Here is a 144,179-nt window from a genome sequence, read left to right as displayed (position 1 = left end):
TGCTGATCTATTAAAAGACTCAATATTGCCTATCCCTAAGACATCACCCTTCTTTACAGATCAACCTTGTACCGAGCGATCGACTCAAAGACCTTCCGAGCGGTCCGAGGATCTCTCCCAAGATCTCCGGAAGATAAGATCAAACCCTGAGGATCTTGGAAGCCCGTAACCATAATATCGGATCTCGAAGATCTCGACATCCCATAATCTCGAAGAGGATCTTTATGGAAAGATCTTCAACGTATTTGGCCTCCTAAAACGGAGGACTCTATCTATGATGTGATATTCTCGCTTGTATAAATTAGAGAGTCCCTACCCATTGTAAGGTACACATACTTTATCTAAAACATGACTGATGACTCTTTTCCAAAGAGATCATCTCCTTTAAAGACCCAAGGTCCTAACTTAGGCATCGGAGGGTCCCCTGTACTAGCCAGGGTCTTCTTTATCTCTCCTGTGTGTCGGTTCTTAAGAGTCGAGCAAGGAGGGTCTACTGGAAAACTACATAAACAGTTTAGCGCTGTCTGTGAGAAGCGAAATCAAAGCCGTTCCCTGCTTTACCAGGGAAATTACAATGGCTAGAGGGAAGAAGAAGACCCAGATCTTCCTAGCAACACTTGACCTAGCACCCCCTAGGACCAGTCTGATAGTCATCGGAGTTCCTCTTCCCAACATCAGGGTGATTCTAGCCGAGGGAGGCAAGGTCAACGGTCTCGCGCCAGAGGAGGTCGACTGAACTCCCTCAAACAACATGTTGAAATGTTGAACAACAACATGAAATCCATGAGGCAATTGTTGGAACAACTACAGCCTCAGCACATACAGAAGATCAATAGGGACGATGAACAAGTAGGCCACAATCCTCCCCAGCCTTCCAGCACACATGACGCCTCTCAGAGGAGCCGACAACAAGGCTCGACCAAACTAGCTCCATCTCATGTTTCTGAGATTGTAGTTTTGCCCGCTTCTAACTTACGCCACGAGCTAGACCGAAAGAAACGTGGCAAAGCCCCGATCAAAGTTGCTACCAAAAGTGGCGAGCCTTGGGGAGGCCGAGCTTAAGGATTTATGTGGTCATATCGGGGACATGCGAGAAGCCTACCGCACAAATGCACCAACCTCGATGGAAGCAATAATGGAGGAATTCGAACCTCCATTTACCGTTAACATCATACAGGCACGACTGCCGGACAGGTTCCGTTTACCTCAGATCACTCCGTTCTCAGGAAATACTGACCCGTCGGAGTATATAAAGTCCTTCAAGGTCTATATGGAACTCCACAACGCATTTGAAGCAGTAATGTGCCGAGCTTTCTCCCTAACCCTAATTGGAGTTGCCCGGTTGTGGTTCAAGTAGTTGAAGCCGAACTCCATTAGTTCAACTCAGCTAAGTCTTTGTCACAAACTTTATCAGGGAAAAGAAGAGACTCAAATCGGCCTCTCACCTCCTTCATGTTATTCAAAAGGACGGCGAACTGCTGAAAGATTACATCAAATGCTTTAACCTGGAAGCATTGCAAGTCCAAAAGCATATTGAATAGCTTGTCCTAACCGCTTTCATGGGAGGACTGAGAGATTGTCAATTCCTCTTCTCATTGGATAAAAAACCTCCAACGACAATGGTCGAGCTACTGAATAGGTCACAAAAATATGCTAATGCCGAAGAAGCCCGTGTCCTGCGAGAGGCCGTCCAGAACAAAGCTCCTCCAACCAAAGAATAGTAGACGAGGGCGGAACCAAGTTCAGCTGCTATGAACAAGAAGAGGAAGAACGACCATCAACTGAATAAACAACTCAACAACAAGTTTAAGATGTATAATCCTCTCAACAAAATGCCTAAGCCAGTCTTGATGGAGATTCAGGATAGACGCATCCTTACTTAGCCAAACAAGTTGAAACCTGATCCTAATAAAAGGAGCAAAAGTAAATATTGCTTCTTCCATCAGGATCAAAGTCATTTGACGTGTGACTGCTTCGACCTCAAGTAGGAGATCGAGGCACTTATTTGTAGCGGTCACCTTAGAGAATACATCAGCCATCGAGAAGAACTGGCCGTGACAAAAGATGCGCCCCCTGTCAACAACGAACCAGCAGGAGAAATCTGCACTATCTTCGGGGGACCTGGGGGTGGAGGAGATTCGAATCAGCTTAGAAGGCCCACACATGTAGCATTATTTGTTTCGACCCAGAACAAGAAATCCTCACACCTAGTTGACCTTCGAAGGAATAAAAGGTGGAAAAGGGGCCACCAGAAGTGCTCCGTTGGATAGGAACAGTCCGTATTTGGATATAACCTAAGTATACCTTGGCCCTTGGGCCATTCTCATCAAACCTGGGCCTATATAAGGATCTTAAACCCTCTCCCTCTCACCCCATACGAATTTGATAAAACCCTAGGAGAGAGAGAAGAGAAAAGAGAAGGGAAAAGAGAGAAAGTGAGAGTGAGAGTTGGAGATTCTTCCTGGGATTCGATCCTGCTACTCCACACACTCAACCGCCACTCCTGTATCACTATACAGGTGATTCCGATTCTGTTCTTAGGTAAGTAAACCTAATCCTATTCTGTTTTAGGGTTTCAGATAGTGTAAGTTATGAAATAGCTAACCTAATTTATGTTATAGGTTGTCAATCTGTCGTAGATAAAGACTTAGCTTTAAAACTGAGTTCGTTACAAGTCTACCAGTGAAAGGTGTGGATTATAAACATATAGGTTATGGTTTTCAAGGCTTTCAATGTCAGTTAATGGTTTATTATTGATGTGGGTGCAATTTCACATGCCAAATGCGATGTTTGTATCGTGTTTCTGATATATATGAACTATATTGAGTTTAGTGTATTCCATGTATATGTAGAAAGTATCGTATATGTATGAAATTTGAACATGTGTTTACCATGATTAATTGTCGTATGTTTATGCTAGTTGTATGTGTAACAACTCCTTGGCGAAAGGATTTTCCCTAATGCGTGCTATCACCAACATACGTCATGTATATTGGAATGTGCAGTCTAAGTGTTTGTAGAAATGTCTGAATGAACAAGTGTGTAATAAATTGTACTTTATATGGGTGTTGAGAAGAAATTTTTAACTATCTTAACGATGTGTATGATTTCCTCCATGTAACTTACATTCTTTATCTGTTTTACTTAGGGACTGCATATGTGTGAATTCATGTTTAAGTTGAAATCCATCAAATACTCACATGCTTGTAAGTTTGAAATTGTTGATCCATTACTGTTTTGATAAGCTTGTATGATTATCTGTTATAATTGAATGTGTTTGGGACTACGAAATAGTCCAGGCAATCGGTAACAGACCTTGAATAGGTGGCTGAGGTTGTTTCGCCACATAGGACGTGATCGATGAATCTGAGCCGTACTTGGGATGTCGGCAGTGATTAGGCTACATGGAGTGCTTATGCACTTCATGTCGATCAACTCAACGTGCACTCGTACTAATCGAGCTCGTCAAGTAACCCGATTAACCCGATGTATGTTCACCATGTATGGACGCTACTGCTTAAATCTAAGGTACCAAACTCACCAGTGAAAATCCTTTTAAACCTTGGTCCCTCGATCCACTAATACTCATGAGTCGGGCATGGTGGTATGAGACACCATGGTCGAGTTGTCAGCCTACGCTGGGGTGATGAGCCTTCCCGTAGTGACCAGTGAGCAACCCAGACTCGTGAACCAAATACGGTGGTATGGGACACTGTATTCAAGCTGTCGGCCTACACTGATAAGGTGACGAGCCCTTTGTAGTGACCTCGAGTGTACGCTAAGACTGCGTAGAGGCGACGAGCCCTTACGTAGCAACAGGAGTACACTAGGCCTGCACTGATAAGGTGACAAGCCTTTTACCACAACCTAGAACCATAACATCATATGAGATTTACTAAGATTGACGACCCTAGATTGGATCATTGTTTGGGAATTGATATAAGGGAGGTACCTTAACTTCCCAATCCTACTGTATGAAAAGGACTAATAATAACTTGGTAATCACACTCATTTCATCGCACTGCATGTGCCCCGGGTTGAAGAGCACAGAGGGAAGAAAGCATGCCACAACAGTAAGATGTTGTCGCACGAGGGAGTGTAGGCAAGGGCATGCATCATGCTTACATTTCATCCTTGCATTAATAAGAGTATCTAGGGATGTTTGATATGTCTGCTTTATCATTACTGCTTGCCTGAATTGAGAACATGTTAACCTTTGCTTTATTGTTCTACTGAGTTGATCAGTCACTTCCACATTCTAGGACGGTGTTCTGAACACCCACCAAACTCTGTCTTAGTTACAGATGACGATGCGACTCAGGAGGCGGAGCCCGATTACTATGATGATCAGGATGAGTTCTCATATATGCAATTCTCAAGTGGTTTCACTTAGGCCACCTGGATCGACAGGGCTATAGGGTTTATTTTTATAGTTGAACTATTTTAAACTATTGCATGTATATGATGACTCAGTGATGTATTCATACTCTGGAGAGCGATCGTGATCTTTTTGGTTCATATACGTCTATATACATTTTTCAGTCTTTCACTTGCATTATATGAATTGATCTGGAGTATGAATTACTGTTTTGGTATAATCCCACTCATGATTAATATACTAACATAGACAACATTTAATTATCATCAAATATGTTGCATAAGTAATGCGTTGGAACTCAGGAGTTGGAGTTTTACTCGACACCCGATTTTCAGGGTGTTATAAGTTGGTATCAAAGCATGATTTGGATTAAACCGGACCTGGGTTAGGGTCACACGATGTACGCTGACATTTTTCAACATAGTTGGGTGCGAGAGAAATCTAGAAACAAGCTTAGGATTCCTCAATTTCGCCAATTGGCAAAGTTTACCGAAATCGATAATTTTGCTTAGGTCCGTACCCATCCGTGATCGCATGAGTCAATCCCGAATCACCCCTAAACCATCAATTAATGGGTTTTGATCATGTTTTAATTTGTCCCATCTGTTTAAAATTGGTAAACGTGAATATACGTTAGAATTTATTCAAAATGACCCGAAACGAGTCAAAATGGAGTGGGGGGCCAAACGAGACACTTCCAGGGGGACCCAGGGTGGGACACACACCTTTTTGGGACCCAGGGGGTAGGAGGACCTCACTTAAAGGGTGACCCCTCACCGAAAAGTCCAGTGACCGATGAGGACCTCACCGGTTTGGCGAGGCCTCGCCACCAAACGGGCCTGGCCGGGCGGGCCAATCGGTCCTAGGTGTTGTGGGGCCCACGCACGCATGTGGGGTCAGTTAAAACTCCTCCTACGCCACCTCTGCTTCACAAACCACTACCCCAAGCTTTTCTTTTCTCTAAAAATTTCAGATTTTTCACTCAAACCCCTCCTTCAAGCACTCCTTTTCTCATTTTCGTGCAACCCTTGCACTACCCCCTCAAAAACTTCTACCACAGCTGCCAACCCTTTTTACACTCTCTCATTTGAGCTCTTAAACCCTCCATTTGAGTCTCAAATTCGTGTAAGCTCACTAACCTACTTGATTACATCATTTTCCCTCTTTATTTCCCTTTCATTTGAGCGTACACATCCCCTTTTTGTAGCTCAAGATTTCAAAAACCAACAATCCCTCTTCTAATCTTCCATATTCCTTCAACTTTCTTCATTCCTTCTCTTTTTGGAACACACAAATACCATTGTGTGCTTCAACAATCTTGTGATCTCGTAACCCATCCTATTCCCACTTTTTCTTCCATTTCAATGGCTCTTTTTGAGCTTGTGGCAAATATTTTCTCTCTTTCCTCCCTTCTTTCCCTCATGGGAAAGAAAAGAGCTCCTGTGGAAGAAGTTGGGCTTAGTCGCCCTACTCGTTCGAGGAGATCGAGAGGTGCCGCCGCAAGATCGAGCGTCAATCGGGAGTTTCAGACTAAACGGGATCTTGATCCTTAGGCTCCCGTTGGAAGGACACTGTTGGTGGAGCTGTCGCATAGAGTTTATGAGGGCCATAAAGTCCTTTTTGAAGCTCATGTGGATGCAAGGCTATTTGGGGAATACCTCTTGCTCGAGCGCCTGAAAGAGGCCGGGTGGGGTCCGCTATTTGAGGGTGAGTACCGCGCAAATGTGGGCACTGTCCGAGCTTTCTATGCCCACATTCGAGAGCCTACGCTGGAGCCCTTGCAGTTCAAGATCCCTTGTGGAAGAGATCGGGAAGCCACCATCAACGTTGGTTTAGTATCTCGGCTTATGAATGTGCCTCTTGGCGAGGCACATGCAACTGAGAAGAATTTGAGGAGTGTACGTGAAAGAGATCACCACACACGGGCCCTTTATGGCCAACTGGTTCAGTGGCAATCTAACAATAGCCTTCCGGCGACCCATATGTCTGGTGAATTCTGTCTGCTTCACCACATCTTCACATTCAACGTTTACCCCAGGTGGAGCAACCGCAGCGAGTGCACGCGCCTGATGGTAGATTTCCTATATCAAGTGGGGTAGGGAGAGAAGCTGTGTGTGCTTACGTATGTTCTGCAACAGATAGTTCTCACCACACACTCTAACAGAAGGTCGGATTCACTCCCATTCGGCCGACTCATTTGCAAGATTGCACATGAGTTTGGCTACAGGCTTGGGGCAGAAAAGCTGGTGCCGATCCATTACATCAATGAAGCGACTCTCAATCAGATGGGTATCAGGTCGCGACAATGACAAGCCCGACTTGAAGAGAGTGAGGATGAGACAAAGTGAAGAGGAAGAGAGTGAGAAAGAAGAGGGAGCTGAAATAGAGGAAGAACAGAGCGAGGAAGAAGAGGAGGCCCAGGATACGGATGAGAGCTCCCCTCCAGCGGTACCGAAGCATGGTACTGTTCAAGCTCGCTTAGCTCAACTTGAGGAAGGTCAGGCTGTCCTACGACAAGATATAATGGATCTTCGGGGCCTCGTGAAACACAAGTTTAAGAAGGTGACTCGCACTTTGAAGTCCATCCCGTGCTGCCTACAGGATAAGGGTGCCCCTCCGTCGCCAAACTCGGATGCTTAGTCATCCAAGTCGCCGCCCCATAGCTTCTTTTGTCGCTGTGTTAGGATGTTTGCGTTTGTATGCATTTTCTGTCATGATTCATATAACACTGTATTCCATGTGCTGTGACAAATTTTGGTAAATGAAATGCATGCGGTCTCTTTTGCTATGAAGTTGTGTGAAATGCTTAAAGGATTGTGTATTGCTATGCTACATCATACCTAAGTTGCACCCTATTTCATATAGGGAATGCTACCTAAGGTCACGCGGAGCATGGCATGCCTCACATTTATTGATTTGATGGACCAATCACCTCTCCACGGTGAAGGTCGTACGGACCCTGGTTTGGGCCCGGTTCGTGAGACTATACTTGAGCCTCAGCCTTCTACTGGTTCAACAGTTAGGCCGCCACCTTACACACCACCGATTCGTGAGCAAAACTGTGCGTCTTCTTTGACGCAGCATGAGCCTCAGTCGGCCCCACCTACTGATAGGTTGAAGCAGTTGATGACGATGATGCACCAGCAACACCAGCAGCTCTTGACCACTATTGAAGGGGCCCTAGCTCAGGGTGGAAGTGTGACTCCACCTTCACCATCTGTATGCCCTGCTGGGACTGTGGGGCCTTCCGCTCAGGATGAGGGTGTGCCTTCACTTGCACCTGCTATATACCATATGGGGAACTTGGGTATGAGTGGCCTCCTCGAGCGATTCCAGCGCTTGTGGCCTCCTACCTTTGCGGGTTCTCACAGACCCGAGGAGGCCGAATATTGGCTAGACCACATCTCTAAGATGCTGAGGATGCTACACTGTACAGAGCTGGAGCAGGTTGAGTTGGCCACCTTTATGTTTGAAAAGGAGGCCAGCTTGTGGTGGGATAGTGTCCTGCGGACTGTTGCAGTTGACTATGTATGGACGTGGACAACTTTCGAGTTCTGCTTTCATGAGAAGTACTATCCCCAGACGTACTGGCACGAGAAGGAGAATGAGTTCTTGCACCTCAAACAGGGAGGCATGTCAGTGATAGAGTACGAGCACCGGTTTACAGAGTTGGGCAGGTACGTCCCTACAGTACTTGCTGACACGCAGATGCGGATGCGGCATTTTTCAGAGGGCCTGTGACCTAATATTCGCTCGAAGATGTGCTGTGCTAACATACCCTCCTATGCTGAGTTAGTACACATGTCTATGCGGGCGGAGCAGGATGGGGATCGATTGTCATGTTCTCGTGGACCTATGATCCCTAAGCCACGACCAGATATGTTGAGCAGGCCATTCCTCGGCAAGAGATCTCGTACCGACTCTCCTTCCAAGATCGCGGCGCCACCAGTTTCGATGAGGCGACCTGGTGTGACATGTACATACTATGGGAAACTAGGTCATGCGGTGGAGAGCTATTTTGCACACATGAGAGATAGTGGGTTTTCACTGCCATAGAGAATCGACTGCCCTCGCCCTTAGGCTCTATCAGCTCCACCCTTACGGACAGCACCTGCACATCCTTCTTTCAGGCCCCCTGCACCTCGATTTAGGCCACCTTAGCGACCTATGGTGCCTCAGCCCAACCGAACTCACCAAGCACGCGTTCATGCACTTACAGCGGAAGCGCCTGACTTTACAGTTACCGTACCTTTGGCCTTCGAGCTCACTACCCATATTGAAGGTACCCCTATATTTCTGTTGGTGGATACGGAATCCACTATATCTGTGATATCATGTTCTACAGTCCAGCACTTAGGGCTGAAGATGACTCCGATGGTTGGGGTGCGAGTTATCGCAGCACCAGGGACCTTTACAGATGCCACCAAATTATGTGCGGGTTGTTTGATAGATCTAGGGAGCAGGACAATATACATTGACTTAATTGTCACCACACTATACCATTTCGATGTCATCCTCGGTATAGATTGGTTGACTGAAGTGAGGACCGAGATTGACTGCGAGACCCGTCTAGTGACAGCGTATGAACTTGAGGGCATGCCCTTTACGTTTTCCGTGCAGGTCAGTTGCCCTTTTCGAGTTCTTTGTTATGCTTCCTTACTGAAGAATGTTGACAGCCCGATACTTGAAGACACACTAGTGGTTCAGGAGTTTGAGGACGTGTTCAGTAAGATACCTGGACTACCTCCTCGGCGCGAGATCAACTTCACTATCGACCTTGTGCCCAATGCGACACCAATATCTCTTCCGACTTATCGCATGGCTCCATGTGAGATGGAGGAACTGAGGAAACAGATCGATGATTTGTTAGATGCTGGCTTTATACGACCCAGCGTGTCTCCATGGGGAGGGCCCATATTGTTTGTAAAGAAGAAGGATGGTTCACTGCGATTGTGTATTGATTATCACAGGTTGAACCAAGTGACGGTGAAGAACAAGTATCCTTTGCCCTGGATAGATGATCTGTTAGATCAGTTGAAGGGTGCAAGGTATTTCTCGAAGATTGACTTGCAGTCAGGGTATCACCAGTTGCGCGTCAGGGATGAAGACGTGAAGAAGACGGCTTTCAGGACCAATTTTGGATACTATGAGTTTCTCATAATGTCGTTCGGCCTTACGAACGTATTAGCCGTGTTCATGGACTTGATGAACAGGGTATTTCGGCCATTCCTTTTTCGATTCGTCATCGTGTTTATTAATGACATCCTTATATACTCCAAGAGTTGAGAAGAGCACGAGGAACACCTACTAGCAGTCTTGGATACTTTGAGGAAGAAACAGTTGTTTGCACAGTACAAGAAGTGTGACTTTTAGAAAGAAGAAGTCAAGTTCCTGGGACATGTGGTGTCTAAAGAAGGGTTAGCTATGACCTTGCTAAGGTAGCCGCAGTTTAGGACTGGAAGCAGCCCGGTTCGGTTACCGAGGTGAGGAGTTTTCTTGGTCTGGCAGGATACTATCGACGGTTCATTTAGAATTTTTCAAAGATAGCTAGACCTTTGTCTCAGTTGACACGGAAGGATTTGAAGTTCGCCTGAAATGAAAAGGCAAAAGCAGCTTTTCAGGAGCTGAAGGACAAGTTGATGTCTGCCCTTGTGCTAGTATTGCCAGAATAAGGAGTCAAGTATACGATATACACGGATGCGTCTCATGTTAGTTTGGGCGGTGTTTTGATGCAGGAGGATAGGGTTATTGCTTATCTGTCGCGACAGTTGAGGAAACACGAGGAAAACTACCCTATGCAGGACCTGGAGTTAGTTGCCGTCATCTTTGCCTTGAAGATCTGGAGGCATTACCTCTACGGAGAGGAGTTCGCTTTTACGACCACAAGAGCCTCAGATACATATTCACTCAGCGGGACCTGAATATGAGGCAGTGATGATGGATGGAGACCTTGAAGGACTTCAAGTTCAAGGTTTCTTACCATCCCGGTAAGGCCAACCTTGTGGTAGATGCACTGAGCCGCAAGAAGGCATTGGCATTTGCGGCTTCGTTGATGATAGCAGAGTGGGACATGGTAGAGTTTGTGCGAGACTTTGAGCAGAAACTCAAGGTGGAGGAGCCGTATGAGGGCATCGCACATATTTGACTACAGCCCCTCATTGATGACAGGATTATTGCAGCTCAGGCAGATGATGAGCTGTTGGCAAAGATGAGAGAGTAGGCTAGCAGCGATGAGGACTCAGAATGGAGCATTGGTACGGATGGGGGCTTACGTTACCGTGGCTGCCTATACGTCTCGAACCTCCCTGACTTGAGGAAAGAAGTTCTTGAAGCCGCTCACGATTCTCGGATGGCTATGCATCTAGGTAGTATGAAGATGTATCATGACATGAAGAGGTTGTACTGGTGGGACAATATGAAGGCTCACATAGAAGATTACGTATCCCGTTGTCTCACGTGCCAGCAGGTCAAGGCAGAGCATCACCGACCTCCTGGTTTGCTTCAGCCCATGCTCATAGCTGAATGGAAGTGGGATTTCATCTCTATGAACTTTATCTCTGGGCTACCGAAGACGAGGAAGGGTTATGATTCTATTTGGGTGATCGTGGACCGGTTGACAAAATCAGCTCATTTCTTCCCTATCAGAGTTTCGAACTCTGCAGACGAGTTTGCTAGGTTGTACATCAAAGAGATTGTACGTCTGCACGGAGTTCCCTTGGAGATAGTGTCGGACCGAGACACGCGATTCACATCTATCTTCTGGACTCGTATCCAGGAAGCGATGGGTGTGAAGTTGAAGTTCAGTACCGCGTTCCACCTATAGACTGACGGGCAGATGGAACGGGTGAATTGGATTCTGGAAGATATGTTGTGGGCCTGTGTGCTGGATTTTAAGGACGGTTGGTATGACTGTCTTCCTTATGCAGAGTTCGCCTATAACAACAGCTTCCAGGCAAGTATTGGCATGGCTCCTTACGAAGCACTGTATGGGCGCCCGTGCAGAGCGCCGCATTACTGGGCAGAGGTTGGCGAGAAAAGTTTGATTGGCCTGGAGTTAGTTCAGGCAACCTCAGAGAAGATTGACATTATCAGGTGCCGACTGCTGACAGCGCAGAGCAGACAGAAGAGCTACGCCAATATGAGGCGGTGACCACTAAAGTTAGAGGTCGGAGACCATGTGTTCCTCAGAGTTTTCCCTATGAAGGGAGTTCTTCGGTTTGGCAAGAAGGGGAAACTTACTCCTCGATTCATTGGCCCATTCCAGATACTGGATCGAGTGGGAGCGGTAGCGTATCACCTTACTTTGTCCACACCACTTGCAGGCGTGCATAACGTATTTCATATATCTATGCTGAAGAAATACGTTCCCGATCCTTCCCACATTATCAGATGGGAGCAGGTACAGTTAAGCGAGGATGCTAGATATGTACTGCGACCGACGGGTATCCTAGACAGGAAGGAGTAACTATTGCGTAACAAGGTTATTCCACTTGTGAAGGTGCTGTAGACGCATCACACGGAAGAAGAGGCTACTTGGGAGACAGAAGCCGAGGTTCGAAAGAACTACCCTCAGATTCTTGAGGAGTACGAAAAGGTACTAATTTCGAGGATAAAATTTTTCTTTAAGGGGGGTAGATTGTAACATCTAGAAAAAATCCGTACAAGGACCCGAGTACCACCTCAGGCAGAAATTACTCAGGACCAAATCCTTTAGAAATTAGGTTAATATTAGTAAGTACTAAACTAGAGTACTTATAAAATTAGCACTAATCACTTTAAATATGATCTGCAAGACCCAAAACATGCAGAATCATTGATGCTACATTACCCTGAAATCTAGAATCCATCCCTAAACCTGGTTGCTTACGGGAGCACACCGAAACTCCGTATCGGACCTGGACCGCACGTCGAAAGTCCGATTATCCCAAAACTATACAGTTATGACCGTATTACTGGACTTAACAACCCCCTCGAAAATCAAGTCTTGATTGTGTCTCAAAGTGCACAACTTGAGCCTGGAGCAAAGTGTGTGAGAAACGTGAAAATATTTAGAAATAAAATCAGCATTTAAGTAATCTGAGTCGTGTCACTTGCGGGCCAAATATAAGGATTCAGACCATCAGAATCTGACCCAAATACACCCTCGGATCAGGAGAAATGTCCCACATATGTCGGTGTACTTGTGACCCTGATCGAGTGATCGTGACCGTTGAACTGAAACTGGTCCGCCACGGCTGATCTGTAAATCCGATCGGAACGAAAACTCAGCCTGACCTAGATCCATTGTCAGGGAGCTTAAGTTCGACTGCACGTGGAAAAGGGGCCACCAGAAGTGCTCCGTTGGACCGAAACAGTTCGTATTTGGATATAACCTAAGTATACCTTGGCCCTCGGGCCATTCCCATCAAACTTGGGCCTATATAAGGACCTTAAACCCTCTCCCTCTCACCCCATACGAATTTGATAAAACCCTAGGAGAGAGAGAAGAGAAAAGAGAAGGAAAAAGAGAGAAAGTGAGAGTGAGAGTTAGAGATTCTTCCTGGAATTCGATCCCGCTACTCCAGGCACTCAACCGCCACTCCTGTATCGCTATACAGGCGATTCCAATTCCGTTCTTAGGTAAGAAAAACTAACTCTAATCTATTTTAGGGTTTCAGATAGTGTAAGTTATGAAATAGCTAACCTAATTTATGTTATAGGTTGTCAATCTGCCATAGACAAAGACTTAGCTTTAAAACTGAGTTCGTTACAAGTCTACCGGCGAAAGGTGCGGACTATAAACATATAGGTTATGATTTTTAAGGCTTTCAATGTTGGTTAATGGTTTATTATTGATGTGGATGCAATTTCACATGCCAAATGCGATGTTTGTATCACGTTTCTGATATATATGAACTATATTGAGTTTAGTGTAGTCCATGTATATGTAGAATATATCGTATACATATGAAATTTGAACATGTGTTTGCCATGATTAATTGTCGTATGTTTATGCTAGTTGTATGTGTAACAACTCCTTGGCGAAAGGATTTGCCCTAATGCGTGCTATCACCAACATACGTCATGTATGTTGGAATGTGTAGTCTAAGTGTTTGTAGAAATGTCTGAATGAACAAGTGTGTAATAAATTATACTTTATATGGGTGTTGAGAAGAAATTTTCAACTATCTTAATGATGTGTATGATTTCCTCCATGTAACTTACATTCTTTGTCTGTTTTACTTAGGGACTGCATATGTGTGAATTCATGTTTAAGTTGAAATCCATCAAATGCTCACATGCTTATAAGTTTGGAATAGTTGATCCATTACTGTTCTGATAAGCTTGTATGATTATTTGTTATAATTGAATGTTTTTGGGACTACAGAATAGTACAGGCAATCGGTAACAGGCTTTGAATAGGTGGCTGAGGTTGTTTCACCACATAGGACGTGATCGATAAATTTGAGCCGTACTTGGGATATCGGCAGTGGTTAGGCTACACGGAGTGCTTACGCACTTCATGTCGATCAACTCAATGTGCGCTCATACTAATCGAGCTCGTCAAGTAACCCGATTGACCCGATGTATGTTCACCATGTATGGACACTACTGCTTAAATCTAAGGTACCAAACTCACCAGTGAAAACCCTTTTAAACCTTAGTCCCTCGATCCGCTAAGACTCATGAGCTAGGCTGGTGGTATGGGACACCGTGGTTGAGCTGTCGGCCTACGCTGGGATGACGAGCCTCCCCGTAGTGACCAATGAGCAACCCAGACTCGTGAGCTGAATACGGTGGTATGAGACACTGCATTCAAGCTGTCGGCCTACACTAATAAGGTGATGAGCCCTTTGTAGTGACCTCGAGTGTACGCTAAGACTGCGTAGAGGCAACGAGCCCTTACGTAGCAACAGGAGTACACTAGGCCTTCACTGATAGGGTGACGAGCCATTTGCATTGACCTAGAATCATAACATCGTATGAGATTTACTAGGATTGATGACCCTAGATTGGATCATTATTTGGGAATTAATATAAGGCAGGTACCTTAGCTTCCCAATCCCGCTGTATGAAAAGGACTACTAATAACTCGGTAATCACGCTCATTTCATCGCACTGCATGTGCCCCGGGTTGAAAAGCACAGAGGGAAGAAAGCATACCACGACCGTAAGATGGTGTCACACGAGGGAGTGTAGATGAGGGCATGCATCATGCGTACATTTCATCCTTGCATTAATAAGAGTATCTAGGAATGTCTGATATGTCTGTTTTATCATTACTACTTGACTGAATTAAGAACATGTTAACCTTTACTTTATTGTTCCACTGATTTGATCAGTCACTCCCACGTTCTGAGACGGTGTTCTGAACACCCACCGGACTGTCTTAGTTGCAGATGACGATGCGACTCAGGAGGCGGAGCCCGATTACTATGATGATCAGGATGAGTTCTCATATATGCAATTCTCCGGTGGTTTTGCTTAGGCCAATCAGATCGACGGGGCTACAAGGTTTATTTTTGTAGTTGAACTATTTTGAACTATTACATGTACATGATGACTCAGTGATGTATTCATACTCTGGAGACCGATCGTGATCTTTTTGGTTCATACACGTCTATATACATTTTTCAGTCTTCCACTTGTGTTATATGAATTGATCTGGAGTATGAATTACTGTTTTGGTATAATCCCACTCATGATTAATGCACTAACACAGATAACATTTAATCATCATCAAATATGTTGCATAAGTGATGCATTGGAACTCGGGAGTTGGAGTTTTACTCGACACCCGATTTTCAGGGCGTTACAGCGTACCAAGCCAGGAAGGAGCGTATGAAAACTTATTTACGAAAAGACAAAAAAATTGATCAGAGGATTTCAAAAATGCAACGTAGCCTTGATTCATCGAGCAAAAAATTTCAAAGCTGACATGCTAACGTAGCTAGTCACTACGAATGAAGATGATATTCCCAGATCCATTCCAATCGAATTCTTTATCAAACCGAGCATTGACGAGGACGACCTCGCCTTGGCTCTTCTAGTAAGCTTGGAACCCACTTGGATGGATCCAATTGTCGAGTATCTCAGGGAAGACAAGCTACGCGAAGATCGAATGGAAGCACACAGACTACGGATTAAAGTAGCTCGCTACACCATGGTCAATGACATCCTCTACAAGAAATAGTTTTATCTCCCTTATCTCAGATGTCTCCGACCAGATGAAGCAAAGTACATCCTAAGGAAAATCCATGAAGGCATATGTGGAAACCACTCAGGAGGATGAGCCTTAGCCTATAAGATCATTCGACAAGGATACTTCTGGCTGACCATCCAGGCCGATGCTTAGCAGTTTGCTCAAAAATGTGACAAATGCCAGCATTTTGTGAATTGTTGAGTGTCAAATATTGCATATTTTCTCCCATTTATATCTTAATTTTATGAACATGATCATGCTTAATGGTATATTTTATATATGTTTGTGTTGCAAGGTGAGTTTGAGAGCATGGATTGAAAAGAATGTTAAAACCATGGATTTGATGCTCAAGAATCACCAAGGCAAGGAATGGATATTTGGAAATCAAGATTAAAGATTTCAAAACCCCAAGATTCAAGAAAACCAAGTGGAGAAGGAAGGAAGTGTAGAAATTTGTGCTGAAATTCACAGAATCTGAGTTTCTATGTCATCGAAGGCTGTTCGATGACATCGAAGCCAGTCTTCGATAACATCGAAGAATTATGAAAAATCAAGTTTAGTTGCTGGACAAATTCGATGTAGTTCTCGATGACATCGAAAGCAGCTCGATGACATTGAACTTTTGCAGATTTTTGGAGCAACTCGCTAGAACACTCTGGACACATTCTTGATTCATCAAAGGTAGTTCGATGACAACGAAGGAAGTTCGATGACATCGAAGGTAGGTTCGATGACATGAAAAGTTACGCAGTGCGAAAGGCGTTATGCAGTGTGAAAAGGCACGACTTTCGGATTTAAGTTAACTTTGATGACATCGATGGCGTTACACAGAGTACGCGGACTGCGTAAATTTGAGGTAGTTTTGCAAATCTATGCGGACAAGGCTATAAATATGAGTTTCCTAAAGGCTTCTAAGGATATCTAAGGTTTGGAGAAGTAGAGCAAAAGGGTGGAGCCATCTCCCAAGAGTTCTTCTTCCTTTCTTTCCTAGTTTTTAATGCTTTCTTTGAGGATTTTTGATCTAATCATGTCTATGGTTGGCTAGACCTCTTAGCTAGGGCTAAGAAGTGAAGCTTATAGCATTTTTGGGATGTTTTTCTTATTTTGATTATTGTTCTTGTTGAACCTCTTTGATTTCTAGTTGATTTTAAGGAATACTTTCAGTTTTTAATGGTTTATTGTGACTCAAATTACTGTAGATCTGCAATAGCTTTGAGTATCTTTTTTTCTTATTTGAGATTGTAGGATTGGTAAGTCCTGTTGTTTGCCATTGTCTCCTAGGCGTGGTTGGGTGATGGAATCCCTTCCAAATCTTCACAATTTTCCTCCTTTGAGGCTAGATCAATGAGGAGTTCAGAGATTTGACTATCTCTTTCTCCAACTGGATAGGATAGGACTCTAATTCCAGTTGGGATTCCTAAATCAAGCAAGGTAGCATCTCAATTGCTACAAGCGGATCCTTGGCACCCTAGTTCCTACTTTTAATTTATAGTTTAAACAATATTCACAATTACTCCTTTTATTCCAGATTTCTAATTAGATCTTCTTTTGGTTTTAGTTCTAGTTCTAGTTCTAGTTACTTTCAGAAACGTACGAGTTTAGTCCATGTGGATTCTAGCTCGGTCTTACCGAGATTATTACATTGTAACCCTACACTTGGGGTTGTGAACTAGTTTTTGGCGCCGTTGCCGAGGACTACGACTGTGTTTTTTTGAATTTAATTAGTATTAGAATTAGGTTAATATTAGGATTAACTTTCTATTTTGTTTCTAGGTTAGGATTTTTCTGAACTTATTTTTAGAATCTAACTTGGTTTTTTTTTTTTAAGGATTCTAACATAGAAATCTCCAATCCGTTAACCTCTTTCTAATTCGATCTCTTATTTGTTTTAGTTTCTCTAGTTTTCTTTCTTAGGTTTAGGTTTAGTTACTTAAAGGCTTCGAGTGTTTCATGCTCAAGTGGGTTCGTGACAACACTCGACGTCTCTTAAGTAAAGGAGGATTGGTCAAAGGGTTGCCTATCCATCATAAGATTAGACACCACCAGAGATCCTCAGAGTTGATAAAAGTGATGGCTACAAATCAACCTCAACCTCTGGTTGAGGAAATCCAGGATGAAAATGTATAGTTTGCACCCCCACCTCGTACTCTACTAGATTTCTTACAACCAGTGGGGGTGAGCACACCTTCATGTATGATTTTTCCAAAAACTATGGGGAATGTGGATATCAAGTCAGTGGTGATCCAACTTTTTCCAAAGTCCCATAGACTTAAATATGAATGTCCATATCTACACATGAAAGATTTTGATGAAATCATAGCCACTTTGCACTTTCCTAATGTGTCTGAGGACATGGTTAGGCTGAAACTTTTTCCCTTCCCTTAAAAGAAAAAGCTAAGACGTGGTTGCACTCACTACGTCCATGATCTATTGGCAGACGGAACGACATGATAAGGGACTTCATAAAGAAATTCTTCCCATATCATAAGACGAACACCCTTAGGAAGTCGATCATGAACTTCGCCCAAAAGGAAGATGAGACATTCTTCTAATGTTAGGAGTGGTTCAAGGATCTTAATAGTTCATGCCCACAACATGGTTTTGAAATGTGGTGCATAACAAGTTTCTTCTATGATAGATTGACATCTTCCATGCACCAATTCGTTAAGACAATGTGCAATGGGGAGTTCATGAATAAAGATGTCGATGATGTGTGGGGCTACTTTGACAAACTTTCTGAAAACGCACAATCATACGACATCTCCCCAAAACCTAGTACCACTTCTAAGCCTATTCAATTAAAGGAGAAGGGAGATATATACATTTTGAAAGAGGAGGACAATACTAAAGTGGCTAACCTCACAAGGAAAATAGAGGCCATGGAACTTAAGAAGGATAAGACTAAGTAAACTGTTTTCGGTATTTGTGCTTGCAATGTACATACAATTGAAAATTGCCCAACCATACATGCCTTTCAAGAGGTACTGAATAAGTAATCGAATGCCATGAACAATTACCAAAGACCCTTCAGTGGACCCACCTCGAATACATACAATCCTAGCTGGAGGAACCATCCCAATTTCAGTTGGAGGAATGGGCAAACAACTAACTCTCAAGAAGCTCTATCTCAACTTTTAAATCAAAAGAAACCTTAGGAGGATCCGGTTTTAAAACACATTCAAAATTAGGAGCTTTTCAATCAAAACACATTACAGGCTTTCCAAGAGCTTAACAAATCCATTCAAAGGATTGAGGCACACTTAGTGAATGGGGAGAAAGGGATGCTTCCAGCCCAACCTCTCCCTGATCCAAAGCCACAATGTGAAATTAGTGATCCAAGCTCTTTAAATCCAATGGAGTAAGCCAAGTCTATCACCACTCTTAGGAGTGGAAGAACAATTGACAAATCTATTTCGGTAAGGGCTGAAAAGTCTAAGGACCTGGAAGAAGACACAAATGATAGACCTAGCACTTCTCCACATGGATTAGAACCAAACCGCTAAGCAAGCCGATTCCTCCATTCCCCTAGCAGTTGATTGCACCAAAACCTCTAACCAATTCACAAGATATTCTAGAAGTGTTGAAACAAGTGAAGGTCAACATCCCTCTTCTGGATGCTGTGGAACAAATTCCTTCATATGCTAAATTTCTGAAAGACCTATACACAACCAAGTGGCAACAAAGTATAAAAAAGAAAATTTTCCTAACAGAAAAAGTGAGTAACATCCTCAAGCAAGATGTGCCACAAAAATATAAAGATCCCGGTAGCCCAACTATCACTTGTATAATTGGGAATCACTAAATTGAGAACGCACATTTTCACTTGGGAGCGAGCGTAAATCTAATCCCTTGGTCTATGAATAATTGGGTCTAGCTGAATTAAAGCTCACCCAGACCACATTACAACTTGCTAATCGCTCCGTTAGTGTACTGAGAGGGATGATTGAGGATGTGTTGGTATAAGTTGATAAATTCTATTATCCAGTAGATTTTGTCATCCAGATACTCAACCCATCGCAGACATGGGCACTTAAATCCCTGTCATACTTGGCCACCCGTTCCTTGTTACATCTAATGTTATCATCAATTGTCGGAATGGGGTCATGAATCTGTCTTTTGGAAATATGACATTAGAGCTCAATATCTTTTTCAACATGAGCAGACAGGCAGAGGATGATGACGAGACCCACGACATTAATGCGATAGACTCTTTCGTGGAAGATAGAATTTTGATAACCTTATCCTCTAACCCTCTAGAGACGTGCTTGGCCCACTCCCCTAATTTGGATGATGACACGATTAGGGAGATGGATGTCATGCTTGATGCTACGCCGGTACTTGAAGTTAACTGATGGAGGCCACAATTTGAAAAATTATCCCAAACTGATGTTGTGCCTCTACCGTCTTGCCTCAAGGCACTAAAGCTTAACATAAAACCTTTACCCTTTAATCTTAAACATGTATATTTAAGTCAAGATGAGACATACCCGATAGTGATTTCTTCCCACCTTTAGCAAGAATAAGAGAGTATGCTTATCTGTACTCTCATTGAGCACAAAGGAGCCTTGGATGGTCGATTGTGGACCTCAAGGGAATTGACCCTTTGATTTGTACTCATAGCATTCATCTTGAGGATAATGCAAAGACCTCCCGGCAACCACAATATAGATTAAGTCCAAACATGAAGGAAGTGGTTAAGACTGAGGTACTTAAGTTGTTGGATGTGGGTATTATATACCCCATATCCGACAGCCAATGGGTGAGTCCAACTCAGGTGGTTCTTAAGAAGTCCGGAATCACCATCGTAGCTAATGCCAATAACGAACTCGTGCTAACTAGAGTTACTACTGGTTGGAGAATGTGCATTGACTATAGGAAGGTGAATACCGTCACGAGAAAGAACTACTTTCTTTTACCCTTCATTGATTAAATTTTGGAAAGGCTACCTAGTTATTCTTACTACTGTTTCCTTGATGGGTCTTCAGGCTATAATCAGATAGAGTAGCCCTTGAAGATCAGGAAAAGACAACGTTCACATGTCCCTATGGCACCTTTGCTTACCAAAGGATGTCATTCAAACTGTGTAATACCCTAGCTACTTTTCAGCAATGCATGTTGAGTATTTTCTCTGACATGGTGGGGCAATATTTAGAGGTCTTCATGGATGACTTCTCTATCTTTGGCCCATCCCTCAGCGAATGTTTAAAAAATCTAAAAAATGTGCTGAAGTGATGTGAGGAGAAGAATTTGGTACTAAATTGGGAGAAGTGTCATTTCATGGTTCGTAAGGAAATTGTTCTTGGACATATTATCTCGTCTAAGAGAATTGAGGTAGATAAGGCTAAAAGTGTCATCTCCTTCTGTCACTCTCAGGCCTATGGTGGTCACTTTTCTGCTAAAAAGACCATGACCAAAATTCTGTAGTGCAGCTTTTACTGGCCCACTAGGTTTAAGGACACTCATGAGTTTTGCAAAGCTTGTGAGATTTATCAGAAATTGGAAGCATTGTCTCGTAGAAATATGATGCCTTTGAATCCCATTCTGATCATTGAAGCATTTGATTGATGGGGCATCGATTTCATGGGGCCATTCCCCCAATCCCTTTGGGAACTTATATATTTTACTAGCAGTAGATTATGTCATTAAATGGGTTGAAGCGATCCTGTGCCGAAACAATGACCATCGAACGGTCATTCAATTCTTAAAAGAAAACATCCCTTCCTAGTTCGAAATGCCTCGTGCCATCATCAGTGATGGAGGTTCACATTTCTGTAATAAGTTATTTGAGAACTTAATGAAATAATACCGCATCTCTCATAAGGTGAGCACTTCATACCACCCGCTGACAAGCGAGCAAGCTGAAATTTTCAATAGGGATATTAAACATATTTTGGAGAAAATGGTTAAACCTGATCATAAGGATTGGTTAATCCATTTGACTGATGCTTTATGGGCATACCGTACAGCTTTTAAGACCCCTATTGGAATGTCTCCTTTTAAACTCATCTATGGGAAGGCTTACAACTTGCTTGTAGAGTTGGAACATAGAGCCTACTGGGCTACCAAAAATCTAAACTTTAACTTAGACGACGCTGGCTTGCTGCGTAAACTTCAGTTGAATGAACTGAGGAAATCCGGAATAACGCATATGAAAACTTGATAATTTACAAGGACAGGATGAAGGTGTTCCATGACAGAAACATCCTTCGAAAATCATTCCTGACTGGTCAAAAATTCCTTTTGTATAATTCTCAGTTAAATCTATTTTCGGGTAAACTTCGATCTCGTTGGACCGGCCATTTCATTGTTACTAATGTCTATCCTCATGGGGCCGTCGAGATTCAAAATTCAATGAATGACAATGTTTTCAAAGTGAACAGACAACATCATTTAAATCCATTTGTTGAGAAATTTGATGCAGAGGACATGTCCATACCTCTAATTGATCCCGTTTACCAGGATTGACTTCCTAGTCTGATGGAAGTGTAGTTAGATTTATTGCTTCCATAAAATTTAGGACTAGGATAGTTTACTTTCAGTATGTTTAGTCTATGTGCTAACCCATATTCACGTTGAGACCCTTGGCAAAGCTATAAAATTCCTTCTTCAGGAACTACCTTTCCATTACTTTTCCTTTCTTTTCGTTGCCTCTTTTGCATTACATGCTTATTTCCTTTACATTGAGGACAATGTAGATTTTAGGTTAAAGGTGTGGATTAGGTAAACTAATCAGTATTTTCTTAGTTTTGAGCAAATTTTTTTTAAATTTTCAATGTTTCGAGTTGAAATCTGTTTGGAAAACAATAATTTATGCACTTAAGAATGTTTTGAGTATGATAAGATAGAGATTCAATTTTGAATTGTTGGAGTTTGATCAACTAAGTAATCTATCACCTATAGTTCTTGCACTCAATTGATTAAGAAGAAGTTTGAATACCATGTTAATCTAAGTCACATGACACTTCAAATTGTTTTCCATGAGTTGTGCTAAAATTTCTGATTGTTAGCATGAGAATTATTAATGGATGTTGAGAATTGAGTCTTGAGAATTTTATCCACCTTAAAAAGATGAAAAGAACCATTTAAAAAACAGAAGATCGACAAAAGGTGATGAATGGTGAAAAGACTAGACTGAAAAAGAATGTATAGTCTAAAAAAAAGAATGAATGAATAAAATAAAGACTGTCGATGTAAAATCAAAAACTAGAAAAAGAAGAAAAAAGGGGATAAGTTCGGAATCAGTACTTAAGTTTTCAACTAATATTGATATGGCGAGGATGGCTAACATTATGAAATGATGGTATTCTTATGAGAAGTTAATTTTCACTGAGCGCATTGAAAAACTTGATATATGAACTTATGCTCTGATTTAATCGATAAAGAACCTATTTGATTGATTGCTTATATGATTTGGCTCTAGGTTTTCAAAATCCCACTTTCTCACCTTAATTCTACTCATTCATACTTGATTGCACAAAGGATTGATTTCTGAAAAAGGATTTGAACATTGACAAGTGAGAAGTATTTCACGTATATTTTGCTTGGGACTAGTAAAATGCTGGTTGGGGTGTGTGTTGAGTGTCAAATATTACATATTTTCCCTCATTTATAACTTGGTTTTATGAAGATGATAATGTTTAATGGTATATTTTATATATATTTATGTTGTAAGGTGAGTTTGAGAGCTTTGATTGAAAAGAATGTTAAAAGCATAGATTTGATGCTTAAGAATCACTAAGGCAAAGAATGTATCTTTGAGATCAAGATTGAAGATTTCAAGATCCCAAGATTCGAAAAAACCAAGTGGAGAAGGAAGAAAGTGCAGAAATTAGTGTGAAAATTCACAGAATCTAAGCTTCTATGTCATCGAAGGCTGTTCAATGACATCGAAGCCAGTCTTCGATGACATCGAAGAATTACGAAAAATCAAGTTTAGTTGTTGGACAAATTGGATGCAGTTCTCGATGACATCGAACTTTTGCAGATTTTTTGAGCAACTCGCTGGAACACTCTGAACACATTCTCGATTCATCGAAGGCAGTTCGATGACATCGAAGGCAGGTTTGATGATATGAAAAGTTACGCAGTGTGAAAGGCGTTAAGCAGTGCGAAAAGGCGTGACTTTCGGATTCAAGTTACCTTCGATGACATCTAAGGTGTTACGCAGAGTTATGTGGATCGAAGGCAAGTTTGATGACATGAAAACTTACGCAGTATGAAAGGCGTTACGCAGTGCGAAAAGGCACGACTTTCGGATTCAAGTTACCTTCGATGACATCGAAGGCGTTACGCAGAGTTATGTGAACTACGTGAATTTGAGGCGGTTATGCGAATCTATGCAGACAAGGCTATAAATATGAGTTTCCTAAAGACTTTTAGGGACATTTAGGTGTAAGACCCGTGTCCTAACCTGTACTGTTCCGTAGGCTTTCGCGGCCCTTCCGGTCGAATTCCGGCAACCCTCGACTTGTATCCGACGTTTGCACGCGATCATAAACCGAGTCCCGCATATTAGAGTTGACTCGACTCGAAACTTGTACCCTTGCGGCCGCACTGTCATCGCGGTTCCTATGCCGGTCTCATGCGCCGAGGCGATACCCGGGCTAGGAGATGTGGGCTCGTGTTCAGTCCGAGGAAAAATATCGTGCATTGCAATCCCTAGAGAATCTATCACATCAATCACTTGTCAAAATACACCCATTACTTTACCCCATCCCCAAGTACAAAAGCAACCCTTAAAAGTCAACTCTTTCCCTTACACAAGTACACCCATCCATCCCTCTCTCCCATCACTCCTCTCCCATCACCCCTCTCTCTCACATTCTCTCTCCATTTTCAAACAACACCCATGAGAGTCCAGCAGCCATGGCTTCCATGGGGGAGAAGCTAGTATGGCCCACTTCTTATCTCCCATCCCTACCATTCAAAGTCCATCTCAACCGTTAAAATCCACCCCTTAGAGTTCTAGATCGTGTTGGCGGAAGAACGAAGAGGAGATCAAAGGTGGGTGTACATCATCTTATTTTTTTTTTGGATTTAGGGCCCACTTGTAGTGGGACCCATCTTGATGTATGCGTTGTATAAGGAGGGCCCATAGTGGCGGGGTCCCTCCCCTTCTCTCTCTCTCTCTCTCTCTCTCTCTCTCTCTCTCTCTCCCCCTTTGATGTCGTGTGGCCCACCTGATGCGTGTGATATATCCACGCCATCCATCACAGTAGAGCCCACTTTGATGTATGTGGTGTATCCACACCGTCCAGCCACTTGGACGGTGAGATCCACCGTGACGTATGTGCATCATCCACACTGTCCATTCACGGTGGAGCCCACTGACGTATGTATTGTATCCATGGCTGCCCAGCCCGTGGGGCCCATGTGACATGTATTTTACCCTGGCCGTCCACCAAGTGGGCCAGATTTCTGACCATCCAAACATGGGATGTCCAGCAGCAGACGCTGCTGGACAGTGTGAAGGGAATAAATAAATATCAGTTTGATCCCCAATCGGGTGGGCCACACTGTCGTGGCAGCACCTCTGATGTATGTGTTTTATCCACCGTCCATCAGGGACAGTGGGACTCCACCTATCAACCGTGCATCCAGCCGTTCGTCCATTGCTGGACGCTGGACGCTGGATGCTAGATGTTGAATGATAATAATTATTATTGTTAACATGGGACCCACCTCTGTAAAGTGGTCTGGCTGGTGCTGCTGTATTGCAGCCAGCGAGTGGACCCCCCACCATGATGCCTGTGATTTATCCACACCGTCCAGCCTCTTGGACGGTGTGATGATGTGTGACCCACCAGGTATACATCCAGGTCGTCCGTCCAGTGCACCTGGACGCTGGATACATATGATATTTTGTTTTTAATATTTTATTTTAATATAATATTGCAATGGGCCCTGATGTACGTGGACCCACCTTGGGTAGCGGATTGGCTGGTTTAACTCACACCAGCTATATATGGCTAATGCAATTACGTCAGCAGGTTATGTGGGACCCACCTTGATGATGTGTAAACCCACTCCGTCCGTCTGTTTTGCCAGCATGGTCCCACGCAGCAAAAATGCTGCTGGATTGATGCTGCAGGATCTGTAGGTCCACCATGAGGTGTGTGTTATCCACACCGTCCAACCATTTCGGAGATCGTTTCACGGCATTAGAATGAGATAGATCTAAATCTCAGGTGCCACGTGGGACCCACTTTAAAGATGGGCTGTCCCCTGCACGTGCAGCTATACAGCTGTTGTATTGGCTGGTGTACCGTGCAGCTATATAGCTGTTGTATTCAGCAAGTTTTAGGACCGCCGTGCTGTATTGGTTTCATCCACGCCGTCCAGATGATATGGACGGTGCTAGACAGTTTGGACGATGCAGAGCTGCCCCACCTCTGACGTATGTGTTCAATCGCAACCGTCCAGTCAGCAGCATAGCTGCTATATCATGTCAGCAACTCTGTCGGTCCCACCAGCTGCATATATACTGGATTGACGTCAGCAAGGTAGGTGGATCCGATGATGAAGTATGCGTTATATTCTTGACCGTCCATCTGTGCGGGTCCCACCGTTGATGTATTTATTCTATATCCACGCTGTCTATCAGGCGGACACCTGCAGAAGTAGTGGAGGTCTGAACGTCCCCCATTGAAACCTTTGTTAGGTCACGGAAGTCTTAGATCTATATGATATTTGTTTGCCCTCTTAATCATTCTCACCATATGGTGGGTCCTGTGATTTGTTTGAACATGAAAATCATTCTCACCACTGCTATTTGTGGTCTGGTCGAGATGATCGCCCGGTGTGATGTAAAAGAGGCCTTACCTTGAGGTATTTATGGCCCATCCATGGGGCGCAATCTAATGTATTTGTGGCTCATCTTGCAAGGCCCACCTGTTGTGTATATGAGGCCTATTGGTGCGGCCCATTGATGCGGCCCACTTGATGTATATGAGACCCATTGGTGCAGCCCATGTGATGTGGCTCACTTGATGTAAATGAGGCCCGTTATGGTATGTTTGAGGCCCATGGGTTGTGGCCCATTGCGATGTATTCGTGACCTATGGGCAAGGCCCATTGTGATTTATTTGAGACCCATGGATTGAGGCCCAATGCGATGTATGTATAGCTCGTTACGTTGTGTATGAATCCCTTGTATGGGCCACTCATTGGGGGCAATGTTGGTTAAATGCCCACATTGATGGGCAATGATGGTTGAAAGTCTTCATTGTGACCTTCTCTTAGTCCTAGTCAGGCCCATTCTTATCATTCTCTAATGGGTTACCCCAAATGACTGGGCCCCATTGATATTACTTGGTCCATTATCGGCCGTCCATTTATGGACCCCGCCTTGCGTCGAGATCAATTACCAATTCCGATGGTCGAGGCCGATTTCGATTGTCGAGGCGATTGTTAAGGCCGAGTCAGATTATCGAGGCCGATTCCGATTCCATTTGTTGAGGTCGATTCTAATTATCGGGGCTGATTGCTGAGGCCGATTCTGATTGTTAATTCCAATTATCGAGGCTGATTCCATTTGTCGAGACCGACTCTGATTGCTAAGGCCGATTCCGATCATCGAGGTCGATTCCGTTTGTTAAGGCCGATTTCGATTGTCGAGGCCGATTCCGATCATCGAGGTTGATTCATTTTGTCGAGGCTGATTCTGATTGTCGAGGCCGATTCCGATCATCGAGGTCGAATCCAATTATCGATCGATTCCGATTGACGTAGCTGATTTGCTGATTCCGATCGGTGAGGCCGATTGTTGAAGCCGATTCCGACTCCAATTGTCGAGGCCGATTGTTGAGGCCGATTCTGATTCCGATTGTCGAGGCCGATTATCGAAGCCGATTCCAATTGTCGATTCTGACTCCGATTGTCGAGGTTGATTCCGATTCCGATTGTTGATTCCGACTCCGATTATCGAAGCCGATTGTTGAGGCCGATTCCGATTCTGATTCCGATTGTTGAGGACGATTATCAAGGCCGGTTCCGATTGTCGATACCGATTCCAATTATTGAGGCCGATTTTGATTGTCGAGGTCGATTCTTTTTGTTGAGGCCGATTTGATTATCGAGGGCGATTCCGATGATTTTAATAATCGAGGCCGATTCTGATTGTCGAGACTGATTTCGATTGTCGATACAGATTCCGATTGTCGAGGCTAATTCCGATTGTCGAGGCCGGATATCGAGGCCGATTGACGAGGCCCAATGTGATGTATATGCGGCCTGTATTTGAGGCTCATTGTGATGTATATGAGGCCTATGTGATGAGGCTCATTGTGATGTATGTTAGGCCCATGAGAAAGGCCCATCGTAATGTGTTAAGCTCTTGAGTGAGGTCCATGGTGTTGCATATTAGGTCCTTGTGTGAGGCCATGGGTCCACTATATGTTAGGCCCTATGTGGGCCATCCCTTAGGGGGAATGTTGGTTAAATGTCTACATTGTCGAAGCCGATTGTTGATGCCAGTTATTGATACCGATTATGAGTATGTGACAACATAGCATCATAATACATGCCCATACGCATCATCTACATGTTTTGAGATGTGATTGACCATTACATATGTCATTGGGTAGGTTGCTATGACTCCCTGATAGGCAAAAATTGTCTCACATGAGCACACGATATGCATAGGATTGATACATGACTGAATTGTATGACTCATGCATCTTGCATTGTATGTTATGAGTACTGTACGCGTTAGCAACATTAGGGTCGTAGCCTCCACAGGCATATCGTGGATAGTCAAATGGACACCGAAAATGTTTGGTTTTATCATACAAGCGCCATAAATGTCCTTGGGTGAAAATTTCTAAACCTCCGTGGCCAGGAGACGCTCCAATGTCAAGACCGAGTAGATATATATGAGCGCATGAGGGTCGTATACCAGTAGGCCGCGTCTTCCACTGTGTCGTGGTCGGTTAGGAAGGGGTGTGACCTTACCCGCCTGAGTGACGGAGCAATGTCTAGGTTAAGTTTGACCAGTTTGAGGAATGGGTCCGCTATCGACCAGCCGGGCCCGATAATGGCAGGCGAATAGTGAGGTCTCTTTCACTTACCCAGTTGTGCCCCGGATAGGGGCAGCAAGCTGGCGTAGAATGTAATAGACCCCGGTAATGATCCCAGTGAGGAACTGTACTGATATATGTACTTATTGAGCAGGAGCTGCATACTCATTTATTCATTCATTCACTATCCACTCGGGCTGGTGGTGCACAACTATTTGTTACGTGTACCTTCGCAGTGGCCAGGATTTCTGTTGGGGCGCGCGACTAACCTGGGATCAGGAGTTTACCACATTGAGTCTGACTATCCAAATTTAGGTATGTGACTGGTTTGGAGAGAAGTCACTTGTGATGGACCCCATAGCCTGCGATACTACGTACTATCATCTCGACTTCACTCCAGCTTGGTCATTTCATTCGCACCGCATATTGCATTGCATCATCAACATCTGATATTTGGCTTATTGTTCCCTCATTGCATAGCTAATCTACATTGCCTCATTAGTATATGATATGCTTTTATTATATTTCTGTATCGCATAGCCTAGATAAGGCTGATAATATTTATGGGCCTATTAGCATGTTTTCGCATTGTTTTGATATTGTGTGATTTATGGGCTTATCAGTATTTCCACTTACTTTGATTACTCTGATATTGCTTACTTGACACTTACCTTGTGTACACACTTTCACCACCCACTAAGCTTTCTATAAGCTTATGCACGATAGATGCGTGCAGGTGACATTAGGTTGTGGCAGCATTGGGCTTGGAGCATGCGGTGGACCTCTGGAGTTTTGATTTTGTCATATGTATTTTCCTTTCAGTACTGTATTCAAATGTTTATATTAGTGGATATGTGATGATGATGTTGCGTTTGTGATTTGGGTAAACTTGTTGTTATGCTTATTACGAGTTAAATGTACGTTGGAAAATCCTCCTTGTTGGATCCCATGATCGAAATTTGGCATATGGACGCTGGCAACTGAGAATGGGGTACTGCGGAGGCTGTCGGCACCGGATTTGGCGATCGAAAATTTTGTGAGCCCGGTTTCTGAATTTGGGGTGTGACATAGGATTTGTAAAAGCAGAGCAAAAGGGTACAACCATCTCCCAAGAGTTCTTCTTCTTTTCTTTCTTTGTTTTTAATGCTTTCTTTGAGAATTCTTGATCTAATCATGTCTATGGTTGGCTAGACCACTTAGCTAGGGCTAAGAGATGAGGCTTATAGCGTTTTTGGGATGTTTTTCTTATTTTGATTATTGTTCTTGTTGAACCTTTTTTTATTTCTAATTGATTTTTAGGAATATTTTCAGTTTTTGATGGTTTATTGTGACTCAGATTACAGTAGATCTGCGATAGCTTTGAGTGTTTTCTTTTCTTATTTGAGATTACGGGATTAGTAAATCCTGTTGTTTGCCATTGTCTCCTGGGCATGGTTGGGTGATGGAATCCCTTCCAAATCTTCACAATTCTCCCCCTTTGAGGCTAGATCAATGAGAAGTTCAAAGATTTGACTATCTTTTTCTCCAATTGGATAGGATAGGACTCTAATTCTAGTTGGGATTCCTAAATCAAGCAAAGTAACATCTCAATTACCACAAGCGGATCCTTGGCACCCTAGTTCCTACTTTTAATTTATAGTTTAAACAATATTCACCATTTCTAATTTGATCTTCTTCTAGTTCTAGTTCTAGCTCTAGTTCTACTTCTACTTCTAGTTCTAGTTACCTTTAGAAATGTACAAGTTTAGTCCCTATGGATTCATGCTCGGTCTTACCAAGATTATTACTACATCGTAACCCTACACTTGGGGTTGTGAACACGAATGTCCTCAGCAACCTCCTGAAGAACTCACTCTAATGACTGAGCCATGGCCATTTGCCTAGTGGGGAATCGACATCATCAGTCCTCTCCCAACTGGCAAAGGTCAGACCAAGTTTGTCGTGGTCGCGGTTGACTATTTTACAAAATGGGCTGAAGCTGAACCTCCGGCGAAGATAACCAATCAAAAGATTACAAACTTAGTTTGCAAGAACATATGCAGGTTTGGGATTCCTCGCACGATCGTCTCTGATAACGGAAAACAGTTTGATAATAAGCAGTTCCAAGGAATGTGAGAAAACATCGGAATCCGCAATATTTACTCCTCGCTGTGACACCCGCAGGCCAATGGACAAGTTGAAGCGGTCAATAAAATCATCAAGCATCACCTCCGAACCAAGCTCGAAAAAGTCAAGGGAGCACGGGCTGAGGAACTCCCTAATGTCCTTTGGAAATACCGAACTACAGCTCGGACCGCCACTGGGGAAACACCTTTCTCTTTAGCTTACAAAGTAGAGGTGATTACTCTAGTAGAAATTGTGTTAACAACAGCTCAGATAGAAGCATTTGATGAACAAATGAACTTCGAGCTAATGGCGCTAAGTCTCGACCTTCTCAAAGAAAGGAGAGAACTAGCTCAGATTTGAACCGTTGTTCGTCAACAGCAAGTGGCGTGTTCCTACAATACTAGGGTGAATGTTAGGAGGTTCCAAGCTGGTGACTTAGTCCTTCGACCAGGATCAGGAACTTTGGGCCCAAATTGGGAAGGTCCCTACGTGGTAACCAGCACAAACCAACCTGGATCGTACTGCCTAAAAGATCTGGAAGATCAGCTCCTGCCTCATCCCTAGAACGCCAAACATCTCAAGATCTATCGTCCTTAGCAAACTGATTCGAAGTTTACTGTACACTGATCATATTCAAGATTGTACAAATAAAACTTTCGCAATACGATTTCTGTTGTGGTTGACCCACCTACAGGGTCATATCTTATGGACGATCTATCTTCAAGATCTGACCTACGGCTGATCTATCTACTAGATTTGACTTACCTATCGGATTCGACTCAGGCCCGATCCACCTAACTTTAAAAAATCTGTGAATGAACACATCATTTCAAAAAATTGAATTCTATTGATAAAGCTCTTAAGAGCGAGAATACATCGGGTTACAAAAAAGAAAAAGAAAAAAAGAAGAGGGTTATAAAAAGGGAGCCGAACATCAGGCCTTAAGGGGCTGGTCGGGAGGCGCATCATCACCAGGTGCATCGGCGCTCGAGTCATCATCCTTGAAACTAGAGAGGTCTATCTCTGTAAAGGCCTCCATGATCTCCTCGACGCACTTCGCGAAGCCCAGCTGATACAAAGAATTCTGTCTTCTACGTATGCCCGAGAAGACTTATATTCCTTGACGACATCCTCCCAAGCTAAGGCAATAGCTGCTCGGGTCTCTGTCTTAATCTTCTGGAGCTTTGCCCCAATGTCCTCAAGCTTCGCCTTTAACTCAGCCTCCTGCCAAGCTGACTTGTCAGAAGCCTCCACAAGAAGTTTCTTTGTAGTGTACAGCTCGACCTCTAAAGAAGAAGCACGAGCCTCCACAGCAACAACCGTAGCTTGTGACTATTCGGCTTCAGATTCCTTCTGCGCGAGCATCTGATCGGTCTCACACATTTGCCTTTGCAGCTGAGTGATGTCACAGTGCACCTTCAGCATACAGGGGGCAAGCTGCCGAGGAAAAGAAAGAAAGAATAAGCAAAGTCAAATAAATAAAGAAAAAAATGAACTACTTATGGAAATGCACTTACCTCAAGAAGGCTCTTTGTCATAGTTGCGAGGATCGCACTTGTAGGAGAGCCCAACGTGTTGAGGAATTCCTTCTTGGGCACGTTCCGATCAACCCAAGGGAGGAGCTCCTCTATGGCTCCATGAACGCTTCGACGCTCCTCCTCCTCCTCCCAAACCCTTGAAGGACCAGCCGAAGGTCGGCCAGTCTCTTCAGTATCTACAAGCTGAGCCTCCACAGAAGGTTAGGCAGCCCCTTAGACCTCCACAAGAGGGGCCTCTTCATGAACGATCTTCTCGACAGTCGCCTCTGGCAGCAGCAGGGACAGGCTCCGCTACTGCTCCCTCATCTCCAGCATCTACAATAATAGTAGGAGATGAAGGGCCGACCTTCCCCTAACTCTTGGAGGTCGTCTTTTTCTTCTTCTTTGGCACTGCAACTTCATTAAGGGGCGGCGCCTCACGCTTGTAAATGGGCCTCAGCTGGGGGCGAGCTTCAGGCATTTCTACATCACAACAGGAGAACTCAATTATGAAATTCTATGAAGTTTTTCCAAGTCATAAAGGTCGGCTAAAGTTCTTACTAGTGAGAGTGGAGTCTAAACCCGCCTTAAGATGAAGCTCAGGCTGAAGGAGCGCTCTCCAAGACCTCTCCTCCTTCCCTAGTGATCTTGCTGCCTTAATCCGGGCACGAGACCTAGCTTTCAGCAAGGTCGGATACTTAGGAATAGCTGCAAAAAGAGAGAAGACATGCACGAACAAGTTAAGAACATTCAAAAACCGACCAACTAAGGAAAAACTATGGAAGAGTTAAGTTCAAGGAATGTTGACCTGGTTCAGTAAACGCCGAATGGACTAAATGTCGATGGAAGGTCAGGTCTACCACTTATCATTCTTATTGGACGATGGCGGGTCAGTGATAAGGCTTCCTCCAGTCCCCCGCTAGGCAGAGAGATAATACCAGCTTAGGTGAGATTTGTTCGGCTTTAACTGGTATAAGTGGAGGAACTCCTCAACAGTAAGTTCGGGCTGCTCTAGCTCGGACCATAGGACGACACAGCCGATCAATGCCCTCCATCTATTAGGGATCATCTGTCCTGGGGCCAAGTTTAGACGAGCAAGCACCCGCCGAACTATAACTTGTAGAGGGAGCCTGAGGCCACATTGAAGGGCGACCTGAAAGATGGCTATATCTCCCTTCGGAGAGACAATCAGGAAGTTCGTCCGGCAGAGTAACCTAGAGCTTCACTGACTCGGGAATATGGTATCCTAACCTAATCCGAGCCAGATCAACCTCAGTAAGGGTTGAGGCTACGGGACCCTTTATCTCCTCCTCGCAAGAGAACCCCTTTACATCCTCTTCATCGAAGAGGTTATGCTCCAACGATCTCTCTGTTGGGAACCTCTCTGCTGCCCGCGATGACTACGACACCCAGAAACCAGCGTCACCCATCATCATCAACGACGACGGTGGGGTTCAAAATTGTGTGAAGGCTACTCCCCCAACTGTCGCCTCCGGAGACCCCCTCCCATGAACTTAAAGAGTTAAACATGGTGTCTGTCTTTATAGATGTTGAGAGTCACTACAAAAGGAAAAAGAAAGGGATGGGGCAAGTGAGGAAATGGTGCTCACCAGGGAGAAGATGTCGCCCGGCCGCCGGTGAGTACAGTCGCCGAAAATCGCTGCTGGTAAGTTAAGGAAGACGACTGGAAGGGAAAAAATGCAAATGGACCCTTTGAAAACACATTAGGGCTTTCCTTAAATAGGAAAACCACGTGGCAACACTTGAGGGCGCCCATCAATGTAAGATCTGTACGATGTCCCCTCAACTACCTCGTTTCGACACGTGGCGCAACCCTACGCGTCAGTCGGCCCTAATATCAAGAATTGGCCATGCATCAATCTCTAATTGGTCTAACGACGAAACGATGGCTTGACAAACCACGTACCCTCGAGTAACGCCACATCGACTACTCCGTACATGATTGTTGGCACGCCTCGACTTCCATGCTGGCCGCTATACCCAACATTTATGACAGCGTAACCCGACCTAAGCCGCATTTAACTTACTTCTCGAGCCGATAAGGTCGACTCGAAAGTAATGGGGGCTTACTATTGGGGAAAAAATCGGACGACCTATAGAATGAGCAGACTCTACAACCAGCATGGACCCAATGAGCCAAACTGGGTAACCCACTGGCAATGAAATGCCAACCACCAAGTGGGTTGGTATAGCCATAGCTCCACACAACCACTGGCTGACCTATTTAATAGGTCGGTGCGACCATAGGTTGGCTATAGGTCAGTTCAGCCTCCAATGAAGACGATAGCCCTTGAGGTCTGACTCAGGTGAGTGTTGATCTTTCGAGACCTTAGGTGAATGCTGATCTGTCGAGACCGTAGGTGAATACTGATCTATCAAACGACTCAGTATTTCCTATCCCTAAGATATCACCCGTCTTTACCGACTGGCCTTGTACCGAGCGATCGACTCAAAGACCTTCCGAGCAGTCCGAGGATCTCTACCAAGATCTCTGGAAGATAAGATCAAACCTCGAGGATCTTCGACGCCCGTAACTATAATATCGGATCCTGAAGATCCCGAGATCCCATAATCTCAAAGAAGATCTTTATGGAAAGTTCTCCGACGTATCTGGCCTCCTAAAACGAAGGACTCTATCTATGATGTGATCTTCTCACTTGTATAAATTGGAGAGTCTCCACCCATTGTAAGGTATGCATACTCTATCTAAAACATGACTGGTGACTCTTTTCCAAAGAAATCTTCTCCTTCAAAGACTCAAGGTCCTGACTTAGACATCGGAGGGTCCCTTGTACTAGCCAGGGTCTCCTTTGTCTCTCCTATGTGCAGGTTCTCGAGAGTCTAGCAAGGAAAGTTTACTGAAAACTACATCAACGGTGGCCTACTTGAATCGTGATGGATGAGCCTGATTTTTGGGGACAGGCACATCACCTGGAAAATGTTCTCACAGAATCTATTTGCCCACCGTTCCAATTCTCAATTGTGGAGAAATATTCAACTTCGAACACTGTAAATAGTTGATAGCTCTAGTGAGAACTTTTTCCATTTGATGTGTGTGAGCCATCCAACCTGTCCATCAGTTGCGTCATCCAACTCGTCCATCAGATGCATCACCTCATGAAACCCCTGGGCCAAGAAATCAGTCCGATTCGGTAGGCCATGGCAAAAGGAACAAAGTAAGAGGAGACGCCCACTCCTGATTTTAACTGGAGCCGATTGGAGTTGTAAATCAGCCTGATTTTTTGCATGACCCTTGGTCAAAGCCGAATGAAGGGTCTGAATGGTTCTGATACATGCAACACGGTGAGTCCCCACCTAAAATAAAGGGTGGACGTTCCCTCTCAATTGTTTCCTTTTGGTGTGGCCCACCTGAATCACAGATGGGATTGTTCTTTGGGCCCTAGGTCATGAAGTGATGCATCTGATGGATGGGTCATGCAAAAAGTTCTCACGAAACTATTTGTGAATCTCTCTCTCATTTATATGAGAAGGTCTTGAGTCCGACGGGTTGGGACTTCAATATCCAACCTATCATCTCCAGGGCGACATCCAACCTTTTTAAAATGTTTGTCACGCCCTAAGAATCACATTTGCAAAACTCAGCCCCATCTAGTCATGATTTGAACCAAAACAATATCTAACCATTGACAAATAACAAATACAAGTTCAGTCCACTCAATGAGCAAATGTAGATTATTTGTTTCACATGATGATCCTCATGATATAGAAAACCCATTGGATGGGCTAGATGTCACACACATTAATCTGTTGGGTGCACAGTAACTTATGGTCCAACCGGTTGCACTTAAGACTTTTTATGTACATTTATAATCCCATCCTCATGGATGTTAGCAATGTCCCCAAAGTTTTTAAGTGGCAAGTGGGATGTCCAAGCATCAATGTGGACAGTCCATTCATACAACTATAGACAAGCCATGGTATAATAATCATGTCAATTGGATGAACCCAGTGTTCGAATTATCTCTAATATTATCTTTATCTCCAGCTCAACGATATCGATAACACCGGTAGCAATACCGATAACACTGGTAGTATAAAAAATTTCAGTTATTAGCAATATATCACTAAGTATGATAACGTATCAATATCGCTAATATAATCGCTAATATTTTCAACTATATAAATTATAAGTGTCGTTTGTATTACCAATGCATCAATATTGCCAATGTATTGCTAATATTTTCGACTATGTAAATTCTAGGTAATGCTTGTATCATAAGTGTATCGACGATATTTCAATAATATCGCTAAAGTATTGATATCATCAAAATTTTGTTTATTAGAAAAAACAATTATTTCAATTTTTTTTCATAAGCACATGATTGTATGTAGTGTTCAATTTGTCATTGATAATATTAATAATATCTTGATGTTATCGATATCACAATATGCATGATATTTTAATCGCCATCTTTTGTTTCATTTCCAATTGTTGATGATTTCTTGGTGAAATATCATGTATTATTGATATTTTACAATATCGATGGATGTTTGAATAGAAGGTTGGATGGCTAAATAGGCCACATGGAATGGTTGGACTAATTTCTTATAACAACAAATGCTTTTAAGGCCCTGCTTGCAATTTTTTAATTTTTAAATATACAAATATGTACATTTTAACATCTCATGAAGTTTCGCTAAAAATTCCATTGTTTTTCCCATGTTTCCCTGCATTTCTTATTATCAGTGATATCGATATTATTTCCATATCCCTAGCCAGTGAAACTTGTAGCGATACCGATATTTTGAACACTGGATGAACCGAAGCATCAGATTAATAGCATGAAAAATGGACAGTTAAGATTGAGCGGAAATACAAAATAGTTGAACCATCTATTCATTAGATCACACTTTGTATTGTTTAAGAGTATTTTGCACCAAATAAGGCTTTATTAATAGTGAAATATCACAAAATTTCGTAATATATGGTGCAACCAAACGCAGCCTACATTTTCTAATATTTAGTGCATTGAGGAAAGCACACCAACGTGGGTTACCAACGTTGACACTGCAGCTGATAATGGTATGGAAACACAGAGAACCACGATTGTAGACCTTAAGGTGGATGAGCCATGTAATAAAGATTGATCGGACACTTTGAACAACTGCCAATGAATTTCTACACGACAAACATTAAACGTTGCTAATTTGTCTTTTTAATATTCCATTTGAATGATCTAAATCATCAGGTGGTTGGGGCCCACGTCAACATAGATGGCCATAAATCTCTGACAGGACTAATCCTGACCTTTTAATTTGTCTCTGAATAGATAATCAAGAAATGTAAATAATGATACGGACACAAGTGCATTCAAGGTGTACCAACGAAGAAAGCGCCAACTACAAGTGCTGTCCTTGTGGATAGGCGACTATTGAGGAGCTGAAGACCTTTCACATGTGATTGGACATAAAGAAGACCCCACTTAGGGAAGACACATGTGAAGGAAGATTGGAGAAAGAAGACCGAGCGCCCAAACTTTCCCATACTTATGTTATTTGCGCGTTTTTGACTGAGTTAGGGGTCTTTTAGTAATTTTATATCTTTATTTACTTATCCTAGGGGTATTTTAGTAATTTTATGTCTTTATTTGCTTATTTAAGTAGGGTAAAGCCCTAAACTCGAACTTCAACTATTGATTAATAAAAAGCAAACCCTTTGGTTGCCTCCTTCCTCTCTTCTCTCTAATGGTGCTTCTTCTCTCCCCTTGATCTTCTTCTTCTAATTTCTTCTTGTGCCCCTCCAACTTCCTCAAGGTAATAACTTTTTCTTTCTATTTTTCACTTTTGGCTAATTCTTCTTCGATCAAAATCTTGAGAATCGATATAAACCCTAAATCCCCAAATTCTCAAATCCCTAATCCGAGAAACTTCTTGGTTCTTCGGACTAGTGACCTTCATTGATCGATTGGGTGTGACCATGCAAGATCGGGAGGTCTCATCCCTCGCCAGATCCAACCTAAGTAGTAATTGAATTCCATACTCCATGGTTGTAGTGATGGCCTGCTCCATTGCATGTTTCCTTTATGATTTTCTTAGTTATGATGATTACTGTTAGAATTTTATATCATTTATTCCTTTTATTTCCACTGTTTAATTATCTCCATGAGCATGCATCATAATTAGGGCTGTTCTGCGTCAAATTTGGTATCAAAGCCTAGGCTTGCATGGTTTTTGTCTAGATCGAGTTATCAAATTAGGGTTTTGATTTTTAGGTTTAACTTAGGAAAGTTCCAGGTTTAGAAAGTTTTCAATTTTAGAAACTTTCCAATTTTAGAAAGTTCCTAATCTGGAAAATTTTCAGATTTGAGTTGTTTCCTGTTTCAACTTAATTGTGTCTGTTCATAGTAGTTTTGCATTCATCGCATTCATCTTGAAAGTCATAACACCTAGTAGTCTAGTTAGGTAAAGTTTGGTTCAAGTCTTCATTGTATGCTCACGAGAAGAGGTAGAGGTTTCGGACTTCAACCTACCATGAATAACGAGCAGTTATCTAAGCAACTTGCTCAATTGATATAAAAGATAACCGCCCTAGAAGCGGGTCAAAGGCGTGAGTTTGCCCGCCTTGAGAACCAAATTACCACTACCATGACTAAGGTGGAGCAACTAGAGGCGTCCCAAAAGGAAAACCCCGTTGTAGGGGAAGATGCGCACTCCCAAGTGGAAGGAATCATTGAAGAACGTGCTGCCACACGTGATGGTAGTGAGGATAGAGATCGTGGTAACGGTCGTGGTGTGGTGCGAGAGGCACGAGCCACATGTGGTCATCAAGACCGTTATGATCCAGATGAGCGTGCGATGAAGAGTGTGAGAATTGAGGCCCCGAGTTTTGATAGACGCTTGGATCCCAAGGCATTCCTTGACTGGGTTGCTGACATGGACCACTACTTTGAGTGGTATGGCATGTTAGAAAACTGTCAAATGCGGTTTGCTAAGATGAAGTTTGTGGGTCAAGCCAAGCTCTTCTGGACCAACACCGAGCATAGGGTAGAGAGAGTTGGTAGAGCCCCTATCACACATTGGTATGAGATGAAAGAGAAGTTGAAGGAGAAGTACCTTCCTCTCTCATACCGTCAGAAGTTCCTTGACTAATGGCAATCCTTACGCCAAGGGTCAATACCTGCCACTGAATACATCGCTAAATTTGAAGAGTATGTGATGCGATGTGATATCGGAGAAGACCCTCTAGTAACGCTCTCGCGTTTTAAGACAGGCCTTTGTGCGGATCTTCAGCGCGAGCTTATTACTCAGCCCTTAACGGACTTAGATGAAGCATATCAAGTCGTGCAGGAGTTAGAGCAGTATCTGAAGGCTCCTGTCGTTCGTCGTTTTGAGTCCCGAGACTCCAATGTTAGATCTAGTTCCCAAAGAACTAGACCTAATATTGGTAATCAACCTAGGGTACAGGCGACCATTCCGCCTAGGCCTAGGGAGGACAAGGGCAAAGGGCTTCTTGGTGCCGGTCCTATTAACATGAGCCAAGTGAGGTGCTATGAGTGTGGCAACCTTGGCCACATGTCTAATCAGTATCCTACGAAGAGCCGTGGGAGAGCCTTAGTTATAGGCGAGTCCCACGAGGGTGGAGATGACCAGGGTGATTATGAAGTTGAAGAGTATCACCCTGAAGGAGGACTTACTGATGAAGAAGTGGATGGAGAAGCAACGCTTGCAGTAGTCAGGTGTGTGTTAGCTCAGTCTAGAAGTAGTGTCGACTGGCGTCGAAGCACTATTTTCTACACTATTGCCAAGTGTGGTGAAAAGAATTGTAAGGTGATAGTGGACAGTGGAAGTTGTCAGAATGTGATTTCCACTAGCATCTTAGATCACTTAAAACTGAAATCCACACCTCATCCAGACCCGTATAAAGTTTCTTGGGTTGACAAGACATCCCTACCTGTCACCCAGCAATGTCTAGTCCCCATCGAGTTTGGGTCATACAAAGAGTCCCTGTGGTGTGATGTTTTACCTATGGATGTGGGACATGTTATCCTAGGTAGACCGTGGCTATTCGATAATGATGTCACGATCTTTGGCCGTTCGAATGCATGTACTTTTATGTATAATGGTAAAAAGATCAAACTTAATCCCATGCCACCTGAGAATATACTAGGGAAGAAGAAGGATGAGAAGGCAAGTGAGCCTAGAGAAATGAAAAAATCTAAACCTAAGTCTTTACATATAATCAACGCAAGAGAGTTTGAAAAAGAGGCTAAGGAGGATTCTATGGTGTATGCCCTTGTGGCTAGAGAAATTACACCTGAGGTTCCATCAGAGTTGCCCTGTGAGGTGACCTCGGTCTTGAAGGAATACAGTGATGTATTTCCTGAAGACTTACCGAATGAGTTGCCACCTATGAGGGACATACAGCATGCCATTGATCTTGTCCCAGGGTCTACTTTACCGAACCTTCCTCACTATAGGATGAACCCTACAGCACATGCAAAGTTGAAGAAGCAAATTGATGAGCTTCTGTAAAAGGGTTTCATCCAAGAGAGTATGAGCCCGTGTGCCGTGCCTGCATTGTTGACGCCAAAGAAAGAGGGCACGTGGCGCATGTGTGTGGACAGCCGTGCCATAAACAAAATTACTGTCAAGTATAGGTTCCCTATACCTAGACTTGATGATATGCTTGACATGATGGCTAGGTCCACTATATTCTCTAAGATAGACCTCAAGAGTGGATATCACCAAATTCGTATACGCCCAGGAGATGAGTGGAAGACGGCGTTTAAGACGAAAGATGGGCTGTATGAGTGGTTGGTCATGCCCTTCAGCTTGACTAACGCACCCAGTACTTTCATGCGGGTGATGACACAAACTTTGAGGCCGTTCATGGAAAAATTCCTAGTGGTGTATTTGACGAAATTCTTATTTATAGTACCACTAAGGAATCACACCTTGAACATTTAAAGAAGGTCTGTAGTGTCCTTAGGAAGGAAAAGTTGTACGCTAATCTTAAGAAATGTGCATTCATATCTAACCAAGTTATGTTCTTAGGATTTATAGTGTCATCTGAAGGGATGCGGGCAGACCCTGAAAAAGTCAGGGCCATAGTTGAGTGGCCAGAACCAAGGAACATTCATGAGGTGCGAAGTTTTCACGGCCTAGCAACTTTTTATCGTCGGTTCATTAGGGGTTTTAGCACGATCATGGCTCCCATTACCGAGTGCATGAAAAAGGGAGAGTTCGTGTGGTCTAAAGCCGCCGTCAAGGCTTTTAAAGAAATTAAGGGCAAGATGATGGAAGCTCATGTCATGCGTTTACCTGACTTTTCTACAGTCTTTGTAGTAGCGTGCGATGCGTCTGGTGTCGGTATAGGTGGAATGTTGAGTCAAGAAGGACACCCAGTGGCCTATTTTAGTGAGAAACTGAATGAGGCAAAACAAAAATACTCCACTTACGACAAAGAATTTTATGCGGTAGTGCAATCCCTGAGACATTGGCGACACTACCTCCTACCGCAAGAATTCGTTTTGTTTTCTGACCATGAGGCTTTGAGATATTTGCATTCTCAGAAGAAACTCAAACCAAGGCATACCAAGTGGGTAGTGTTTCTTCAGGAATATTCGTTTGTTTTGAAACACAAGGCTGGGGTTGAAAACAAACCAGCGGATGCCCTTAGTAAGAGAGTAGCGTTGCTCAACTCCTTAAGTGTAGAGGTAGTCGGATTTGAGCAACTGAAAGATGAATACCCCATATGTCCTGATTTTGGGGGTACTTACACGTCGCTCTCTAGTGACCAGCATATTATGGGTGGATATGTTCTTAAAGATGACTTTCTTTTCAAGGGAGACAGACTTTGTATTCCCCGTATGTCCCTTCGTGAATTCCTCATCTGGGAGCTTCATTCAGGAGGGATAGCTGGCCATTTTGGTCGTGATAAGACCATTGCTCTTGTGGAAGATCGTTTCTATTGGCCAAGCCTCAAGCGAGACGTAGCCAAAGTTTTAGGGCAGTGTCGAACATGTCAGCTGGCAAAGTAAAGAGAGCAAAATACTGGGTTGTACACAGCATTGCCAGTGTCACATGCTCCGTGGCAGGACATTAGTATGGACTTCGTGCTCGGGCTTCCCAAGACTATAAAAAAGCACGATTCCGTTTTTGTCGTTGTGGACCATTTTTCTAAAATGGCGCATTTCCTCCCATGTTTGAAGACGTCAGAAGCGTCTCATGTTGCTCGTCTCTTTTTTTATGGTGTGGTGCGTCTCCATGGTGTACCTAAAACCATAGTGTCTGATCGTGATGTTCGATTTACTAGCTATTTTTGGAAGACACTGTGGCACATTATGGGAACTCATTTACAATTTTCTACTGCTTACCACCCACAAACAGATGGTCAAACTAAAGTGGTAAACCGTAGCCTTGGAAATCTTCTACGTTGTCTAGTGGGTGAACATGTTAAGACTTGGAACCTAATTTTACCAACTGCTGAACTTGCTTATAATGGGTCAGTTAATAGATCTACAGGGTTGAGTCCTTTTGAAATTGTAAGTGGTTATAAACCTAGAATGCCCATAGATCTCTTACCTATGTCTGTTACCCAAAGGTCTTCTAAGTCAGCCGATGCATTCGCATGCCATATTCATGATTTGCATACACATATTAGACAGCGGTTAAATAAGAGCAATGATGATTATAAAGTTTCAGCTGATTCTCATCGTAGAGTGCAAGAATTTCAAGAAGGAGACTATGTAATGGTGCGAATAAGGCCAGAGCGATTCTCTCAAGGATCTGCAAAGAAATTACAAGCGCGTAGTGCTGGACCATTCAAGATATTAAAAAAGGTTGGGTCCAACGCATATCGGGTTGACCTTCCATCTGAAATGAGCATTAATCCAACTTTTAATGTGGAAGATCTAGTCCGTGCCCATACTCCCATTGTTGATACATCGTCCCTTTCATGGCCTTTTTCTGAGTTTGCTACCCAACCCCTTCCACCCCCTCCTCCACCCATTACCCATAAAGAAGCAATTGAGGAAATCTTGTATGACGAGATAGTATCCACGAGAGATGGGGGTTTCCAAAGGTATATTGTCAAGTGGAAGAACAAACCGTCGTTTGAATCTACGTGGCTGTCGGGCGACGCATTGCAGGGTATTGATCCAGATCTACTCGAGCGCTACAAAAGTTTCAACTCGTCGGAGTCGAGTTTTTCTCACCCGAGGAGAATTGATGCGGACACAAGTGCATTCAAAGTGTACCAACGAAGAATGCGCCAACCACAAGTGCCGTCCTTGTGGATAGGCGACTATTGAGGAGCTGAAGACCTTTCACATGTGATTGGACATAAAGAAGACCCCACTTAGGGAAGACACATGTGAAGGAAGATTGGAGAAAAAAGAAAGAGCGCCCAAACTTTTCCATACTTATGTTATTTGCGCGTTTTTGACTGAGTTAGGGGTCTTTTAGTAATTTTATATCTTTATTTGCTTATCCTAGGGGTATTTTAGTAATTTTATGTCTTTATTTGCTTATTTAAGTAGGGTAAAGCCCTAAACTCGAATTTTAACTAATGATTAATGAAAAGCAAACCTTTTGGTTATCTCCTTCCTCTCTTCTCTCTAATGATGCTTCTTCTCTCCCCTTGATCTTCTTCTTCTAATTTCTTCTTGTGCCCCTCCAACTTCTTCAAAGTAATAACTTTTTTCCTTCTATTTTTCACTTTTGGCTAATTCTTCTTTGATCAAAATCTTGAGAATCGATCTAAACCCTAAATCCCCAAATTCTCAAATCCCTAATTCGAGAAACTTCTTGGTTCTTCGGACTAGTGACCTTCATTGATCGATTGGGTGTGACCATGCAAGATCGGGAGGTCTCATCCCTCGCCGGATCCAACCTAAGTAGTAATTGAATTCCATACTCCATGGTTGTAGTGATGGCCCGCTCCATTGCATGTTTCCTTTATGATTTTCTTAGTTAGGATGATTACTGTTAGAATTTTATATCATTTATTCCTTTTATTTCCGCTGTTTAATTATCTCCATGAGCATGCATCATAATTAGGGCTGTCTTGCGTCAAATAATAGTTGGGATTCAACTGACAATAGGCCTAAAATTGGTGGCTGAGGTCCATCCATCAAGGTAGACCCCAACAGAATGGTTCGATCTCCACAATCCTACACTAGCAGGGACGCGGGCTTTGGCAAGAAGTTCCTGTGCAAGGAGTCAGCGTAGGGCACCGCGATGTTTGTGAGAAAGACAGTACGTTTGGTTTTCGAGCTCATTTTGGGACATGCGACAAAAAATGATGAGGTTCCAAAACTCAAGTGGGCCACACAAGATAAAACAGTGGGGAAAGGAATGCCGACCGTTGAAACCATGCTATGCTCCACTTTAATGTTTGTATTCCATCCAAACCGTTTATAAGGTCATTTTCACTGAGATGAAGTGAAAACACCTTGAACTTTTATAAATATTTTATATTTCAACGGTGGTCACTAAATCTCCACTGTTTCCTCTCATGTGGCCCACTTGAGTTTTGGATCCTCCTCATTTTTGGTCGCGTGTCCTAAAATGAGCTCGTGGCTTTCACACAAACATCGAAGTGGGCCCCACACTGAATCCTTGCACAAGAACTCCCTGCGAAAGGCTTTTGCAGAAAATCGGCGTCCCACTAGCAACTCATGTACAACACTACACAAGCCAAGTGTCTCTTTATAACAGAGCTTTTATTTATTTATTTTTAATTTTTAATTTTACTTTAATGACATGCATACAAGTGCACCTACCGTTTAACACAAGTTTAATATGAAGGAATTACGTGTGGCCAAAGAATGGGTGGGTCTCCCTTAGCTTCAAGCCCATACAAATGAAGAACACTGCTTGGCGATCCAGACCGTTGATATAGGTCTACCATGGAGGGACCCTGCCCCAAAAGGTTTCAATGGAATACTCAAAACCTCCAATCACCTTCAGCGTGGCTTGCAAATAGAGGCCCCAAGAATTCGTGCCTATGATTTTTCCACTCAGGTTAACTTTTTGGTGCAATCTATCCATAAATAGCAAATGCTAACAATGGACCCCACGTTTAGGAACTCGTAGAGACTGGGGATGTCTACACAGGACTCGGATTGTGTACTATGTGCTGCTGTAAAAGTTGTGGCCCCCACCCTGATATATGTGTTTTTATCCATGCTGCACATCCATTTTGCCAGTTCATTTTATGGAATGAGTCCAAAAAGATCCAAATCTCTAGTGGACCACAGCATAGGAAACACTGGTTATTGAACACCCACCATTAAAAACTTATTGGGGGCTACAATGTTTTGAATAAAGCTGATATATGTGTTTTCCCTTCATCCAAGTCATCACCATTTCCAGTACTGTGGTCCACCTGAGATTTAGATCTGCCTTATTTTTGGGCTGAAGCCCTAAAATGAGCTGGCAAAATGGATGGATGGTGTGGATAAAGCAAATACATCATGGTGGGGCTCACTGAGCTTTTTCAGCAGCACAGTGTGCCATCCATGCTCCTGCAATGAGAAACAGTCCCATGTCACACTACATCCATGCTCCCGCAATGAGAAACAGTCCATGTCACACTACATCTATGCTCCTGCAATGAGAAACAGTCCATGTCACACTACATCCATGCTCCTGCAATTGCAATGAGAAACAGTCCATGTCATGCAGGAAGTCATGGAGAGTTGAGCCATCTTTAAACACACTAGCCCTCTTGCGGTCTACAGGTTTCACTCTTAAAAGCACTGTTAGAATAATCATTCAAGGACAAGCAGTTTCTCAAAACTGCTTTCAGTTATACAATATACTCTTTCAATCTATGTATGATTTTGGCCCCACAGATAAAATTAACAACAGCCATGTGACAACCTTCCACTTGCAGTGCAAGATACAAAAGAAAAGAGTGAGTGATAGACTGAAACTGCCAAAATGGTGTGCCCCACTGGCAGGCCCAGCCCTCAAACGTCAGTCAAAAGATACCATGTGCCACAGCAAGACCGGATGCTAATTGCAAAATCTTCCAGTGCCCTTGTCCTCGTAACTGCAAAATTCAGTAACCTTCACCTAAGCTCACCCAGCAAAAAGGGAACAAAAAATGGAATCGCGCAAGTAGGTAAATGTAACTTACAAGCACTGGGCAAATGCAAAAAAGTATATGTAGCTGCTGCTGAAAGTGTAACTAGCCCCTGTTGTCGCAGTCCTCGGAAACCTCACCAGCTGCAGCAAAAGAGATCTCATCAAAATTGCATTAAAACTGAAAGTTGAAAAGGGTTTACAGAGATTTATGGTTCTCACTCCCAAGATGAACAGCCAGGTTTGCTTGAGCATCTGCTTCAGAATTGAACTCCTTCAAGAGGATCCAATATAAATAGAAAGCGTCAGTGCCAAGAATCAATGCAGCAAGAAAACAAAGCCGATTGGTATGAAAAGTTGATCAAAATGAAAAAGATGATATCATTATATGATAACACCAATAAAACTACCTACAAACACAAACGGTACGCTATGTGATTAAAACATTGGATGAAATTTTACGGTCGTGGTACACTACGACATGTATGGTATGTAGATGTGCCAAGTCCATACAAGTGGGGCCCAGTGTTTGGTGACCCAGATAATTTATTTGATGGGCCCAGTTGTTATAGAAAAGGAGAAACCAAGTGCCACACAATCTTTGGCCATTTTCTTCTTAACCAAATGGTTAGGACCTCTGAATCTGGGAGAATTTTGGACCAAACTCCATCCCGGGTGGGGCTTATCAGATCAACAGTTTGGATCACCAAAGCATGGGCCCCACTTGCATAGACTTGCCGCATCAGGGCCCTACAATTCCTCTAAAAAATAGTCTGCTGTCAATGATTAAGTCTCATAGAACCTTTAGTACCATGATGAAGCAAAGCTAACATAAAATAGCTTCCTTATTTCATTCCAACCAAAAGAAATGGGAAAGGGATAAGGTTAATAAGGTCTTAATGCAATGCTAGCTTGATATCCTAGGATTTTAGAAATTAAGAGTTATTCATGCAAGAAAAAAAAAAAAAAAAGACCGAATAAAGTCATAATGAGGCATAGATTATTTTTATTTTTATATATTTTTTTTCACAATGACAAATTTTATTAAGCGAACAACAAAAGATTACAAGTATGGCCCACAAGATACTGACCCTCTCGACACGAATTCATATCCAATGCTAGAACAAACCATTCATAGGCCACATACAGAAAAAAGACAAAATGAGTAAAAGCCAAACTGAAGGAAAAGAAAGCGAGCTGAGATTATCCACTGTCAACTTGAATAACTGCTTTCCAGTTCCTCGTAAACTTCTCAAAAGACCAGCCCCTAAACTCAGGCCTTCGAAGAGCCCACACCAGTTATAACTCAGTAGAATCCGCTGACACTAACCTGTTTTTGAAGATTCTCCTCTCCCATAACAAACCCCACAGTATACCATACAACACCATCCACCATAGTATCCTCCCTGTCAACTGAAATGGGCCAGGGTACCAAACATTAATTAACTAGAGGGTGAAATTTATCTCGAATAAGCTGAAGAAGTATGCCCAGACATCCCTAGCCACATTGTGATGAAGAAACAAATGTTCCACACCTTCTTCATCCTTATGCCACCAAAGACACCTGCTTGGGAAAGCTAAACTAGGCTTCTTCGAGTTATCTGACCTACGTGTCTTGTTTTCTTTTGCAACCCATGCATAAGTTGCACCCCTGGTGGGACTGGAGCATCCTATATTTCCATTACAAGCATTCCATCACTGAAGTTATGATCTGAAAACAGACTGAAAAAATTGAATTCCATGAGTGTTTCCAAATCTTCTTGTCCTTGGCAGACGGAACTATATTAACCAGGTGTAGCTTAAGAGCATTTCAAACAGACAAATTTCTGTCTCCAAAAGGTTTCTTCGAAGATCTATATTCCACACAATGGATTTTCCAAAGACTTAATGATGATCACTATATTTTTTCCTCACCGGACAATAAGAAAATAGGCGAAAGATTCAGCTAGAGAAACAGCATCACGCCAGGCATCTTTCCATGAATTTTTTCACCCCTTTGCAAGTTACAAGAAAGGAAGTGAATCTATTCGTTGAACTAAAAGCCACCTTGCAAGTAAGCGCACCATTCTGCAGTTCATCTTGCCTTAACACCTCGCTAACTATTTACCAAACATCCAACCCGAAATGGATAAAAGTAATGCTATTTAAAACATGAAACCCCCCATGTTTTCTGTTCCAGATCAAGCTATCCAGATTACGGGTCATTTGCAATCCAGATCGCTATTTTCAGTGACCCAAAATTATGGCTCTATATTCTTACTATTGATTAAGTTAAAGCAAATTTATATTTACAATGTGGAGATTTTCATTCTTATTTATTTAGTTATAATATAACATTAAGCTTACGGGTCTACAACAATAACATCCATCATTTCGTATATAAATTGCAATATGAGTTTAGATACGGAACTATACTGCATACATAATGTATGTATTGGAGTGACACACATGATCCTACCCCTAGCCTACCAGTACCACATATTGGAGGAAGAAGCATAGCGGGCACTTGTTTCTGTACCATGTACCAAAGCAACCCATGATCCAGGTGACCTTGGATAAAAGAAAAGCCTAGAAACAAACCACCTCTTCAGCCCTGACATAATCTGAATCGCTTGCTTCAGCAGGTTCAGAAGAAGCCATGCTTTATAGCTAGAAAATGAAGAAGTAAAGAGGGAAGCTTTGCATGTAAACACACTCAAAGACACAAAAGCCAAGCCCTCTCCTCCTTTCACTCAATTTCTATTATAAAAGTCAAAGCTCCATTAAATAATGCTTATTACAAGGTGTTTATAAACCTCTTATAACAAACTCTTAACTAACCACAACCTCCCCGACTAATTACATAACTGTACTTAACACTAACCAGTGTTTTAAATATCGATGATATTAGCCGATATATGATATATCCCACGATATATCTTGTATCCCACCTGTGCGATACGAAACACACAAATAGTGGGATATATCCCACATGTTCGATCCAGTGAACTTTTTTTTTTTCGATTCTTTTTTTTTTTCCTTATAAAATCATGTTAAATCAATGTCAAATTGTTACAAATCCATTATTTTTCATGTTTTGCATGGCATGAAAAATCATGGATTGGGAACTTCGATTTCGAGATTTAGAGGAGAAGGATCGAGTCGCGGAAAATTGAAAAAAAAAAAAAAAAAAAATCAAAATCAAACATGTATGTAACCTAATCTAGTGATTCTTCTTTTTCTTTTGAATGTATTGCTTGTGTTTCCACGTCTTCTTACATTTATAAATTATATGAATAGACTTTGAATATACTTGCATCAATTCAGTTAGACAACGCATAGATTAGGACCCCATACAAAGAAAACTCATTCTGTGCACTTGTTTTTTGTAATGTTTTGATTTGTAAGTGTGTATTGATGTCCTTTTTAACAATCACTAAAATTTCATTGAAAAATTCGACCAATTCCCAATGTTTCCAACAACAACGATACATTACGCGATACAACCAATATATCCCATGCGATAACCGATATGTATCTGTATCCCATGGGTGCGATACATAACGCGATACTGATATTTTGAACATTGACACTAACTAATCATGGTGATTAGGCTAATCACAACTACCCCAACAAACCAAAGTAACTCTAACTACTTACGTAAGTTCCTAACTAACAACTAACAACAAGAAAATAAATTAATTAAAAGAATACCCCCTAAACTCCAAAATTTACAAAAATGAAAAATGTATGGACCACTTGACCCACTTGACCTCATTTGTTTTGCATGTGTTTCCCATAAACCAGCCACGGGTAGTGCACTCGAACCCATTCAAGTAGGCCATGGCTACATGTCTCCATCACTCCCCCTCAATGTTGTCGAATTGCATATGTGATTGCGTGCGATTGCATATGCAATCGGATGTGCAATTGCATACATTTTTTATTTTATTTTTTAAAGAAAAATGAAAATTAAGGGAAACAATGTAAAATTTTCTAAAAAATTAGGGAAACTTCCCAAGGGCCTGTTTGGATTTAGTGAAATGCTGGGAAAGGAAACACGGTTTCTCGAGAAACCATCTTTCGGTTGTTTGTAAACACCAAAATCATAGTAAAGGAAGGGAAATTCAATTTCCCACAGCCAATTTTTGTTCAAAATTGTCTTTTTATTTTCTCATCCAGACCCTTGAGAAAGGACATTTCCTTTCCTACGTTTTCTCTTAGCCGATTAGGTTCGGCACCGCCTCACCCAAGATGGTGCAACCCTTACCATGGGCCCACCTTGATGTATGTATCCTATATCCACGCTGTCCATCCATTTTTCTAGATCATTTTAGTGTGCGAACCCAAAATTGAAGCAGATCCAAAACTCAAGTGGACCATACTATAAGAAACAATGGTGATTGAATGCCCCACCATTGAAAACTTCCTAGGGCCCACTATAATGTTTATTTTCCATCTAACTATTGATAAGGTCACACAATCTTGGATGAAGATAAAATAAAAATATCACCATGATTCAAAACTTTTATGGCCCACAAGAAGTTTTTAATGATTAGTCACCACTATGTCCCATGGTATGGTCCACTTGAGATTTGGATCTATATCAAGTTTGGGATCATGTCCTAAAATGATATGAAAAGACAAATGGACGGCGTAGATATAGAATAACATCCAGGTGGGACCCACGATAAAGGCCGCATCATCTTGGGTGAGGCCATTGCTGCAACTAATCTGCTCCCTTTTTTCTCAGAATTGGATTTGTGAGTCGCCCCTCCATACGCACAGGGTGCAAGTTGGTGTTGGAAAGGCTCTGTGGGCCGATCATGATGTATGTATTTTATCCATGACGTTCATCCATTTTTCCAGCTCATTTTACGACATTAACCCAAAAATGAAGCAAATCCAATTCTTAAGTGGACCACACCATAGTAAACAATGGTGATTGAATGCCCACCATTAAAAACTTCTTTGGGGCCACTAAAGTTTGGATCAAGCTGATATTTGTGTTTTCCCTTCGTACAGATCTGTGTGACCCAATCAACAAGTTGGATGGCAACTAAACATTACGGTGGACCCTGGAAAGTTTTTAATGATGGGCGTTCAACCACCATTGTTTCCCATAGTGTCTCCCATAGTATGGTCCACTTGAGATTTGGATATGCTTCATTTTTGTGCTAATGCCTTAAAATGAGTTGGCAAAAATGAATGGACGGCGTGGATAAAACACATACATCATGGTTGGGACCATAGATCTTTTCCAGCACCGATGTGGAACTGGAAAGGTCACTACCATATCCCACTGAAATTGGGAGCGGATTAAGTGATGCTCTGGCCACACCTAAGATTGTGCAACCCTTATTGTGGGGCCCGCCTTGATGTATGTATTATACATCCAAGCCATCCATCCATTTTCCCAAATCATTTTAGGGTATAAGCACAAAAATGAAGCAAATCCAAATCTCAGGTGGACCATACTATGGGAAACAATGGTGATTGAACGCCCCTTCATTAAAAACTTCCTAGGGCCCACCGTAATGTTTCCATAATGCTTATTTGCCATCCTTGGTAAGGTCAAATAAACATGGATGAAGGGAAGAAAACAAATGTCAACTTGATCCAGAACCTTTATGGCCCACAAGAAGTTTTTAATGGTTATTCACCACTGTTTCCTATGGTATGGTCCACTAGATATTTGGATCTGTTTTATTTTTGTGCTCATGCCCTAAAATGATCTAGCAAAATGGATGGACGATGTGGGTATAGAATACATACATTAAGGTGGCACCATAGTAATCTTGGGTGAGGTGGTGGCTGCTATTCGTTAAATGAGTTTTGCATAGCCCCACCATATTCTCTATGTCAAATCCATTCCGTACATCGATATTGTCCCCACCATGTTCACTATGTCAAATCCACTCCGTAAATCAGGATCGTCCCTCAATGTCAGGCAATGGGACAAAAAATCAGCCCAATACACAACTTAAGTGGGCCTGTCCACAAGAATCTATGTGGACAGGATGAACATAGTTTTGCGTGTGGATACTAGATATTCCATCTAAGACGATGAACAAGTGCCCTTAGAGTGAGGCTCACATTGCTTCCTAAATACTTCAAGACTTGAAATTGCAACCAAAAGAATTTCCCAAGAAAATTTTATTTTTCTAAACATCTGATTTGAAAATAAAGCTCATTTTTCTTGAGAAAATGATGTTGATAAACAAGCAGGAGAAATAATATTTCCTTTCCCATGCTTTCCTGGAAATAAGGTTTCTCGATAAATATAATTTCCTTTCCCACCCTTTCCACAAATCCAAACAGGCCCTAAATGATTGGATAACTTATTTTTACTTATTTCAAGTTCATCTGAGACAATCAACAAGCTATTTAATGTACAATTATATTTTACAGAATATTTAATTATCAAAAACTTGGAAAATAGAAATTTTATTGATAAATGGAACTTTCAAGTTTCAAGTTACAACTTACAACTTACAAATTAATGTACAAATACAATTTTAAAAAAAGGCACAACTTATAAAATAATGAAATAAAAAAATTAACATACTAATACTATATACATTGATCCAGTTGTCATTGTGGCATCTAATCACCACCATCAAAGTCATCTCCTTCTTCGACGTACACTTCATCTTCTTCTGTTTCTTTATCACCTGTTCACACTAATACTTCATCCACATCTAATGGTTGATCTTGAACTTCTTCTATCTCCTCAATCTCATCCACCACCTCACTTTCAAGTGAAAGTATTTTCTCCAGGTGCTGATCCAAATGCGGCATATTCGACTTAGGCACTTGTTAGGTCATCACCTGTAAAGACTGAGTCATTTGTCTCTACGAGACACTCACTATCTACATCCAAATCATCTACATAGATAGGATCATAGAAAGTTCACTTTTCATGCCTAGCCTAGAATCGTTTTCGCAGCTTCTGATTGTATTTGGACGAAGATCAAGTTATTGAGTTTCTTTTGTTCAAGATAATTTATTTTTTATTTTATTTTATTTTTTATTTTTTGTGAATCTACATTAAAGAAAGTGCATTAGCGATGGCGCTCATGGATGTTACTTTTTAATCCTTAAGATTTAAGACTAAGTTCAAATTAAGGAGTGAATTGTTAAACTTACCGCCTCGAACATGCTCCAGTTGCGCTCACAGCCACTAACAAAATACGTGAGTCCAAAAATCTTCATAGCCAGATTCTTTAGTATCGGATCCTTCCTATTCGGGTCCACTTCATAGGAAACTCACTAGTCAAATGAAATAACAATTTAAGTAGGTTAGACTTTGTACATTTTTAAAAACTATTTCTAAGTTAAATCAAGTCGCTAAAACGTTCATACTTGACAATTTCATAGTCCTATGCCTGATGAATATTTTTCTTGAGAAAATACCCGTACCCTTCGAATAGAAGTCTAGTAGAGCGAAAATCATGTCTTCTTCTCCTTTATCTGGAATCATTTTTTCTAAGACATTAACAAAGTCAACTATATGTGTTGCTTATGCCTCTGTCCGATAGGTGGAAGAGAACAATATAGTCAGATTAATGATGTAGGCACCTGAATACAATGGAGATGACATTTAGCTGGTCCATCCCCTATCTATAATATTTAAAATGGGGTTGTAATCATGTTCTTTATAGTTGAAGTGATTCATGATTTTGTTTCTAGCTCTCTCCATTAAATTATAGATGTAACCCATTGGTGGCTTTCTCATTTCCATCCACCAATCGCGACACAGTCACCAAGGGTTATGATAATTTTAATGCCTTTAGTACTTGTCCAAAAAGATTGCAAGAGAATTGTTTGTTGGACTAGCTTCCTTTCGTCCTTCTTTGACCAAGGCCTATTGTTCCAGTTGGCTGACACTACAGAGCTTCTAAGCTCCACTTTTTTTTAACACAATCTTTGTAGTATTAAAAAGGTTGTTGCGAAATAGATGACAATTGGACGAAGCAAGTTACACCCAGTGTGCTTTCTCATATGATGGAGAAGGACATATTTGTACATAAAGTCTGTGATTCTTCTAGCTGTAGCAATCACTTTAATGTACAATTAACCCATATTTTCTAACATAGATCTGTACAATGTGCTACATAAGGAGTCGAAAATAAACGACACTTCTTCTAACGGCTATATATGACGTTGCCCATGATAACTTGGATAACATACTCCTCTCCTACTTTCTCAACTACACTATCTAATAATTTGAACAAATGATCAACCGTGTGGGAATGGACTAATGCATCTACAGCTTAAAAAACATTGTTCCAGTTGGACAATTCACTAAAAAGTTTGATTAGAATCCAACTAGATTTATCAGTCCATCCTCAACCATAAGATTACAACCATAGGTTTTCCACGATTCTTTATATTCAACTATGAAACTTATAAAATCAACCTTGGTTTTGAGGCATGTTTTCCTTACTTCGTGATATGGAGGCTTAATCTCAAGTCTAAATTGACCTATTGATTCCACCATAACCTTAAAGCTTTTCAACTTAACAGTGTTGAAAGCAACACCAGCTTGGTATAACCACTTAGCAATATATTAAATTGTAGTTTTCCTATCTTTTTACTTGTATCGGTTTTCCAAAGTAGTGTGCGTGGGTCCTTTGCCCTTACCCTTCTGGTCGACCACATCCTTGGAATGTGGTCTACACCACCTATCCATGGGCCCATGTCCATGAACTCTTTTCAAAGCCGATGGTCTAAGATCGCCCAGTCGACATGCATCAACCACATCTATATTTTCATATGCTTCTTGTTCTATTAACTCCTCTCGTAGTACGACACTTGTGTTTTCTCCTTGATTGTTTATCCATGTACACGATGATTTTCTTTTGGATTTCTAGAGATATGTTGGGACATGTTCTTGCATTTGATCCCAGTATGTGTGCAACGTGTTCCTTGTGTTGTGTAATGCCAAAAACATTTAAAAACCCGCATACTCACACACTATGTGAGTCTTTTCGGTAACATTACAATACTTTCAACCCAAGTCATTTGAGTTGAGTTTCAAAGAAAAAAGATTAGGAAGAACTAAAAAGAAGACATGATTCTTATACACTTGTAAGTTATTCTAGGGGGAGGAGAGAGAGAGAGAGAGTCTTGTATTTCACTACTAAAATGAATAAGAGATTAGAGAATGTAGAGAATGAATATTACTATCTACTAAATGAAATGAACAAGAATTAAGAAATTAAAGTTTGGGAGGAACGAAGTTGAAATGTTCTTGAATCTTGAATGATAGAGTCTTGTTGAATGCTTGAATCTTGATCTTTGAATAATGAACACTTCAACTTTCACTAGAGATTTGAGAATGGAAAACTTGAAAGAGTTGTGGATGGAATCTCTTGACCTTTGAAGTCTTGTACTCTTGAAACTTGAATTGAAAAAGAGTTGTTGGTCATGTAGTTGTAGAGAGATTAGAGTAAGAGAGGAAAAAGAGTAAAATAGAGAAAGATTGAGCTTTAGATTGGAGATGAACGAAAGGAGGGATTCAAAGTTGTTGAAAATGTGTGTGTGTGTGTGTGTGTAATCTCAATAGTCAGATTTCTAGCCGTTGGGACATTATGTGATCATATACATCAAATATGCAATCGCATATTGTGTTTGCGTGTATTAAAATCCCAATGGTCAGATTTCTGACCGTTGGGACACTATGCGATCGCATAATGTCCCATATGTGCATGGATTGCATATGCCATTTGACAATGTTGCTCCCCTTGTTGGAGAGAACTCGTTTTCAAGTTAGTGTCTGAACACTTGAATGTTATGTGGTCACACGGTGCTTGTTGGCATCCTCCAAAATCAAATACTATGAACCATAGATCATGCATTGCCACATAGCCTCATTGTGGGTAGTGACGTTTGATGTCGATTGTTTTGCGACCAAATGTGAATTGAAGAATGGGGTAAATTGGTGCACCCAAGTCGCTAGAGGTGGGCCCTTAAGGCCCTAGCCACCCTCCAGGATCAAACACAACATTCCTTGTCGAACCTGTTGAGGTCCATCGCCCCCTAGGCCATCGTCATGTCATCTACGAAGGTGAATGCAACATGATGTCAACGCCATCTATGCCCATTCACGATCACAACCATCCATAATGTGTTTGGCTCCTCCACTTTTCCGTTCGTGAGATGAAATTCATGCCCCTTGTTCATCCCTTCCCAAATGCAAATTTGCTTGGATCCTCTAAAGACACCACAATGAGCAGCATTTTAAGATGAGATAGCAAGTTTACAAGGGGATTGGCCCCAAGATAGCAAACAAACAACCCAAAAGCTCCAAAAATAATTGTGCCATTTGACTATGGAACCCACACTCATACTATCACATATTTTCCTAGATTGACAGGGAAACCAAAAACCACTTCCAAGTACCAAAAATACTTCTCAGATTTTTCATTAGAGCAACAAATGCACCAGAAGAAATCAGCATGCCTTCCACGAATTGAAGATGGAACATAACCAACTTCAAACAACGAATACCAAAACCCATAATCAACCCAATGCTAGATGTCGCTGGTTCTTTTTCTATTGATTTTGTTAATAATAACATGATTATCATGTGAAAAATGCAAGCAAACTTGTTCTAATGTAAACCAAAATTTATTAGAAAAAAGGAAAAAAATACAACTAGAACATAAGAGATGACTCAAGAGGCAAAACATAACCAAAGCAACACAACAAAATCCAACACCCTTCAAATGTCCCAAACCCAAGAAACCATAGAATCACCTTGCTTAAGAGATTTTGTGGCATTTAGATGCCACATTGGCAATGAAGTCAAAACTGAAATTCCCCGTTAGTCGAGAAGATGCATAACCCAGCCAATGATCATATAGCAAATTGCTTTGATAATATCCTCCACCTCTGCCTGCCTTAGAAGATGCAAGCATTCCTTTCTTTCCAAATTTCCCAATATAACACATGGCACCATCTCCCATGAATAATTCCTTGGGGGAGCAAACAGACCTCTTTCCCATCCTGCAATCAGCTCTAAGATAGAAGCAATGTGGCCCACACTACAAAAAGACTGGGAAGAAAAAAAAAAAAAACTACCATCTTAGATGACTCTTGAGACTTGGCAATGAGGAAAGAGGCAGTTAAAAAACTATTCAGCCTCCTTACACATGAAGTACATGTTTGGAATCATCATATTTCTCTTCTTGAGATAGTCGACTACAAGAGATTTTAGTTGCCATAGCAATCCACACAAAGCTTGGATGTTAGGCAGTTGCAAGCAGAGATGAACCTTCGTTGATTTCCATCATATATTTCAAGAACGAATTTGAGGAGAAATTGCCGTTCTTTAACCATTTCCAAGCCTTCCTATCCATGGTTGAACAACTGATTGTTAATACTGTACAATTTTCCTGTAAGGGTCTCAAAGGATGTAATTTCTAACATATTTCAAACTACCACAACCCCACTAACAGCATAGCTGTCTACTGCCTTAGCTTCCTTATTTGTAGACAATTGGAAAAGGAAGGAATAGACTAATTAAGGAAGTTCATCAAGTAAAGGATCTAACCAAAACTTCACGTTGTCACCTCAACAAAAAATGAACTGAATGGCTTGCTAGATTAGCCACCTGCCCCTTGGGAAATGTCGGACTGTCACTCGGAATACAATCTTTATCCACCTAATCCATCTCATTTCAGAACCCATTCTTTGCATGGTTTAAAAAAATGCCAGTCCACATGCACACAGGCCTTCTCCATATCGATCTTGCAGACAATGCCAGCATACCCTTATCAACTCGATGCATTCATTTGCAACTAAGATTCCATGCAAGATCTTCCCATCCTTTATGAATGCTACATGAGGTAGAGAAATAACTTGGCTTAAAGCCTCTCTCAAATGCAACGAGAGACATTTCTCCAAAATCCTCTAAGCCCTTCCAACTAGACTAACTGACCTAAAGTCTTTCAAAGAAAATTGGATTGAGACCCTTATTTGAAATGGAATTATTTTGGAACTCTGTTATGAAACAGAAGACCCTCCTCGATTATGTCCTAATAATGTTGGGAAAAAAAAAACCCGTAAAAAACCATCTAGACCTAGATCCTTCTGTCCATGCCCCTAGAGCCTTCAAAATTTCTCCTCTTTAAAATCTCTCTCAATCCACATTGCTCCATCATGAGATATTTGCTTGAAGTGAAGCAAACTGAGAGTCAGTCTACGAAACCCCTCTCTAGAGTATACCCTGGAATAGAAATCAAACATCTTCTCTCTAATTTGGGATGGTTCCAGCACCATCGCTCCGTGAATCTGAAACACCTGGCTGCTACTTGTTCCTGGCTCTTTTTTTTTACTAATGGATACCATTACTTAATTAAGAAAAGAAGAAACTCCAAATAAATAAATAAATAAAAATGAACAAAGAAACTAGGAAAGAGCTAAAAGAAAGGAAAAACACAGCCCAACAAGCCGAAGAGCTGGAGAAACCATATCATGCTATGGGAGTTGAGTCACCAAAAACTGTGGCAGAGTGGTCTGCCAAAAGCTTGGCAAGAATGTTGGCATCTGCATTTGTTTCATGATGAACATGAAATAAACTAAATTGCAAATCCCAACATATCATAGATTTCATCAATCATGTCTGCTATGTGCCAATGTGAGTTGACTTTCTCAAGATCCAACAGTGTTATTTAGTAATCAATTGATGAAAGAAGGACAGCAGAATGTCAAGGAAGAAGTTAATATTATGTGGAATGAGATGGTTGAGTGCATTAGGGAAGTGGTGGAAGAAGTTTTAAGAGTATCTAGAGGGAAAAGCCACCCCTATAAGAAAACTTAGTGATAGAAAGATGAGGTCTAAAAGGCTATTATCAAGAAACAGCCATGCTTCAAGGCATAAGAGAATTTTAGAAGAAAATAGAAATGCAAACAAATAAAAAATAAAAACCTAAGAATTAGTAATGAGGCTAAATTCAAGGCATATGATGGTATGTATAATAGATTGGGGACAAGAATGTGAGAAGGATATCTTCAAACCTGCAAAAGTGAGAGAGGAAAGAAGGGTACAGATCTAGTGTTGGGTTTTGTGGCTATGAACCCAATCAATGCCCCACTAATGTTATCATGGACACAGTTTTAACAAATGCAAACATGAACTATGCATATCTCCATGCATCACAAAGGTTGCACTAACACGTTCATTATGGTTTGAATGAAACCATGACTGAAGTCCATTATGGATGTTGTAGCAAGCCTTGTGCATATGGCATGTCAGTTTCACGTGAGATATAAGGCCTGGACTGCCTTATCCATGAAACTTTGTTCATAACCATCACGTTCTTGGGCTAGTGAGTGTGTAAGGTTGCCATATGACTAATGACTTACATTAAGCAGTGTTGCTTTGTCTCAAGGCAATCTGAGTTATGAAACTCACATAAGCACATGGGTGTGCTCAACCTAGTGTGGTTGGCATATTGAACCATGAGATCATGTGAGCAATGCCCTTTAAGTCCCATACAGGAAGCAAACGCTCACGAGCACCCTATCCAAATATCCTTGGACCCAAGGGCTAGTCATGCGCCCTCATTATCTGATTGGTTAGCTTTGACACATGTAGTGATTCCTGATACCTAGAGTGACATATGCTTGTGATTGGATTAATCATGTGAAAATGTTAAGGCATATGATAGTCCAACAAGGAATCCACGCCATGCGATCTTGTTGTATAGATTACTTCACCATAAAAGACCACTAGGATTGACAGGCCCAGTAAATCATGAGCTATGTAAGTTATTTTCAAGATGTGCTGTATACGGGTCCATCAAGGCCACTACGTAACAGTAACAATACCAACTATTACGTATTAAGGGGTTGTAACAGCTGTTACAGAAAAAAAAAATGACATGTAACAACCGTGACGGATCTGTAACAGGGCTGATATAGGTTTTTGTTTTAGGTCAAAGGTTTTCATTGAAAAGGTTTTTCAAAGGAAAACAATGTTGTTTGTATTTTAAGTATTGTTTCCTTTTGCTAGTCATGTGTAGAAAATCCAACAGTGGATCTTGACAACCACCGAGTGGGAACCATGTTTAGGACTGAGACCACATAATAGTAGGGTGATGATGAAGTGGAAGAACATAGGATGGTGTGTGTCATGGTTAGAGTTCATGTGCGAAAAGACCTCAAGTGCACAGTGGAAACCCTATAAGAAGGGAAAGCCAAAGGCTGAAGGCTTGGACATAGAGTGATCAAAGGGTTCATCTCTTAGAGGTTGTGGGGATCTAAGAACTTAAGGTGTTCAACTCTTGGAGGCTAGAGATCTTAAAAAAGAGTTGTGGCTTGAAGATAAGAGCTTAAAGAATCTTCATCAACAAAGAGGCATGCTCTAATCTCTCTCCTTTCATTTTCATTTTCTTTGTTTGAATTGATTGTACCTGATCCTTCACACATGTGGATATGTGGTGCATGAGTTGAAAGTTGAAAACCCAACACCTAGATCATGTTAGATTCATTTAAAGTATGACCAAAGGCTATTGGTTAACGACAATGAGATGGATGAAAGGTGAAGCCATCCATAACTTGTTAAAAGATGACCACTCTAAGAGCTTAGGTATAGAAAGAATCATAAACTGAAATAAGGCCAACGACTAGAGATACTTTTGCAGAATTAGGATATCCCAAGTGAAAGAAGCTTTGAGAAAGATGAAGAAAGGAAAGGCCTAGGACCAAATGGTATACTTTGGAAGTGCATGAAAGATAATGGTTTATTTTGGTTGACAAAGTTGTTCAACAAGATTATAAGACCAAAAAAATGCCACATGAATGGAGGAAAGGTACCATGGTACCTATTTACAAGAATAAAAGAGAAATACAAAGCTTCATTAACTATTGTGGGATTAAACTTATGAGGCATAGCATGAAACTTTGGAGAGAGTGATCGTGTAAAGATTAAGGCATGAGACAAATGTATGGGAATATCAATTTGGATTTGTGCCAAGAAGGCCAACCTTTGATGCTATTTTCATACTTAGAAAGCTAATAGAGAATACAAGGAGAGGCAGGATTTGCACATGGTCGTTATTGACTTAGAGAAAGCATATGATAAGCTCTCTAGAGAGAATCTGATGGGTAAATGAGTTTCCAATTACTGTAGTCTCAAGAGGAAATATTTTCAAATGTTAATGATATGCACAAGGGAGCGGTAACAAATGTGAGGACTACTATTGGAGAGACAAGTGAGTTTCCAATTACTGTAGGCTTACACCAAAGGTCGGCATTGAGTCATGTCTTTTTACATGGGTTGTAAATGAGTTAACAGTAACACGACATTAATATGAAGAGGTCTCGTGGTGGATGTTCGTTTGTAGATAATATAGTTTTCATTGACAAAACAAGTGAGGAGGTGAATGCAAAGCTAGAACAATGGAGGGATGCTTTAAGGTTTTAAAATAAGCAAGACTAAAACAAAGTATTTGGAATGCAATTGTAGTGACAAAAGGAGTGGAAGAGGAGATTGAGAAGAATGTTGCTCATAGAATTAGAGCTAGGTGGATGAAGTGGAGATGTGCCTTTAGAGTTTTATCTAAACGCAAATAGCAATCAAATTGAAGGGGAGATTTTATAGGAAGACTATAAGACCAACCATGCTTGACAACAAGAATGTTGGCCATTCATGGAAGAAAATGTTCATATGATGAGTATAGCTAAAATGAAGACGTTGAAAAAATGAGTGGCAAGATGAGGGATGATAGAATTAGAAATGAATGAACTTAAGGGATTAGGAGTAGCACAAATACGTAATAAGATGAAGGAATGTAAATAGATGGTTTGACCATGTGTAATAGAGACCAAGAACTACTACACCAGTTAGAATGAGTGAGTTGATTCAGGTTTAAGGCTTAAAAGGATGTTGGTGGAGCTAGTTAGAAAAGATTTGATGACCAATAGTTTAACCAAGGATATGGCACTTGATTGAGTGGAATGGCATGATAGTATTTGTGTAGCCAACCGCAATTAGTTTGGATAAGATTTAGATGATTATGATGATCGATAAATTAAAACATCGATTAATTAGTCTTTACTAGTTTACTATCTTATTTATAAAGTTGTATTGTTATAATGTCAAGTTGACAACATAAATCAATAACCTGCACATTTATGCATTGAAGATTTATGGGATTGTTGGTAGCACCGGAAAAGCTTCTAAATGCCATATGGGATGCCCAATCATTAATCGGCATGGTTCATTCAATAGTACTATTGGGAGCTAGCCATGGTGCAAGAAACATGTTGATCGGATGATGGTAACCCTTTGAAATGGGGCCATTTTCTTACAGCCATCTGTTGTTTACTGGCCATAGATCACATGATTAGAATCATCAGACTATAGTGCTAATCTGGAATCATAAAAAATACAAAGATCTATTGGATAGATGTTTCAAGATGATGATTGGACCTATTTTGTTTCTCTATTCAATCTTGACTGCCCATTTTTCATGCTATTGATGGGGATGTTTAGGATCATCTGATTGCTATGATTTTTGTAAAATGGCTTTCCCCTAGTTGTATGAATGAATGAACTGTTCAAATCAATGATAGGTCAGCCACATGGCATTTAGAAGCTTTGGGGACGTTGCCAACATCCCCATAAAGGTGGGGACATTTTGCAACCCTCTAAATATTTAACCAGAAATCTTACAGTAATAAATTAATATGTAACCAGAAACCTTATGGTAGTGAATTAACAACTCATGAGGAGTACCAACTACCATAATAAGCACAATTACTATGAATGTTTGTAGATGTTACGTGCGTGTTTGTTGTGTTTGTGTGTGCATCTCTGTGCCCAACGTATTCAATAATGGTAACGGTAGTCATAATGGCCAGTATGGTTGTTATGAAACGAGCCATAGTGGCCATTATGGCCCTGTAATGGTCACAAATTTTTAAGAAGGAAGAAACTGTATTAGCCTCGTCTTGTGCCATTATGGGCCTGTAATGGCTGTTACACAACCATTACAGGCCTTTTTTTCCCAGAAAGGTCATTAGAACCCGTATCGTGTAACAGGTCATACCTTTACCATTACGTAACGGCTGTTAACCGTTTTTACTACCATGTCTATGCCTGCATGGGTGAGATGTGCGAGTATGTAGTTCATGAATGTGCAATAATGCATGTGTACATGAGTGTATTTCTAACTTATTTTATATTCCTCCAATGTTTTTGAAGGTTTCCTTTTTATTTACAATCCATCTTGCCCCAAATCAACTCAGTTTTTAGTGAAGCCAAGTTGGAACCTAATATCAAATTTAATCCTTGATATATTCAATTACAAAGTATCTAGCAGATACACAAAGCATGAACCGGGAGAAGACAAAGATAATTGACAAGATATAGGTATACTGATTTTCTCCACCATAAGAGGGGCTGTGGGATACCCAGAGGGACTTAAAAAATTGCCACCATTCATATTGTGATTACAGCATAGCTGTTTTATGACATGTCCAACAGTATTTTATGTGAACTTTTTATTTTGAAAATGTTGCCTGTACTACAAGGTAATTTATTTTTCTGAATCCTCTCAATTTTATTTTATTTTTTTCCAATTTCAAGACTGAATAACCATAGAAACCAATACAAGTTTCTGCAGTCACAAAATTATTGACATCAGTATGTCAGAATTCTTTTTAGTACGTTCAGCAGCAGCAGTGCCTAAACAATTGTCATACTTAATGGCCTAGCCTGTTGAGCATACTGCAATTTTAAGAGGAATTCAATCCATTTTCCCAATAAAGTTCTGAAACAAATTTATAAACTTGTTGAATATCATGACAAACATTACAACTTCATTGAAAAGGAAGAAACTTCTCCAACACTTCAGTCAAGTACCAAATATTACAGATAATTTTCAGAAATGATTCTACTTTTATACTAAGTTCAGCAGAATAAGTTCCCTAAAAATAGTCATTTAACCCATCCAGCTGAGAGTGCTCCACTTTCAGAGAATCCGATCAATTTTTCTGGTTAAGTTCTAAAACAAATTTATAAACATCTTGAAAGCACAACAGAAACATTACAGCTTTGCTTTAAAAAATAAAAATAAATAAATAATGAGAGAGAGAAGCAACTTGTCCAACACTTCAGGCGAAGTACCAGATACTACAGATCCTTAATTTTAGGAAGAAGAGAACTTTCAGTACCCTATCAATGTGACTAATTTTGAAAGATAGAAACTTTTTCTGGAGCTCCTTGGCCTCCTTACACAAGTCAATCATGTTCTGGTTCTTTACTTGCCATAGATCCTGCATCTGTTTACATAAAGCACCCCATATCAATAGAACATAGGTATCTCAGCTCACAATGAAGTAAATTAGAGGAGAGAGCGGGATTTATGGTATTCTATTTAGAAGGCATTAATTCATTCTTTATGGGAAAAATATGTAGAAAAGAGTGAGAATCTTTTATTTGAAAATTAGGCATGTCATTGTTGATGTGACATGTGAGATAAGGTAACTTCCATGAAGCACATCAAAGGGTTGAATGTTGGCTTGCAGGCAAACCCACGTTGAGATGTACAGACATTTGCATGTGGGCCTATTTGGTCTTTGGGTTGTGGGCCTTTTGGTACTAGGTTTATTTCTCTTTAAGTTATTTACGTTTTTTTTTTCCATCTTTTGCCCTATTTTCTTTCTTTAAGTTCTAAGGGCATATATGTAATTATACATTTCCATATATTATAAATAAGGTTGGATGTCCAGCCTTATATGGCTTTTTCTTCCTTCTCAAATTATTTTCTTCTCTGTCATGGTATCAAAACAAGGAAAGCTTTCACTTTGATCTCACTTCTTCTTGAGGGATCTTTCGGTTGCTTCAGATTTTGTGACAAGTTGCTGATTGTTTGGTTGGTGCCAGTGTTCGTAATATCGATACTATTGGCCGATATTATCGTATCTCTTGCCAGCGAGATGAAACCCACACGAGATCCCCCGGAAGTTTAGAAAAATACAGCAAATCTAGATATCGCGCGATAATCGTCGATATCATCAATATCCTCACCCATTATTTTTGGAATTTTCGACAAACGCACTCATGGACGCACTCACGGGTTGATTGCAGAGGACTCACGAGTCCACTGTGGCCAACAACCCACAACGACAATAAAAAGCCGATGCGGGGTTGCGGAAAAAAAAAAAAAAGAATTAGAAAAAAAAAAAAAAAGGAAAAATTGGAGAGTACCTGTAGGCTGTAGCGAAGATTGGTCATCGAAGGTGGGCCATTCCATCAATTGACTGGTAATTTCGATTTCCCTCTTTCTTCGCTGATTTTCCTCTTTATTTTCTTCGAATGAGAAGATGTGGGTATTTCTCGGAGATTCCGGTGAGAAATCGGGCCGGATTGAGGAACCCCCTTCCTTTCAGAACCCTCGCTCTGGAACCCTTTCTACTTCGCATTTCAAAAGGGGCTTTGTTGCGTTGCGTTGCGTTCGTGAAGGAGGGACACGGATTAGCTACCGAGTAATGAGACTCGCTACTTAAGTGACGTCGCCAAGTTCTGTGGGTCCCACAATAATGTATGTGTCGTATCCACACCGTCCATTCATTTGGAAAGATTATTTTAGGGCATGATACAAACAATGATGCAAATCTAAATTTATAGTGGAGCCCACCCCAGAAAAAAGTGGAGAGAGTGACGCCCATCGTTGAAACCTTCCTAAGGTCCACTGTGATGTTTATTTGAGATCCAACCCGTTGATAAGTTAAAAAAAAATTAAATAAGGGAAAACACAAATATCATCTTAATCAAAAACTCTTGTGGCCCTTAGAAATTTTTAATGGTGGGTGCCACTCTCTCCATTGTTTTCTGAGGTGGGGTCCACTCGAGCTCTGGATCTGAGTCATTCTTTGGCTCATGCCCTAAAATGATCTCTTCAAATGGATGGACGGTGTGGATACAAAAAATACATCATGGTGGGACCCACAGAACTTGGTGACTTCGCTTGAGCACTTCCTATCAATAGGTAATCCGCGTCAGAAACAGTGACTCATTTATCTCGGTGAGAAAACTCTGTTGGGCCCACCGAGAATGTATGTGGTTTATCCACGCCGTCCAACTGTTTTTACAACTCATTTAATGGGTTGAGCCCAAAATTGAAGCATATCCAAAGCTCCAATGGACCATACCATGTGAAACAGTGGGAATAATGATTTCAACCGTTGAAACCTTGCCAGGCCCCACAGTGATGTTTTTTGTCATCCAACCCATTCATAAGATCAAAGAAACAGGGCTGAAAGGAAAACATAAATATAAGCTTGATCCAAAACTTCTGTGGCCCTCAAGAATTTTTCAATGGTATACGTTCAATTCACACTGTTTCTCGTGGTGTGGTCCTTTTGAGCTTTGGATATGCTTCAATTTTGAGCCCAAGTAATAAAATTATATGTTAAAATGGATAGGAGTGGATAAAATATATAAATCACGGTGGACCCCACAAAATGTAAATTAAGGTGGGGAATTTGGTGCTATGTGAGTAAGCAATTCAGTGGGTGTTACACTTAATGTAGGGCCCACAATGATGACATGTAGTAGATCCACTCCGTCAATTCTTTTTTATAGCCAATTTTAGGATGTTATACCAAAAATTAATCATATTAAAATTTAAGGTGGACCACACCACATCAAACAGTGTTAATGAACACTTACCATTAAATGACATGGATCTGCATAATTTTTCTGGTGCGATCCACCAAAGATTTGGATCTGCTTAATTTTTGGAATAATACGCTTAAAGGATATTAAAAAATAGATGGACGGCCTGGACAATATATATATATAAAGAGAGAGAGAGAGAGAGCAAGGTGGACCCACAAAGCCTGTGACAAGACTGGCTGGTCTACCACACATACACCCTTCGAGTTCTGAGTGGTACGAATGATCTAAAGGAGATGAAAGTTACATGGGCCACACAATGATGTATTTATTATATCCACCCCGCTCATCTATTTGGCGAGATCATTTTAGATCATGGGCCCAAAAATGAGTCATATCCAAATCTCAAGTGGACCACACCACAAATGGCAATGGGACAATGATTCTTGCCATTAAAACGTTTGTAGGGCCCATAATTACATTTATTTTCCATCCAATCTATTCATAAAGGCCACAGATACCTGGATGAAGAGGAAAAACAAATATCATATTGATCCCAAACTTCTATGACCCCAAAATGGTTTCAATGGTAGATGCTGAATCCCCCACTACATTTTGCAGTGTGATCCACTTGATAATTGGATCTTCCTTATTTTTCGGCTCAAGCCTCACGATGAGCTCACTAAATGGACGGCTGGTTTGGATATAACAGATACCTCATGATGGGACCCACAGAACTTGGTGATGTCAACATACGTACACCAGCCAATCCACTTCCGCGGATTTCCTGCAAAAGCCTCTGGCAGGAACTAGTTCCTACACTGGAAACCTAGGTGGGGCCCACCGTAATGTTTGTGGGAAATCTACCCCATCGATCTGTTTTGTAAGCTCATTTTAGGACTTGACACCAGAAGTGAGCAGGTTCCAAGACTCAAGTGGGCCGCACTAAAGGAAAGGTACCTTTGGTAGCGAGGTAAATATGTTCCGCACATACATTCTCCTTATCTTCATCTCAACCATTCTATACTTATCTTGGTAGTTATACGCCATCAACAGATTGTTAGATTCCGCGACACGGTTGGAATGTTTGGGTGCCACCTTGCAGTGAAGTCAAGGAACACCATGATAGCATGTAATGTGAGTTATTACGGTAAACTTAAATTTTATATTATTTTGGAAAACGTAAAATAACAGAATAATTTTATAATATGCAGGCGAATGGTGATCCATGTACGGGACTGATTGCGAGGTTTTACAGCAATTGGCTATCTGTGTGCTTACACAGAAGGTGTCCTCGTCACCCTGTGAAAGGAATTGGAGTACATTCTCCCTCGTCCACACAAATAAATGTAATAGACTAGGGTATGAGAGGCTTCAGAAGCTAGTGTATTGTCACTATAATATGAAGTTACGAGAAAGGCTGCTCCGCGCAGAAGCAAGAAGAAAAGCATAGGAAGACCCACTGGACCTGATGACGGTCAGACAACATGCATATGCTGAGGATGAGGAGGATGACCCAGTTTACCAGTGGGTTAGCTCAAATGACTTAATACCACATGTTGCGACGGAGGCAGAGACACAAGGGATTGATGTTGACGCAAATGTGGAGCAGCAGAGGTCTCCTGATGAGGCATTCGACCCATTGACGAGGAGTCCGGACGACAGCCCACGACAGTCACTATCACGCGGGACACATGGCGGGGGAGACATTATTTGACACCGAGACTAAGTCAGAGAGTGAAGCGGGAGATGGGTCCGGTGATGGCGATGGCAGTTATAAGGGTGATGATGACTCTGATGATAGTAACGATGATGATAATGATAGCAAAGGGGATGGTGGCGACGCAGGTGGGAGTCAGGATAAGAGGCCCCTTAGCCCTTTCACTGGGGAGAAGAATTTCGATCATGCCACGCAAGACCCTGACCATGGTTCTCGTCCAGGAAAACTACGACCCCGTCTTATTTACAATAAGACGTGCACGCGTCAAAAGCTACTGAAGAAAAAGCAGACTCAGAAACTTTCAGATTTTGAAGAGTTGCTGGAAAAATGCACGAGGGATACAGGCGTTCGTGATAGGCGAGGTGACTCTAGATTTGGATCACGGACGAGGGAGGGGAGCTCGAGTTATTGGCCACAACATGGATCTGGATCACAAATACAGGAGAGTAGCTTGAGTTCTGTGCCACTGTATGGGCATGGATATGGACCTAATAGATATGCGGCGAGTGACTCCAGCAGTTATGACACATCATTTTTCAACTATGGTTAGGAGTTTACTTCTACATATGGGTAGGGATATGAGCAGCAGTATGGATATGGCCCGTAATATGGATACCAAGGAGCTTCATATGTCTCCTTCCCAGATCCGTATCAAACACAGACTGTGACAATTACACAGTACCCACGGATGGGCGTATTAATTCGGTTTGAAGAGGATGAGTACCAACATTATGTCAGGGAGTATCTTAACTGGTACCACTCTACTATGACCTGGGCACAATATTGTCGATTTGTGGAGCAGCAGTACTATTTCCGGCCCCGTCGAGATGGAGACGATGATTACGAGCTACCGCGTAACTCTATGTGGGCCTAGGCCACAACCAATCCCCATCATTGATATGTATATTTCTCAATTTTTACTTTTGTTTTTCAATGAATTGATTGTGTTTTCATACATAACTTTGATATATTTATAAATGTCATGCATTCAATTTAAATATAGTTGCATTAGTTCAGTTAAACATCGCATAGCTTAGGACCCTATACAAAGGAAATTTATTATGTGCATCTTTTTTTTGAGATGTTATGATTTAAAAGTGTGTAATAAGGGTTTTTTTAACAATCCCCAAAGTTTCATTAAAAAATTCAAACATTTTCCCAATGTTTCCCCATGTTTCCCAAAAAGTACGATAAATTATGCGATACAAACGATATATCCCATGCGATAACCGATACGTATCTGTATCCCAAGGGTGCGATACCAATATTTTGAACACTGGTTGGTGCTTCTTCATTATCTCTCTCTCTCTCTCTCTCTCTCTCTCTCTCTCTCTCTCTCTCTCTCTCTCTCTATATATATATATATATATATCAGATTTTCGGAGCATTTTTCTACCAGTTTTCTCAACAGAAAGAAAAAAGAAAAAAGAAAAAGAAAACTGGTTGTGGCAGACGGGGTTTGCTGGATATACAGGTTTGGACAGATTTTCTTCAAAGGTTTCTTCCAGTTTTTCTTAGATACCGGCTTGCTCCGGCTAGGGTTTGCTGGAATTCCTTGTTAGCGCAGAGTTTTTAAATTCTTTTCGCCCTAATCTTTGAGCGATCTGTTTGAGGGCCGCAATCAGGTAATTAAGTTTTGTTTTTGCTTAAAGATTGTCAAGATTTGTAAAACTATCAAGCTTTGTCAGTCATAAGATCCTGTTCTCTTCTTTTTGTGGTCTGGCTTGGAGCTCTTTTGGATTTTTTTTTTATGGGCTTTGCTTGTTATACTTATAGCTATAGCTGATTATAGCAGTGACTTGGTATTGGTTGGTGTAAATCCCTGATAATTATTCTTCTTCTATTTATTTGAGATTTACTATGGCTGCATCTTCCACATTTGAGACTGTTGATCCATCTAAAATGGAGAGGTTAGCTATTCATTCTGAGAATCTCGGGTTATCGATTACAACACAAACTTAAGTCTAACAATTATCATCAATGGTCAAAAGCTATTGAGATGTTTGTTAACAGAAGTTGGGATATGTGTGTGTGTGTGTGGCAGTATATCAAAACTGCCTAGGACCGATTCCTCATACGGTGAATGGAAATCAAACAATTTGTTTTGTGTTAAATCTATGAAATAATAGTGGTAGTGTGTGGAGCGTTATTGGGCCTTATTGTATGGGTTTTGGTGGTGTTTGGGCTCATTGCTTAAGACTTTAAGTCAGTACTTAAACAAGAGGGGCATACTTGTAGTTTTATTCTTTATTTTGTGAAGCCCTAATACAAGAATGGAGAGGGTAGGCATGTGGAGGCTCTTAACAGTCCAGCCATCCACTACTCTTCTTTCTCCTTTTCTCCATTTCTCTTTTCTTTTCCTTCCTCTTATTCTCTCATCTCTCTTCTCTATTTTCTTTGATAATCTCTCTCTTTACACTATTCGCATGGTATTAGAGCGTGGTTGGAAGTGATTTAGTTCTTGAATCTTCAGTTTTTCTAATCCCTAATTCTTGGATTGAGATTGGAAGACCCCCAAACCCTAGAGTGCTGATCAAACCTTAAGGAAAGAGTCTTCCTCGTCGTCTTCATGCAGAAAACATGTTTTCTACATTGATCATCAAGTAAAAGGAAACACTCGAAAAAGGGAGCATAGAAGCCGCACCATGAAGATGAAGGCTTGCTGATTTTTTTTGTTAAGGTGATGTGAAGTTGTTTTTCCTTCCATTATTTTGTGTTGGAAGAAGTTTTTTTGATATTTTTATCTATCCATTACATTATGGGGAATGTATGAACGACGTAGACGTGGATACTAGTTGATGAGAGGCTGGGAATTTCTATGGTATAGTTGAAAAGTGTGGTTGTGTATAAATTGAGTTATAGATCAGTGTTTTTCAGTATAAATTGAAGTAAATCAAATCCAAGGTGGCCATGGAGCCGAAAAGTGTGGTTAGTGGTCCCTCATCACTAACAGAATTGTTCGGATCGTCGCTTAATTCATTCATAACATCCATGAATTTAAATGGGAAGAATTATCTTCATTGGGCTAAATCAGTTGAAGTATTTTTTCTTAGCTAGAGAAAAGGATCAATTCCTCACAAAGTCTAAACCAGAGGAATTTGATTCTAGATATAGATAGTGGATGTGTGATGCCTATATCAGATCGTGGCTATGGAATAGCACGGAACTTGAAGTGAGATCTAATTTGGTTTTCTTGAACATTGCCAAAGATGTTTAGGATAACGTAAAAAGGATGTACTCCTCAGAGCAGAATATCTATAAGGAAATTTTCTCGTTCCAAAAGGGAGTAAAGTCCCTTAGTAAGTATTTTACTAAACTGACTAGCATATGGGAAGAACTCTCAATATATCATCATATCACCTCAGATGTTACTCTTATGAAGAAGCAATGGGAGGATATGAAGGTAGTGAAACTTGTGTCTGGTTTGCCAAAAGAATGTCAATCCAGGAAGAAGCAATGTTGAAGTTTGTGCTAGGCTTCAGAGAGTCTCACTAACTGACCCTGACAGTGTTCATGGGAATGTGTTTGATAACGTTGCATTGACTTCTTCATCTAGTTTCGTTAGTATACGTGGAGGCCATGGTTGTCGATCAGTCATGGGTATGTATCATGGTGGCAGAGTTGATAGGTTGACAGGGGGAGGTAAAGGTGTTCGTGGTGATAGAGAAGATCACATCTGCACTCACTGCAGTCTAACAAATTACGTTGTAGACTTTTGTTGGGATCTTTGTGGAAACACTTTGAAAGCTAATCAAGCTCTTGTTGTGGATGATGTTTCTGTTGATGGTAGACCCGCTACTTTTATTGCATCAAATGTTAGTGGCAATCAGATTAGTGTCATACTATCACGGGAAGAATATGCACAGTTTCACTCTTCCAATGACTATATCCAACAATGCCTGATAGTGTGAAGAATATGCACAATTTCACTCTTCCAATGACTATATCCAAAAATGCCATTTCCACTTCTAGAACCATGTTAGCTCAGTTAGGTAAAGTGTGCCTCCTGTCATCTCATCCTTCTCCCTGGATTATTGACTCTGGTGCATCTGATCATATCTCTGGCAATCTTAGTTCCTTTTCTTCGTATAATCATGTTTTATCAAATATGTTTGTTACTTTAGCAAATGGGACCTTGTCCATGGTTGCTGGATAGGGTATTGTTTCACCTAATTCGTCTATCTCCTTATCATCTGTATTATACCCAAAATTTCCTTTCGATCTTTTGTTTATAAGAAAACTAACAGAATCTCTAAATTGTTTCATCTCATTCTTTCCTTCTTACTATGTTTTTAGGGACCTCAAGATGAGCACGACGTGGAGGTCATGAGAGGAATGGTTTGTATTATTTGGAAAGGGAATTAATAGGTGTTTTAGTGCTCCCCGAGGATCAAGCAATTCGGTGGCATTGTCGTTTGGGTCATCCATCTCTATAGAAACTACACTCTCATTCCACCCCTTCAGAAGGGGTTGAATTTAGAATGTGAATCGTGCCAACTGAGTAAACATCATAGAACTAATTTTCCATCCAAAGTCAGTATTAGGAGTGATATTCCATTTAAATTAGTTCATTGTGATGTGTGGGGACCAACTCGAGTCCCTAATTTATTAGGTTTTAAGTACTTTATTCTTTTATTAATGATTTTTCTAGAATGATGTGGTCATTTCTCATGAAACATAAGTCATAAGTCTTTCATGTATTCCAAATTTTTTATAATAAAATAAAAACTCAGTTTGGTGCAAATGTGTATTATTAAATCTAACAACGCTTTAGATTTATTTGTCGGGACTTTCAGACCTATGTACAAAGTCAGAGTATCATCCATTAAACCTCTTGTGCTTATACACCTCAACAAAATGAGGTTGCTAAGCGCAAAAATAGACATCTAATTGAGGTTACTCGTGCTTTGATAAACAAGATGCCCTCATCTGTTTTATATGTAACAACTCCATTCTCATTATTATTCCCTGGTAGATCAATATTTTCAATTCCTCCTGAAGTGTTTGGTTGTACTTGTTTTGTCCATCTCCTTGGATCTGGTATTAAAAAATATATATATATATATATAAAAAAAAAAAACCTGCACCTCGCTCGATTAAATGCATCTTTTTGGGATATTCTCGTACCCAAAAAGGTTATCGATGTTATTGTCCTTCACTTAAAAAGCACTTTGTGACAATTGAAGTTGCATTATTTGAAACTGTTCCGTTTTATGGTAAAACCAAACGCATTGTATAAGTCATGCCTGTGGAAGTTCCTTACCTAATATTTATCCCCCAGATTTTGTTGTAAAGGAATCACCACCTTGGAAGGTTGTCACGTAGACATATTACAAAAAGCTACGAAAAGATCAAGTAACATAGACTATTCCCTCTATATCGACATTATTGGCTACTGTGCCTAATGAGGTTCTCACTCTTTCTGAGTCCACAAAAGTAGTCAATGATCTTCCCATTGTTGTTCATAAGGTAAACGGTCCTATGTTTGTCATCCAATCTCCAACTTTGTTACCTTTAACCACTTGTCCACAAATTATCAGAAGTTTGCTCTTGCTTTGTCTGATGTGTCTATACCTAAGTCAATTCATTATGCATTGTTTGATAAAAATTGAAAAAGGGCTACAAATGAAGAGATGAATGCTATATATTCAAATGATACGTGGGAACTAATTGATCTACCATTGGGTAAGACACTAGTGAAGAGTAGATGGGTTTACACATTTAAATTTCTTCCTGATGGATCAATTGATCGTTACAAAGCCAGACTGGTTGCAAAGGGGTACAATCAAGTTTATGGGGTAGATTATCTAGATACCTTTTCTCCGGTGGCCAAGCTCAATTCGATTTGGGCAATCATACTTCTAACTACAAATTTTGATTGGTCACTCCTTTAGCTAAATATAAAGAATGCATTTCTTCATTAAGAATTATATGAAGAAGTCTATATGAGTAACCTCTTGGGTATGTTGCTTAGGGGGGATCCTCTAAAGTCTATAAACTAAATAAGTCTATATACGGATTAATGCAATTGCCGCATGCCTTGTTTGAGAACTTGAGGCATAGTGGTGTTGTATGGGTTGAAGAGGAGTAAAGTAGATCACTTTGTTTTTTTCAAAGCATAATAAATATGGAGATATTGTATTTCTTGTGTATGTGGATGACATTATAATGACAGGTGATGAATTCGAGAGTATCAAGAAGCTAAAGTCATATCTTCAATCTCAATTTCAAATCAAAGATCTTGATCTTCTTAACCACTTGTCCTAACTACACTTCATCTACTTAGACTCTAAAGTTGGAAGCTTGGAATAAATCTATGTCAAAGAAAATATGTTTGTGACTTATTAGAAGAGACAGCTATGTTGGGTGCCAAACCTTCAGATATTCCGATTGATCCTCATAAAAAACTTGAGCCTAAAGAAGGAGAGTTACTGACAAATCCTAGCATGTAAAGAAGACTTCTTGGTAAGCTTATCCATTTGATTGTCACTAGACCAGGCATTGTCTTCTCTATCAACATAGTTGGTTCATGAAAAAAGTCCAAGAGCGCCTCATTTGGCCATAGTTATGAGAATTCTCAAGTACTTAAAAGGTACGCCTAAGAAAGGTATCATGTATAGGTCTCATGGTCATCTCCAGATAGCAGTTTATTTCGAGGCAGATTATGTAAGGTCGAAATATGACATCGAAATATAACAAACGGTCAACTACATGTTATTGCAACTTGGCGGCAACGTGGTTTACCTAGAAAAGTAAGAAGTAGAATGTGATTGTCAAGTAAAGTGTTGAGACAAAATATAGATCAATGGCACACACAACGTATGAACTTGTTTGGATTAAATCTCTCCTTGACGAATTGGGGTTTGTCGCGCAAGATCCAATGACTTTACATTGTGATAATCAAGTTGCCATACATATTGCCAACAATCTGGTATTCCATGAGAGAACGAAGCATTTTGAGGTCGATTGCCATTTCATTCGAGATAATGTCTCTGAAAAGGAAATTCACACTCCGTATATCTCCTCTCATGAACATATCGTAGATTTATTCACCAAAGCTCTTGGAAAATTTCAATTTGAAAAACTTATATCCAAGCTGGACATATTTGATATCTATGCTCCAGCTTAAGGGGGAGAGCTAGATCTATCAAATAATAGAGTGGTAGTGTGTGGAGTGCTATTAGGCCTCATTATATGGGTTTTGGTAGTGTATGGGCCCATTGTTTAAGACTTACATCATTACTTAAGAAAGAGGGGCATACTTGTAATTTTACTTTATTTTGTAAAGTCCTAATAAAAGAATGAAGAGGTGGGCATTTGGAGGCTCCTAATAGTTCAGCCATCCACTACTCTTCTCTCTCCTTTTCTCTGTTTCTCTTTTCTTTTCTTTCCTCTTATTCTCTCATCTCTTCTCTATTTTCTTTGATAATCTTTCTCTTTAATGTTGGTTATGTCCTGGCTCTTAAATTCTATGGATCCAGAGATTAGTGAAGGTATTTTTTTGCTATCCTCTACACATGAGATTTGGTTGATGGCTTGTGAATTGTATGCTAATCAGGATAATATCACCCGCAGTTATAATATTTATCAAGAGATTAGCCATTTAAGACAAATGAAGAGATAAGTGCCAGATTATGCCAAGATGCGTGGTTTGTGGTAGGAATTGTCTTTCATGGATGATCTTTAATTTGTGTTCCACAGATGCAGAGGCATATAAAATAAGTAATGAGAAGAAAAAGATTTTTGAATTATTGGCAGGTCTTGATCCTGAGTTTGAACCCATTCACGCTCAGATTCTTGGCTCGCCCTCTTTACCATTACTTAATAGTGTATATGCCTTATTGTTGCATGATGAGAAGCGTCAGACTACTATGGGATGAACTGTGGTGGAAAAATCTACGCTAGTGACAAGATTTAGAAATTTTTATAATGTTGGTGTTGGCCATAGTAGAGGCACAAGAAGAAGAGGTCATGATGGTGGTCGAGGTCGTGGCCGTGGCATGGATTGATTGTGTGCTCAATTGTGGTAGACATGGACATACTATTGATTATTGTTGGGTCCTTCATGGTAGGCCTTAGGGCAAGGAGCCAACACTACAACTTCGAATGATAGGGATTCTCAAACTATTGTTCGAGACATGATACCTTACGCAACTTCACCTATGGCTCCATCAATTGTTGATGTGGTACATCACTAAAGAGTAGGTATCATGTCATGTTAAGGGATGACACTCAAAATAAGGTCTCCTCGTCCACTTCCTTGGCTCAAACTGGTAATACCATCATGCTCTTCACACTATTTCTGCGTCAAGTCCTTGGGTAATTAACTCAAGGGATACTCATCATACGACAGGCGTATCCTTTTCCTTCTCTTCATTTACTCATCCAAATTTAGGTCATGTGAAATTAGCAAATGGTACCCTAATACCTATTAGGGGAACGGATACTATTTCTGTTTCTCCATCATTCTCTTTATCCTTTGTTTTATTAGTTCCTAACATTGTGTCTAATTTGTCATCTGATAGTCAAATTCTTAAGGACCTAAATTGTAATGTGACCTTTTTATCCTGATCATTATGGTTTTACGGATCTAAGACGAAGAAGTCGCTTGGTGGTGGACGTGAGAAGGATGAATTATACGGTCTTCATTTGAATACTTCAAGTCAGATTAATGTGTTAAGAAGGAAGACACGCGCACGGGCACGGGCACACACACACACACACACACACACACACACACACATATATATATATATATATATATATTGAAGGCAAGGAAAAACACTTATTTCTTCCAAAAGGGAACACATCCGGGAAAAGAAAAATACAAGAGGGTCCACAACCCAAACTAGGGAAGAAGAAAAAGAAAAAGAAAAGGAAATCTTATATTTGGCATTGTTAGTTTGGTTATCCCTCTAATCTAAGCTTACGTTGGTTACCTCAATTAGTTGAATCTAGTGATGTCAAGAACTTGCAATGGACATCATAAGTCTATTTATCCGCTTGTGCAAAAAATTCTAGTAGAATTTTTTCTTTGGTGCATTTTAATGTATGAGGTCCAATTCATATTGCTTCTAATGGATTTAAATATTTTGTCCCATTTATTGATTATGCTTCTCGTATGACATATTTATTTAACAAAAAGAAAAAGAAAGAAGAGATGAAGTTAACTCCATTTTCAAAGTGTTTCATAGTTGGGTTAAAAATCAATTTAATATGAATATTCGTACTCTTCGTACAGATAATACAAAGGAATATCGTTCCCATAATAGATATCTTATCTTCAAAAGCATGATAATAATTCTCAAACCACTTATGCATATACCCCACAACATAATAGAGTTGCTGAAAGAAAGAACAAAAAAGAAGAAGAAGACATCTTCTAAAAGTTATATGTGCTCTTGTTATTGGTAACATTTGTTTCTACTTTTTTTTTATTTGTTCGTCAGATGTTGTTCTTATTGCTTGTTATTTGATTAATTGTCTGCCTACCAAGGTTCTTACTGGGCAATCACCCATTCAATATTTTTCAGCCTTGTACCCTATCTCAGAAATTCCATTGCGAGTTTGGGTGTTTGTCATGTCTGTAATACTGATCCTCGTATAAATAAATTGTCAAATCGCGTTGTTAAATGTATTTTCTTAGGATATTTGTCTTCCCAAAAAAGGACATGAGTGGTTTAATCTAGTCACTAAAATGCATATGCGTCGTCTCTATGGATGTTAAATTCTTTTAAGAAACTTCATAGTTTTCTGTTGAACAAGGGAACACAGGTCTATGGTTCTTTTAGTTCCTATCCTTGAGTTTCATCAGATAGTGTTTGTCCCTTCTGAACCCAATAGTATTAGAGATAAGGTTGTTCATAATTCCACTAAATCAAACTTGAAGGTATATGAAAGAAAGAATGTTCGTACCATAATTCTCTCTCGGGACATCACGAAGCATGCTCCTTTAGCAACAGGTACGGATAGTGTTCCTACTAATTTTCCTATTTACACTTTGCCATATTTAGACTCTTCCCTGGATTTGCCTGTTACTATTGAAAAGCGAAAAGGTAGTGTACTTCTCATCCCATTTAATGGTTTGTTTCCTACCGTTCTTTTCTCTACCAAACAGATCCTGTCTTTCTACTCTCAAGTGTTCTTCCTCCATTTCTAAAAACATTAAGGAAGCTTTTAATTCTCCTATATGGCAAAAAGCTACGGAGGAGGATATGATTGCCCTTGAAAAGAATCATACATAGGAGACGACTGAGTTACCAACTAGAAAAAATCCAGTGGGTTGTCATTGGGTGTATGCTCTTGGGTGCAGTATAACTCGACATAAAGCTCGTTTTATAGCTAAAAGATTTACACAGACCTTTGGTGAGGATTACTCTGAGACCTTCACTCATGATGTTAAGATGAATTATGTTCGGGTGATCACTTCTCTTGCTACTAATTTGCATTGGCCATTGATCTCTACACCAGTTAGTATTAGGAATGTTTTTTACAATAGTAATTTAACTGAGGAGATCTATATGTTTCCTCGTACTGAATTTGCTAGAAATGGGGAGGAAAGGAAGATATGTCGTCTTAGGAAGACTATACATGGATTGAAGCAGGCTCCTCAAACTTGATTTGATAAGTTTAATAGGGCCTCGATTCTCAACAGATTTACTCGTATTCACATAGATCATTTGTATTTGTTAAGAGGCTTGTGCAAGGCCCCATTATTTTCTTTGGATGATATACTTGTTACAGGTGATGATTTTAGTGGTATTTCTGAGTTAAAATAATATCTAAATAAGGTCTTTGACATCAAAGATTTGGAGCCACTAAAATATTTTCTTGGAATTGAAGTCTCTCATTCTAAGAAAAGGCATAGTTTTGTCTCAACAAAAATATGCCCTTAATTTGTTGCCTTCAACGGGCAATCTTAGTGTCAAACCTATTGATTCTCCATTAGAAGTTAAAAAGAAGCTTCAAGCAGATGATGGAGAACTCCTTGATGATCTCATATGTATCAACACTTGGTTGGGCGGTTGATATATTTGACAATTACTCCCTTGGATCTATCTCGTGCAATGAGTTTGGTTAGTTAGTTCATGCATGCTCCACGTTCTAGTCATCTTAAAATAGTTCGTTGCATCTTACGCTACATGTAGTCTTCTTCAGGAAGTGGCATCTTATTAGTTATCACAAAATATTAATATCAATATTAATATTAAAGGATATTATAATGCAATTTGGCAAGATCACTAGATGATCAACGCTCTACAACAAGCTACTATACCTTTTTCAGAGGAAATTTAGTTACCTAAAAGACTAAAAAGCTAACAGATGTCGCTTGGTCCAATGTTGAGGTAAAGAATTGTGCTATAGCGAATATTGTATGTGAAATTATGTGGTTGAAAAGTTTTGTTACTTAATTAAGAATTCATGTGAAGATTCTTGTACCTATGTATTGTGACAATCAAGTTGCCATTCATATAGCTTCTGATCCTATTTTTCATGGGTGGACAAAACGTATTGAAGTTGATAATCACTTTATTAGTAAAAAGGGTATTGCTAGCATTATTTCCACTCATTTGTTTCGTCTTCTGCTCAATTAGTGGTTATATCCACTAAGGCTTTTACTATGGAGGTTAGACGACGTATTCTTGGAAAGCTGGGCATGATTGATATCTATGCCTGAGCTTGAGGGGGAGTGTAGACGTGTGCGGGCCTATTGGGCATTTGGTCCTTAGGTTATTTCTCTTTAAGTTTGTTTATGGCTTTCCTCTTTTCTTTCTTTAACTGCTAAGAGCATATTTGTAATTATACATCTCCACATTCTAAGTAAGGGTTGGATTTCCAGTCCTATATGGCTTTTGTAAACTGGTATTTAATAGAAATATAGAAGAGAAAATAGAGAAAAGAAGAAGAAACAAGAGAGAGAAGGAAGAAGAAAAGAGAATTGTTGAGCTTACTCCAGCCTGATGAGGACATCTGAGCACCATATCGAAGGAGGGTTGAGCTAGTCTCCTTATGGCTAGACGACCATTACATGGAGCCCTAATGCCATTGTTTTTAAAAAATAAAAAAATAAAAATAAAAATTGCTTTGTATTTTCTCTTCATGTGATTTGGAGCTTGGGTGTAGTGTAATTCCATTCCTCATTCGACAGAGGTGCGAGGCTTCCATCTATCATCTTCCTTCTCTCTTCTTTTTTATGAGGTACTTTCCCAAAAACTTCTTCTCTCCTTTTCCCTTCCTATCCAAAACCATCTGAATCATCTTTTTCTTCAACGTTTCATCATCTAGCTTCAACCCCAACAGAAATCGACCATTGAGGACCCCAAACCCTATCCAACGACCCACACGTGTGACCGTACGCCATATGTTCGAGTCCCTAGGCTGACCATACAAACAACCCCTCAATCACTTAATTTCCACTTTCTTCCCCCATCAAATCCCTTTGATTCCCCATTGCTAACTCTACCTATAAATCCTAACCCTAGATTCTCTAATTCCCTAATTTTCCCAAACCCTAAATCTCTAATTTCCTTAATTGACCCAAAATCCCTAACTTGCCTTCATCCAAAACCTTAATACCCCTCTACCAATACCTAAATCCATCAATCCCCTTAACCAATTCACCCAATTTAGCCCTAATTTCATCCTTTCCCCAAATTTAAAATTTTTTTTTTTTTTTTTTAAAAAAAACACCCTAATTCCAAAATCATCAATTCCCATAAACCCTAATTTTCTAAATTTCATATTTTCCCCTTCCTAACACTAATCAAGAACCTACAAGTCAGTCCCTTGAGTGTGGAACATGCCTATGCTAAATTGAAAGTTCTATCCTTCCATCAAGCTTAGTTTTAATTGATTTATGTGATTTCTTGGCATGTGGGCATGCGATTTAGGTTAAATCAGATTATATTTCTTATTGTTTACTCTTAATTACGTGGTGGGTCAGCATCTTTTGTTAATTGAATTACTTTATGGACTCTTTCATAATTTCCATGTTGCATGCTAGCATTAAATCATGTGTCCTGCATCACATTCCCCACATGTTCCAGCCTCTTATTTTATTAGCGCTTCCAACAATATGTTGAAAAATACATAAATACCCTTCTTACTTAAGCAATGATTTAAAAGGACTAGTTCATGGGCTTAAACTATACTAAAACCCAACCAAAATGCCCACTAACAAATAAAAACAATATCACCTAATGATCTTTTTTTTTCTTTTTTTTACAGATTTCACACTCCCCCTCAAGCTAGAGCATAGATATCTTGCATGTCCACCTTGGAGATACGCTTTTCAAATTGAGACTTTCCAAGGGCTTTGGTGAATAAATCTGCAACTTGATTGTAAGACAAGATATAAGGAGTGTAGATCTCCCTCTGAGATATCTTGTCCCGGATGAAATGACAATCGATCTCTATATGCTTCATTCTCTCATGGAGCACTGGATTATTGGCAATATGTATCGCAACTTTGTCGTAATGTAAAGGCATTGGAACTTGAACCACAAAACCCAACTCTTTAATAAGAGACTTCAACTAGGTAAGTTCAATAACCAATAGTGGACCGCCTATCATATCTTGACTCAGTATAATCTGTATCTGAATAACCAGCTATTCGAAGATGACCATGTGACCTACATAGAATACTCTTCCCGGGTGAACCCTTCAAATACTTGAGGATCCTCATCGATGCTGCTAGATGTGGTGCTCTAGAACTTTGCATAAACTGACTAACCACACTGACTGAGAAAGTAATATCAAGTCTGGTGATAGTCAAATAGATGAGCTTCCCAACGAGCCTTTTGCACATACTAGAATCTTCTAACAATTCTTCTTCTTCAAGTTCAAGCTTGAGCTAAGAATCCACTGGTGTATCTACCAGTTTAGCATCCAACATACATGTCTCATCCAACAAGTCACAAACATATTTTCTTTGACATAGATTTATTCCAACTCTAGATCTTGCCACTTTAACGCCCAAAAAATATCGAAGAAGACTGAGGTCTTTGACTTGAAAATGAGTTTGAAGATACGATTTCAACTTCTTGATACCATCCAAATCATCACCTGTCACTATAATATCTTCCACTTACACAACAAGTATGATGTAGCTAGAGGAAGAGTGCGTTGAGATGATCCACTTTACTCCTTTTCAAACCAAACAACACCGCTGCACTACCGAACTTCTCAAACCAAGCTCGCGATAATTGCTTCAATCCATATAGCAACTTGTTTAACTTATACATTGTAGATGACTCCTCCAAAGCAACATACCCGGGAGGTTGTTGCATGTATACTTCTCCAAGCAATGCTCCATGCAAGAATGCGTTCTTTACATCTAGCTAGAAGAGAAGCTAAACATAACTACCAACTATTGATATAACAACCCGAACTGAACTAAGCTTAGCCATTGGTGAAAAAGTGTCCAAATAATCTACTCCATAAACCTGAGTATATCCCTTGGCGACCAACCTGGCTTTCTAAAATTCAATTGATCCCTTAGGCGGAAATTTTACAGTTTAAACCCATCTAAACTTGACTAGAGTCTTACCTAATGGAGGATTAATTAGTTTCCAAGTATCATTGAAATACATGGCTTGCATCTCTTCATCCATAGCTCTTTTAAAATTTTTATCTAACAACGCCTCCTGGACTGACTTAGGAATGGAGACAGCAAACAAAGTAAGAGCAAACTTAAGATAATTTATAGATAAGTGGATAAAGGTGATATAATTAGAAATTGGATGAGTAACACAAGAACTTTTACCATTTCGGACCGCAATAGGTAAACATTGGCAACATCAAAAGATTCGGAGGAACCAAGAACCTCAGTGGGTGTAGTAGTTGATTGTATAGACTAAGGATGAATAGTCTGTAATGTTTGGTCTTTTCTCCTTTTTCTGTAACTTGTTTGTGTAAAATCTTTGTGGTGTTGGCACTCCAATATCAAAAGCTAAAGGAAACGCATTAGGCAACGGAACTTCCACAGATGTGGCTTCGATTGTATGCTCATTTTTACCATAAAATGGGACATTTTTAAAAAAAGAAAAAGTAACATAAGCAGCTACAAAGTGCTTCTTAAGTGTTGGAGAATAGCATCGATAACCCTTTTGAGTATGAGAATATCCCAGAAAAACACATTTAACCAAACAAGGCATAAGTTTATCTTGACCTGACCCAAAAACATGAACAAAACAAGTGCAACCAAACACTTTAGGATGAACAAAAAATATTGATCAGTTAGAAAATAACAATGAGAATGGCATCTTACCATCTAAAACCAATGAAGGCATCCTGTTGATTAAATGACACGTACTGAGGATTGCATCTCCTCTGTATCTCCTCAGTAAAACTGTGGGAGATTCATTTCTAATAACAAAGCACGAGTAACTTCAACTAGATATCTATTCTTGTGTTCGAGCACCCCATTTTGTTGAGGTGTATAAGCACGAAAAGTTTGATGGATAATACATTTGACTTTGTAAATAGATTTGAAAATCCCAAAAAATAAATTCCAATGCATTATCTGATCTAAGCATACACAACTTAGCCCCAAAGTAAGTTTTTATTTCATTATGAAAATTCTGAAATACGTGAACGACTTCTGACCATCTCACTTTATTAAATATAACCACGACATCTTAGAATAATCATAAATAGAAAGAACAAAGTACTTGAAACCTGACAAACTAGGAACTCGAGCCGGTCCCCACGCATCACAATGGACTAATTTAAATGGAAGATCACTTCATGAATCAGTTCTAGATGGAAAATGGACTCTACGATGTTTACTCAGCTGGCATGCTTCACACTCCAAATTTGAAACCTTTGGAAGAGATGGAATGAGAGACTGTAGTTTTTGGAAAGACGGGTGACCCAAATGACGATGTCATTGAATTGTCGAACCCTCGAGAAGTATTGTTGCACCTACTGATTCTCACTCCAAGTAGTGCAGACCAGTCCTCTCACAACTTCCACCAATCGTCATGCCCGTCTTGAGGTCTTGAAAGACACAATAAGAAGGAAAGGAGGAGATAAGAGCAGTTTAAAACTTTGCTAGTTTACTTGCAAATAAAAGACTTAAAAGGAAATTTGGATACATATAGAACAGAAAACAAGGACATTGATGCATTAGGTTGAGCGGTACCAAGTCCAATAACAGTTGATGGCGTACCATCAACTAATCTAACAAACATATTTGATAAGACAAGATCAAAGGAAGAAAAAAATTGGAACTACCGGAAATATAATCTGATGCCCCAGAGTCAATAATCCAAGTATGAGAATGAGATGAAAACAAGCACGCTTTACCTGACTGGGCTAAGTGGTTGTAGAGGTGGAAGGAGTACTATTGGATGTTGTTGAGGTCAAAATCTGGACCACCCTCTACTCAATGTTGCGAGCCTCATACGGAACCTGGTCCTACATAGAAAGGTGAGCAAAGGAGACCCTGGCTTAAACAGGGGACCCTCCGATGCCTAAGATAGGCTAGGGAATCTGGGTCTAAGTCGCGTAATGTAAAGAGAGGGTGCAAGATACTGCGTACCTGTTGCAATGGGGTCCCCTAGTATTTATACCTGTGGGTCGGGCGGATCGTGTCCGTCAATCTCGGAATGATCTACTCAATCAAGCGGATATTGCAATCGTGGAGATACTCCACAATCTTTGGATCGTGTAGCGCATCGTGTCTTAATGGAGCATATCTCCAGGCGTGATCTTCGGCCACGTCCACATTGAGACTGGTTTCCGAGCTCGGACCTCGTCCTATCTGAGTCCGAGGCTAAGTACTTGTGGTCGAAATTCATAGTCTAGTCGTCGGTGTCAGAGTCTGTTAGGCGTGCTTATTCAAGGCTTAGCCCTTAGCCTCTAGGTCGAGGATGGAGATGAGGACGAGGACGAGCCCCAGGCTCAGCCAACCTTCTTCGAATGAAGATGAGGATGATGATGATGAGGATGAGGCCGAGGACGAGCCCCCGGCTCGGCCATCCTTCGGATGAAGATGAGGATGAAGACGAGGACGAGCCCCCGACTTGGCCAACCTTCTTCGAACGAAGATGAGGATAATGACGAGGACGAGCCCCTGGCACGGCCAACCTTCTTCGGATGAAGATGAGGATGATGACGAGGACGAGAGCTCGTCTTGCCCGGCCTAGGGTCATAGTCCAGAAGTCCGTTCGCGATTGACACGCTCTCCTTCCGAGGCCCTATTAATTGGGTCAGATGACTCGGGGCCGACCCTACTTGAACCTGTCTAAATTTCGCCATAACAGAAGCCCCCTACTCTCCTAGTTCGAGCTTGGACTTGAAGAGTAAACACCTGGGGAAACGGGGTGCGCCTCCACATCTTCGCTCATGATGACGGTTGGGATGATTGGAACGCAATCACTGCGACGATTGTGCTTCGGGTTACGTGTGCAGTACGACGGCTACGACTCTTCGAATTACGGCCTCTAAACGAAGGACACGTGACGACGGTTACGATTCGTAATCGGCGGAGCAGAGGAAATGATGCCACGAGGTCATAGAGAGGCGAGAGGCCGCCTTCGCCATAAATAGCCTTTAATGTTGATGGGGCTCGGACCTGGGAACGCGGACTCGAGCTTATTAACTCCCTCCACGTGTCCCCTAGTGACAGTGCTGAGTCGCTTCGGCTTTGGGGACAACTGTCCACAATGATGGCGCTGATCGATGGGAGGGTTATATAAACCCTCTCGCTCTCACTTGCATTCTCCTTCTGCATTCTAGCTCTCTCACTACTTGTTCCCTTACTCTTTTCGAATCGCCTCTGCCAAAAAGCAGTTTTTCCTCGTCGGATAAAGGGTTTCCGATAGCCGGAGAAGGAATTTCGCCCGGAGGAAGGGTTTCCGATAGCCGGAGAAGGGATTTCACTCGGAAGAAGCTGTCGGAGTAGAGAGATTTTCTGCCGGAGCAAATCGTCGTCAGCGCTATGAGTCTTCCACCATTTAGACTTTTTCTTTTACAATGTCGAGCAACTCTGATGAATTCGAGGAGGTCAGAGGAGCGGAGACCAACTCCAAACCGGGGACCACTAACTCAGGGCTCGGGAACTACGAAGGTCCCTTTGAGGCCATACCGCTTAACCCCTCGACCCAGAGAGCTGCGGGTCCGAGGACTGAGAGCCGAGGCAAGAGGCCGAAGAGGGCACTTGGAGATCCTGCGGGACGGTCGAAGGCAGGCCCATCAGGAGGCGGACCAAAGCCCTTGGTCTGCGGGGGCTCGGTTATGGTTGAGTCTGAGATGGCTCAAATTCAAGAAGACTACCAGATCCCGGACTCGGTGCACATCCGAGCTCCTTCTCCCATTGATCAAGCTAGTCTTCCTACTGAGGGGGAGATTGCTATCTTCACTGGCGCCCTTCAGTGCGGGCTCCAACTTCCCATCCACTCGTTTGTGCGCGAGCTAACTGCACAACTAAAAGTGGCCCCGAGCCAGCTGGTCCCGAATGCCTGGCGAATCCTAGTCTCCACATTCCTCATCTGGCACCGAGCTAATCAGGAGATGGTCAATCCGGTGGAGACCACTCCGAGTTGGATGGACCCAATCTACAACTACCTCACATCTAGTGAGGTCCCCCAAGACAGGCTAGAGGCCCAACGCCTGAAGATCAAAGCCGCACGATACGTAGTTTTGGATGGGGTCCTGTACAAGAAGGGGCATTCACAACCCTACCTCAGGTGCCTTCGACCCGATGAAGCAGACTACGTGATCCAAGAGATTCATGAGGGAATCTACGGAAATCACTGCGGAAATCCATCCTTCTTTAGATGAAGATGAGGATGAGGACGAGGAGGTGCCCCCGGCTCGGCCAACCTTCTTCGGATGAAGATGAGGATGATGACGAGGATGAGCCCCTGACTCGACCAACCTTCTTCGGATGAAGATGAGGATGATGACGAGGACAAGAGCTCGTCTTGCCCGGCCTAGGGTCATAGTCTAGAAGTCTGTTCACGAATGACACGCTCTCCTTCCGAGGCCCTATTAATTGGGTCGGATGACTCGGGGCCGACCCTGCTTAACCCTGTCTAAATTTCCCCATAACAGATGCAGAGCTACTAAATGAGAGAAACCGCGCATATTCCTTCCGTGATAGTGTAACACTAATCTGATCATCAAGGGTATTAAATGAGGTAGAAGTAGTGGGTCCACCATCTGTAGAACCATCCTCAACCATAAGTGCTTGATTACTCCTTCGAGATTTTCCAAGAAGATCAACAAAATTCCACAGTATGATTTATTAGGCCACGATGAGTACACATCATGGTTTTGAATGTCGATATCGGTCGGTGTATTGGCCCAGCAGAAAAATGATATGATACGACGTCGCGTATCAGTATCGGGGTCGTAGCGGCCCGTATCGGTCAGAATTTTTTTAAGAAAAATATTAGAAAAATATGGGGGAAATGAGATATTTAAGAATTAATCATTTTTTTTAACCATATATTCAATGGTGCATCAACCCATTCTTTGATGAGAATGTTGTCTGCCCATTTGACTTGCTGAAGGTCAACTAAATAGACTCTAATTAAACACAAATTAAGCATGATTTGGTGAACAATGGCCCATTACATTGAAATACAATAAAAAGAAGATGAATATATATAAAGTGAAGGTGTACCATTCTTTCCGATTTTTCCCATAATGGTCCACTTCACTTTTATTTGTCGAATCTCATTCAAGTCATTTGTTTTGATCCCAAAATAGGTCTAGATCTAGCCTAAAATAAGTTTTTAAGCTTCTTCCATGGTTTAAATGAGAAAAAGAAGAGAAGACGTGTCAAATTTTGAAGGAAAAAAAAAAATTCAAAATTGGGCTTTTATAGGCGTATCCGCCTATATTGGCCATACCGACCCCGTAATGGTGCCGATACGCCCTGTATCACGTATCAACTCGTTCTGATACAGATACGATATGACCATATTGGCTGATACGATACCGATATTCATATCCATGGTACACAATCGGTCTCTTTTACCACCACGGCCACCTCTACCTCCCCGTGGAAATTTACCGCCTCTGCAACCACAGCCAAGACGACTACCATGTAAACCAAAATAGCTAGATGTAGTGGCCAACACAGTTTTATTAAAGGCATTAACATGAGTATTGTCAAATTCATTTGTAAGAGACTCTCTGAAGCCTCACATAAACTTCAGCTACTGAAGGAATGGATACACCTACCAAAATCTGATCTTTTATCAATTGGTATTCTTTTGGTAATCTAGACAGGAGTTTCACGACTTTCATATCTTCCAATTGCTTTTTCATAAGAATGACATCGGAGGTAATGGGATGATATATGGAAAGCTCTTCCCACATTCAAGTCATTTTTGCAAAATATTCACCAAGGGACTTATCCCCCTTTTGCAACAAAAAGATCTCGTCGTATAAATGATACACTTCACAAATATTTTGTTTCGAAGGGTACATCTTCGTCACAGCATCCCAAACATCTTTTGTCGTATTTAAGAACACCAAATTGGAACTCACTTTAGGTTTCATGCTATTCCACAACCATGATCGAATCTGAGCATCGTCACGCATCCATCGTCTACATCTAGAATTAGATTTTTCAAGCTTAGGTTCCATGAGAAATTGATCCTCTTCATGAGCTAAGAGAAACACCTCAACTGACTTGGCCCACATAAGATAATTCTTCCCATTCAACTTCACAAATGTTATTGATGCATTAAATGAAGATCCAGACATTTCTCCAAGTGATGCAGGTCCAACAACCACACCTTTGGGTTCCATAGCTACCCCACTATCAACTTACTTCAATTTATATATATATAAAATGCTGACTTAATAATGAGAATCACAATCAACTACACATCCAGAACAACACATAAAAAAAAAAATCTGGCCCATCATCACTAGAGTCTGCATCAATATCATTCACACATCACACGTTACCTTATGGATGGAAATAATCTTCCAAAAATTGCTTCCACACGATGTAACAAACACAAAATCAATTTTAAACATCACCTTATGAAAGAAATCAGCAAGCCTCCATTTTCTGCCAAGGCTCATACACTCCCTTTTGTGAGTGATTCCTTCACAAAGAAACGACGAAACAGATTTCCCAAGGGTCCGATCAGTCCCGTACAGTTTTAGGAGGCCCCCAATACTTGATCTCGCAACTAGGGTGGAAAAGAAGGTTGTGGGGCCCGAATCACTCCCTGGTATATGCTTTCATACCATGTAAACTGGTATTTAATAGAAATATAGAAGAGAAAAATAGAGAAAATACGAGAAAGAAAGAGAAGGAAGAAAAGAGGAGAATTGTTGAGCTTACTCCAGCCCCCACATGTTCCAGCCTCTTTTTTTATTAGGGCTTCCAGCAATATGCTGGAAATTACATAAATACCCTTCTTACTTAAGCACTGACTTAAAAGGGGTAGCTCATGGGCCTAAACTATACGAAAACCCAACCAACAGTCCCACTAACAAATAAAAACAATATCACCTGATGTTTTTTTTTTTACAGATTTAACAGCTTTTTCTTCTTTCTCAAGTTCTTTATTTCTCTGACAAGATACATCCTTATCGGTGGAAAAATTGGTCCGGATACTAGAATGATTTCATCGAGAGCGGTGGTTGTCATTTGTTCTTATCCAAATATACGTCAACGGTTCACTGTCCTGTCATTGTGGAATGAGGTTTTTATAATTTTGTCATTTGTACTTTTGGTTCCCTACAACTCTTGTTGTCTACAAACCCTTCAGCTTTTTTATTTCTACTGTAGCAAGATACCCTATGGTATTTTCTGGGGCCACCAACATATATAATGTTTCCAATGGTTTAAATAAATTTTGTTAAAGAAAATTCGCAAGCTTATCCATATATAGTTCAATCATGGATCTATGCATAGGAAAGACAAACCTGCATACAAACAAGTTTGGAGTCGCCATGCACGCGAATTCGCTTAAACCCTTTCTTGATAGCATATTTCATTCCTAAAATCATGGCTTTATATTCAGCAAAATTATTGGTTGCAATACCCAAGCCTTCACGCAATCGCCAAACCTTTACAAAAAGGTACTGCATCAGTAAGCTTTTATGCTAGAAAAGATCATCCATTCTAATGTCAATAAAGATGTGAACCAAGATTGTGCTGTAGGTAATGCATACCATGCTTCCATCTTCAGTGCGTAATACAGCTCCAGCTCCAGCTTTTCCAGGATTTCCTTTTGAAGCACCATCAAACTCAAGAACACAGGAGATCTGCCATACGCATGGAAATCAGTTCTTGGTCTAGAACCACAAAGGGAGAAAAGCAATGCGGGTTTCAATTTCAAATACTCATCATATTTGTACGCCACTTTTAGTAGAACCAATAAACAAATAGATTTACAACAATAAAAGATCTCCAACATTCATACACAAAATGTTACTCCATTATTACATTGTATTCCTATATAATAGGCTTTAAAAATGATAATCGAATGTAACGAGCAACATGATGCTATCCCTGAAGTTTAGGCCGAAGGAGCAAAAAGCTTGAAAGCTCTGCAAGTCCTTGCACGAACATTGAAATATTACTTGGTGTTGTAAAGAGTCCACAATGACCACAGACTAAATGGTGGTGACTTGAAAAAACATATGATTACTACTTATGTATGGCTTTCCTAGAAACAAAAAAGAAGAAAATATCTAAGTAAAAATTTCTTACTCATCCAGGAGGCAGCCATTCAGGCTACCTTTAAGTGATATATGGGTAGTTATCAGCTAACTATCCCAAGTGGCATTCAAAAGGCTCTACTTTACAAATATTTCAGTAGCATCCCTCTCTCTCTCCGTTTAGTAATGTATAGGTAGACTCCCTCCCTAAAAACATGTGATTACCACTTACGGATGGCCTTCCTAGACACAAAGAAAAAGTAGATATATCTCTCAAAAAAGGGGAAAAAAAAAAGTAGATATCTAAGTAAAAATTTCTTACTTATCCTAGAGACAGCCATTCATGCTACATTTAAGTGATATAGGGGTAGCAGTGTTTTAAATAGCTCCACTATGTAGCGTGTAGCTTACGCTACATAGCGTAGCTTAGCCTTAACGCTATGTAGCTCATGAAAATACCTAAAGTCACGTATAGCCTACGCTACATGATAATTTGTGTAAGCGACATGCTACATAGTGATGCAGGACAATTAATCACTTGCTGTAAAAGCTCGAACTGTTAGAGTATGGTGAATTAATCCCTTTATCTCATAACCCAGGCCCCACATCTCATGGGTTAGGACCTCGGCCGAACCCCCCTCATGGGCCCCAAATCACATGGACCGCCCACCCTGAGTGTGTCCCCGCATCCCACGAGCTACCCCACTCGAGCCCAATGTGAAATGCGCATTAATCACCCCCGGTGAAGAGTCTCGAACACGAGACTTCCTCCGTGGGCCCCAAATCACATGGGTAACCCACCCCGAGCGTGTCCCCACATCCCACCAGCTACCCCACTCGAGCCCGGTGTGAAAATGCCCCTGCATTACAGACTACTCTACACGCTACGTAGCTCACATTACAAGTTTTTTTTCACCACAACATGAAAGTCAATGTTTTCAATGATTGGTTACAAATTCCTATTTTCAATCAAAATTACTGAATCTTTTAAATGCTTTTACTAAAATAATTTAAGTAACAATATTAAATCAATTTCATTGCTCTTTCTTTACCTTTATATTTAATCATTGCCTTTTCCTAGTACTTTAGACCGCGTTTGGCTGCACCAAATATGATGAAATTTTGTTAATTTCATTATTGATCAGTCTAATTTGGTGCAGAATATCATGAATTGGTGCAACCACATGCAACCTTGATTAAAAATCTAGATGAAATTTGTAGCTTACGCTAAACGCTATGTAGCTTATGCCTTACTCTTTAGAGAGGTTAACACTACGCTACACGCCATTCGCTATTTAAAACATTGATGGGTAGTTATCAGCTACCTATCCTAGGTGGCAGTCATAAGGCTCTACTTCACAAATATTTGGGTAGTATCACACCCATGGTATACAAAAATGGCTATGAAACGGCTGTTACATAACGGTAACGGCTGTAACAGACATTAGATAACGGTAATGGCCATAATCTTTACGCGTTACAGGGCCGAAACGGTTGTTACAGGAAAAAATTGCCCATAACGATCTCGAAACAGATTTATAAAAAAAAAAAAAAAGAGGCCACAACAGCCTTTATCAACACGGAAACGGCAGTGGCCGTTATGGCCATCGATACTGTTATGGAAGATCAAACCGCCTCTCCATTTGGGTACAATCTCCTCCCGCCCCCCCGACCCCCCCCCTCTCTCTCTCTCTCTCTCTCTCTCTCTCTCTCTCTCTCTAGTTACTCCACCTTGCAGCAAAGCTTAATCCAGAATTTCATTAACCTAGTCAAGAGACCTCCATATAATTCAAAAGGCCAAACTACTCTAAACATCCAAAATATAAAAATTCGTCATAAATTCTTCACCAATTTCAAGGTATATTTTGAGGCCAGACTCCCAAGCTATGAAGCTTGCAAAATAATAGGAATAGACATTACAGATCTTGAAACGAGCTAGAAATCGCTGCAAACGGATATCGGAGTGCAAAGTACTTAAAACTGAATAACAATACACAGAATACTCTAAACATTTCTAGTCTATTACAATTTCAAAGAAAGGCATGTCCTTGCATTAATGTAGCATCACTAATGCAACAACTTACACGACTAGAAGAAATTTTCTGTGCCTCAACTGAATCTCCTAATTTAGGATGTTTTCTTGAGGAATCTGTTGAAATAGAAGAAGCCCCAATTGCTTCCTGCATAATTACATACAGAAAGGAGCCAAAGCATAATCAAGCAAGAAAATCAATATTTACATTCCTCTGAGCTATAATAAATAACAGGCCAATAAGTATTTATGGTCTATGAAATCCCTCAAAGTAACTAAATGCAAGACACTACCACAACAACCAAAAGTAAGCAATAGGACATACCATTTCTTAGCATTGGAGTATGCTACTTTCATATGATCAAGAAGAACCTTATTGCATAAAGCTGGAGCAGATTCAAGTACTGAAGCTGGGAATCAATTCTCAAAAAATGAGGACACTTGAATGTCAAGCAAGCGAGAGTAGGGCATGATTCCAAAGGGGAGAGGGAACCACATCTTAATTCCTTTCTTTGTCAATAATGAAATTTTATTGATCAAAGGGAAAGGAACTAGAACATGGACAAATGAAAGCAGTTGGCAATAAGCCATTGCAAAGGAACTAATTCATGACCTGAAGACCGATCCCATCCATAACTAGCAAGTCCGCTACAAGTTTGCTCATGCCTCACTTCAGATAAAGAGATTTGGAACCCCACGGCTCAAACTATAACCTCCTCCACAATGTCCGCAAGCCTCTATGGGTGTACTCCATAGGAAATCCACCAAGTGACATTTGTGGACTCACCCTCCACAATCATTGGGCCAGTGCAAAAGCACTGAAATCTACATTCCGTGACCAAGTCATTAGCTCCACAGCACTAGAACCACAGATTTCAGCCAAACCACAAAAGGCTCTAACACATTTCCCTAATGATCCCAGATTATAACTTCCCTGCCTGGTGCCTGCAGGTCACACGGATTTCCCAGTGAGCAGCCATCAAATTATAGTCTTACAAAGACTGGTGGGGAGTTTCTTCCAATATAGGAATATCCCGCTATCCACCTTATATTACCAATTTTCAATTTTTTGGATCACTTCCTCTGTGTAACCATGATGTATTTTATTGGCTTTTCTTCAATAAAGAATCAATTCTCTGATGCAAAAAAAAAAAAAAAAAGGCCTCTTGTACATGATGCCTTCTGTCTTCCAAGACTTCCCATATGTTTCACTCCAACCATGAATGCCCCAGAAAAGTGGCACAACAGCTGCCCAATAACAGAAACTGCTGCATTCCATTATCCTATGATTATGATAAATCCAGCAGTTAACTTGGGAAAACCTAATTAATTTATAAAAACTCGAAGAGTGAGGTACATATTCTCCAAGCAAACGGACATTGTAGAAGGTGGCTTACGTTTTTGTTGTTTGAGTAGAACATGAAGCAATGACTTAGAAACCAATGCCTCTAGCTATGGGAAATATGGTTCATTAGTATATCGGCGCATGTAAATCATCATATGATTATGAGATCTTTATAAATTGTGGAAACCCAAATGGGTGCTTTAGTCTCTCTCCCAAACTCCTTAGCATCTATGATGGGGAGAGACTTCGACTAAGGCGCCCTTTGACTCTTAGGACCGCCTATGGACGCAACATCTTTCGCTCCTGTTAACGATTTGGGAGGGAGCGGCTCAAGACAAGCTTCTTTCCTGCATGCTTAAATACACAATTATTCGTACGCCCGAATATTGTGAAATCTTTGTCATAGAGCCATAGCCTTCCCAAGATGATATGACCAACGTCCATCATGACCACACCACACCACAACTTGTCCTTGTATGGTCCAAACTCAATCAGAACAAAGCATCCCTGGGTCAAAGGGAGGGATATCGCATCCACCCAAGAAACTTTGTATGGGTTGGGTGAGGGAATGGCTTCAACCCCAGGCGACTCAAAGTAAATGGGGAAACTACATTCTCACAGCTCCCGCTGTCTATGATCACTTTGCAGCTCTTTTCTCCACACTTGGCGTAAGTGTGGAAAATGGTGGTTCTGCACCAATCTTCGCTTTCCTTCATCTGGGTCAAGGCACACCTCACCACTACAATTGGGATAGTCTCCACGGTATCATCCTCGGCATCACTAGCAGGGTTAAGGGATGGGATAATGATCTCTTCATCGCCCTGGTCACCATCAACTTTATCTGTCACTTCTTCTTTTGTGGGGTGTTCGGAAACAAAGGCAATGCGCCCACCCTTATTTGAACACTCGGCAGCAATGTGACCCATGCCACCACAGTGGTAGCACTGCCCTGGCATCACGGGCCTAATACTTGGTCCAGTCATATTAATATTTCGATTTCTGTTGACTAGCTAGGTACCAGGTTGAGCTCTGGGTTGAATTCCGACCTAGGGGCTCGCTCCCTGCGGAGCTACTCTAGGCATAGTAGGTCGAAAATCAATCCCCTTCACATTGGACTGGCGCACACAGTGCTCCAATTCCTGCACCACCTGGTAAGCATGTTCTAGACTGGTGACCATGTGAAGCGTGAGCTCCCACCGAAGCTCAGGCTTGAGGCCTATACAAAAACGGGAGAGAACCACAACAGAGTCCTCATCCACATCACACCTCATCATATATTCATCAAACTTGGTGATGTATTCCGTCATCGTCATGGATCCTTGGCGCAAAATGTGTCATTGATCCAACATCTGCCTGTAAGAAAGGGGAACATACTTCTCTCGCAACAACTCTTTTATCTCAATCCAAAAGAAAACTGGTCCTTCTCCAGATCTCTCGTGACGACGCTCCACATTCCCCCAATATAGTTTTGCTTGGCCCACCAATTTCATCTTGGCGAACTCGACCCGTCATGGGTCTAACAGACTGTGTCACTCAAAGAAGTGGTCCATGTCTGCTAACCAGTTAGAAAAAACTTTGGGGTCCAATCTCCCATTAAAACTGGGGGCGTCAACCTTGATGCCCTTCAAGACCCTAGAAACAAGGTCCTCGTGCTCATGATATCTCCGAGGGTGGTGACGACGCACCCCATCATGGCCCTCCCATTGGGCGGGAAGAATAAAATCACGATTGTGTGTGGGTGGTAATGGATACACCCCATTGTGTCTGTTGCCAAGCTCACGGGACTGGTCTGCGCCCAAACCACCCTAAGGCGAATCAGGGCCCAAAACTTGGGACTGATTGACAATCCCGGTGTCGGGGATAGCCTGGGTTCCACCTACAATGGCGGTTGGAATAGCCTCTAGACACACAACTCTCTCCTCTAGGCGCGTGAACCTACCACCCTGATGCCCAAACTGCTGCGCGATATCATCCCTCATGGTTCGAAATTGTTGATCCATTCTCTTAATTAGGCCCTCCATAGCCTTGGCAAATTGATCGGAGTCCATGGTGTAATGGAGACCGAACCCACGAACGGTGCGCGTGGGCATACACCAGGAATGACAAGTGAATGGTCCTAGATCTATGTGCGAGAAAGGGTAAAAACGATGATACCAATGCAACGCAACTACCCTATATGGCCTAGATCTATATGGGGACTCAACAAAACCTAGAAAAAAGGTTGACTAAACTCAACAAAATATGTCCCCTTCGCAAAGCCGGTCACGCGGGTCGAAAATTTGGATAAAGAGTTTCTGTAAAAAATTCTCACCACAGACGGATTGACAATAGATTGACTTACGCTAAAACTGATCTTTGATACCAAATTTGATGTAGGGACATGTGATGACCTAATCCTAGATGCATGTATAATCATGTTAAAGAATGTTCAAATAAATACACTAATTAACTAACCGTTTCCAGTCAAAGGGACTAGGTAAATTTCAAAACAAAGATGAGGTCATTCCGTCAGGATCATACCCCTTGGTATAAAATCGCATAAACAGTAAAAAGGGAGGACCTAGGGATATGAAGATATCCCAGATCTAGCATAAGTCAATCCACAGTCAAGTTTGGATCTGATTCTACTGATTAATCATCCCTCTTTTCCATTCAAACTAGAAAGGGGATATCCAGAGAGGAACGAATGGGATGAAGAATGAAGAGTTCAAGATGAAGAAAGTATAGGTCCTTTTTTCGTCAAAAGAAAAGAAGGTGACTCTTACCTTTTCCTACATATCGAAAATCTAGAAAGAAGGAAACTTGAAATCGGAGTGGAATCCTCAACACCCAAGGACCATTCCTAAAACCCTAATCTCTTGAATAAAGAGGAAAAAAAGAGACAAATTTCTATTCATTCAATAATAATGAAAATAGGGTTTCTCACAACGTATATATAAGCTATGGAAAAAAAAAAAAAAAAAAAGTAAAAGTGCACTAAAGCCCCTGAAAACAAGAAACATAACAAAAAGACGAAAAAATAAAGAAAGTGAAAAAAGCCCCTGAATCAAGGAAAAAAGAACAAAAATGCCTAAAACTAAAACACCCATGTGGTAGAGTGTGAAATCCGACCCATGGATCTATAGTCAGGGTGTGGTCATGCACTCCTGCACTTGTAGCACGTCAGAAAATGGGTTCGATGGACCCAGCGTCCATCCACATCAACTCCTCTGCTCAGGTACTCTGTCGGCAATGCCTCCTCTGGTACACTCTAAAGGGTGCACCACTGATGTCCACATCATCAACCTCTTATAATGAGAAATTTTTAAAGTAAATAATCATTACTTTTGTATAGGTAATTACATGTAATTACCTCAAATCAAACGGGCCTTAAAAGGGCATAAAGATTTTGGAGGACCGTATGCATTGTCAGTTAGCTGTTATCATTCAAGTCTAGATCGAACCATCCACGAATTTAGTTAGATCAACACGAGGGTCGTCACTAAACATCCAATTTACTCCTGGGGACCCATCACCACATCGGGGGAATACGATGGGCCGTCCGGCAATACCTTGGGTCCGTCTCCTGATCATGTAGATGGGTCACCCAGCAATACACGTCACAAAACCTCGGGTCCCGTCACTTCATTGCATAGATGGGCCGCCCGGTAATCATATAATGCAACGTGTGAATCCATTTCGCCACACAAGGGCCCAATATCATTTCACATATTTCACTTAGACGACGCGGGGGCCTAACACATTTCACTTGGCCTAAATGAGAGCCCAATATCATATCACATTTTTCACTTGGCCATCATGAGGGCCCAATATCATATCACATTTTTCACTTAGCCAACACAAGGGCACAACAATATCATATCACATATTTCACTTAGCCAAAATGATAGCCCAATATCATATCACATATTCCACTTGGCCAAAATGATGACCCAATATCATATCACATATTTTACTAGGCCAACACGAGGGCCCAATATCATATCACATATTCCACTTGGCCAAAATAATGACCCAATATCATATCACATATTTTACTTGGCCAACACGAGGGCCCAATATCATATCATATATCTCAATTGTCCAACACGAGGGTCGCAAATCTATTCAACCAACACAAGGGTCGCGATATTTATTTAATCCCGTAGAATCTCAAAGTTCCGGTTCTTCTTCTTAGGAATGCATGCATGGGTATGCTATGCTAATGCCAGATCTATGCAAGAAGCACATACTATCCTACCATTACGAAGTCACTATATATCATTCATTCCATAAGTTATGGGCCCAAGTCCTTTGGACTTCAATTCATGCAACTCTCAAGTGCGTCTTTCTTTTATCATTGTGCTTAGCACTTTTAGAGAATAGTGATTCCCCCCCCCCCCCCCCCAATCAAATCTGCAGTGGGCCTGCCACAAGACTTGTAAGCAAGTGGGCATTCCCAAGGCCCATGAACAAGTAGGCTTTCCCAAGGCCCAATAGGCAAATGGGCTTCCCAAGGCCCAATAAGAAAGTGACTCTCCCAAAGCCCAATAAACAATTGATAATTAACTATATATATAATTTTTACATTAAACATATCAAAGTGCTGAATGAACTATAAAATCACAGATATCATTATCATCATAACCCCACATCATCATAACCGAACATCATTATTATTGCATCAAACGGCTAACTATGTGGCCGATCCAAATGTCAAGTGTGGTTCAAAAATTGGCATTTACATACATTACTTGAAAGGGTCAATTCAACGGTTGACACATCCCGTGATAGGGTCCACATCGATGTTTCCATTACAAACGTTGGAATCAGCCCACTCAAAGGCCCAACACTCCTATCAAAAGGGGCCTGCAGTTATGGGCTACACAAGTACAATCACATACATGAATGTGGACCTCACTGCCCAAACATAATCATCAAGGTGCAGCCCACGGTCGGACCAACGACAATAATGATACAACGTTTATACCAAGTGGGTTCCACGGTGTGGCCCACCAAGTTTTGGATCAAACTAATATTTGCGTTTTAGTCCAACTTAGTAAAAACAAGCTTATGAACATTCGGATGGCATATGAACATCACAGTGGGGCACACAAAAATATTTAGGACAAGATGATATTTGCATGGTCCCTTCGTCCCAGTCTATGTGACCATTTGAACAGGTTGAATCACAAAACAAGAATCATGGTGGGGCCCACATAAGGGATTATACAGATTGGATTGGCCTCAATTTTGGTTCATACATGTTCTATCAAGTCTAAATTCATCCTACAAAATTTGGGACCAATTGGAGATCTGTGGACCCACAAATTCTCAGCCGTTTGAAAGGGTGTCAATGCTGACCACTGTACTGAACAACAAACCTTACTTGAATTTCATCAATTTAGGGAAGGGGTTAAACAGATTGGATTGACCCCAAATTAGGTACATAAATGCTCTATCAAGTCTACTATCATCCTACGAAATTTGGGATCAATTGGAGATTGGGGACCCTCCAATTCTCAGCTGTTTGGAAGGGTGTCAGTGCTGACCACTGCACTGGACAGCAACACTAGTCCGAATTCCATTAATTTGACGAAGGGATTACAAATTAGATTGACCCCAAATTTGGTTCATACATGATCTATCAAGTCCACTATCAACCTAGAAACTTTAGGATTAATTAGATATCTGTGGACCCATACATGCACTATACTCTAATTTGGTTGTGTTATGCCTTTGATTTGGTTATGTTATGCCACTTGACAGAACTACCTAATGAGCTTTCGTTGCTCATCCAATTGCTTCCTCTTATACTTACGGAAAGGACTCGCCAATGAAGACAAGTAGGCATAGCTTCTTTTAGTTTTCTATTTTCAACAGTATATTGTTATTTTGAAATATCGAGGGATATAATATTTCATGGGAAGTTACCATGAAGTAGACATATATATATATATATATATATATATATATATATATATATATATATATATATATATATATATATATATATATATATATAGGTTTCAAATTTGACAAGAATGGCAAAGTAGTTTACTGAGGTACCATTCAAAAAAGAAAAGAAAAAAAAAATTTACCGTCGGAACCAGATTCGAAGTTCAGGAAATCGGAGAGTCCGTCCGCCGAGTTCAAGGCATGACATGCCAATCCTAGCTCATAACTCAATCCTCTTTCTCATATAGCTACTTATCATACACAAGAGGTCATCACTTGTTTTAGTGGAGATACTCCTCAACATACTAATCACTTTCCAGACCTCCGAGCATTTGACGTGAGACACAATTCTGAGAAATCATCCTCTTTCCATTTCATCGTATTTTCTAGCAATGATAGCCCCCCAAAGAACATCCATCATCATCATCAACAACAACAACAACATACAAGCCTTATCCCAACTACTTACGGTTAGCTACACGAATTTTGTTATTCCATTCCACTCTATCAAGGACCACCATATCCTCATTAAAACAATAGGCCCTCAGTTAAACCATGGGTCATCAATCACTCCAAAGAACATTCAGCTCCACAAATCTCTACCACCGGTAAAGATTGCCCAATTTCTCTCCTTATCCTTCCCTAAGAAGTCCCTTTGGATATGCTCCACCTTCTTTGCGACCACTGCTAGAGCAAAATGAGATGTTCAAAAGAATAGACTTAATGAGGATAAATCTACCTCCTAGAGGAAGACCTTCTCTTTACCCAAAAGCTATCCTCCAAAGCCACTATATTAGATGTCAAGATTGCCCAAATGTAACATCCCATGACCACAATATAAACTCTTCATCCTAGAAACAAGAGCGTGAAGACAATCCAATCAGGTTAGAAAGTAACACGGATATCTGAATGCAGTCAGACTAGAAAGGCAATACAACCACTACTTCATACAAGCCTGAGTTTGCCATTGCTCCCATACCTGACATGATATGGTCTCAGTATAAAGGCAACCAACTTTAGACACCGTGACTACTAGGGGATGGGGGTAACAAAGTCAAACAGTGATGGAAAAAACTAAACAAGAGTAACAAGCAACAAGGGGGTCTTAAGTTTCAAACCAAACATCAACTCATTTTCATTTAAAAATCAACTGGTTGTATCAATATGCACTTCCTGCATCCAACCCTACTCCCTAGGACAGTGCTCCTCAGGGCACTTCTCCGACAAAGTCAAAATGGCAAAGTGCACATCAGAATCCAATATGATCAATGAATTAACATTTAAAGCTGACACAATTTTTAGTTTAGATGAGTTTCAAACGAGGAAAAAAAAAAGACCCATTTTCTATTTATGATGCTGAAAATGCATGCTTCTGAACATCCCAAATATGTTATTCATCAGAATCTGATAAGCCAAAACCAAATAAAATAAAATAAAAAATAAAAAATAAAAAAAATCCTGAAATAAGTAGCCTGCATATAATTGAAAATTTAATTATAGTGATACAATTTATCTGCAGCACATTGCCAATAATTTTGTAACTATGATCTGATTCACAAACTAACTAGAGATAACAACCATAGAATACATAAACAAACATAGAATACATTGATGAATATTCTTCATAATACATGACACCTGCAACCATAACTGCATTCCATTGCTCTGAAATTCCCAAAGAGAATATGTTCTAGAAAAATGACATATGGTCAAGGATGATTAGTTTTAAGTTGCAACTAACCACACTACTATCCAATTCAGCCACTTCCTGCAGTCTCTTTTGTGCAGAAGTCTTCTTGGGTTCTTTACTTGTAGAAGGTACAGGTCCACCTGGTTGCTGAAAACAAAAGACGAATAAAATTTTCAGATAAAAACTATTCTTGGAAGTTCCAAAAATCTTAGAGTGAACATTCCTAAGTGCCTCTAGCTACCAAGACAAAAATGCACATTAAAAGGCACAATATGCTTCATATCTCATCATCATCATAGCCTCATCCCATATATTTGGAATCGGCTTAACAAATCCTCTCACAGTTTCTTGGCAAAAGCTCAAGAACCAGCTACCTGCCTGACATCAACCCTCTAACAACATGGGGACAAGCTGGCACATTGCTACCAGGCAAAGGATCATTGCTTCAACATATGTGAAGACGACACGTGTGCACAAGCACCCAAAGAGAGCACAATCCATTAAAAAAAAAAAAGTCAAAGACCCTACATTGAATAAAATATATCGAAATATCCATTCAATCTACATGTGTTTTTGGGGTATACTTGCAGATAATGATCTCATTTTCATTAGCAAGAGACCAAAGAATAAAACGAAACAGAAACGAAAATTGTGAAAGTCAAATCTTATTACAGTGGAGAACTTTCCTGAAATCACAAAAGAAGGCGGAAGAGTATCATGCATCACAATAAGAAGCCAAATATATATTATTATTATTATTATTAATGAAAAGAAGCCAAATACGCATTTCAGATTTTTAAAATACTAACAAATAAACCAAACAGGACAATTTTCAGAAAATGAAGCATTTTTGCTCAAATCTCCAACTGTTTGGCATCATATATCCAGTTTGCAACATGGATCTATATCTTGAAAAACATGAAAACCACATTAAACAACAGAAATATAAATCATAAGACCAAATCAATAGAAAATTTGGAGGGGGGGGGGGGGGGCGCAGGGGAGAGCAGAAGTTGAACTTGCATCATGCAAAATAAAGAAGAAAAATCGATTCACTACAATAACATTTGGTACAATTGCAGAATATGACTCTCCAGCCTTCACCCAATGCCTGAACGGTCAATAATGTTCCAGATCTCCACAATGGACTTGGCACCTCTAAGGATTAGCACAAGTAATCATTAAGGGGCTCTTCCTGAATCACAAGGCCATCAACCTCAGAAATCACAAAACAGGAGCAACACAATCCATAATAAAGTGCATTGGTCCCAACTGTAAAATCAATCATCCCCATCAGTCCCAAAATATCAGAGCAACTCAAAACATGATGTGCAAGACTCTTCTTCAGCCAAAGGGCAAGATTACCTCTGCTCCTCCCATCAAAAACTAAGTCACATTACATCAGCCAGAGGTGGGCGCTAAAGCCTCCAAAGCAGTGAGAGAAATCCATAGCACTGGTGTCCAACCTGTATCAAGGAAAATAAACAGGCACCTCATAATGAACTGAAAGAAGGAAGCTCTCTCACCAACACCAAAAGCCTCGTAAACTTGACAAAATCCAGAGCATCTGAGAGACAAAATTCCAAGAAGCTCCTCTCACTCAACTCAATAAGACCAAACATAGCGATGCCAAAAGCAACTGATAGATATCTCCTAACTATTCGGCAATCTCCCATAGGATGAAAGATCAGTACCAAGGACAACTCCAATGCTCAGCAAAAAATAGAGCAAAAGCAACCCAAAACCTACTGAAAGATTGATCACTTGGTCAAAGGATGAAACAAGTTTCCTTGATATGCTCTCTGCAAACATGGGACACCTTATAATTAAACAGATGGTTAAGAAGAACTTGGCCAATGATAATTTCTTACTATCACAAATAAAGGAGATGTAAGTCAATATTCTAATAAATCACAATTGCTTCAACTAGACCAGTGATAATTTACCAACAAACATCCAAAAGTGGACAGTCTGTTACCCATAATTTCAGCTGTCATAGACTTACTAATAATTATCATCGCATCATCATGATGATGACGTGGGATGGCGGAAATGGCAATTCCATGAAATTTGGAAATCCACAATGCTTCCCCATTAGTGGATTTTCCCATAGAAAGTTCAAATCACCAACCATGAGATTGAATTAATCCTATTTTCATATCTTTTCCATTGCACAAGTCCAGGGCAATAAGAATAAAGATTCTATTGGAATTGTGGGCCTTGTAATTTGCCAGACTAATGTAGGTCGTACAGTAAGGTTATGTCTACAAAGCAATTAACCTGCTGATGGCATGAATAACACTGATAATTAGGTCTCCAACCCCTCAACAACCATGTCACCATCCAATAAGTTGCTTGATTAAAACATCCAAGTAATATTAAACTTTATTGTAAATTATGAAACTACTCATCATCATTATCATCATCTAAGCCTTACTCCAACTAATTGGGGTCAAATACATAAATTTTGTTCCACCATTCCACTATCAAGGAATGTATCCTCAGTTAAACAATAGATCATCAAGTCTTTTCTAACTAATTCCACCCTCATCCTTTTCGCCTTCTCATTCCCTTTTACAGCCTTCCACTTGAACCAACTCACTCCCAACTGGTGCAGCTCTTGGTTTCCATTCCACATTACCAAACCATCCAAATCTACTTTCCCTCATCTTATTAGCTATTGGTGTGACTTGTTAGTTCCCATGAATGCATTCATTTCTAATTGTATCCTTCCTCGCCTTGCCATTCATCCATCTCAACATCCTCTTTTCAGCTACACTCATCTCATGGACATGTTGTTCCTTAACTACCCAACATTGTCCCACAAAGCATGGTCTTGTAGGTATCCTGTAAAATTTCCTCTTCAATCATGGGCGATGTTTTAAATAATGACGATATAGGCCGATATATCCGACAATATATCTTGTATCCCACCTGTGCGATATGAAATGCGCAGGTAGTGCCGATATATCCCACTTGTTCAATCCAATGAGCATTTTCAATTTACGAGCCCTTTTTTTTAAAGTATGTTAAATCAGTGTCAAATGGTTATAAATCCATTGGTTCTTCATGTTTTGGATGAAAAATCATGGAGTTGGAGCTTTGATTTTGATATCCATAGGTTCTTCATGTTCTCCATGTTTTTTTTTTTCGAAATTTTCCTTCAATCAGCTGTTGATTGAGACTAATTTCGAAGTATTTAGCAGTATTTGATGAAATGATCATCAAATACACTCTAGTTTCGAAATTTTAGTGTAAGTGGTCTGATTTGGGAAAATTCGAAATTTCTTGAGTTTCTCCCAATTTGCTTGCAATGTTGCACTCCAAACATGAAATCAAGCATGTATGAGGGCCAATCTACTGATTCGTTAAGTCCTTGTCAATTTTTAGAAAATTTAAAAAATAATAATAATAATTTCCCTTCAACTAGCTGTCGATTGAGACTAATTTCGAATTATTTAGGAATGTTTGATGAAATGATCCTCTAAATGTTATGCATTCAATTTGAATATAATTGCATTAATTTAGTCAGATAGTGCATAGCTTAGGACCCTATACAAAGGAAACCAATTATGTGCACTTTTGTTTTGAGACGTTATGATTTAAAAGTGTGTATTAATGTCTTTTTTAACAATCCTTGAAGTTTCATTGAAAAAGTCAACCACTTTCCCAATGTTTCCCCATGTTTCCCAAAAAAGTGCGATAAATTACCCGATACAAACGATATATCCCGTGTGATAATTGATACATATATGTATCCCAAGGATGCGATACGTAACACAATACCGATATTTCGAACATTGGTCATGCATATGAAAAGATCACATAAAACTCTAGAGGAAAATCTCCACTTAATCCAGCCAACTCTAGTTCTTTGAGCAACATTCTTCTCAATCTCTCTGCTCTCTTGAATTATGCAGCTACTAATTTCTTTCTATTTTTTAGGATATTATTGAACTACTAGATTTATAACTTGAGCAGTAAGAGAGGCCAACATTGAGAAACAACACTACAGTTATGACACAATCTGCTTTAAACCAATTTTCTAGTTCAAAATAATTTTTTGGAAGAGATGCCTTCTAATAGGAACATAGACTACTATTGACAAGGCTAACCAAAGAAAAGAAAACAGCATAAATAAACACCTTAAAGGACCAACGTTTGTAATTTGAAAAAAGAATGTGCTTGAGTATCTCACCTGAAAAGGACAAGGCAGAAGTGTACCAAAGAGATCCTCTTTTAAATCCGTTGAATGGATGGTGTACATAGCATTTTTGAGCCCACGGGAGACAAGATATTCCTCTGTATCTTTATGCAAAGAATATCCCTTGTAAACGCTGACGGCAGGATCACATACCTATACAAAACGAGAATTAAGGTTCTAAGAATAGCACTTCAAGTTTTACTAATCCAAAGCAAATTACACGTCTTTGGCAATCAATTGGGATCAATCTTGGGCCTTGGACAGAGTAAAATAAAGAGAGAAGTAAAACTTGGGCCTTGGCAATCAATTGGAATCAATCTTGGGCCTTAGCAATCAATTGGGATCAATCTTGGGCCTTAGCATATCTTTATTTCTACCAATAGAAAGTTTTTGTTATGTATTTTACAACCAACATCCACATATACCCCAAATCAATTGTCATCCTACATTTAGAAATGAACTTTTAAACATGACATAGCTGTTGCAAAAAAATGATGTATCATAGAATACAACAAAAACAAATCTTGATGAGCATAGCAAGTCAAAATGAATGAAAGCAAGCAACAAGTATCCGTCATAGCATGTGAAAAAACATGAACAATCATTTCTAATCATGGTTTCATATGGATTGCGAGGCTTCCCTACAAGGTCAAAAACAAACTCTAATATGAGACGCGAAGCTCTTCCAACACAAACTTCGATATTCTATGATCAAGTTTATATGGGTTTGGAAATCTTAAGATTCGGAATTCATTGGACTCCTACAGAAGGTTAGAAAAAGTAGAAAGGGGAACACGTTTTTTTTTTAATTGTATCATACTATCATGTCACCACATGCCTGTCCAGCACTCCTAGACATGGTTCATATAAACAACCAATTGTTATGTTTATTTATCATTACCTCTTTTAGTGTCTTCTGATTTTAGGTTTATTACTCCAATTTATTTTTTGGAACTTCCAATGCTTGGACCACGCCATACTCAATATCATATGTAGAGTACCTCTTGCAGGCATCATTAAGCTTCTCACTTAATGGGCCACACGATGGCCTTCTTGACTAACAATTGCACTGATTCCTACATGTTATGCATCTCAAGCAACTTCGAACACCTTTCCAAAGTTTGGCAATCATAGAACTGGTACCTCAGCCATTTTCTTCTTGACTACTTCGAAGGCCTTCGATGTTTCCTTTGTCCAGACAAATGGACCAGACTTCATGCATTTGGTGATAAGCACAACAATCATGCTGAAATTTCAGTGAATCACCATAACAGGTTGCCAACCAATGAAAACTTCAAACATCATGGATATTGGATGGTGTGGGCCACTAACATATGACCTTAACCTTTTCAGGATCAATTTCAAAACACCCCTAGAAGAAACAAGAGTTATTCAATGTAGAGTTTCTTGATACAAAGAACTCTCATCACTTGCTAGAGATCTCATGGTCCTCATTAGGTCAACTACATATAAGAACGTCATCAAAATAAACGACTACAAATTTATTGATTAGTAGTTTGAGTGCCTAGGTCATCATTCTCATGCAGGTGCTCAAAGCGGTGAAATCATTCTACATTAGTCTTTGAAATTGCGTGTGGTGGACCCACGGGCTATGGTGTGTGGAAGCTTGGCGAAGTTATGGAATGAAGGCTATCTCCTAGAGGGGGGTGATTAGGACCAAGTAAAATTTTTGCCAATTAAACATACAATTTGCTTACTTAAAAATTAATTTCCAATTAAAACTAAGTAAAGCAATTTAACACTAAGGCTTCTAAGCCATTAGTGGGTCCAATCACATAGACTACATAATGCAGGGGCATTTTCACACCGAGCTTGAGTGGGGTGGCCTGTGGAATGCAGGAGCACACTCAGGGTGGGCGGATCATGTGAGGCCGGTGGTTCGTGTGAGGCGGAACCCATATGATGTGGGACCCACGAGGGGGGTTCAGCCGAGGACCTAACCCATGGGATGTGGGGCCTGGGCTATGAGATAAAGGGATTGATTTGCCATGCTCTATCAGTTCGAGCTTTTAGAGCAAGTAGTTAATTGTCCTGCATCAAAGTGGTATCAGAGCGGGAGGTCTCGTGTTCGAGACTCCTCATTGAGGGTGATTAATGCAGGAGCATTTTCACACCGGGCTCGGGTGGGGTGGCCTGTGAGATGCAGGGGCACACTCAGGGTGTGCAGCCCGTGTGAGGCGAGTGGCTCATGTGAGGCGGAACCCATGTGATGTGGGGCCCACAAGGGGAGTTCAACCGATGACCTAACCCATGGGATGTAGGGCCTAGGCTATGAGATAAAGGGATTGATTCGCCATGCTCTATCAATTCGAGCTTTTATAGCAAGTGGTTAGTTGTCTTGCATCACTACAAATGATATGTTAATGAAGCAACTAGTCTATAAAAATGATAGTGTACATATGTATGTGAGATGTGCTAACTATCAGTTCGAGCTTTTAGAGCAAGTGGTTAGTTGTCTTGCATCACTACAAATGATATATTAATGAAGCAACTAGTCTATAAAAATGATAGTGTACATATGTGTGTGAGATGTGCTAACTATCAAATCCTAATGTTCATCTAATCATGCATATATATAATTCATTAATCAATCACATAAAAATAATTAAACAAGTGCTCAAAGACAATCTCAAACACAAGCATGTATAGTGGTTCGGCTTTTCCCTACTTCACTCCCATCAGATGCACTCAACCTATGATCGTATCGGATTTCGCTATAAGAGGTTTTAAATCAAATTCACCTTTAATCTTTACAGCCCTACACAAGGACCGTAGTGACCTACCTAGCATACACTCCTGTTGGAGGCTCCCGCAGGAGAGTTTAGTTGGTTTGCAATCGGCTAACCAACAACATCGGTCCTAATCCAAGGACCTATGTTTACTCCCACCAGAGCTCCCACAGAAACTAACACGTACACACCCATGTTCGGTGAATTCGGCCCTACACAAGAGCCTAGGTCCTACATAAGAACCTATTGAGTTTGGGTCATAAACTCTTACTCTCAATCTTACACAAGAAAAGAGAGTATGGACTCATTAAATGACACTTGTCAAATTGGGCCCTATTGATGAGTCGATCTTGGGTCGCTTCTACAAAGCTCTCATGTGCTTGATTCTGCTCCTCAATTGCTCCCCCGATTATGATGTCGATGCATTGCCAATGCTTCAGCTCCAAGATCAAACATCTTGCATGTGATGCTCCGATGTGGTGACCAATGTGATGGGAGATTGGGTGAATCTCCTACAACTAATGGAAGGTTGTAATTCCTAGGAGATTCACCTAGATGGGTCTTTTAGCAGATTTAGACAGAGGGTATGCCAATATGGTTTGGTCTAATCTTTAGAAAATGGTGGAGTTCAAGCTCATCTTCAAGGTGGATGTTGGAATCCTCATTAGAGTGTTAATCTTAAGGAAGATGACTTAGAACTCACTAGTTTAGAGGCTTAGGATGAGGGATATGAACATGAAATCACCTAGGCTTCTATTGCACCAAATACTCATCCAAATGCCCAAATGTCGAATGCCCCATATATAAGAACTAGTTCCAAGGGTAAAAAAATGGGCAAAAAACAGCCAGTTCGATCGATCAAACTCCCATTCGATGGGATCGAAGGTTGGGTTGATGACATCGAGAAATTCCAGAAAATTGCCAATTTGTTGTTGGACATTTTTGGCACCTTTGATCGATCAAGACCAATTGAGAATCACTAGATAGGATCGAACATCACACGAAAATTGTTGTTTTGGGCATATGTTCACACAACAGCTTTGCACCTCTTCTAGCCTTACAAATCATGTTTCAATTAGGCTTCTAAGGCGAATGGATGATCAACAAGGTATACCTATTCAGGTTAGGATCATCTAAAGGTTCAGGGGGTTGTTTTGGTTCAAGGGTTAGGGTCACCAAGGCACCTCATTTACTTGTTCTTTGCTCCTTGAAGCTCTATGTCCTCTTGTGTCTTCAATTTTCAACTTCCAAGGGCTCAACCGACTACTTGACACATGAACTCACGTGATTGACAAACAAGGTGCGCAAATCTATGCACTAATAGTCTTAAGTGTTTGTTTATGACCAGTGTGGTTAAAGTTATAGGTATTGGTACAACCATCATGATGTGCCTTCCTATCAAACAACCAAAGCAGCACATGGCTAACTTTCATGAGAATAATGTCTCACGCAGATTCAAAACAAACCTTCCCAAAAAGGAAGTAACCAAACATAGAGAATTTACCAAAATACATATGTAATTTACCCAAGCAACTCGTTGTGGTCATGGATGCTTCTCTATTGCATGGTATCGTAAAAGGGAAGGTAATAACCATAACCGTTAAGCATTACAGGGCCGTAATGACTGTAACACTATTATAGAAAAAATGAACCATAACGGTCCCGAAAAAAGATTCTTTAAAATTTAAAAAAAAAAGGTCATAACCAATGTTTTAAATATCAACAATATCAGCCGATATATCCCATGATTTATCTTATATCCCACTTGTGCGATACGAAACGCACAAGTAGTGCCAATATATCCACATGTTCAATTCGATGAGCATTTTCAATTTCCGATCCTTTTTTTTGTTGAAATTATGTTAAATCGGTGTCAAATGATTATAAATCCATTAGTTCTTCATGTTTTGCATGAAAAATTAAGGAGTCGGAGCTTTGATTTCGATATCCGTAAGTTCTTCATGTTCTCCATATTTTTTGAAACTTTCCTTCAACCAGCCGTCAATTGAGACTAATCTAGAAATATTTAGGAGTATTTGAAGAAATGATCATTACATACACTCTAATTCTGAAATCTTAGAGTAGGTTTGATTTGAGGAAATTTGGGAAATTTCAAATTTTCCCCAATTTCTCTAAAATTGCTTGCAATGTTACACTCCAAACATGAAATCAAGGACGTATGAGGGCTAATCTACTAATTTGTTAAGTCCTTGAAATTTTTTTAAAACTAAAAATTATTTTTTAATTAAAATATTAGTTTTTTTTCAAAATTTCCTTTCAACCAATTGTCAATTGAGACTAATTTCGAAGTATTTAGGAGTGTTCAATGAAATAATCATCACATACATTCTAAATGTTATGCATTCAATTTGAATATAGTTGCATTAGTTTAATCAGACAGCGCATAACTTAGGACCTTATACAAAGGAAACCTATTATGTGCACTTCTTTTTTTACATGTTATGACTTAAAAGTGTGGATTAAGGTCTTTTTTAATAATCCCTGAAGTTTCATTGAAAAATTCAACCATTTTCCAATGTTTCCCAAAAAGTGCAATAAATTACCCGATACAAACGATATATCCTGTGCGATTATCGATACGTATCTATATCCCAAGGACACGATACGTAATAACTACCATTATGGCCCGTATCATAATAGTAACGGCGATAGTGTTGCCATGTGCAATCGTATAAGCGATTATGCAATCGTACAATCGCATAATGGGCCTTAGATCGCATGTGCGGTGATGGCATAAGCCATTTGCAAAGTATTCATCGCACACTATTGTATACAACGGTTATGCGATCGCATAACCACATACACTAGTATACATGGAATAAATGCCAACATTCACATTTCTAACCATTGGACTCTTTTCTATTTTATTTTTTTTCCATTTTTGCAACTCAAACATACTCCAATTGCACTTGTAACCGCTAGTAGAATGTGTAAGGCCAAGAATTTTCATACCCAACTTCTTCAATGTTGGATCCTTCCTATTCGGGTCCACTCCATACAGTGACCACCGATTTGTTGTGTAAATAACAGTTAAAGTAATTTAGACTTTGTACATTGTAAGAAATCATTTCTAAATAAGAGCAACTCACTAAGACGCTCATACTTGGCAATTTCATAATTGCATGCCTGATCTTTTTTTAACAGTGAAAGTTCTATGCCTGATGACTATGTCTTTTGAAAAAATCCCCTTAGTCTTCATATAGAAGTCTAGTAAAGCAGATATCCGAACCTGTTCATCTCGAACTAGAACCATTCTCTCTAAAACATCAAGAAATCCTACCATATGTGTTGCTTCTGCCTCACTTTGATTGGTGAAAGCAAAGAATACGGTCGGATTAAGGATGTGGGCTACCAGCTGAATACAATGGAGATGGCATTTGGCTACCCCATCTCTTATCTATAATATCTAAAATAGTCCTATAATCAAGGTCTCTATAATTAAAGTGACCAACAATCTTATTTCTAACCATCTCCAACGCATCATAGATGTAGGCTTTTAATCACCGTCCACCAATCTCAACATACCCACTAAGGGTTCCGATGATTTTAGTGCCTGTAGCACTTGTTCCAAAACAACTACGAGAGAATGGTTTGTTAGACTAACTTTCCTTCTGTCTTCTTTGACCAAGGTTCATTATTCCAATCAACCACACTACAATGTTTATAAGCTTATATTTTTTTGCATACAACATTTGTAGTATTAAAAAGGTTGTTGCAAATCAGATGATGGCTAGACAAAACAAATTACACCCGATGTGTTTTCTCATGTGATGAAGAATGGTATGTTAATACATAAAGGCCATAATTCTTATAGCCCTAGCAATCACTTTAGTATATAATACACCTACATCTTCCAACATTAAATTTAAATAATGTACCTCGCTTGGAGTCAAATAAACGGCACCTCTTCTCCATAAGAAGGAGACTAGCGACTACATAGGAGGGAGCGTTGTCCATGATAATTTGGACAACATATTCTTTTTCTATTTCCTCAGCTGCACCATCTAATAATTTAAATAAATATTCGGCTATGTAGGAATGGGCCAATGCATCGACAGACTTCCCAGTAGGACAATTCACAAGAAAGTTAATTAGTGTTCAATTGGATATATCAGTCCATCCATCGGCCATTAGAGTACATCCATATATTTTCCACGCCTTTTTATATTCGGCAATAAACTTTTTAGTAAAATCAACTCGTATTTTAGGCGAGTTTCCGTCACTTCATGATATGAAGTGGGGTTTCAGTCCAGGTCCAAATTGACCTATTACTTCCACCATAACTTTGAAAATTTTCAATTTGACGGTATTGAAAGCAACATAAGCTTGATATAACCACTTAGCAATATATTGAATTGTAGTTTTCCTATCTTTGTTCTTATAGCAGTTGTCCAAAATTATTTATGCCACGGATCCTTTACCTTTACCCTTCGGTCAACCACATCCTCTAAATGTGGTCCACACCACTTATCCAATGGCCTATGCCTAAGAGCTTTTTTGGGTACTGGTGGTCTAGATTGCCACCTGGATGTAGGTAATATAGCATCAACATCAACACCAATACCCTCATAGGCTTCACGTTCCATAAATTCTTCTTAAATAACATAAGTGTCATACCTTTTTCGAGCATGCTTGTCCATGTACTCAATGATTTCCTTTCGGATCAGAGTAACATTAGGACATGTTCTTGAATTTGATCCTGGAATATGTGAAAGGTGTTACTTGTGCTAGCCAATGCCATCGGCACTTACAAACCCATAAAGGTCACAAACTATGTAAGATTTTTCAAAAGCACTATAGTAATGCCCGTACTTCCAACATGGGTCATCAGACCTAGGTTTCAAAGAAGAATATTAAGAAGAAGACAAGATGAGACTTAAGAGATAAAGATTTACTAAAATATGAATCACGTCTAACTCTACTACTCTAGTCTACTTCTATCTACTTGTAGGTCCTATTCTAACTTATATAGAAAGTAGAGAGAGTCTCATTATAGTTACACTTGTAAGGGAGAGACCGGGAGTGGTGTGTGTGTGTGTGGGGGGGTGGGGGGGGGGGGGTGGGTGGTAGGGTGATATAGAGGAGAGACAAGATAGAGAAACAAAAGAGAGAGAGAACTATTGAATCTTGATTCTTGAAGTTGAAGAGTCTTGATTCTTTAAGTCTTGAAAAAAAAAAAAGCGTTGTCTTGAACTCTTAAGTAGTCTTGATCCTTGATGTTTATCTTGTGAGTTGTGATTTGTCTCAACGCTTTAAGTAGGACAAAAAAAAAATAAAAAACAAGTAGCAACTGGCAACTGGCAAATACACAATCAAACTAAAAAAGTATTAGCCAATAATACAATATATTGAAAAAGAGAAAGAAAGAATGAGAGAATAGGATATAGAGATAGAGAACGACAACGAGAGAATAAGAGAATGAGAGATCAAAAAAAAGAGAGAAAGAGAGACAGAGAGAATAAGAATGAGAGAGAAGAGTGAGAGAATGAGAATGAGAATGAGAGAGAAGTGGGAGAGAATGAGAATGAGAGAAAGAAGAGAGAGAGTAAGAGAGGATGAAAACAAGAGTGATATGATAGATTAGCGATTAGAGAGAGTGAGAGAAAGAAGAGAAAGAGAGTAAGTAAGAGAATGAGTAGCAAAGTAGAATGAATTAGACAGAGGAGCACAAGCACAATCCTTGATCTTTAATCTTGGCCCTTCTTGGTGCTTCTACTTCTTCAAGAGAATCAAGGCTTCAGGAGTGTAGAGTGATGACTAGTGAAGCACAAGCACACTTTTACTTTAAGAGAGATTAGAATGAGAAAGAGTTACAGAGAGAGATGGTGTTAGAAGCGGCGTGGGGGGTGGCCTTTTTGTAGCAAAAAAGAAGCAAAGACTAAAGTAAAAAAATGGTCCAATGGATATGCGATTATGCCATCCTGACAGTATGCGATGGTTATGCGATTATGCCATCACATAATATAGTATGCGATGGCATACTATCAAGATGGCATAAGCCATGGTCACAAATGTGATCCAAGCCCATGTATGTGATTATGTGATTATGCCATCACATAATATAGTATGCGATGGTTATGCAATTATGTCATCGCATACTATCAAGATGGCATAAGCCATGGTCGCAAACAGTGTTGTCATGTGCAATCGCATATGAGCATATATGTGGTGGGATCGCATATGCGACAGTGGCATATGTGATCACTGCACATATGCGATCGCATATGCCACATGTGCCAGCATATGCGATGTATGAGATCGCATACAGCATATGCGATTGCGTATTGACCAACGGTCATATTTCTGACCCTTTTTTTTTTTAATCCTGATTTTTTTTCTCTATTATAAGGGATTCTAAGCACTCCTACATGCACTCAAAGCTCAAACTCTCTCTCTATTCTCTACTTTGCTCTCTTACATTCTCTCTTACATATTTCTAAGCACTCTACATCCACTCCTCTCCATCCATATTCCATATTTCTTTCAACTTTCAAGAATCAAGAATCAAGATTGAGATTGAAGTTTCAATCAAGGAAGGAAACATACATCCACATTCAAGAATCAAGATTCAAGAGACGTTACTACATCTAGAAGACAACAAAGCTCTCCATCCATTGAATTGAACTCTCTTTCTACTTTCTAGTTCAATCAAGGGAACATACACCACTCTCTCTTTCTATCTCTCTTTCTATCTCATTTTCTCTTAGAGTTTCATAATATCCAAGTTCTAAGTTTTCAAAGTTCTAACAACTTCTATCATTTTAGTTTTTTTTAGTTTTTGTTACTTTGTTACAAGCTACAACTTACAAGTTTGAAGTTACTTACAACTTACAAGTACAACAAGAATTCAAGATCAATACTCAAGTCAAGGGGCAAAGGTGAAGAGAAGACAACTTAGACAAGAAGTGAAGATTGAAGAATTTGGAAGTTGGAACTTCTTTTAAATTTGTAATTTTAATTTTGTTTGTATGTAAATCTTTCTCTCTCTCTCCCTCTCTTTTCTACAAGTGTAACTCAACTCTCTCTCTCTTTCTCATTTTCTTTTCCCTCTTCTTCTCCCTTTCTACAAGTGTAACTCAACTCTCTCTCTCCCTCTATCTCCTTTTCTTTCCCCTCTCCTTTTCTACTAGACTACTACTAGTCTACTACTAGTGTAAAGTGTGTAAGTGTGTGTGTGTGTAACTCTCTCTCTCTCTCTCTCTCTCTCTCTCTCTCTCTCTCTCTCTCTCCCAAGTCCCATCTCTTTAGTCTCTTTACTCTTAGATCTTAGTCTCTTACTTTAGTTTACTTTTTAGTTTATTTTCTAGTTTCTAGTTACTTTTTAATTTACTTTCTAGTTACTTTAGTTTACACACACCACCATCATAATGTCTTATTCCCAATCTTCCTCTTTGAAACCCAAGTCGAATGACCCAGGTTGGAAGTATAGGCACCACTGTAGTGTTACGGAAAAGACTCACATAGTATGTGAGTTATGTGGGTATGTGAGTTCCGGTAGCATTGTGTGGCACAAGCAACACCTTGCACATTTACCAGGGTCAAATGCAAAAACATGCGACAAAATTACTCCAGAAATCCGAAGGGATATCATGGAGTATATGGAAAAACAATCAAGAAAGAGATGCGATAATGCCCTACGTCAGGAAGAATATCTGGAACAAGATGCATATGAAGATATAAATGTAGTTAATGTAGATGAAGTTAGTCCCACTTCCCATACTTCGACAAGCCAGTCTAGACCACAAGTACAACCAACGGTCTCGAAAAGAGCCCGAGGGCATGGGCCAATGGATAGATGGTGTAGACCACACCCCGAGGATATGATCGACCAAAGGGGTAGAGGGAAAGGGCCGGTTCACACAACTTTAGAGAACCGGTATAAACAAAAAAGATAGGAAAACCACTATTCAATATATTGCTAAGTGGTTTTACCAAACCGGCATTGCTTTCAACGCCGTTAAATCGAAAAGCTTTAAAGTAATGGTTGAGGCTATAGGTCAATTTGGACCTGGGCTTAAACCTCCTTCATATTATGAAATGAGGGAGACATGCCTAAAAACTAAAGTTGAATATACACAATCCTTCATAACTGAATATAAGGAATCGTGGAAAACATATGGTTGTTCACTAATAGCTGATGGATGGACCGATAGATCCGGTCGGTCTCTCATTAACTTTTTGGTAAATTGTCCAGCCGGGACGATGTTCTTGAAGTCTGTGGATGCGTCGGGCCATTCACACACAGGAGAATATTTGTTTAACTTACTAAATAGTGTAGTTGAATAAATAAGCGGGGAATATGTTGTACAAGTAATTACAGATAATGCAGCCTCGTATGTAATGGTCAGTCGTCTTCTTATGGAGAAGAGGCGACGTTTATTTTGGACCCCCTGTGTGGCCCATTGTGTTGATCTTACGTTAGAAGATATAGGTAGATTATTTATAAATGTGATTGCTAGGGCTAGAAGAATCACAGTCTTTATGTACAAACATGCCCTTCTTCTCAATCGAATGAGAAAACACATTGGCGATAACTTGCTACGTCCAGCAGTCACCCGTTTCGCTACAATCTTTTTAACACTACAAAGATTACATGCAAAGAAATCAGAACTTAGAAGCTTTGTAGTGTCAACCGATTTTACAAGTGAGCCTTAGTCAAAGAAGGCTGAAGGGAAACAGGTTCAATGAATAATCCTTTCTCAAAGTTTTTGAACACAAGTGGTAAAAGCGCTAAAAGCATCCGAGCCCTTAGTCACTATATTGCGATTAGTGGATGGGGATGAGAAGCCTGTAATGGGCTACATATATGATGTGATGGAGAGGGCGAAAAAAAACATCATGGACCATTTTAACTATAGAGACCGTGATTACAAGTCAATTTTAGATATTATAGATAGAAGATGGGACAGCCAAATGTCATCCTCATTGTATTCGGCTGCTTACATCCTTAACCCAGCCTGTTTATTCGCTTCTGCTGATCCAGCAGAAGCACTATGCATATGGTTGGATTTATTGATGTCTTGAAAAAAATGATTCCAGATAGAGGAGAACAGGACAAGATCTCAACTTTGCTGGACTTCTATACAAAAAGTGAAAGGATATTCTCAAGGGATATCGTAATAAGGCATCGGACAATGAAATTACCCAGTAAGTACTTCTATGAATGTCAGTCTTAGTGTACTCTTACAAATAGTTTTTCTACAAAGTGTCTCTAACCTACTTAAACTATTTTTCTCAGCTGACTGGTGGGCTGCCTATGGAGTGGACCCGAACAGGAAGGATCCAGCTCTAAAGAAACTGACTATAAAGATTCTTGGACTCACATGTTCTGCCAATGGTTGCGAGCGCAATTGGAGCACGTTCGAGGTAGTAAATTTAGACTGTTTAGTAATTGTTTGTAAACTTTAATTTTTTAGTGGCCTAAGCTAAATTAATTACCTAAATAGCAAATGCCAAATGTGCTTTCTTTCTTACAGATTCATACTAAGAAAAGGAATCACCTTGAGCAAAAAAAAAGCTCAACGACTTGGTTTTCATTCAATACAATCAAAACTTGCGAGAACGATTCCAAACTAGGAAAGAAAAACCTAGTTTCTTTGACCCTAATTGCTTAGATGAGTTGGATGCAGATAACGAGTGGCTCACAGAGACGGAGGACCCGGTATTTGCTGGAGAGGAGCTGACATGAGCACAAGTTGAAGATGTCGCATACGGATCGACACCTAGTGAAGGTAGTACCACTCGAAGGCGAAGGACAGGAGGGAGCCGGGGGGCGAGTAGTAGCCGTCAACCCGTGGAAGAGATTGAAGAGATTGAAGAAGAAGATGGTGATAATGATGATCAAGCTGAAGATCATCCACCATTGGATGTTGATGAAGTATTAGTACGTACAGATGATGAAGAAACGGAAGAAGAAGAAGTGTATGTGGAAGAAGGAGATGACTCGAATGATGATGATGGTGGTAGTGGTGGTAGTGGACCTGGTGGTGATATGTCACAATGGCTACTAGATCAATGTATATGATTATTGATTAGATAAATAATAAATAAATAACTTCTTCATTTTGTTTACTAAGTGTGTTGATGTTGACTGTTGATGTATATCATGTGGTATTGAATGTTGAATATTGATATTTCATGTGTTAAATGTTAATTGTTAAGAAGTTAACTATATTGTAGAATGTAGTAGATTTGTTGATGAATGATGACTTAACTTAATATTTAATTCATTATGTAAAATTGTAAATGTAATTGGTTTTATTTTACTTAAATTAAATATATTTCAAGGGCCAATGACATAATAATTTATTCTGATTTATTCTGATTTTTGTGATTTTTTTTTTTTGAAAAATGCAAATATATATATATATATGCGACCGCATATGCGATTGTGCGATCGCATATGCAATCGCACACGATCGCATATGCTATTCGACAACATTGGTCGCAAATGTGATCCAAGCCCATGTATGTGATTATGCGATCACACATGACAACATTGGTCGAGACAAGTAATCAAATATCAACTACTATTTTTTTACACAACTTCAAAACTCCTCAAGAGACTCTCTCTCTCTCTCCCCTATTCTATTACTATTACATACTTCGATTATGCATTTAGGCAAGAGAACTTAGAACCTAGAAGTAGACTAGACTTAAGCTTGATTGGTAATCTTTATCTCTAAAGTCATCATGTCCTCTTCTAAATTTTCTTCTTTGAAACTAAAGTCTAACCCGGGATGGAAGTACAGGCATTACCATACGCTTCCGAAAAATTGTACATAACATGTGACCTTTGCAGGTTTGTAAGTGCCAGTGGCATTGGCCGGCACAAGCAACACCTTAAATACACCTCAAGATCAAATGCAAGGCATGTCCCAATGTTAATCCAGAGATCCAAAAGGAAATCCTGGAGTACATGGACAAACATGCTCGAAAAGGCATGACAATTTGGTTCTTCGAGAAGATTATATAAAATGTGAAGTCTGCGAGGATATGGGTGTAGATGTTAATGTTGTTGATGTGGATGATACCGCACCTACGAGGAGGCTGGATGAATAAATGAAAAGAGCTTCCTGTTGTGTTTAGCAATGACGGTCTAGTATAAGAAGTGGGAGGGGAGCATTGGTTGTCCGTGAAAATGATGACCTTCAAGGAATCAACAGATATCCACCATCTTGATTGCAAATAGTATAGGATCAGTATCTGGGCAACCAGAAAGTTGGGATTTCCGGCAAATAGAGTTTTTCTCTTGCTTGCTTAGTTTCTTTACAAGATCTGAGGATATGTCAATAGGAAGGAGGCCACCTTTGCCATCTCAAATAAACTCAGCAATAACATAAACCAGGACATTAGCATCGGAGACTTGGAAGCTTAACCAATCAAGACTATCGATGATAGCTTAAGGAGTTTGTAAAGAGGCTTTCAGCAGCTCTCTGGTAGCAGCCATTGGATGTTCTGAAATCATAGCAAGTAGTAATTTCCCGGATCATGAATTTTGCGACGAACTCCACATGGGAAAATGTGGCATGCACACATTCGATGCAGAACCGGATATCATTGGGGAGCACAAGTTTTTCCAGCCATGGCACAAGAACTAGAAGTGGAGGTGGGGGAAGAGGTGGGAGGGCAAGGGAGGACAAAACAAAAAAAAAAAAAAAAAGATAAAGAAAAAAGAAATGGCATCCGGGCTTTTCCTTTTGAGTTGTACCCAGATGTTGCATTAGAAATTATCTAGAACAAAAAACACAACACCCGTAGTTCCACATGGAGCACTAGAAGCTGGATGAGTAACAACGGACTCCCTGATTTGAGTTCCTGCATGCCTAATCGAATGAATTTTCAAGTACTCTTACACCTTTAAGGCAAGCTGTCATCAAATGCTGAATTTCAATAAAAATTCCTACTTTACACCTAGAAGCCTTTTGCGCCTCGCTCTCTCTTACCCGATTCTAAATAGTGATTTTTGTAAATTCAGCGTACAATTCTATAGACTAAGCTCCTCACTTGAAGGAACAATTTGGCATAAAGAGTATTCGTAACCAGGAGGAAGAAATTGTTCTTTCATCTTGATATTCGTTACGTCCTGCTTGTCAATTGGTGGTTGATCTGACCTGGCAAGTTGGTATTAAGTTATTAACAGTATTCCACCTTAAACATGCAGTCCCTTCAATTTTGTTTTAACAAATTGCACCTTTCTTCAAGCACAGAATATGAATCGAAGTAATCATCCAATCCTCACTATCAATGTTAATGGCTATCAAATGGATTACTCCCTACCATTTTAAAATGGTGGTGAACCACATTGGCTATCCCAAGCATAATATAGGTGAAGGTTTGTTAGCTACAGATGCACTCCTTTCCTAGCACTTCAAACACACAATCCGTGCCATTTTGGCACGTGTATAGGACATCTAACATGTGCATAAGGTGGGCCACACCATAAAGATCACCAAATAATCAGGTTAGTCTAACCATTAGGTGGCCAACCTTGTAGCAAAATACAGTGTTTAGAAAAACTTGTCAGAAAGATCAAGCAAGTCCACTCATCAAAAGGCCACCCCCTGTATGGAAAGAATTTTGTAGCATGCTATCCCACATGCATCCTTTCCTACAAGCATTTTACATGCAGCCAAGCACATGTAGGTCATTGGGCAGGTGAATAAGGTGAATTCCATCAAATCCAGCCATCATGCAAGCCACCCTTCTTAAAACTAATGGATGATTTTAAAGAACTTGCCGACAACCCATACTCAACGTTCAACGTGATGGATCAACCTAAATTTCATTGATGTGCATGGTAGAGCGTACCTTATGTACATATCAAATGTCCTATACACGTGACAGAATGGCACATGTGCAGCTCGAAAAGTGCAATTAGGAGAAGATTTTGGAGCTAGTAGACTTCTAGTCGAATGAGGAATGTTACTATGCTTCTCTCCTTAACTATCCAGTCACAGCATGTGAAAGTGGATGAGCCACGCCTACAAATACCTTGCAGATTGGAAGATCCTAGACTCCAATCAATGTTAAGTTCTACTAAGGAGACTTCAAGACAAATTGAAATAATTATAGGGCTCAACAGATGCAGTGGTGTTGATAACTGTATCATGCTGCATTGACTTCTTATAAAATGTTTTTTGAAATGTTGACATCCAAACAGCATTATAAGAAAAAGAAAAAAAAAACAGAAAAAGTCACCATCGCACAAACAACATTTTCAGATAAAATGGGTTTTCAGAAACTTTATTCCCAAAACTGAGTTTCCACAGAATGGAGTGTCCAGAAATTAATTTTTGGACTGTCATCCAAACAAGGCCTTGGGGTTTAGCGTGCATTTATACCATGTTCACAGTGGACGAACTTCAGCATCCTAGTGAGGAGTGGCTTGACAGATTTCAACTTCTCCCATAAATTAAAGCAAAACAAAGAGAAAAGGCACAAGAATAGAAAAGGAACAGCAAAGGACAAAAGAGATTTGCATGTCTAAGGCACATGCTTAATTTCAATATCATAAGATGACTCTTTACTTAGTCTATAAAAGAGAAGAAAAAAATTTGTCTAGATGCAAAAGCATTAAATGGGAAAAAATTAGTGAGGAACTAAAATGGGAGTGTTCAAAAGCAAACATGAACTCAAATAATAATTTCTAACACAAAGCGCATGGACAACCAAAAACGATTGAACTGCAAAAGTGCACATATACACACATAAATAAACAAAAAAGAAGGGTTAAGGTAACAAAGGAATTACAGAAGAGCCAACTTGAGCTTGGCAATCGTTCAATGTCTTGTAAATTCCAACAAGGTCCCCTTTCCGGACAACGTAGAAAGCATTACTCTCTTCCTCCATCGATGGTCCAGGATCTTCTTTTGGCAGCTGAGAAGCACGTGCACGTCTGGTAGAGTAGCACTGGACATTAAACCTCGTCAACATGAAATCTAATTTATTCACTTTAATACCAGCATGCCATATGTTTCTTTTCCATTTTCTAGAAAAGCCACATAAAGAACTCCTCATGATAAAATGACTAGTCTGTGAAAGTATAGCGGCAGAAGACACGTGCAATATGCAGTTCATCACAGACTTTCCACTTCTCCAAATTTCTGTGAAGAAAAATTTACGGTTACCTTTGAAGAAAAGATGCCAAATCACCTAAAAGCTGAAAATTCCCAAAATAAGTGTCAGGTGAATTAAGATATAAAGCTCCATTCTATTTTAATAACACATTGTACTGAAGTAGCTAGAATTCAAATCCACAAGTTGAGAACCATGAGATCTACATCGTCAAAGGTTTAACCAAGAGGCTGTTTCTAAGAAGCTCTGCCCAGCACAGATAACGGAGACCAGTTTTACGAAGAAATGTATAACTTCCCTAAGTACCTCCTACCACAGACATCGATGAGTCACATTCATTGTGTTACATCTCCTTCTAAGAGTCAAAATCTGGCCATGCCATCTCAAATTTCCAAAATCGTGTCAAAAAGTGAAACTCATGTGAGATACTCATATCAATCAAGCAAATCTTCTAGGCTCTTCCACAATCAACAGATCTCTTGAGAGAGAGAGATAACAAATTAAATTTTTTTATAATCAACCCACAAAGCAGGAAAAGAATACAACCCTATACTGCACTACCCAGCATCGAAAAGATTGCCGGATGCACCGGCTTTTACATACACAGCCCAACTCGATACAAGCCCTTTAATACGCCCAATTACATCCTCTACCCCCCATACTTTCATTCCAAAAGCAACGGCTATTACTAGCCCCCCAGATAGCCCAAAAAAAAAAAAAAAAACCCATAAGAATCAATCCCCACCTGGCTTTCTCAGCTTTGACCTCACCTCCACCATGCCCAGCCCACATAAAATCTTCTGCCGACTTCAGCATAACCCAATCCACATGAAGCAATCAAAGGAAGTGGGCCCACACTTTATAAGCAAAGGAGCAATGCAAGAACAAATGATCATCTCATTTTAGTTAACAATAAGTGTGTATTAGAGATTTTGGCAAGGATTAAACATAATCTTGAAAACCCATAATGTATAAAACAATGATCACTGATACATAATTACTGTTAACTAAAACAAGATGAAATCATTTTTAAGCGACCACCGAACCAAGCCTTTGAATATTAAGTATTTTACAGGCAAAATTTTTAGAGGTCCAACCAGTCACATCCCTAGCAAAGGAGTAAAGTTGATGTCAGACATTGATATTAGGAACCAAAAAATTACTCTTATTTGGTTATATAAATATCAGATTGCTGGACATTTACTGGATGGTTAAAAATGAAAATATCCAATGGTCTTCTTTCAACGAATAAGTGTCCTCAAATCAGAGGTTAGGATTGCTCAACCAATCTGAGTAATTTGGACAGTAACTCAGCAACAGTGGGTTCCACAATTCCAGTTAAACTTAAGTTAATATATGCCATGTGCCCCCTAACTCAACCAGTTAACCAGTTATACCTCAACTAGAAAGAATTACAATCCCCATTTCACCTAAGGGCCTCTTTGATTTTCCAATTTCCTATGAAATGTAAAGTAAACGAGCCAACATTATCATTTCCATGTGTTTGTTTAAGCAGGAATTATGGCTCACAAATCAAGAGTCAAATACAAGTATGAAGGAAGTAGGTAAAGTAAAATCATTACATTTTTTTCTTTTTTTTGGAAAGGTAACACTACCAAGGTTTGAACCTTGGATCACTCACACACACTACAGTCTCCACCAGCTCATCTAACAAGCGGGCTCCACAGCTCATCTAACATTTTTACTGTGATTTCTGGGTGAAACAAACAATGTAACAAAATCATCATCACAGTCAAATATCATTGATGTCACCACACAAACACGAGTAAATAATCATTACTCATTTACAACCATTTACCATTGTAATTGGAAAACAAAACAGGTCCTAAAATCCTAGGAAAACTCTAGTTCATCAAGAAAAGCACTTGGAATTGTTGATTCATCACCTAAGATGACTTCGAACCAATAGTTTCATTATCTAATGGACCTTGCCATTGTAATACCCCATCCGAGATTGGAAAATCTCAAAAGGGTTAGCCACTCACCACACCAAGTCAATTTTGTTAACTAAGCCACAATCCAAAGTCAGAGATTTAAAATAACAACTAATCACAAGACCCTCTAGTAGGAAAACACATTTCCCTTGTTGAATCTTTTGTTTCAAAATGACCCAAAAACACAGCTTTTTGGGATGCAAAGAATTGTGGAATGCTTGGTATGAACTCTTTACAACCTGTATACAAATTTATGCCGAGGTTTGAAGTGGGTGTGTCGCATAACGTACCATTCACCACTGACACCATTATTTATCACCCGTATCGTTCATGAGTGATACCGTTACATATCCGGCGATACTTACTAATTTCAGACAACACTTTAAACCTTGGCTTATGCCATTTTTTCCCATCCAAATTCCAAACACATAGTGTAACATGTATAAAACTATGGGATTTTACAAGCATCCAAACAACACTAAAAGATAATAGAGAGAGGCTTTATACAGCGTTGAAAAATCGAAACTCCAACAGGTGGGCCAGCAAATAGACAGCTGAGAAAGAAAATACAGCAATGATCCACATTCGACAAATGAGATGGCGACACGGCGTGTATTATATTCTATGGTTAGGATCCTCCAACTTGAGAGATTTCCAGGCCCCGTGAGATCCTTGAATTGTATCCACACCAAAGCATGTGCCCCACTTGTATTAAATGATAGCCCTAATACAAACTTCCGGCCTGGGCATTTCAACAGCGGAAGTGACAAGACACTGGCGGTAGTTCACCACCATTGTCAGAATGGCGGTAATTCGTCCCACTGACGTCAGTACATGCGTCCCCATATCCAAACCGTCCAAATCGTGGGGCACATCGTGGATAAAGCATAGCTCTAAAATGACGACAATCAATAGACTTTAACTAGCCAGTTGGTTGTTTATTAGATGATGGTGAAAAGTAAAATAGTGAGTGGTCCAAGATCATCTGCTTGGTGTCATTTCTTGGTTTATGATCCGTCGACAGTCAGTCCAGCGTTTTGGATGATCTGGATTGCCTGACAGGTTTGCAATGTGGCCGGTGGATGAGTCACCACCGTTTATAAAATGGTGGCGGACTGTCGCAAAGCCCAACCCTAGGAGAAAACAGCAAGCTGAAAAAAGAAAAAAAAAAAAAAAAAAAAAGAATAGGAGGACTTACAAGGGAAAACGCAGAGAAAATGTAGAAGAGAAATTCCAAGGATTCGAGCGGGATGGGGAAAGATTCGCGCCTTTGAGAACTAGTGAGGTATGGCACGTGCAAGGCACGTGATGAGAGAGAGGGAATGGGTGAGGCACGCGAGCGGCGGTGCGACTACACGCACGAATAGAAAGTAGCAACTGGCTAGGTGAGGGTCGGGCCAAGCTCTGTCAAGCCCGGCCTGCATTGTTCAACATAACCGGAGTTCGGCCGGACCCGATTCGAGCGGATCAAGACAGAGGGGACTTGGGTTGGAGTTTGGAGGATGACGGCACGTCGGTTCGCACATGAGAGAGAGAGACAGGAGAACGCAGGTTAGCTACTGACAAGTTGAGTAGCGAGGCTCCCTACTGAAGTGACGTCACCAAGTTACGTGGGCCCCACCATGATGTATGTTTTGTATCCCCACCGTCCATCTATTTTTAGAGATCATTTTAGGACATTAGCCAAAGAATGAGTCTGATTGAAATCTGGAATGGATCCCACCACGGAAAACAATGGGGAGAGGGACTCCCACCGTTGAAACCTTCCCAAGGTCTACCTTGATGTTTATTTGAGATCCAACCTGTTCATAAGTTAACACAGACATTAAAGAACGGAAAACCCTAATATCAGCTTGATCGAAAATTCTCGTGGTCCTTATAAGTTTTTAATGGTGGGCGTTACTCTCTTCATTGTTTTCTGTGGTGGGGTCTAACAGAGCTTTGGATCTCATTCGTTCTTTGGCTCATGCCCTAAAACAATCTCTCCAAATGGATGGATGGTGTAGATACAAAACATACATCATGGTGGGACCCACATAATTAGGTGACGTTACCTCAGTAGCAAGTCTATCTACTCAACCTCTCAGCAGCTAATCCGCGTCCGAGAAAGGAGTAATTGATGAAGATGCCGGATTAGAGAGCTAGTTAGAGCCCTGTAATGCTTACACGAAATCCACCTGGACTACCAAGTGCGTTCACCCCGTTTTAGGCATACCTCCTAAATATCAGCTACGTCCGATCATTCACATAGACCTATTTGTTGGAAACAGTCTACGAGACAGCACTTGCCCTCTAAATTGTTTCTCTTATCGTGGCCCACCTGAATTATTTATGAATCGAGTTTTGGACATACGCCTAAATTTTGGTGTGACATCTAATGGTATGAATAAATTTGATTATAAATTTCATATAATCAATGTGGTAGCCCATGAAAATCAACGGTGGACATCTCTTCCAAGTGTTCCCTCTACACTCATGAATCACAAGTCAAACTAATTTTTGGAAGCTAGGTCTTTGGATTACACAATCTAATGCTTGGAGTAGATTTAACATATACATCCTGGTGGGCCACATAAAAAATCAAGCTCAGCCTAATATTTTGTATTTTTTTTCAAACACTTGGAGAGAGGAACACCACCATTTATTTTTAAAGTATATGGCCTACCTTGATGTCTATTTGAAATCCACTTCCATTATTAGATGTGTAATTACACATTAGGCTCTGCAAAAATTCAAGTTCACTTATGATTCCCATGGGCCACATCAAAAGAAACGGTTGAGAGAGACATCCACCTTTAATTTTTACGTGGCCCATTATGATGTTTATATGAAAACCACTCCTACCATTAGATGCAGCACCAAAATTTAGGTTTTAGGCACAAAAATCAAGTCCACAAATGATTCAGGTGGGCCACAACAAGAGAAACATTCTTGAGGTGGGTTGTCCCTTACATTGTTTCCAATCACGTGGTCCACCTAAATCAAAGATGCAGAAGATATTTGAGTCCTATGCCTAAAATGGGGTGATCGACCTAATGATCGGTGTGGATTTCATATAGACATTACAGTGGGGCCACCCTAGTAGGAGATCACTTTATCTTTGTAAATTGAGCCAAATGGGCCGAGCCGAACCCTTGGGCCTTGTTGATGCTGTATTCTGCTCACCCCTTTTCCGCTGCTCGAACAACTGCACAGGAAGAGGACAAAGGAGACCCCGGCTAATACAGGGGACCCTTCGATGCCTAAGTAAGACTTGGATTCTGGGTCTAATGATTTGATAAGGATTTAGGGGTGAGAATGTATGTGTATACCTTTCACCATTAGGCGTTCCTTATTTATAAAGGAGAAGCGATCCCATGTAACTTCGGGACCTTCCCTAACTGGGATAAATCATTATCTTGGATGATCCCGATATCCTCGATTCCCTGGATTCCCAAGATTGGAGATTATCTTCCGAAGATCTCGGAGGAAGATTTTTTAATACGGGCTGACTCTTTGTCGATTCTTGGCTTGGCTCAGGGTGAGATCCGTTGATAGCCCTCTAGCTGAGAATAAGTGGCTCGGCAAGCCATTGGCCAACCCCGGAGCGTGGATGTTCTAGGGCACTAGTCGACTCTTTTTCTCTGTTATTCATCCGACCCTTAATCAGAAGCGGTCAATTCATAATCGACTTATTGTTGATCGATGGCCACCCTATTGGCTGACTTAGAAGGTAGGTTGGACTGAGGTTGGGCCAAAGTTAGTTCGGCTTATGTCTGGTCAACTTATGCCTGAATGATGACCGACCCATGAAAATGAGTCGGCATGGATTGGTCCCTAGGAATTTTCGAAGGGATCCTTAAGGTGCTTCGGCCTTCTTAGAGGTCTCGCCTTGTGCTACTGGACATGTAGGCCTCGGTCAGGCTCAGTGCCTAGTGAGTCCGGGCCATGTCATTCATATATGAGCCAACTTATCGGACTTGTCATATTTTTCCCCAACAGTAAGCCCCCCTACTCCTTGTTTCGACCCGTGGAAGCCGAGGAGTAGATAGGAATTGAGTCAGCATGTACTTGGACCGAGCTTATGATGGAGCATTTATTACTTGCATGGTGGCCAGCACGAATATTGGGGCACATTACCTCGTTCTAACACGCATCAGTTCGCTTCCTGAGGTCGCACGAGCTGTATGGCCGTCGTTTCGACGGCGGGACGAGTAGGAGGGAGACGCGTGGCAGGGCGTTTGACGACGACTCAAGCGGCGAGTGGTGCTTTGCCATGTGTCGGGCCGAGGCATCCGAGGAGACGCTGATTCGACTTCCCATTTAATGCCGGAGCCACGTGGCACGGCTATAAAAGGGGCGCCTTAGTATCCTCATTTTTCGCATTTTCGCACCCATCTCCATCTTCTCCTCTCTCTGCTTCCTGCTTTTTCTGCGTTTTCCAGCATCTCCTCAAAACTCCGGTGAGCTCCTTCTCCCTCCCCTTCCTTTAATTTTAAGAATGTCACGCCCCATAAGCCCTCGAGAGGGAGTTTACGGTGACGAAGGTAAAGTGAGTGGCTTCTGGGCTGCTTTGGAATCACCTTCATTGCTGGCGGAGATAGCGGTGGAAGCAGATGCCTTATTCCGTCACTCTCAGAGAGTGTTGGATTCTCCGGTGCAAAGGCCGACTGCGTCTGTTAGGGCATCGAATCTGTCTCCCAGGTGGGAGACAAGTATAGAAGGTTTTTCTGGCCGGTCAAACCCTCCGGTTGAAAATGAGGCTGAAGAAGCCAAGGTAGAGGAAGGGTCCAAGGGACCGGTACCCTCAGTTTTGACTAAGGATGACTTATCTTGGATCCGAACTGGGTATCACGTTCCTTAGTCGGTCATCCTGCGTCTTCCTCTGCCGAATGAGCTGCCCAACTGACCCCCTACTGGGATGGTCACAATATTCCAGGTCGCGATGCAGTGCGACCTTCATCTTCCTCTTTAAGAGATCACATGGCGTCTCTTGGCCTACCTCAGCATGGCTCCGGGGCAAGTTACCCCTAATGGGTGGAGTGACCTGTTCGGCTGCACGGTTCTATAGGGACCTGATACTCCAGCTCAAGACCAGCCCAAGGCAGGGCAGGCCTAAGAGCCGAACAGGCTAGCCCAGCCCTAAGAGAAACATTGTATAAGAGCAGGCTCCACACAGAGAGTGTATGGACAACAAAAATGAATGAGAGAAGGTTTACTCCGACATATCCAAGGTGTTGCAATATTATATGTTGGAGCTATTCTTTACATCCGGGTCATCTTTCCAATGAGTCAAACATTTATACAAGTCTCACTTTGTATGATGGAAATTCAACAAATAAAATTTGTTACTGATCATTTTAAGCATTGATCCATTGTTGACACATACCCATGTGTGTGATCAAATCAATGAAGGCAACGTGGTCACGATTAATGTGCTAATTAACGAGGTAGTGTTAGGCACGTCTATAAAAAACCCGTCAAGAAAATGTATCCTATCACAGATATTCTTAAAGATGTTCAGAGATTATACGACATTCAAGAAGGTTTTGAATATCCCAAGATAAGACCTTTATCCAAGCAAATCTGGTTATAGTTCGGACCCAAATCAAGAGAGAATGGACATCAGCCAAATCGGGTCCCAAGCTGTACATTAATCAGAATTAAAAGGATGGGAGAGCTTGTTGAAAGATCGGATCCAACCTGTCTCCGATAACATATCGGTATCAGGTAGATTCGGATTGTCTAACACCGGGATTGGAAGAGACAAAGAGACCCTCTAAATGCATGGCCATGATCAATTTCAAGCCCGAGATTAACCCCAGACGCTTCCCTTATTGATCCCAAGTACGATTACTGGGCCATAAAGAGCTTCATTAAAGGATCAACTACGAGAATAAGATCCGAGAAGTCAATAGCTTCGGATCTCTCTGGAGTTATTCCTATTCGGAATGCACATCATAAATGCGGAGGATTCAAGATCAGCAAGGAAAATTAGTGAGCATTTTACCTCCTCGATAAGCTATAAAAGGATTCAAGATCAGCAAGGAAAATCAGTGAGCGTTTTACCGCATTGACAAGCTATAAAAGGATTCAGGATCAGCAAGGAAAACCAACGAGTGTTTTGCTGCCTCGACAAGCTATAAAAGGAGCTCGCGAAGAAGAGCTCGAAGCCCTACGCCAAACATGACTATCTACTTTTCAATTTATCTTTCATTTGTCATCTTTTATCTTATCATAGCCTAGCATAGCTAGCTATTGTCCACCATTACAATACCGTGGGATTAGTTTAAATGTCCACAACCCAAAGATGTTGGATCTCAATCAACTGAGTTCTTACTTAGACGATCACACCTATCCGATCACATCATACTGACCATTCACCTCAATCATTTGTTCCGATAAACGGATCAGGTATTTATCTCTCGATCACTTATTTCTCTATGTTGCTTTCAATACTTTCTCGATTGTAATGGGCTACACATTCAATTAATGAAATTAGCATTGTTCAACCAGTTTTGTTTAATTATTCATCTTCATTCCTTTAAGAAGTGTATTGTGAATGTACTGATGAAAGAAAAAGTTCTTAGACACAAGGCAAAAAAGAATCCATTTAAAAGGGTTAACCCCTACCCTTTCACAAGTCACATGATTGATAATCACAACCGGTGGTTGAGAGGATAATTAGACCCCATTTCTAGACTTTAATTAGTCTAACTCAACGCAGGGGCAGGATGTTCAATCAAACATTGATTCGAGTACACTCTGGCACACCTATGCATCATACTCACACACAAAATCCGAATATAGGCCCTATGTCACATGCATGGGCTGGTGTTTGATTGAATTGCTAGCAACAATGGTGGCCTCTCATGTTCAAGGTCAAAGAGTCACATCTATGTGTTTAGATGATTCATTTGGAATCCTTTATTTATTTCTATTATACAAAGTGATATTTGCCATATTATCAGTTAGATCGTTGAAAGGTTACACAAATTCAAAGGCTACAATCCCGATGTATCACATGGCAATATATCGAAATACATTCGAGCAAACCACTAGGAGAGAATGGTCATGGAAAAAGAAGGGTGAGGATAGAGTACATTTTGCTCACATATATCTAACACATCATAAGATATTTGGGACTATAGACATTGAATTTCATTTATCTTCTAATAATTCAAATTGTTTACTTGATTGGTTTACTTGTGTGATGGATCATGTCATATAAGTACTATCCTAATTAATTGGGGTTGACCACATGAATCTTATTCTACCATTCCACTCTATGAAGGACCAAACCTTTAGTTTGACCATAGGTGTAATGATCTAAAAAATTCACACACATGTGTGAGTATGCGAGTGACTATCTGACTGTACATTTGATCATCCATCCACCCATCTATTGACCATACATGTGATCAATATACATGATTATCCACTTGTCCATCCATTCACGTGATCATATGATAATTTATCTAATCATTGATCTAAGCCGTTTATTCTATATCTCATCTATTCGATCCTTCTAAAAATTGCTTTGTACTTATATCTTAATAGAAGTAACCGTATATTAACCTATGTACATGATTAGGTTCCTAACCATCCGTCACACTTGTATCCATTAATTAGGCCACCCAAATATCAAAGTAAAACCACGATTGAATTCTCATTATAGTAGACATAAATATGCCCACTAATCATCTGAGAATTTTCATGGTATACACACCTATAATGTTAAGTCATTCTCGAAAACTCATTTGCACATGTCCGACCATGGTGAAAATTTAACCCAAAGACACTCGAATTATTTGAGTCCCACATCCTTGGTCTCCACACCTAAACCCTTACATTTTTTTGACAAACCTATTGGATTGCTTTTTTGCATTAGGTTATGATTTGACTTGTTTTTTTAGGCCTACAAGGCTTTAGACATTGTTGATGCAGTTTTCTGTTTAGCCCCTTTCTGGACCTGTTCACCTGCACAAGGAATGGACAAGGAAAACCCTAACACGAGCAGGGGACCCTTCGATGCCAAAATCAGGCTAGGAATTTAGGTCTAGTAGTATTGAGGGGTTTTGGGTGAGAGATTTTGCATACCTTTCACCATTGGAGGTCTCTCTATTTATAGTTGAGGAGAGACAGTAGTATGGAGTAGATTTCCTTATTAAGTAGGGAGATCCCTCGAGATCCTTGGAGAGGATCTAGGGATCACGATTGCATCATTGGCGAATCCCGAGATCTCCAGAGAAGATCTCAAACCTATCTTCCCTAAATAAGGTCAGACTGCCCGGAATCGGCATAGAGACGTAGTTGGAGACTGAGCGTAATTGGACCGACCTCTCCTTAAGGTTGGACTAAGGAAATGGTCACGTGCTAGAGACGTGTTAAGTATTGTTCGGGGTTGTGAGGGAGCTCGCCCATGTATGTCGAACAAAGTGATGTCCTTCCATTTATAAAGGTTTTTGTAATGTCCAATTTCTGTAGCCTTTAACTTCTTTATGAGTCTTGATAGCCTTTTCCTGTTGCTTATACAAGGGTTTACCTTAGTCTACCAATCCAGAGAGAAGTAGGGGATCCGGGCCGTGCCAACCTCAAGTGCCAACCTCGAGGTGCCGACCTTGAATGCTGACCTACCTGCTTAATCGGGCGGCTGGGCTTCCTCGGGGTTGGTAGTACTTTCACCATCGAACTCGATCTTACCCCTTGGACTTTGGAACCGTGTGTCGAGTTGGATACGTGGGCTTCTAACCTGGCCTTTCTTTTATGGGTCGGTCCATTTTTCCCATAAAAATAAGCCCCCTACTTCCAAGTTCGTAGAACGGGCTTGAGAAGTAGGTCGGACCTGGTCAGGTCAAATTATTATTGCTTAGGATGTCGATTCGTCTCGCCATTAATGCTAAATAAGGCGACGGGTGCGAGAATCGAAGCGTATCAGTAATCGTGATACGGGACCGTCGAGGTGGCGTGTCATGGCTCAGGCCACCTTTTCGGTGCTTGGCTAATAAGGAGACAATGTGTGGCCTGTCCTTCGTCGTGGAGGCGTGCGATGAGTGGGAATGCACCACGTGTCGAGATGTCGTATGGTCACACATTAATGACGGACATTAAATGTCTGTACATGTGGCCTCCCTATAAAAGGGAAGCCCTAATCGTCGGGCGGGGTTATTTGCTCCTTCCTACCTCCGACTTGCTCCAACCTTAGCGGTAGACGATTTCCGGTGACTGTACTGCATCGGGCTTCCAACGACCTCGTATCTCTAGTGAGCTCCATCCCCAATCTCCCCTCCCTTCCTTTTATCTTATTTTTTGTGCAACGATTTCCCAATGTTCTTGGGTTGACCGTCATGCTGGAAACTTCAAGTTCTCGGGAGGGGACATCAGGTGTTGATGGCGGGGCAGATGATTTACTCCCTATGCCGAACCCACCATCTCCTCTGGTGATGATGAGTGATGTCGAGTTTCGGGCATCGCAGGCGTCGCGGGTAGTCGAGAGATCCCCGATGGAGCAACCAGTTGAAACAGAGGGGGATTTCCCTATGGAAGAAGGGCTCGTCAAATCCTCTGGAGAGGAGGATGAGGAGGGGGTGAAAGGACCCATAAAGTCCATCTTGAGGGAGGCCGACCTGGTGAGGATTAGATTAGGGTATCACATACCTGACTCGGTGGTACTCTGAGCTCCCTCACCGGGCTAGATTCCCAATAACCTCTCCGGGGGAGAGGCGGCCATTTTCCAGGTCGCCCTCCAGTGCGGCCTCAGGCTCCCTCTCCAAAAGATAATAAGGCGGGTGCTCATGCATCTAGGATTGGCTCTAGGACAGTTAATCCCCAATGCGTGGAGAGCATTGGTCGGATGTTTCATTCTTTGGTCCGATCTTGACCAGCCCGAGCTGACCGTGGACAAATTCCTCCGTTTGTACCAAGTGAAAACCAACCCACTACATGAAGGCTGATATTATTTCTCTTCTTGGCGGGGAATTGGGAAGGCCTTGGTCACGGACATTCCGACCTCCAATAAAAACTGGAAGAACAAATGGTTTTGGGCTTCGGGAGATTAAGAAGTGCTAGTAATAAGAGGGCTTCGCTCTTTGGTCATGACTTCCTTCTTTGATCCAGGTCGGTATTGTCCGGACTTAGTTCCTCTCCCCCTTTTTTTTACTTGGTTGTCTTCAGTACTTTGACTTGGTCGTATACACTTGTTTTTTGTAGTTATTCCCAAGTTCCCTTCCTTGCTTAGGCCTGAAGCTCTTACTCGGATTGCTGGAGCAAGGTCAGTAAAGGCCTCATCGAGATCTTGGAGGAAGCTTCTTCAACCCGAGCTCTTTCTTAAGTCAGGTCTTGACTCCACACTAACGGGTATAAGTCCTGGCCAATCTTTGGACTTAGCATATTTTGTGAATTTGTCTCTAACCTTTTTAGTTATGCATATATTCTGGAGGTGAGACCATCGAAATGCAAGGTTGCACCCCCTCCTACCGAGCTAGTGCAGAAGAAGAAGAAGTCGATCTCCAAGAGTAAGGGGAAGGTCAGATCTCCATCCTCTGCGGCTCAGAGAGTAGTGGCAAAGGTGTCAAGCTTGGCTCCTGGCCCCACTGTTCTTGAGGTAGAGGTAACCGGTAGGTCGGCTCCTTTTACTGATGCTCAGGTTGCTGGGCGAACAGTTGTGGAGGTGACTGAACTCCCGATGACTTAGGTAGGGGGGCTCGTCCAGCGGCCACAGTGGGGAGGATCAGAGACCTCCCAGGTCGGTGCAATGGGCACTGGAGAGTCTCTTGCTGTAGGCAGATCGGCATATTTCTGATGCTGACTTTACCAGCACTATGGACACCCCGGCGAAAGGGATTCTGCTCCAAGTATCAAGTCTCTTTCTCATGGTGAGTTTCCTCTTACTTGGGTAGCTTCTATTTTTTCTGAGTTTGGTCTAACTCTTGTTGTTTTCTTTCTCTTCTCAGTATGCCCCCACCTTGCTCAACATGCATCGCGCGTGCCTCTAGGAGGAGGTAAAGGTGGCGGAGGCAGCGCTACTGCAGAAGGGTGTCGAGGTCGAGTAGTCCACCGCTGAAGATGGGTGACTCCGCGAGGAGGATGAACATCTTCGGGCTACCTTGAAAGCTCAGGCAGAGACTTTGGCAGCCAAGATGGAGGTGTCGAAGAAGCTGCTCGGCTAAGCCTTAGAGAGAGGGGCTCAATGGAAGGCGAACCTGGCCGTGTTGAGGTGCTCCTTCGACACTAAGGTTAAGGAGGTTGAGGCAGCGGCCGTAGAGAGGTTCAAGTCCTCCAAGGAGTACATGGAGGATCGGGACCTTCTGTATGGGGCTGGGTATGAGAGGTGTCTCGAGGACATAAAGGGGGATCATCCTGAGCTCGACCTCTCAGCTTACAAGGATGTTGACTTAGACCCCAAGGTGCCTCCAGAAGAATCGCCTTCTGAGGAACCCCTTGCGGCCTACTGGCCTTTTCTTCTCTTTTTATCTTTTTTTTTTTAATGTAATGTGCTCCTAATGTACTCCTCGGAGCTTTCTCAATATAAAGACAATTTTTTGTCATCCTGTGTGCTTGTGAGATTTCTGCAAGTAAATAGGTTAGTTTAACCTTTTTAGGTCGTGACGCCCAATTAGTTTTCTGTAGGTCGGATACACAAATCGCATAACTTGAGTAGTGTCGATATTACAGGGTCCGATCTCTTCTTGGAGAGTCGGCCCATTAATTAGGGTCGTTCTTCCCATTCATTGTGGGAGACCCTTAGTAAACTCTTAGTAGATGGTTCGTTCTTAGATATTGGAGTAGAAATCAAAATTTTCCCGACTTGGGGATTTTATTGATATCAAAGTAGGAAGTACGCTTTTTGTGTTAGAAAAAAACAAATTAGATTTCACGCTCGGGGCAAGTCGGCCCTTATGTGTAGTAGATTTTGAGGTGCTCGGCATTCCATGTGTATGGCAGGAGCCGACCTTCCAAGTCCTCAAGTTGATACGATCCTAGTCGGCTCGCACTTATCACCACATAGGGTCCTTTCCAATTTAGTCCTAAAGTACATGCACCAGGCTCCTTCATGTTCTGAAAAGTTCTGCGGAGGACATGGTCTTCAGCTCGAAACCTTCTCATTTTCACTCTAGAATTATAGAAACATGCGACCTGCTGCTGCCGAGTTACAACTTTGATCCGAGCTTGCTCTCTTCTCTCTTTAATGAGGTCGGGGTCAAATGCCATTAGCTTGTCATTTTGTAGCTCATCATAGGATTGGGTCCGAGCAATTGGGAGCCCGACCTCAATTGGGATGATGGCCTCAACGCCAAAGGCCAAGGAGAAAGGAGTTTCTCCCGTGGTCGTTCGGGCTGTGGTCCGGTATGCCTAGAGGACATGGGGAAGCTCTTCCTCTTAGGATCCCTTAGCTTTCTTGAGCTTCATTCAGAGGTGGTTCTTGATAATTTTGTTGACTGCCTTGACCTGCCTTTTTGCTTGTGGATGCCACGGTGATGAGTAAGCATTTCGAATCCCAAGGTTTTCTCGCATACCTTGGAATTGCTACTTGTCGAACTGTTTCCCATTATCCGAAACGATCGTGTGGGGATTCCATATCGACATGTGATATTCTTCCAAACAAAATCTGTAATTTTTTGCTCAGTAATCTTGGTCAGTGGCTCCGCCTCGACCCATTTAATGAAATAGTCGACTGCGAAAACTACAAACTTAGTCTGTCCTTTACCGGTTGGTAAGGGGTCGATGATGTCAATCCCCCATTGGGCGAATAGCCATGGTCTGGTCATTAAAGTCAATTGCTCTGGGGCCTGTCGGGGTACTGCTGCGAAACGTTAGCATTTGTCGCATTTCCAAACATGCTGTCGGGCGTCTACTTGAAAGGTCAACCAAAAATACCCCTGTCGGATGACTTTGTGGGTGAGGGCTCGGCAACCAGAGTGATTCCTCCAAATGCCTTCGTGGATCTCTTTTAGGATGTAAGAAGCTTCCTCTGGTTGGAGGCACCTGAGATAGGGGAGGAAGAGTCCATTTTTATACAAGATGTCCCCGACCATGGTGTAACGAGCGACTCTGGCTCGGAGCCTGTATGCCTCTGAATGGTTCTCGGGTAACTTTCCCTCCTTGAGGTAATTGATTATTGGATCCATCCAGGTCGGCTCTGAGTTTATCAAGAGAACTGTAGCTGGGCCAAAATCGTTGACACTCGGTTCGATAAGGAACTTGATCGGGATAGTGAAAAGGCCGAGCTAAGAGTCCTAGAGGGAGGGGGTGAATAGGACTATGCCAAATTAAAAAATTAACTGCGGAATTGAACAGATAAAAATAAAGAAAGCACTAAACAATCCCACAAAGCAGAAATGAATAACAACCTCAAATGTACAAGTATTGAGAGGTTGATACAAATGTTGTTTTAAGGACAACCTTACACCAAAAACTAATGACTTATGGTAGGACAACCTAATTACTAGAAAGGTCTGTGTATCAAAATCTCAAACCAATACAAAGGAATAAAGAATAAAAATAGCAAAGAAAATTAACTAAGCTCCCACCTTGCATAAAAAGGTTTACAACATTCTTCACAAAGTCTTAAAAAGAAATTACAACATTCACACAAAACCACAATCAATCATCCACCACAAGACCAGAAATTATAGTGGTTCATTTGTGTGTACACCAACTATTTAGAAAAACAACCACACAACTACTCCACTCCCAATATCCTCACATAGTGGATATTGGCGTTCACTGTGAAATAAGTTTTTTAAGGTTCACCTAAAACTTTTACAATTATGTCTTTCAAGTAGGCTTACATAATTAAAAAACCCCACACTTTGAGTTTTTTGGATCACCTCATGCAAACTAAAAAGAAAGAGAGATTTTTTCTAGCACAACCTCAAAAACCATAAAAGAAATTTACAGAAATGTAAATATACTTATCTGGATATTCTCCTTTGATGAAGCCCAGTAGAACCAATTCGAAGTAGATGTTCAACGTAGATGTTCAATGTTCACACTCACTTATGAAAAGATTCTGAGTTCTAAATGATTTTTAGATTAAATTACCTTGGGCTTGCTTGATTTGATTTTGATTCCAAGAAAGGGGAAAACTTAAATCCCTTCTTCAAATAAAATTGAAATATTGAACTCAAAATCAAATGCAAAAAAGCTAAATTAAAGAGAATATTAAATGAGCACTAAATAGCTTAAGAATATCACAAACTTATCTCTCAGAGTGGTGTCTTGATTTTGCTTGAATGACTTAATAAACTCTGAAAATCGTGCTATATTTATAAGTACAGAAACTGTTCACTCGACTGGCCTAGAGGTCAGTTTGACTACTCGAAGGACCAACAAACTTTTAAAATTTTGGACGCGATAAGATAAGACCGTTCCACGACTGGTCGAGTGGTTGGCACGACCGGTCGAGTCCTGCTCTCGACTGGTCGAGGGGGACCCAATTTGGTTGCTGGACTTTGAGTCGAGCCTGCTCAACTGGTTGAGCACTGTTCACTTGACTGGTCGAGCAGTCTCCAAGACTGGTCGAGGGTCTAACAAAAAATCTCAAAAATTAGTAACAACCTTTAGACTGGTCGAGAAAATTCTTGAACTGATTGAACCAGTACTAGGACTAGTCAAACATATGCTAAGACTAGTAGAGAAAAAGTTTATAAAATTATATAATGATCCAATTTGAGTATGCAATCAATATGACCTAACTTATTGTCAATCTAGGGTCATTCATACCTTATAAGTAATATTTGAACATTTAATCATCATTCGCTTTGGTTGATAGTTGATCTTGATATACTTGAAGCTTGATATCTTTACGTACTTTAAAGCTTGAGCTTGAAGTACTTTGAAGCTTGTATTTCACCTTGAGCTTTTGAGTAAAGCACATTGTCATGACATAGTTGAAGTTTGAAAGCTTGATTTATCATATGATGTTGTACTTGAATCTTTTATTCTTGCACTTAAAGTTCTTGATGTAAAGACCTTTACTCTTGTACTTGAATTGCTTGATCTTGAATATGAAGATGAGCTACACAAGATACAGATTCCAAGAAGTTTTAGCACTACAAAATTTGACAATCATAGGAGCTAGATGGAATAGCATTTACAATCTCCCCCTTTGTCAAATTCATGAAAAAACAAAATAAATTAAAATATCATACATACACAATAAAGAATCATGCACCAGTTACAACCTGGTCAAATCAATACTCATCGATACTCCCCCCTTAATACCATACTTCATAGAATCCAAGCGAAGAAAAAATTGCTACCTATCACCTAATCACATTCTCTACATTCTCTATAGTTCCACATTCATTCTCCACATTATGAAATAGGCATGTCAGAATAAATTCTCCCCCTTTTGTCACAATATGACAAAGGAGAGAAAAAATAAATGATAGAAATACAAGAGCAAGAAGAGAGGTAAGGTTAAGATAACATAATACCAAGATAACCATTGAAAACATGTCTAATCTCAAGAAGAAGTTCAAGTATTAAAAGTTATTACAAATTAGATACTCAAAGCTAATCCGAACCAGAAGAAGGAGCAGGTATGGTAGGATCAATTTGATGAAGTCCCTTGTTAATGCGCCTAAAATATTTGCGCATATATTTAAATTGCATTTCTTAGGACACATGCATACCTTCGACATTCTCCTCAAGTGAGCATAAACACGCATCATAATCAGATAGCTGATAATTAGGATCACCAGCAGAATCGGATTCAATTTCATCAAAAAGGTCATCCATATTGACATCATCTGGAGGCAAATCAACTTCCTCTTCATTTGCTTCCGCAGCTCCACTAGCACCGACATTAACTTGGCCTGAGACCAACTTCAAATTCATCTTGTTAATGTTAGAGTTATTGAAGGGTAGATGATGAATGAGAGCTTCTCCAACAAGCATAGCCACTAAACTATGGGTGGCTAAAACAGTCATAAGATAAGCAAAGGGTATGTCACTGTGATCTGGGTGGAGACGGAACTGAATCATGATATAATAAATGAGAGAAGGAAGATACACAGGGGCTCTAGAAATGATAGAATGAAGAATACAAATCATGAAAGTAGTAAGCTCGATTTTGTTACCGGATCGAGGATAGACATTTAAAAATGAAAATCCTATGAAAAATTCTGTATCTGGGTAACATAAACTTGGAAGTGAGCGCATTCCCAGTACTTCATTCCACATCCATATTGCATAAATCTCTAGTGAGCATTCGCTTCTCAGTTTTAGAAGGTTTTGCTACAAGAGAACTAATGGGAATACCATCATCATTGACAAATATATCTATTAACCCATAAATAAGATGATGGTCCACATCAACTGGACCTTCTCTGGTCATAATTTTAAATGTTAGATTCTCAGAAGAGAAGTCACTAATGTATGCATACATAACCTGTGCAATGGAGCGGTATGATGGTCCACTCCAATGTAATATGTTATCACATCCTACAGACTGAAGGAGAGGAACAACATCAAATGGTGCCAAATGATCAGGATTAACAGTCCGTTCAACTATCATATTATGTAAGCGAATATCCCAAACAAACTCGAGATCTTCCTCAAGTGACCAAAGATGACGCACTGTGATAGGAGCTGAATGAGAGGAAGATGGATCATGAGATTCTTTCTTCTTGGTTCTACCCCTACCCTCCATTGCAATAAAGAAATTAAGGAATAAAAAGATTGCAAAAGAGGCAAGAAGGGTTTCTAGTAGATCAAATTTTTTGATAGAAAACCCCCAAAACAATCACAAAGCATGAAATAAACCATATAAATGAAGAAAAGGAAGTGCAAAGGACTTGAATCTAGAAGAAAATAAAAAATAATGCACTAACCATGGAGGAATCGAAGATGAGTTCGACCGGTTGTGGTAGGGGTCGTTGGAGAAGAAGACCCAAATGAAGAAAAAAAGTGATTTTTCCCAAATAAATGGCAAACCCGAGATTCACGAGTGGTCCAGTACATACTCGAACGGTGGACCCACGACTGGTCGAGTTTGTACTCGATTAGTCGTGCAGCACTAAAAATTTACAATTTTATATAGAATTTGAATTTTATAAACTCAAAATAATAAATATATACATTATGATACAGAAAGGCACAAATCATCAGTTCATATTGCACATACCAAGATCAAATTTTAGTTTTGTAAACCTGTTTTTGTCAAGCGATTTTGTGAATATATCTGCAAGTTGAGTCTCGATCGGAATATATTCTAATGAAATTATCTTGTCTTCCACCAGTTCACGAATATAGTGATATCTAATGCCAATATGCTTGGTTCGTGAATGCTGAATTGGATTTTTAGAGATATTAATTACGCTTGAATTATCACAATATAAAACCATGGACTCTTGCGTAATTCCGTAACCACTTAGCATTCTTTTCATCCACACAAGCTGAGTACAAGCATTACCCGCAAATATATATTCAGCCTCAGCTATGAAGAGTGATACGGAACTTTGTTTCTTACTTAGCCAAGAAACTAAATAGTTTCCGACATAGAAACAACCACCACTGGTCGATTTACGATCATTAATGTTACTAGCCCAATCAGCACCCGTATAACCAGCTAATTGCACACTAGTATCATGTAAATACTAGAGACCAAGATTAGCTGAACTAGTGACATATCGCAAAATACGCTTAACAGTAATCAAGTGTGACTCTTTAGGGTCAGATTGATATCTAGCATAAATTCCTATGCTAAATGTAATATCAGGTCGGCTCGCAGTTAAATAAAGTAAACTACCTATCATACTGCGATACAACTTAGGATCCACACTCTTACCTGTTGAATCCTTAGAGAGTTTTAGAGTAGTACTCATTGGAGTATCAAAATTTTTTCTCCTCTCAAATTTAAACTTTTTAACTAAGTTCAGAGCATATTTGGTTTGAGAGATAAAGAAACCATCAGGGAGCTGTTTGACTTGCAACCTTAAGAAATAGTTTAGTTCTCCAACCATGCTCATTTCAAATTTAGACTTCATAAGATCTGCAAACTCAACAGTCATGTTAGCACAGGTAGATCCATAGATAATGTCATCAACATAGATTTGCACTATTAGTATGTGATCATTGTGTTTCTTTACAAATAATGTCTTATCAACACTTCCCATTATGAAGTTATGACTTAATAGAAACTTAGTCAACTTTTCGTACCATGCCCTGGGAGCTTGTTTCAAACCGTCGAGTGCCTTGTTCAGACGGTAGACATGATTAACATGCTTACGGTCTTCAAAACCTGTTGGTTGTTCAACATATACTTCTTCATGCAAGTCGCCGTTTAAGAACACACTCTTTACATCCATTTGGTATATTTTGAATTTTCTAAAGCACGCGATAGATATAAATAGTCTGATTAATTTAAGACGAGCTATTGGGGCAAAGGTCTTATCATAATCAATGCCTTCTATTTGAGTGTACCCTTGTACAACTAGCCTAGCCTTGTTTCTAATAATATTACCAAGTTCATCAGACTTATTTTTGAAAATCCATTTTGTTCCGATAATGTGTTTATCTTTTGGTCTTGGAACTAAGTACCAAACATCATTTCGTACAAACTGATTGAGCTCTTCTTGCATTGCTATAATCCAGTTTTCATCAGTAAGAGCTTCTTTTATGTTAGCTGGTTTTATCTGAGATGTAAAGCACACATAATTACACATATCTTCAAGTTGTTTAAGAGTGCACACACCAGTGAGAGGATTTTCAAGGATTTGATTAGAAGGATGGTCTTTAACTATCCTTAGTTCAGTGTTATTTTGACTTGATGAAGAGTCTGGTTTATCAATTAAAATAATTTCATCATTTTCTAAACTTGAGGCAGGTGTATTCAAATGATCATTTATAATAACATTGATGGACTCTTGAATTACACTAGTCCTCTTGTTAAGAACTCAATACGCTTGACTATTCAGAGCATACCCTAAAAATATCC

The 144,179-nt window shown here is 40.6% G+C and overlaps 1 protein-coding gene, 1 long non-coding RNA gene and 1 other non-coding gene across 14 annotated transcripts; 1 reads left to right on the top strand and 2 right to left on the bottom strand.

Moving 5' to 3' along the window:
- Positions 1-18,055: 18,055 nt before the first annotated feature.
- Positions 18,056-18,162, bottom strand: LOC131257192 (small nucleolar RNA R71). Its single transcript, XR_009177205.1, has one exon. It is a non-coding gene; the product is annotated as a small nucleolar RNA R71 (small nucleolar RNA).
- A 27,729-nt stretch (positions 18,163-45,891) lies between these two features.
- Positions 45,892-126,739, bottom strand: LOC131255456 (uncharacterized). 12 transcript variants are annotated; one of them, XM_058256180.1, is made up of 12 exons: positions 126,456-126,737; positions 123,356-123,387; positions 122,979-123,137; positions 106,450-106,608; positions 102,303-102,398; positions 93,332-93,427; positions 90,759-90,851; positions 90,510-90,653; positions 64,441-64,548; positions 46,495-46,546; positions 46,328-46,416; positions 45,892-46,240 (listed from the first exon to the last, which is right to left on the bottom strand). In XM_058256180.1, exons 3-11 carry the CDS (start codon positions 123,075-123,077, stop codon positions 46,379-46,381), a joined length of 885 nt encoding a protein of 294 aa, XP_058112163.1. In that variant the 5' UTR covers positions 123,078-123,137; positions 123,356-123,387; positions 126,456-126,737; the 3' UTR covers positions 45,892-46,240; positions 46,328-46,378. The 12 variants fall into 12 exon arrangements, with proteins under 12 accessions (XP_058112163.1, XP_058112166.1, XP_058112165.1 ...); XM_058256183.1 differs by having other exon boundaries at positions 122,979-123,123; XM_058256182.1 differs by having other exon boundaries at positions 123,356-123,380.
- Positions 117,963-118,964, top strand: LOC131255457 (uncharacterized). The gene is made up of 3 exons (XR_009176053.1): positions 117,963-118,373; positions 118,465-118,595; positions 118,703-118,964. It is a non-coding gene; the product is annotated as an uncharacterized LOC131255457 (long non-coding RNA).
- Positions 126,740-144,179: the final 17,440 nt, after the last annotated feature.

Source organism: Magnolia sinica, chromosome 9, assembly GCF_029962835.1.
Source record: "Magnolia sinica isolate HGM2019 chromosome 9, MsV1, whole genome shotgun sequence".
NCBI lineage: Eukaryota > Viridiplantae > Streptophyta > Magnoliopsida > Magnoliales > Magnoliaceae > Magnolia > Magnolia sinica.
Note: the sequence above shows the minus strand (reverse complement) of the source record. Positions and strands in the feature narration are given on the sequence as shown.

What these genes read in the sequence shown, in the direction of transcription:
- LOC131255456 (XM_058256173.1), bottom strand. Translation starts at nt 123,305, where the DNA reads ATGAACTGCATATTGCACGTGTCTTCTGCCGCTATACTTTCACAGACT. An exon ending in TTCTGCCTTGTCCTTTTCAG is followed by an intron (nt 102,399 to 106,449) that starts GTGAGATACTCA and finishes TTTTGTTTTCAG; the next exon opens with CAACCAGGTGGACCTGTACC. An exon ending in CCAAACTTGTTTGTATGCAG is followed by an intron (nt 64,549 to 90,509) that starts GTTTGTCTTTCC and finishes TTATGTAAACAG; the next exon opens with ATGCAGGATCTATGGCAAGT.